The sequence below is a fragment of the Peromyscus leucopus genome, chromosome 12 (assembly GCF_004664715.2).
Source record: "Peromyscus leucopus breed LL Stock chromosome 12, UCI_PerLeu_2.1, whole genome shotgun sequence".
In the NCBI taxonomy this organism is placed as follows: domain Eukaryota; kingdom Metazoa; phylum Chordata; class Mammalia; order Rodentia; family Cricetidae; genus Peromyscus; species Peromyscus leucopus.
In genome coordinates this window covers 77,714,510-77,833,191 of record NC_051073.1, presented here as the reverse complement: position 1 = coordinate 77,833,191, position 118,682 = coordinate 77,714,510, and the positions used below count along the sequence as shown (strand labels likewise).

The 118,682-nt window shown below is 44.4% G+C and overlaps 2 protein-coding genes and 1 pseudogene across 6 annotated transcripts; 1 reads left to right on the top strand and 2 right to left on the bottom strand.

Annotated features, from left to right (window-relative positions):
* Positions 1 to 4,147: 4,147 nt before the first annotated feature.
* LOC114680995 lies at positions 4,148 to 6,268 on the bottom strand (annotated as a pseudogene).
* Positions 6,269 to 19,150: 12,882 nt separating this feature from the next.
* Mrpl40 (mitochondrial ribosomal protein L40) lies at positions 19,151 to 25,191 on the bottom strand. The gene is made up of 4 exons (XM_028854201.2): positions 25,036 to 25,191; positions 24,317 to 24,400; positions 22,613 to 22,771; positions 19,151 to 19,710 (listed from the first exon to the last, which is right to left on the bottom strand). The coding sequence occupies exons 1-4, from the start codon at positions 25,086 to 25,088 to the stop codon at positions 19,386 to 19,388; spliced, it is 621 nt and encodes a 206-aa protein (XP_028710034.1). The 5' UTR covers positions 25,089 to 25,191; the 3' UTR covers positions 19,151 to 19,385.
* Positions 25,192 to 25,356: 165 nt separating this feature from the next.
* LOC114681010 (protein HIRA) lies at positions 25,357 to 114,161 on the top strand. Of its 5 annotated transcripts, XM_028854198.2 has the most exons (26): positions 25,886 to 26,123; positions 45,376 to 45,438; positions 46,488 to 46,512; positions 47,047 to 47,157; positions 48,311 to 48,401; positions 50,104 to 50,198; positions 57,251 to 57,346; positions 58,615 to 58,775; positions 62,171 to 62,338; positions 64,949 to 65,062; positions 67,748 to 67,818; positions 68,325 to 68,430; positions 70,924 to 71,139; positions 72,411 to 72,496; positions 78,076 to 78,270; positions 80,057 to 80,218; positions 92,918 to 93,122; positions 94,001 to 94,105; positions 95,076 to 95,224; positions 97,119 to 97,280; positions 97,603 to 97,661; positions 98,015 to 98,120; positions 99,724 to 99,846; positions 100,356 to 100,519; positions 102,427 to 102,515; positions 113,300 to 114,033. In XM_028854198.2, the coding sequence occupies exons 4-26, from the start codon at positions 47,079 to 47,081 to the stop codon at positions 113,414 to 113,416; spliced, it is 2,919 nt and encodes a 972-aa protein (XP_028710031.1). In that variant the 5' UTR covers positions 25,886 to 26,123; positions 45,376 to 45,438; positions 46,488 to 46,512; positions 47,047 to 47,078; the 3' UTR covers positions 113,417 to 114,033. The 5 variants fall into 5 exon arrangements, with proteins under 5 accessions (XP_028710029.1, XP_028710031.1, XP_028710032.1 ...); XM_028854196.2 differs by lacking the exon at positions 46,488 to 46,512 and having other exon boundaries at positions 25,357 to 26,123; positions 113,300 to 114,161; XM_028854199.2 differs by lacking the exons at positions 25,886 to 26,123; positions 46,488 to 46,512 and adding an exon at positions 46,540 to 46,631 and having other exon boundaries at positions 45,398 to 45,438.
* The last annotated feature ends 4,521 nt before the right edge of the window (positions 114,162 to 118,682 follow it).

Below are 118,682 nucleotides of genomic sequence, written 5' to 3'. Positions count from 1 at the left end.
GAGAGACAGGCTGTCCCCACAGACGTTCCTTTCCAAGACAACTGAGGAAGGTTGAGAAGGATTATCTGTAGCCTTGTAGGAATCCTCTTTACAGGAGAGGTACTCTATCATTCCAAACCCTAAAGGGGTATACAAAATGAAGTGGGGGTGGCATAGGTCCTTTCTTAGCCATTTCATGCTGAAGAGGGTCATTGATGGAGGTGTATACTTCCAAGTCCTTCTGCTGCTGAAGAGGAAGAGGGGGGTCCTTTGGCTACTAAGCTGGAGGAGAGTTCTACCTTGATTGGATCATACTATTGACAACCTACATTCCTGGAGAGACTTTTGAAAAACAGAGGGCTGTAAGCAGATTGTCATACTTAGGTTACCAAGTAAGCTGTGATAAAACACTAGACCAAAAGCAAGTCGGGGAGGAAAGGATTTATTTGGCTTATTGTCCATATCACTGTTCATCACTGAAGGAAGTCAGGACAGGAACTCACACAGGGCAGGAACCTGGAGGCAGGAGCTGATGCAGAGGCCATGGAGGGGTGCTGTCTCCTGGCTTGCTCCCCATGTCTTGCTCAGCCTGCTTTCTTATAGAACCCAGGACCACCAGCCCAGGGATGGCATCACCCACAATGTGTCAGGCCCTCCCCCATCAATCACTAATAAGAAAATGCCCCAGAGGCTTGCCTACATCCCAATCTTATAGAGATATTTTCTTTCTTTCTTTTTTTTTTTATATATATATATATTTTATTTATTATGTGTACAGAAGAGGGAGCCAGATCTCATTACAGATAGTTGTGAGCCACCATGTGGTTGCTGGGAATTGAACTCAGAACCTCTGGAAGAGCAGTCAGTGCTCTTAACCTCTGAGCCATCTCTCCAGCCCTAGAGATATTTTCTTAATTGAGGGTTGTTCCTCTCAAATGATTTTAGTTGGTGTCAAGTTGACAAAAAAACTATGTAGCACACAGATGATTCGTTACAGAGTGAAACAGAGATTGCTGAGGAAGGTGGAGCTAAGGGAAAGAGTAGAGGCGAGAGAGAGAGAGAGAGAGAGAGAGAGAGAGAGAGAGAGAGAGAGAGAGAGAGAGGGAGAGAGAGAGAGAGGGAGCCTGTGAGAGGAAGTGAGTATAGAATTGATTCAGGGTGATGGTGCCTAGTTCCACTTGCAGGAGTGTTACACCATAGTGAGCCAGCAGAAGCAGCAGGGAGCTACAGAGAATCAAAGGGAGCAGAAGAGAATACAGGAATTGCATCTAGCCTGGGTGAAAGGGATGAAGGTCCCTCGCTGCCAGAGTTTCTCCCAGCATATAAATGTAGACGAATTTCTAAATGGTCTCATTAAATAAAAAAAACACGGAGCCAAATATAGGGGTGAAAGTCTTAGAGAGATCAGGGAAATAGGGAAAGGCACCAGCCAACCTTACCCCACCAATTCTGCAGCTTCCAAATGCCTCAACTTCCTGTGTACCCATGCCTATACGCCTTGCTGCTCTGCTATCTGATTTGCTCTCTCTGACCAGCTACATCACTTCCTCTTTCTGTACAGACCTCCAGACCTCCATGGTTAACTAGTTTTGGAATTTAAGGCCTGTGACACCACACCTGGCTGTTTCCAGGGTGGCCTTGAACTCACAGAGATCCTGCCTGCCAAGTGATAGGATTAAGGGTGTGTGCTACCACTGCCTGATTTCTTCGTTTACTTATAATGGCTTGTTTTTTTTTTTCTCTGATCTCCAGGCAAGCTTTATTTATTAAAGCACAAATAAAATATCACATTTCAGCACAAATAAAATATCACATTTTGGCACAAATAAAATATCACCCCATATAAAAGGCCCTTTTGCAGATATAAGGGGAACAAATGGAGTTTAGGGTGGGAGTTATTGGGAGAACTTGTGTGGAGCATTTTGTTTGGGTTTAGGGGGAAGTTCAGTAAGTAAACACAAGTATGGGGATAATAAGGAAGAAAGAAGTGATGAAGGGGAGGAGCCAGTGCAGGTGGGAACCAAAAGTCCGTTCATAGGAGGAGGCTTGTAGCTGAGTATTTTCTTGTCCCTGTGTTTTGGGGCCCTATCTCAAGCCAGTTAGTTTATTGGTGTGGAAGCAGCATTGTTCCTGGAAGAGGGCACAGGTCCCATTATTAGCAATAGTTGTATCTAGTCTTGGAGTGCTGCAGTAGTCAGTTGAGTTGGTCCTGAAGGATGGTAAGCTGATCCAAAATTTCTCTAAGGGTTTTTTGAGCACAGTGAGACAGAGAGATTAACTGATGCAAAGAAGGCTCCAGTCGAGCTGTTCAGAGTCCTGGAAACAATACCTAGAGCGGCAAGAGAAGGGATGAGTGCGAAGGCCCATGGCCCATTAGTTTCCCTTTCAGAGGTCAGTCAACTGCTGTGAGGGACTTGGGGCACCAGTCTCCCCTTTAACTGCTTTAAGCTGACAAAATGTAGAAGGGGCAACAGTTAGAGAGCCTCAGAGGAGGGTCCATCTCAGGGGATACAGTGAAACTTAACACATGGCAAAAATCCAGAAAGTAAGCCAGGAAGTAGTAACTGGACAGCCTTGTGGGGAACAGTGAGAGTCAAAATCAATGAGGAAAAATTTACATCAAGATTTACATGAGTTAATGTAAGTTTATTTATAAAGTAACAAAAGGTTGAATACAGTTGTACAACTGGCTGGACCATGTACCGGGGTTCTGGAGAAGGATGTGGTAACTGTAACTAGCTGTTTGTTACATCAGACTCCAGCATAAGGAACAAGTACCTAGAAGCTTTACAAAAGAAGTCAGTTAAAGTCAGCATGTAATTGACAATTTAAAAGAGAAATAGAATTCGACTGAGTCATTTTCGTAGGATTGTCTAGCAAAGTTTCAAAAGATACCCTTTGGATACTCTGAATAACTTTCCAAAGCTATGAGTTTGATGACAGAGTGGAAGCCTCCTTTAATCAGGGAACATGGGATCGGGACACAGGATATCATTATTACAAACTGTGAGAAGTGCTCTTGTAGAACAAAATATTGTTACCAGGAAGAGAATCTTTAGTAAGAAATAATTGTTCAAATAATGCCTTATATGGTTGAGTAATGTCTGGAGACTGTTAAAGAAGCATATATATTGATCATTTTAATCCTGGTTATACTTTCCTTCTGGGTGTTTAAGACCATGTAGGTGGCCAGATCCACCACATTCTTTGTACTGTCAGGGCCAGTTGAAGATGTGGTCCTGGGGGGGGGGGGGTCTCGTGGGCTTGGGAGGAGTCTCTGGGTCCTCCTGTCTCTCTTTTGCCAGTTAGTCCGTCTATGTGAGAATAAGTTGAGGCCTTTGCTGCTTGGCCATTGTTTCATTTGTAAGTGTGGAGGTATTTTCCTCTTTGTTAACTATCCTCTTTCAGACTAGACACTGGTTAGAGTCCACTCGGTGGTGTCTCCTGCCTCCCTGAGCAGGAGAAAAGGTGGCTTTCCACAGTTACAGGGCATTTTGAGAGCTGCCTCACACTTTGCTGGGACTTAGTGGACCTCGGGAGACAAGGGGGAAAATATTCTCCCTTCTAATTCCTCTGACCACATCAGTGTAGGCCTCTAAGTATGGTTATTGAACATCCAGTGGGGCCGTTGTACCAGTTTGGTAGGTTTTTTTTTTTTTTCTTTTTTCTTTTCTAAATTATTTTTAAATTTTTAAAATTTTAAGGGCATCACAGACCTGTTATTGCTCAATCTCGAGTGGCTGAACACCACTTGTGTTAGGATTCTGCTGTCACTCCTTGGGGTCTGGTGTCTTACGTCATCAGCTGGCACGGATAACTATGTACCCACCTTAAAAAAGCCAGACACGGACCCCACCCCCCTTCTCTCTGTGTTTTCTCTCTGCTCTCTGCTCCCTAACCCCCCCTCCACCAGGCCTGGCTCCCCTCTTTCTTTTCCCAGCCTTTACCTCCCAATAAAGCTCTAAAAACTAACATTGGGTTCTGTTGTGGCCTGTGACTTTTCCGCCGGTGACTAGCGCCACCAACCAGTGCTGTTTTACTATCAATTTGTCCCTCTAAAAAGTTGGGGGATGCCGACCATTTAAAAAATCTTTATTAAGCTCCTACAGGGTGCATGCATTAAGGATCTATAATTTACACAGGTAGAAAAGTGTTACGTTAGCCCCCTCCCTTTTAAGATGCAAATTACATCTTCTCTTTATATTTCAAGTGAATTATTTAAGGTGAGCAAGGCTCAGTTTGATGTTACCATATGTAAAAGGGATAGTACAAACATTTTCCCTTCTCCAAAAAAAGGACTTTGTGCCAGAATAAACCAGTCTGTTCATCTAACAATAGCTGATCAAAAAGGCTAGAAACTATGGAAGAAAAGACGTTCTTGGAAGCACTGTCCTCGGAGGAAGGGCTCATTCCCAGAGGACAGCAAGATGTAGAAGAAAACTAGTTGGCTCAAAAATTACACTGAGATCCAGAAAGTACCAGTCACAGCTTAGAGAAGGAAAAGAAAAACAAACAAACAAACAAAAAACAGATGACACTAATTGTAGCTGGATTATAATTCTGATGTCGAACTTGTGAAGGTACTCTATCTGAGCAGAGGGGATAAATCCATGCCCCATGAGCAGAGTGGTTTTAACTGATCAGTTCTCCAGTGCACCAACTGTCTTTTCAAGTCTAGACCTGGCATTTGTACCTAACAACACAGAAGAAAAGCAGCAAGGAGAAGCTGTCAAGTATAGAGGACATGAAATGATTTGGCAACCCTAGAATTCCCAGTCTGGGTCTTTGTTGTCAGGAAACTCGCACTCCAGCTCACTCCATGATAATGCTGGTGGCAGTGCCAGCGATGGCCTGTTATAAGCAGGTGGCAGCAGGGACAGGATGGAACCCTGGCTCTCTTCTTTCATCTGCCTGAAGAATACATGGGTCAATAAACTGCTTGCCGATGGCCTTTTCTCAGGATCTTGCTGCAAACGCAGCTGCACCAGGCTTAAGAAGGCAGGAGAGAACGTTTTTGGGGATGGCGTGTGGAGCCGGTCACTATTAACTGTGTGAGTTCCAGTTGAGACAAGCACACTCTCTCCAATCCCAGAGTCTACTCCTGACTGGGAATTTCTCATTCTAGAGTCTGACTGTGGAAAAATACTGATATCCACTGGGCTATATGGAGGACCTTTCGGTTTCTGTAATAGCATCTGAGTCCTGTGCATGTCCTGGAAAGGGACCTGCCCACTGGCTAATTCACATGCTGTAATCCCAACACTGTAAATATCTGACTTCACATTATATCCATGTAAATCCTGTCTCAGTAGTTCTGAACTCAGCCACGGCTGCACTGATGTGCTGAACTGTGGGAAATCAAACACAACCCTATGCCTCTGTCTGTGCTTAACCAAATTATGCAGATGGGACAGGCCAGAGAAGGTCACCAGGCCATTACCAGAAATGAGGATATGGCTGGCTTTAAAACTCTTATGGATACAGCCATTCTGGTGCAGGTAGTTCAACCCTCATACTGCTCCAAAGAGAATGTTCCTTATTAAAGTTTCACTCATCCCATCAGGAAAGTAGGTCCTCAAGAGCTGACTTGCAGATCCATAGGCCATAAATGGAGAAATAACACAAAATCAGCTGCCAATAGTGAAAACGGTCCAGTAAGTTGTTGATATTGGGGTGTTGGAAAAAGTGAGACAGGATTACTGCTCTCTGTAAAGCCTTCAGATGCTCTTCAGTGCAGTTTTCCAGGCTTGTAATTTTGATAGTTACCAGTGTTCCTGTAGGAGTGTGCTGTGCAAGGTGAACAGAGATCGGGTTGTCTCTTCCTATTTCTGCTTGCAGTTCATAGTGAGAAACGTTAGTGGAACATATCACTTCCTTGGCTCTAGCAGGTGGAGGTGTGACCAGGAAATGGCTGGCTCATCAACTAGGTATTGATGAGCACTGATTTCAGACTGTTTTTCGGGTCTGAGTGATTCAGAGTTTGTGAAGCACAGAAACAATCCAAAAGAGACATTGAATCACTTTTGTTCACAGAAAGTGACAAAATCCCATCTATTTCAAAGAAGATTTTTGCTTTATCTTCAAGGCTGCGACCAAGGCCAGCAATTCCAGGTGGTGGGCGCTGAGGGGAGGCGACATGTGCGAGCCCTGGGACCTGTCCCAAGGAGGGCCGAGGCAAGAACTCTAGGCCCGCTTCCAGGGCGGGCCTCAGGGCGCAGAAGTGCTTGAGACAAGGCCTGTTGGCCTGGACCTCTGCCTTAGCCCGGGGCAACGGGCCGGAATGGGATTCACCCCACCCCACCAGGGTCGGGCCACCAGGAAGTGTTTTTTTTTTTTTTTTTTTGTACAATGTTTAGGTAAAGCTTGAGTAGAAGCTAAACACTGTAAAATCAACTTTGCTTAGACATACCTAAGTCTACTACAGCTAGACTCTGTGGAAGCACTCATGGTGATTTTCTTTTCTATTAAAAAGAAAGTACTATCTAATGTATGAGATCCTTTTCACAGTTCATCATATGTAAATTGGGTTTAAGTCCCTGTAATCTAGAAGGTAGTAAATTTAGAAAACTAAGCAGAACAACAACAACAACAACAACAAAATTGAAAGCCTCTTATCTGTGGGGGTCCACAGAGGCTCCCTAATAAGGCCTTACTCAAGGTCAGAAAGTCTGAGCTTGCTTTGGCCAGCAAGGCTGCATAAAAGGATGATTTGGCCAAAGGTGTGGCTACCAGGTGTTTTGAAGGGTCTACACTTGTTCGTACTTCATACCTCAATCTTGAAAGGGGGAGGTCTTTTGCCCCTCCCCTTGCTGATGTATAAAAATCCCATCAGGAATAAACTAGGAGCAACTGGATATTGACCTAGGGCTCTCCCGAAGCTATCCTGTGTCTCTGTCTTTCTCTCTGTTTATGTGTATATTTCTTTCTATTATTTCTCAATTCTTCCCTCCTCCTTCCAAGAATCCTTCTACAGGTTGGGGCTGGACTCTGACACTCTTAGAAAGTGATTGTATAAACTAACGACATGACCGCTCCATGGTGTAGTTAAGGGGAAGGTTTTCATTGTAGATATGCGAGAGAGAACAGCCAGAGGCATCTGGGAGAATCCAGAGCAGAGAGAGAGGGAGAGAAAGTTGTGGAGAGCAAGAGATGAAGACAAAGAGTAGCCAAAAGAGGGAGCAGAGCTGAAATAGCAGGGTTATAAGGAGAATGAGGAGCTGGCAGGAGGGAAGCCCATGAGCTGGGGAAGTTTAGGGTAGGGAGGAGGTGAGAAGAGCTAAGATGCTAGGCCTGGGCTTTGAAATGTGTAATAGATACCTGGATACTGAGGGAGCCTGGAGCTAGCATGCACTTTGATATGCTAATAGGCACCGCAGGCAGTCATTTGTCCCTTCTGCCAGTGAAAAGGGAAATGGTTCCTTCTGGTAAAGGGGAACCAGCTTCACAAGTTGCTGAGGAATGCTGGCTTTTTTCTAACCCCAGAATGTGAGGAAATAGTTCCCTTTGAACTTGACAGTTAACCTCTGTTACTGTAACTGAGAGGTTCAAAATTAAGCAAAGAATAACATTAAGGGGAATAAAACCAAACAAGCCATCTTGGGGGCCTGGTGTTGCCTTCTTAGTCTCAGGAAAATAAAAGAAAACAAACAATCTTGGAGGCCTGGTGTCTTAGTTTGTTTGCTCCTGTTCATTCATTCACATTTGGGGTGTATCTTTCTCCTGTAGAGAAGCCTCCCTGGAAATGCCCTCATTGACACTTCCAAAGGTCTGTCTCCTAGGTGATTCTAAAACACATCAAAATCAACTGTGGTACGACCATCCTGACAGTTTCTGCTCCAGGATGACGGCCTCCCCATAACTCAAGCCTCAGCTAAAGCTGCTGCCTTCTCGGGCCAGTCTCTAGGCATCAGGAATCACCTCTGTGGGATCAAATGATCTTATGTTCTGCTACCTTACATTTTTTTTTGAGTAAAACTGAAATTTATTATAAGCCACAGTCGTCCTAGGGACCTCCATGCTATATATATAGCCTCCATGGTTCTAAGGGTTGTGGTCTGATTGTTCTTTATTTTATATCTAGAATCCACTTATGAGTGAGTACATACCATGACCGTCTTTCTGGGTTTGGGTTAACTCACTCAGGATGATTTTTTTCTAGTTCCATCCATTTGCCTGCAAATTTCATGCTTTCATTGTTTTTCTCTGCTGAGTACTACTCCATTGTGTATATGTACCACATTTTTTTTTCATCCATTCTTCCATTGACGGGCATCTAGGTTGTTTCCAGGTTCTGGCTATTACAAATAGTGCTGCTATGAACATAGCTGAGCATGTATCTTTATGGTATGAATCAGCATTCCTTGGGTATATGCCCAAGAGTGGGATGGCTGGGTCTTGAGGTAGTTTGATCCCTAATTTTCTGAGAAACCGCCATACTGATTTCCACAGTGGTTGTACAAGTTTACATTCCCACCAACAGTGGAGGAGTGTTCCCTTTGCTCCACATCCTCTCCAACATTGACTGTCATTGGTGTTTTTGATCGTAGCCATTCTGACAGGTGTAAGGTGGTATCTCAGAGTCGTTTTGATTTGCATTTCTCTGATGATTAAGGATGTTGAACATTTCTTTAAATGTCTTTCAGCCATTTGTGATTCTTGTTTTGTGAATTCTCTGTTTAGCTCTTTAGCCCATTTTTTAATTGGACTGTTCAGTATTTTGATGTCTAGTTTCTTGAGTTCCTTATATACTGTGGAGATCAATCCTCTGTCAGATGTAGGGTTGGTGAAGATCTTTTCCCATTCTGTTGGCTGTCTTTTTGTCTTATTGACTGTGTCTTTTGCCCTGCAAAAGCTTCTCAGTTTCGAGAGGTCCCATTTATTAATTGTTGTGCTCAGGGTCTGTGCTGTCGGTGTTTTATTTAGGAAAAGGTCTCCGGTGCCAATGCGTTCAAGAGTGCTTCCTACTTTCTTTTCTATTAAGTTTAGTGTAACTGGATTTATGTTCAGGTCTTTGATTCACTTGGACTTGAGTTTTGTGCATGGTGACAGATATGGATCTATTTGCAATCTTTTACATATTGAGATCCAGTTATGCCAGCACCATTTGTTGAAGATACTTTCTTTTTTCCATTGTATAGTTTTGGCTCCTTTGTCAAAAACCAGGTGTTCATATGTGCATGGATTAATGTCAGGGTCTTCAATTAGATTCCATTGGTCCTTATGTTGGTTTTTATACCAGTACCAAGCTGTTTTTATTACTATAGCTCTATAGTAGAGTTTGAGGTCAGGGATGTGATGCCTCCAGAGGTTACTTTATTGTACAGGATTCTTTTAGCTATCCTGGGTCTTTTGTTTTTCCATATGATGTTGAGTATTATTCTTTCTAAGTCTGTGAAGAATTGTGTTGGATTTTGATGGAGATTGCATTGAATCTGTAGATTGCTTTTGGTAAGATTGTCATTTTTACTATGTTAATCCTACCTATCCATGAGCATGGGAGATCCTTCCATTTTCTGATATCTTCTTCAATTTCTTTCTTTAGAGATTTAAAGTTCTTATCAAAAAGGTCCTCCACTTGTTTAGTTAGTCTTATCCCAAGGTATTTTATATTATTTGTGGCTATTGTAAAGGGTGATGTTTCTCTGACTTCTTTCTCAGCCCTTTTATCATTTGTGTATAGGAGGGCTACTAATTTTTTTGAGTTGATCTTGTATCCTGCTACTTTACTGAAGGAGTTTATCAGCTGTAGGAGTTCCCTGGTAGAGTTTTTGGGGTCACTTATGTATACTATCATATCATCTGCAAATAGTGAAAGTTTGACTTCTTCCTTGCCAATTTGTATCCCTTTGATTTCCTTTTGTTGTCTTTTTGCTCTAGCTAGAACTTCTAGTACTATATTGAATAAATATGGGGAGAGTGGACAGCCTTGTCTTGTTCCTGAATTTAGTGGTATCGCTTTGAGTTTCTCTCCATTTAATTTGATGTTTTCTGTTGGCTTGCTATAAATTGCCTTTATTATGTTTAGAAATGTTCTTTGTATTCCTGATCTTTCTAAGACCTTTATCATGAAGGGGTGTTGGATTTTGTCAAAGGCTTTTTCAGCATCTAATGAGATGATCATATGGTTTTTTTCTTTCAGTTTGTTTATATGGTGTATTACATTGACTGATTTTCATATGTTGAACCACCCTTGCATCCCTGGGATGAATCCTACTTGGTCGTGATGGATGATTGTTTTGATGTATTCTTGGATTCGGTTTGCCAATATTTTGTTGAGTATTTTTGCATCAATGTTCATGAGGGAGATTGGTCTGTAGTTCTTTTTCTTTGTTGCATCTTTGTATGGTTTGAGTATCAGGGTAATTGTAGCCTCGTAAAAAGAGTTTGGTAGTGGAAACAACCTAGATGCCCATCAACAGAAGAATGGATGGAAAAAATGTGGTACATATACAATGAAACAATGAAAGCATGAAATTTGCAGGCAAATGGATGGAACTAGAAAAAATCATCCTGAGTGAGGTAACCCAAACCCAGAAAGACAGTTATGGTATGTACTCACTCATTGGTGGAGTCTAGATATAAAATGAACAATCAGACCACAACCCATAGAACCATAGAGGCTATATATATAGCATGGAGGTCCCTAGGACGATTGTGGCATATAATAAATTTAAGTTTTACTCAATTATTGAAAAAAATAGCCAAATGAATGGAAACACATGAACTATGAACCAAAGGCTGAGTGAGGGGCTCCCAGCTGGATCAGGCCCTCTGAATAGGTGAGACAGTTGATTGGCTTGATCAGTTTGGGAGGCATCTAGGCAGTGGGACCAAGTCCTGTGCTCATTCCATGAGTTGGCTGTCTGAAAACTGGAACTTATGCAGGGACACTTGGCTTAGTCTGGGAGGAAGGGACTGGACCTCCCTGGACTGAGTCTACCAAGTTGATCACAGTCCTCGGGGGAGGACTTGTCCTGGAGGAGGTAGGAATGGAGGGTGGGCTGGGGGTAAGGGGAGGGCGTGGGAGGGGGGAGAATAGGGGAACCCATGGCTGATATGTAGAACTGAATGATATTGTAAAATAAAAAATATATATCAAAAAAAAAAAAAGAGTTTGGTAGTGTTCCTTCTGTTTCTATTGTGTGGAACACTTTGAAGAGTATTGGTATTAGTTCTTTGAAAGTCTGGTAGAATTCTGCACTGAAACCATCTGGTCCTGGGCTTTTTTTGGTTGGGAGACTTCTGATGACTGTTTCTATTTCTTTAGAGGTTATTGGTCTATTTAAATGCTTTATCTGGTCTTGATTTAATTTGGTATGTGGTATTTATCCAGAAAATTGTCCATTTCTTCCTGGTTTTCCATTTTTGTGGAGTACAGGTTTTTGAAGTATGATCTGATGGTTCTCTTGATTTCCTCATTGTTTGTTGTTATGTCTCCCTTTTCATTTCTGATTTGTGAATTTGGGTGCTCTCTCTTTGCCTTTTGGTTAATTTGGCTAGGGGTTTGTCTATCTTGTTGATTTTTTTCAAAGAACCAACTCTTGTTTCATTGATTTTTTTTTTTTTGTAATGTTCTCTTGTTTTCTATTTCTTTGATTTCAGCCCTCAATTTGATTATTTCCTGGTGTCTATTTCTCCTGGGTGAGTTTGTTTCTTTTTGTTCTAGAGCTTTCAGTTGTGCTGTTAATTCATTGGTATGGGATTGCTCCATCTTCTTTATGTGTGCATTTAGAGCTATGAATTTTCCTCTTAGCAGTGCTTTCATAGTGTCCCATAAGTTTGGGTATGTTGTACTTTCATTTTCATTGAATTCTAGGAAATCTTTAATTTCTTTCTTTATTTCTTCCTTGACCCATTGATGTTTCAGGTGGGCATTATTCAGTTTCCATGAGTTTGTGGGTTTTCTATAATTTTTGTTGTTGTTGAGGTCTAACTTTAAGGCATGGTGGACTGATAAGATACAGGAGGTTATTTCAATTTTTTGTATCTGTTGAGATTTGTTTTGTGGCCAAGCATGTGGTCAATTTTTGAGAAGGTTCCATGGGGTGCTGAGAAGAAGGTATATTCATTTGTGTTAGGATGGAATGTTCTGTAGATATCTATTAGGTCCATTTGAGTCATAACATCTGTTAGGTCCTTTATTTCTTTGTTAAGTTTCAGTCTGGTAGATCTGTCTTTTGGTGAGAGTGGTGTGTTAAAATCTCCCCCTACTAATGTGTGGGGTTTGATGTGCGTTTTAAACTTTAGTAGTGTTTCTTTTATGAATGTGGGTGCTTTTGTATTTGGAGCATAAATATTTAGAATGGAGACTTCATCTTGGTGGATTTTTCCCATGATAAATATGTAATATCCATCCTGATTTCTTTTGATTGATTTTAGTTTGAAGTCTGTTTTATTAGATATTAGGATAGCTACACCAGCTTGTTTCTTGGGTCCATTTGCTTGGGAAGCCTTTTCCCAGCCCTTTACTGGGAGGTAGTGACTGTCTTTGAAGTTAAGTTGTGTTTCTTGTATGCAGCAGATGGATTGTCCTGTTTTCTTATCCATTCTGTTAGCCTGTGTCTTTTTATAGGTGAGTTGAGACCATTGATATTGATGGATATTAATGACCAATGATTGTTAATTCCTGTTATTTTTTGTGGTTGTATTGTGTTGTCCTTCTTTGGTGTATGTTGGTGTGGGATTATCTATTGCTTGATTTTTCATGGATGTGTTTAGCTTCTTTGGGTTGGATTTTCCCTTCTAGTGCTTTCTGTAGGGCTAGGTTTGTGGACAGGTATTGATTAAATCTGGTTTTATCCTGGAATATTTTGTTTACTCCGCCTATGGTGATTGAGAGTTTTGCTAGGTGTAATAGTCTGGGTTGGCATCCATTGTCTCTTAGTGTCTGCATAAGATTTGTCCATGATCTTCTAGCTTTTGTAGTCTCTATTGAGAAGTCTGATGTTATTCTGATGGGTCTACCTTTATATGTTACTTGGTCTTTTTCCTTTGCGGCTCTTAATATTTTTTCTTTGTTCTGTGTGTTTAGTGTTTTGATTATTATGTGGCCAGGGGATTTTTTTTTTTTTTTTGGATCCAGCCTATTCGGTGTTCTATAAGCTTCTTGTATCTTCATAGGTATTTCTTTCTTTAGGTTAGGAAAGTTTTCTTCTATGATTTTGTTGAGTATATTTTCTGTGCCTTTGAGTTGGTATTCTTCTCCTTCTTCTATCCCTATTATTCTTAGGTTTGGTCTTTTCATGGTGTCCCAAATTTCCTGGACGTTTTGTGTTACTACTTTTTTGTCTTTAGTGTTTTCTTTGACTGACGAATCTATTTTCTCTATTGTGTCTTCAGTGTCAGAGATTCTCTGTTCCATCTCTTGCAATCGGTTGGTTATGCTTGTTTCTGTAGTTCCTGTTCGTTTAGTCAGGATTTCTATTTCCAGCATTCCCTCAGCATGCGTTTTCTTTATTATCTCAAATTCATTGTTCAGATCTTGGAATGTTTCTTTCATCTGTTTAATTGCTTTTTCTTGTCTTTCTTTGATTTCTTCCCATTTTTTGTTTTTTTTTCTTCCATTTCTTTAAGGGAGTTTTTTATTTCCTCTTTAATGGAGTTTTCCATTTCCTCTTTAAGGGAAGTTTTTAATTCCTCTTTAATGGAATTTTTCATTTCCTCTTTAAGGGAAGTTTTATTTCCTCTTCAATGGAGTTTTTCATTTCCTCTTTGAGGGAATTTTTTATTTCTTCTTTAAGGGAATGTTTTATTTCTTCTTTAAGGGCCTCTATCATCTTCTTAAAGTCGTTTTTTTTTTTTTTTTTTTTTTTTTTTTTTTTTGGTTTTTCGAGACAGGGTTTCTCTGTGTAGCTTTGCGCCTTTCCTGGAACTCACTTGGTAGCCAAGGCTGGCCTTGAACTCACAGAGATCCGCCTGGCTCTGCCTTCCGAGTGCTGGGATTAAAGGCGTGCGCCACTACCGCCCAGCCTCAAAGTCGTTTTTAGGGTTGATTTCTTCTGTTTCTTCTGTCTTGGTATGTTCAGGTCTTGCAGGTGTAGAATCACTACGTTCTGATGTTGCCATATAGGTCTTTATGTTGTTGCCTGTATTTTTGCACTGGTGTCTACTCATCTCTTCCTCTGCTCGGTGCAGGTGGTGTCTGTGTCTGAGAGTGCCTCTCTTGTTCTAATTTTTAGTCTTGGTTCAGTAGGAGTTCTTGGTTAAATTGGTGCTATTGGGCTGTTTCTTCATGGGCAGCTGATCTCAGTCGGTGAAGTATATACTTATGATTCTGGTGATCTGGTTTGGTGGCTGGGCAGTGCCTTCTTCTGTGTTCCCAGGTCACGTTTTGTTCATTCCTCAACTCCTCAGCTGATCTTGTTTCTTCAGACTTCAAACTGTAGGGATCTGAATCCTCTCTGGATGGATTTCAGCTGAGCGGGGTAGTCTCACCAACACCTCCAAGATGTTAGGTTTCGCAGGGTCAGCAGCTGGGCCCTGGGTTGGCCTCAGACGAAGTGTTCAGATTCGTTCTGGTTCCGTCCCATGGAGATAGCTTCTTCCCTGGGTGTTGGGTTAGAGGTGTCCCTGTTCCAAGCTTTTGATTAAGAGTTTGTTTTCACTAGCTCTTCAGAGGGTAATAGCTCTGTTTCTGGTATTTATTGTGACTTTGTTTCGGCCGCCGCCTGCTGTGCCTGCCTGCCTCCACTCCGGGCCTGCCTGCCTCTGCCGGGTCAGTCTACCTCTGCTGGCTGCCGCTGCAGGCCTACCTGCCTCTTGAGAGAGAGCTTTTTTAAAAAAAGTAAGTGGACCTTTGTGAACATTTCAAAGTTTTGTTACAGAGTTTGTGACCCCTGGAAAAGACCACACACTCCATACAATTATACTTAAAAGATTTATTGATTAGCTGTTAGCGGGATGTACAGTCTCTGAGCCAAATTTGAGATTGTTGTGAGGGAGAGGTATCGGAAAGGATTTTTTTTTTGGAGACAGGGTTTTTCTGTGTAGCCCTGGCTGTCCTGGAACTCAACTCTGCAGATCAGGCCGGCCTTGAACTCAGAGATCTATCTGCCTCTGCCTCCTGAGTGCTGGGATTAAAGGCGTGTACCATCAGGCCTGCCTGGCTAAATAATCTCCTTCTTCTTTTTTGAGACAGGGTTTCCCTGGGTAGCCCTGTCTGTCCTGGAACTCACTCTGTAGACCAGGCTGGCCTCAAACTCAGAGATCACCTGCCTCTGCCTCCCAAGTGCTGAAAAGGACTTTTAAAGGGGAAAACCTCATGAAGACCTTCAATATCTATGCAAGGAAGCAAAAAACTGGTCTGGTCTGCCAAGAGAAGTGGTTAACGCACCTCAAAACTATCTTTGGGTGTCTTCAAAAGCAAGTTACAGAAGCCAAAAAGCAGTTAGTCCTATCATAACAAGTAGATAGTCACAGCTGTACATTTCTGGGTAAGGTCACGGAGTCAGGGTTACTGGGAACTTATCTTGTAGGCACTGGAGTCAGAGACAAATGGTTGGTGAGTATGCCTTGTATAAAATGGGAGTTCCTTTAGCCATAACATACAATGTTACTTAAACTGAAGAAAGAAAAACATAAATTCAAAATGGATTAAAGAACTAAATGTAAAACCTGAAACTGTACACAGGGGCAATAATTACCATATATTTTATTATATATATTTTTTAATTTATAGTTTTTTGTTTATGTGTATGTACATGCATCCACACGTGTTCACATGTGTGTGAAGGTTCATGGTTGACAGCAGGCATCTTCCTTAATCTCTTTCCACCTTACACATGAGGCCAGGCCTCCTGTATAATTTGCCAATTGCCATTTTGGCTAGTGTGGCTGGCCAGCTTGCTCTGGGCATTCTGTGTCTCCACCTTCTGTTTGCTGGGACTACAGACATCTGTTTTTCCTCTGAGCTGTTGGGGATCCAAACTCCAGCCCTTAATCTTAGGGGGCGTGTGCTTTTTCTGCTGAGTCAATTTCCCAGCTTGGCCATGTTATATATGCTATGTAATAACAGTCAGATTAGCTGAGCACAGTGGCTCATACCTGTGATCCTACCTCCCCAGCGAGGCAGGATGATAGGTAGTTTGGGGCTGGCCTAGGTTATGTAACGAGATTCAGGCCAATTTGGGCTAGAGTAAGTCCCTGTCCCCAAAATAAATCAAACCAAACCAACCAACCTACCAACCAAACACCCAGACCCAAACCAAACCAAAATCAAAAAAGAAAACAATAAAACCCCAAACAAACCAAAACTTAACCATAGTCACTGATGTTGAAAGAAAAAGATAAACTGAGTTTCATGTAAATTTAAATTTTCTTACATCAAAAGATTATTAATCCTGGAAAGATAGATCAGTGGTTAAGAGCACTTGTCTTTGTAGGTATCTAGGTTCCATTCCCAGCATCCACTAATGGCTCACAGCCACCTGTAACTCCAGTTCCAGAGGAATTATGGATGTAGGCACTAGGCATAAATGTAGTGATGCACAAACATGCATGAAGGGAAAACACCATATTCATTAAAAAAAAAAAAGACTATTGTGCTGAAAGCTATTACCTGTAGTAGAATAATTTAAGGTGTGTTACTTTTGTTTATGTTGCATTTGTTTAACTCTGTGAAGTTGTGTTACTTTGCCTGTGTAAAACATCTGATGGTCTAATCAAGAACTGAACAGCCAATAGTGAGGCAGGAGAAAGGATAGGTGGGGCTGGCAGGCAGAGAGGATAGATAGAGGGAGAAATCTGGGAGGAGAAATGTAGAAGGAGCCAGAGAAGGAGGACTCCAGAGGCTAGCCACCCAGCCACCCAGCTATACAGCAAGCCATAGAGTAAGAAACAAAGAGAGGTATTTGGGAATAGAAAAGAAAAAGCCCAGAGGCAAAGGTAGATGGAATAATCTAAAATATAGAAAAGCTGGCTAGAAACTAAGCCAAACTAAGGCTGGGCATTCATAAGTTATAATATGACTCTGTGTGTGATTTATTTGGGAGCTGGGTGGCAGGCCCCCTAGAAGAGCAAAAACCTCCAATAGCTGGGTGATGGTGTTACACACCTTTAATCCCAGCACTTGGAAGGCAGAGCCAGGCGGATCTCTGTGAGTTTGAAGCCAGCCTGGGCTACCAAGTGAGTTCCAGGAAAGGCGCAAGCTATACAGAAAAACCCTGTCTCGAAAAACCAAAAAAAAAAAAGCAAAATGAATGGAATTATCATACAAACAGCAATTTCCTTTCTGGCAATAAACTCAAAAAAAATTAGAGCAGGAGGGCTGGAGGCATAGTTAGGCGGTAGAACACTTTCTTGGCATGTTCAAAGTCATCATTTCCCCTCCCCTCATTTTTGTTTTTGGAGATGGGATTTCTCTGTGTAGCCCTGGTTGTCCTGTCCTGGATCTTGCTGTAGACTGGTCTTGAACTCAGAGATCCACCCGCCTGCCTCTGCCTCCCCAGCGCTGGACTGAAGGCGTGTGCGCCACCACAGCTCCACCAAAGCCATTGCTTTCCTCTCCAGCACTTCTCCCTCCAAAGGGAATTTAAAGGAAGGTCTGGAAGAGCTCTGTCCACCTATGACTGGAGCAGCGGCGTTCCTGACAGCTAAACCTCAGAAGCAACAAGATGAATGGATAAACAAAATATGCTTTATTCATCCAACTCATCACCTTACAGAAAACGAAACAAGTGAGGAGGGATCAGGCCAGCTGAGTTACAACAGTGAGACCTGGTCTGAACCCCACACTACCCGAGAAGGGAAAGAAAAACCAGCAGTGTGTGTGTGGTGGCACACCCAAGGAAGCAGTTACTTGGGAGGCTGAGGCAGGAGGATCAGTTGAGCCCGCTTTGGGTAGTCTTTTAAAAAATTAAAAAACAGAGGGAATATGCTTAGAGAAATCAGGCTAGGCAGAGATCAACGCTGATTTCACTTATGTGAAGCATATGAGTCGTCTGATACGACAGAAAGAATGGGCGGGGGTTAGGCTGGGAGAATAGAGGAATGGGTAAGTTTCGTGATATAGCCCTGGTTAGCCCCAAATTTGAGATCCCTTTGCCTCCATCTCCCAAGTAGCTGGAACTACAGTCATGTGCCATAGTGGTGGGAGTTCTTTAATAGGTGTAGTTTTCTGTTTCATAATGCAAAGTCCTGGAAATACACAGATAGCATTATAAATATACTCAGTAGATTATACACTATAAACACACAAATATACCACTGAATCTGCAGGAACTGGTCAAGAGAGTAAATTTTGTCTTTTGCCACAATAAACAAAAAGAAACTTTTCTGGTATGTGATGCTGGAGTCAAAGCCAGACCCTCACATGTGCTAGACAAACCACCACAAAGTTGTATCGCCAGCCCTCAATAATCTAAATTCATATTCAAACACAAGTTCCTGTCTCATTAAAAGCCAAAGTCTTTCTGCAGTGGCACTGAGAGTCACTAGGAAAAATGGCACGCCACTGCTACTGGGCTTGTACTACTGGCCAAAACCTTCTCACTAAATTTCATGTTGAAGCCTTTGCCCCCAGCACCTCAGGATGTGGGAGCAGGGGGTTTAGGGAGGTAATCAGGCTAAAATGAGACGATTACATTTGCTGCACGGCAGCATGCATAGTGCCTTCATAATCTGATAAACAAGGACTGAAAAACATCTGTGAAGACAAGGAGGCCACCAGCAAACCAAAGGGGTGGCCGCAGGAGAGGTCAAGCATACTAAGACCTGAGTGTGGGGAGTTCTAGAAAATGTTTCCATTGTGTGAGCTGCCCATGCTATGGTATTTTGTTACGGCAGCTGGAACAAAGTACTACATTCACTAGTTCCAAGTTTTGGTTTTGTTTAGGAGACAGGGTCTCACACTGTTCCTTTAGGCTAGCCTTAAACTTCTTTTTGCTTCTGTCTTCCCAGTGCTGGGATTACAGGAATCATTTCAGAAGAATCATAGTAACTGCAATCGTCTCAGCCGGGTCTCGTCCTCTTCTGGAGGCCAGAGCAGCTGTCGCTAACACGTTCCTAGCTTGTTCCACTCTCTAAAGGCCACCTCCTGACCTTAAAACCCGGAAACTCTGCAGCTATCCCACAGCAAGGTCCAGCTTCTGGCACACCTGCCCAACGGGCAAAACCCGGCATAAGTTTCACCTCTGGTCCTCTGGATTATTTTGTGTCTTCTGTAAGTAGTTCAGAATGCAACTAAACTTTTTATTTTTAAGCCACGTTTTCCCCACTGGAGGGTCAGTGTTGTCTTTCCAGCGTCTGAAAACCCCACCCAACTTAGGTGAATTATTTAGACCGAAATAAAGGGCAGAGGTGCTTGTGATTACATTTTATTTGTTCCCAGGATGCATCATCTGTCGAAAACAGACTGCAGCTCACTGCTCCGACTCCGGGGCCAGCATCTTCTGAGGACAGCAGTTTCAGTTCTATCTTTTGAATTCTATTTGCGTGTACACCTTGGTGATGTCATTGTACCTGCCTTCAGGGGCCTGGTAGTCAGAGACTGGTGGCGTGTGATGTGGCCCTTCTTTCTCAAAGGGGAATAGGCTGGGGTCCCGCTTTATGGCCTCAGCGTAGAGCTCTGGAGACTCAAGCTTCAGTTCCTGAAGTGCTTCCTGCTGGGCTTCCAGCATGGCTCTGATGGCTTCCCTCTCTGCCTCGTGTTCCTGCTGCTTGTAGAGTGCCCACCTCTTCAGCAGAAGAGCTCTTTGCTCGCTCTCCTCGGAAGAAAGCTCTTCCTGGAGTCGTTGTCTGTGAACACACAAGTCCAAAGATGTGAGGCTGAGGAGTACTGACCCTGCTGCAGAGGACAATGTGACCACACATGACTGACTGACTGACCCTGCTGCAGAGGACAATGTGACCACACAGGACTGACTGACTGACCCTGCTGCAGAGGACAATGTGACACACAGGACTGACTGACTGACCCTGCTGCAGAGGACAATGTGACCACACAGGACTGACTAACTGACCCTGCTGCAGAGGACAATGTGACCACACAGGACTGACTGACCCTGCAGAGGACAATGTGACCACACAGGACTGACTGACCCTGCTGCAGAGGACAACGTGACCACACAGGACTGACTGACCCTGCTGCAGAGGACAATGTGACCACACAGGACTGACTGACCCTGCTGTAGAGGACAATGTGACCACACAGGACTGACTGACCCTGCTGCAGAGGACAATGTGACCACACAGGACTGACTGACTGACCCTGCTGCAGAGGACAATGTGACCACACAGGACTGACTGACCCTGCTGCAGAGGACAATGTGACCACACAGGACTGACTGACCCTGCTGCAGAGGACAACGTGACCACACAGGACTGACTGACTGACCCTGCTGCAGAGGACAATGTGACCACACAGGACTGACTGACTGACGCTGCTGCAGAGGACAACGTGACCACACAGGACTGACTGACTGACCCTGCTGCAGAGGACAACGTGACCACACAGGACTGACTGACCCTGCTGCAGAGGACAACGTGACCACACATGACTGACTGACTGACGCTGCTGCAGAGGACAATGTGACCACACATGACTGACTGACTGACCCTGCTGCAGAGGACAATGTGACCACACATGACTGACTGACTGACCCTGCTGCAGAGGACAATGTGACCACACAGGACTGACTGACTGACCCTGCTGCAGAGGACAATGTGACCACACAGGACTGACTGACTGACCCTGCTGCAGAGGACAATGTGACCACACAGGACTGACTAACTGACCCTGCTGCAGAGGACAATGTGACCACACAGGACTGACTGACCCTGCAGAGGACAATGTGACCACACAGGACTGACTGACCCTGCTGCAGAGGACAACGTGACCACACAGGACTGACTGACCCTGCTGCAGAGGACAATGTGACCACACAGGACTGACTGACCCTGCTGTAGAGGACAATGTGACCACACAGGACTGACTGACCCTGCTGCAGAGGACAATGTGACCACACAGGACTGACTGACTGACCCTGCTGCAGAGGACAATGTGACCACACAGGACTGACTGACCCTGCTGCAGAGGACAATGTGACCACACAGGACTGACTGACCCTGCTGCAGAGGACAACGTGACCACACAGGACTGACTGACTGACCCTGCTGCAGAGGACAATGTGACCACACAGGACTGACTGACCCTGCTGCAGAGGACAATGTGACCACACAGGACTGACTGACCCTGCTGCAGAGGACAATGTGACCACACAGGACTGACTGACTGACCCTGCTGCAGAGGACAATGTGACCACACAGGACTGACTGACTGACCCTGCTGCAGAGGACAATGTGACCACACAGGACTGACTGACTGACCCTGCTGCAGAGGACAATGTGACCACACAGGACTGACTGACTGACCCTGCTGCAGAGGACAATGTGACCACACAGGACTGACTGACTGACCCTGCTGCAGAGGACAATGTGACCACACAGGACTGACTGACTGACCCTGCTGCAGAGGACAATGTGACCACACAGGACTGACTGACTGACCCTGCTGCAGAGGACAATGTGACCACACAGGACTGACTGACTGACCCTGCTGCAGAGGACAATGTGACCACCCAGGACTGACTGACTGACCCTGCTGCAGAGGACAATGTGACCACACAGGACTGACTGACTGACCCTGCTGCAGAGGACAATGTGACCACACAGGACTGACTGACTGACCCTGCTGCAGAGGACAATGTGACCACACATGACTGACTGACCCTGCTGCAGAGGACAATGTGACCACACATGACTTCACTGCCCTACTAGCAGGCACAACCAGGGCTCAGAAAAATAGTATATCTGGGGGTAAATTAAGAATGCAAAGTTAGGGCTGGAGAGATGACTCAGAGGTTAAGAGCATTTACTGTTCTTAGGGACCAGACTTTCTTTCACAGCAGTACCAGAATTAAGTGGCTCACAGTTGCTTGTAACTCCATCTCTAGAGGGTCTGCTGCCCTCTCCTGGCCACTAGGGCACCTGCAGCCACATGAGCACACAGCACACCCCAAGTACACATAAATAAAAATAAATCTTAAGAAAAGAAAGAAAAAGAACACAGTGTAGAGCATGACAGCAGTTGTCTGCCAGAGAAAGAGCACACTCTGAGAGAACTACGGTGCCGCTGTTTCTGCCGCAGGCAAAGCCTCCTTTTGTTGAGAGGGGAATAGAAGAAAAGTGGAACAAACACCCAAATCTCAGAGACAAGAGCCTGTTTAGTACCAGAACACCACAAAGCACCAGTGCTTCCCACCTTGCAGGGCTTTGTAAACTGCTCACTTTTTCAGGAAAGCATGAGCTGGCTGCTAAACTTACACACAACACAACTGCAACACACACCAACTACGAACATGTGTAGAAGAGGCTGAGAGGTTTCTACAGCGGTGAAGGGGTGAGAGCTACGAGCCAAGGCCTATGTCATGAGTTACAGTCAACACTAATGGACATGAACAACATGACCCTCGGAGCAAAGCTGATCCAAACTCCCAAAAAGCACAATCAAGATGAAAAGGACTCCAACCAGGGCCAAGTCAACCCTACTCACCTGTCCCCATCAGACAGGAACTTTAACTAGAACTACTTGAGGGAATTCCTTTGCATTAAGGATGTCAACCTAGAGGAGAACCTTTACCGTGATTTATCCAGGAATCTCACTGGGGTGATAAAATCTTCAATAGGAATCAGTTCCTGGGTGGCCTTTTCCAGTTTTCGGATCCTCTTCTTCAAGCGATCCTTTGCTGCTTGATCCTTTTTAGGGTCTACCTTCTTCTTCTTTCGCAGAGGTTCCGCTCTAGTAGATAAGAAACAGACACCCAGTGCTACTTCAATCCCAGGACAAGACACGATGCTGAAGGAAGTGCCTTACACTTGTACCATACACTACAAGAAAGAGTTGCCCACAGTCCTGACTCCACGAGCTTAGTGAGAGTCAGTTTTTATCCCACTGTTTTCGTGAGGACTGCAGGGATCCTATCAACTGTGGGAAGCAGCACAAATCTACACGTATTTACTAAGTGGCAGTGTTAATTTTTTTTTAAAGACACATTCTCACATAGCCCCGGCTTGCCTTGAAGTAGCTGTGTAGTCACGGAGCTAGGTGGCTACGTCCTTGAACTCCGATCCTACTGTCTCTACCTGCTGACTGCCAGGATAGTCATTTTCTACCACTCCTGGTTCTATGGTGCTGGGGCTTCAACTGGAGGCTTTGTGCATGCTAGGCAAGGACTCAATGCACTGAGCTACATTCTTAGCTTGGAAGTGTCAGTCTGTGACTCAGGGATACCTTGAAACTGCCCTGAGAAGTGAACTTACTGAACTAAAATTTACTTACTGAAATGGATTAAAAGCTCATTCACATTTTAAATCAATTTGTGATTTAAAAAAAATGCTTTAAGAATAAAAGAGACAGGATAGTAAAAGTGACTGGCTATGTCTTTATTTACTTCTCAGAATTTGTTACGAATTTCTGGGGTGTTGGAGATGGCTTAGTGGTTAAGAACACTTCTTACTCTTGCAGAGTTCCTAGCACTCACATGGTGGCTCACGACCACCATTAATTTCGGTTCCAAGGGATCTGGCATCCTCTACTGGCCTTTGCGATAATCAGGAATGCAATGTACACCCATACACTCAAACATAACACATTTAAAAAAAATTCCATGCCCTAAATCTTTGGCAATTATCTGGTTTGCTTCTAGGAACACATCTCCCAGACATAATTTGCCATTAGGAACAAGCAAATCTGGGGCTGGAGAGATGGCTCAGCAGTTAAGAGTGCTTACTAGTTTAGAAGACTGGACTGTGGTTCCCAGCACCCACACCTGGGGCTCACAGCTGCCTGTAATTCTAGGGGATCTGTAAGCCCCATCTAGGGCACCTGAAAACATGACAGGCACATACACATAAATAAAAAAGAAATCTTAAAAACAATCAGCAAACCCTTTAGCATTAAAACCAACTAAATCAAGTCCCAAGAAAGTATCCAAAGTTTCTAGAGGAACTATTATTATTAGTCTTTGAACCTTCCTCCCGCTCAATGAATCAGGATGAGCTGAGCAGGTAAGAGCAAAGCCTGTGGAGAGAAAGAAGTTAAGATGTGTCCTTTAAAACACACAGAACTCCTCAAAGCTAACTGCTATTTATTTAAACTACTTTACCACACATACATGCTATCGTAGTACAGCTTGTTGCAAGGACAGAGGCATCTACCTACATTTAACTATTAGCTTGATAGACTGATCTGCTAACCAAAGGTTGGGCAATCTTGCTTTGTTTTGGTTATATGCATACATGTGTTCCTCACACTCCAAAAGCTAAGGGTCACATTGAATTTTACCTCATGGGGATGAGATCCCAGAAGGACAGCAAGGAAGCTCTCTGGTGGGTGTGTCTGGCCTGTGTGTGGCAGATTCCAGGGATCCTGAAGGAGAGAAGGGTATGTATAAAGATCTGACTGGGAAAGAGAAGGCACATACACATAACTACAGGGCTCCCAAAACCTGGAGGGCGTTTGTATTTACTTTGCTTTTTTTCAGACAAAAGTCTCTGTAATTCGGAATATCCCGGAACTCAAGGCAATTCTCTTGCCTAGGCTGATCCACCATGCCTAGCTCACTTGTATTAGGCCAGCAAGGTCAAAGTGAGGATTTTTCAAAACTCCGTTTCGCATTTTGGGGAGGGCCCCTACTCGCTCTAGCAGGATTTTTTTTTTTTTTTTTTTTTTAAATTAGGGTGTAACATAGCCTGGGGTTTACACGTGCTACGTAGCTATTGATGACCTTGAATTTCTGATCTAGCCTCTACTTCCACAGCCCTGGGATTGCAGGCGTGTGCCTCCACGCCCAATGTTTTTGAGGCGCTAGGAAGGAGCCTTACTTAGGCTTCAGACTCGTTAGGCAAGTAATCTGTCTACTGAACTACATTCCCAGCTCAGATTATCATTTGCAACAGACAGGATCAGTTTATCCCTGAAATAATCTGCAAGTGCCAGAGCCGCGCCAGGGCAGAGCCCGCGCACGCGCCCTGGGCACTTTCGCCACTCGCGTCGGCACTCACCAGCTCCGCGGCCGCAGGGCCCGCGCAGCACTCAGCATCACCGTGGTAGCCATAGCTTTTCACGCCACCCGCAGGCGGGCGGCTTCCGGGAGCGCGCCCCTGGGCGGTCCGACTTGCCGTACCGGGTAGGGTCAGGCAGGCCGCGGCCCGGAACTCTCCGGTCCGGGATTCGGAGAGGCGAGCTCGCCTCTGGCCCCGCCCCCGACGCAGCCCCGCCCCGGGCAAGCGCGGCAAGCTTCGCAGCGTCCCTGCCGCTGGCGTTCCGTTTCCTGTTGGTGCTGCGGTGCAGGCCTGCAGCCCTTGCCCAAGTGTCTCTTGTGCCGGTGTGGCTGCTCGCTGCTCCGCCGGGCCTATGTGTTCACGTCTATACAAACGCCGCAATCCATGCGTCCGTCTTGCCCCCCTGTACCCCTCCACCAGGCTAGCTCTTTTCTGCATCCGTTAGAGACCAGGGCCGCTGCCGCCTGCCGCTAGCTGCATGCTGGCGCCCGCCCGGATGGCGCTCGCGAGATGCCCAATAGCGCGTGTTGAGGGATGACGGATGTTAGTTACTAAGCTGGACTCGGAGCGGCGGAGGTAGGGCTAGAGACCTGGACACTACCGTGGCCCCGCATCGCCGGGTGGAACCTCGAGGCTCTGCCAGCCCGTCCCAACGGAGCCTCACCAGCGACCGCGCCCGTGCCAGACCCAGAGCGGAGTAGCCCCGCGCTCCCCCTGCCTGCCAAAGAGCTGAGGCGGCCCCGTCCGCGTAGGGAGCGGTTTCCCGCCGGGGCGATTTGGCAGGTGCGCGCCGTGACTTCCGGCGTTGCCCCGGAGCCGCCGGAGGAGGAGCGGCGCAGGGGATGCGGCTGTGGCGGCGGCGGCGGCGGCCGAGCGCAGGAGGCGGCTGTGGCGGCGGCTGGGGGCGCGGGCCGGCGATGGCGCGGTGGCGCTGAGGGCAAGGGTGGGCGGCGGCCGGAGGGCAGGCGGCGCGGGAGGAAGCGGCGGCGGCTCCATGGCCCAGGCGCGCTGAGGGACACGGCTCTGGCCTCAGCCCGGCGGCGGCCGAACAATGAAGCTCTTGAAGCCAACCTGGGTCAACCACAATGGTGAGTGCGCGCAGGAGTCGTGGGCGGCCGAGCCTGCATCCGGGTGGGGTCTGGAGTTGGCTTGCGGCGCGCGCAAGCCCTGCCCGCCTTGCCCAGACGCGGGTGCCGGGTGCTGGAGCTGCAGAGCGGGCGAGAGCAGACTTTGTCCTGGGCTCCGGGATACCGGCGAGCCCCGGCACGTGCTTCGGGCTGGTTGCAGTGAAGTCCGCCTTCGCCCCAAGCAATGGCGCTGGGTCCTGCGCCGCCCACCCCTAGTCTGGAGTGCCTGGCGCCTGGCTTCTGTGAGCCGGCCTGGGCACCGGCTTGGTGCTGCCACCCGGCTTCACCGACCAATGTGTGCTCAGATGGTTTTAGTGAGTATGAAACTGGGGCGACATCCCCCTTGTGGCCTTTCAGTGGCTCGGTGGAGATCTAGAATCTGCATGAGAGACTGACTGTACTACTGCTCTTGAGGCCTGGAGCTGGTGACAGTGCACCCACTCGGGCTATTGCGGTCCTGGGAAGGTCCTGGGAGCAGGGTCCTTTGGAGGACCACGAAGGAATCACATTTAGTGCAGGGCTGGAGAGTAACTAAGATCGGGGCCAGTAGTGTCCAGGTTGTAGGAGACGAGCGACTTTGGATGTGTGATAGTGACTTCAAAGAACGGACTCATACACCCTGGTCGAGATGGCTGGTGCAGAGCAGCATCAAGTTTTGTGGAGAACTACTTGCTGTGCGGAGCGAAGAAGAGCTAGAGCCCTCTCCCAGCTGTTAGTACTTGAGTCTCCGGGAGCAGCCACCCTCTGCCCAAAGGGAGAAGAGTCTCCCTGATACTGTCTTGTTCATCGTTTCTACTTTGTAATACATCTAGAGGGAGCTATAGTTTTTTTTCTTTTTCTTTTCTTTTCTGTAAAGCAAGACAAGAAGATGCATTTTTTTTTTTTTGAAAATCCACGTGGCTTTTTCATGTAGTCCGGGAAGATTTTACTGCTACAGCTAAACATCTGTTTTTTGGGTCACGAGCAAAAATGTGAATATGAATTTTTTTAATTAAAAATATTTAAGCGAGCTGGGCGGCGGCAGTGGCACACGCCTTTAATCCCAGCGCTCGAGAGGCAGAGCCAGGCGGATTTCTGTGAGTGTGAGTTCGAGGCCAGCCTGGTCTACAGAGTGAGATCCAGGACAGGCACCAAAACTACACAGAGAAACCCTGTCTCGAAAAAACAAAAGAAAATTTAAGTGATAATGTTTATTAATGATAAAAGATGTTGAAACTTAAGCAAATTTCTTTTCTTTTTAAATCTAAAGGCAGCCTCCCTCCCTCCCTCTCTAAATTGTCTCTGTCTTGGAGAGGATGCTGTTTTGAGTCACCACAGATGGCAGTGGGTAGTGGAAGTTGCTTGCTAGCCAGGCCTGAATGGTAGAGCTAATAGAAGCAAGTTTCCTTTGGGTGAATGGGCTGCCCCACTGCATTGGAGGGGATGCATGGTTGTACTTCCTGGCTTTCTCACTCAGCAGTTGTGTTTCCTGTCTCCTTATACATCATGCACATACGTTCTGGGGTCTGAAAGTTCAGAGAGGGGAGGAAAAGAGAGCTGAAGGTTTCCCCAAAGATGGCAGGGGATCCATTTAGATAAGGTAGCTAGAAGACTAGAAGAGGCAGAGAGAGAAGTGTTTGCTGGTCTTCATTCCTCTAGCCCAGTACTAGAGAAACCTCTCACATAGGATTTCTCAGCCCCGGCACAATTGACATTTTCAGTTACACAGCTGTTTTAGGGGCTGTCCTGTGTATTTTGTGATCTTTACTTAGGTGTCAGCAGCTCCCACCATCATAACTGCCCACTAACCTCAACCAAAAATATCTGTGACATTACTGAAGTCCACTTGTTAGCCTAAATCCCCTTCACTTGAGATGCTCTGGTCTATGGTTATCAGCATGTTAGTACGTCTTGACATCGTCATTTTGCACTGAACTTTGCCTTGGATGTGGATTTAGACTGAATTCAAGATAACATCATTTACTAGTTAAGGATTCTTCGCCTTACTAATTATAGGCCTTGGTGAAATCATGTAAAAAAAGACATATTTCAGCCGGCGGTGGTGGCGCACGCCTTTAATCCCAGCACTCTGGAGGCAGAGCCAGGCGGATCTCTGTGAGTTCGAGGCCAGCCTGGGCTACCAAGTGAGTTCCAGGAAAGGCGCAAAGCTACACAGAGAAACCCTGTCTCCAAAAACCAAAAATCAAAAACCAAAAAAAAATAAAAAGACATATTTCTTCACCTTGTACTCAATGTAAATGATTGTCCCTAAAGTATGATACAAAATAAAAATTAGTATCTGTTATTTATATTGATGTTATATGCAGTACACTTACACACATACAGTTTTGAGATGTAATCTTGTTGACTATATTTTACTTATTTGTTTATTTTTTGAGACAAGGTAGCCCTGGCTGTCCTAGAACTCAGAGATCCTCCTGCCTCTGCCTTTCAAGTGCTGAAATTAAGGGCATGCACTATCATACTTGGCCATATAGTTTACTTTAATCATGGCCCAAATAAGTTTCATTTCTGAGTAAGGTTAAGATTATGTATGGGTGCTAGTTGTGGCACACACCTATAATTATAGCTTATCAGGGAGGCTGAGGCAGAAAGAGTGAGTTAAAGAAGGGCTTATCTCCAAGTATGAGTGCACTGTGTAGATGAGTTGTTCAGGAGACAGAATGCTGAAGAAGGTAAGCTGAGGAAGGAAAGGAGGAGATAAGGAGATGTGGTTGGGGGATGGTTGGAGTCATGACTTTCTTTTTTGAGTTCGAGGAGCGGAGCGTTGAGGTTTCTAGGTTTGGACACCTAGCCTATGTCTTCGGAAGTCCTTGTAGGACTTAGAAGGTGGTCTCCAGATCTTGGTAAGATGTGCTGAGAGAGAGGAAAGGTCGGGGTGACGAGATGAGAAAGATGGGAGGCACTATGGAAACAGGAAGAGTTAATGGGGCTTAGCCGTTACATGCGTGTGGTATAGACGCATGCCATTTTTTGAGTTCATTTCTTAAGTGTTCTGGAGAAAGACTGCAGATAAGAGACAGGCAGTGGTGTTTTCTTTTGTGTGTTTGTGTGGGTGTGTGGTGTATGTACACATGTATGTGCACATGTATGTGCAAGTGCATGTGCTGTCACACGTTTGGAGGCTAGGAGAGGATGTCAAGTGCCCTGCTTTCTCACCACTCTGTTGCCGTGTCTCTAGACACCGAGTCTAGAGCTGCTCTGGCAACCGGGAAATTCCAGTGATTACCCTTCTTGCCCTCCTCCCCCAAGCTGGAGTTACAGATGGATGGACATTTCTGGATTTTGTGTGGGTGCTGGGGATTTGAACTCAGGTCCTCATGCTTGTGTGGCAAGCTCTTCTTACTCACTGAGCCATTTCCCGAGGCCCCCGTGGAATTCACTCAGACACTTATGTATTTGCTTGTTTGCTTATTATTTGTTGTTTGTGAGTATACCCATGCACATGTGTGCCAGAGGTCAGTGTTGAGTTTCTTCTGTTGCCCTCTCCCTTTGGAGACAGTGCTTCTTACTGCACTGGAGCTTGTCCTTTGGGCTTAGACTGACTAGCCAGTGGCTCCCAAGTGCTGGGATTACTGGTGTGGGGTGACACTGGCTTTTTATGTAGGTACCAGTGGCAGAATTCAGGCCTTCTGTGCTTGTATGGCCAGCATTTTACCAACTGAGCCATCCCTTTGCCCCCAGCCCCTTAACATTTATTGAGATCTATTAGGTGTACATGGTGGTTCTTGACTGTAAACCCAGCATTCAGGAAGCAGGAGGATTGCAGTGAGTTTGAGGCCAGCCTGGGCTCTAGATTGAGATCCTTTCTGTCATACACACACACACACACACACACACACACACACACACACACACACGGTGTGTATTTTTTGTTTTAGAAATTTTAATCTAGTAAGTGGTTGAAAATAAACTTTAAACTTTATAAGGAGATTAATAGTTAGACAGCTGGGAGGCACACCTGGCAGTCCCTGGCTCTGACCAGTGAAGCCAAATGGGGGCCCTGGTGTTATTGTCCCAATCTTGAGTCTTATGGGTGTCCATGGAAAGGATACGTACTGTGTCTGTCTTGACCCCACAATTTACCTAAATGTTGCTAGTGTAACTTAATTACTTTCAGAGGCCTAGCAAATGACACAGATCTGGACTAAGCCCTGGGGTCTAAAAATTGATGCAAACACATTTTATGTTCTTGCCAAGATCAACAACATCACCCAGAGGTCTGGGTGGGGTTGTTAAATAGTGGGAAGGGGTACTGCTCATCCTCCGGGTTGCCTGCCCTCTTCTTTGCTAGCAAGCAGAATCCCAGGGTTCCTTTTGTTTTCTGCCTGCCTTTTTCTGTAGGACAGTCTCTAGACAGGGGCACATGTGCTAATGCTCCTAAACTGGTATGCCTGTGAGTGCCAAGGACTTTTAAAATTACTGCCATGTGGCTGGGCAGTGGTGGTGCACACCTTTAATCCCAGCACTCGGGAGGAAGAGCCAGGCGGATCTCTGTGAGTTCAAGGCCAGCCTGGTCTACAGAGCGAGATCCAGGACAGGCACCAAAAACTACACTGAGAAACCCTGTCTTGAAAAACCAAAAAAACAAAAACAAAAACAACCCCCCCCAAAAAAACAAAACAAAAAGCAACAACAACAACAAAAAACCCCAAAACCCAAAAACCAAAAAAACCTGCCATGTAATACTATTTTGAGCTAGCAAGATATTTGCTGGGGGCTTCTGTGTCCAGCTTCTGCAAGACTTCACTGGGTCTGAATATGTCAGACGGTTTGTAACCAAAAGGACAGGCTCACAAACTGTGGCTGAGTTCTGCAGACTTCTCCAAGACGATACTAGATATGAAGGAAATGAGTTGGTAATTCTATCTAGACCAGCTCAGGATTCTTTTTAACTTGCCAAGTAATGGTCTCATGCTGATTCTGACCACCTCTGTCTTCCTGGAGAGCTTGGGGACTATTTTTCTTCAGAAGGACAGCTTTCAGAAACTGAGTGGCACTTGATACAAGGAATATTATGCTTGGAGGTCATTGTTCTGTGGCCATTTTTGTAGTCATTTGGTACCTTGGCGCTTCCGACTTAGTAGATTTCATTTGAGTTGCTTGAAGAAATGTCTCTGGCATTTGGTTTTTGAGAATTCTCTGGTCATGGGGGAAATCAAAGCTGTTTTCTGGGAGGAGCAGGAGGGAGGACCTGTGTTCTAGTCTTGGATCTTGAGTCTCCCTGTTAGCCTGATTAGACCTTCTAGGTTATATGTCTTCTCTTGTCCTGGTTACTATTGCCTACTGGCTTATATGGGTAGAGATAGATACTTGGGTAAAATAAAATTGGAACTCACTGGAGATTGCCTACAGAGAGTTAGCTCCCAGAAGGCAGACACTTTGTCTTGGCTTGTGCTTTATTGCCAAAGAACGGTGCCTGGCAGGTACTACAGTATTCACCTGATCGATTAGTAAATACTTATGTGTAGCTAGAGTTTTCCTGCCTTGCCCACAGTCAGGACAAATCTTTGTCACTCGCCAGTCCCACAGCCACTCAGACCCAACCAAGTAAACACAGAGACTTATATTGCTTACAAACTGTATGGCCGTGGCAGGCTTCTTGCTAACTGTTCTTATAGCGTAAATTAATCCATTTCCATTAATCTATACCTTGCCACGTGGCTCTTAGCTTACCAGTGTCTTCACATGCTTCTTGTTATGGCGGCGGCTGGCAATGTCTCCTTCCGCCTTCCTGTTCTCTCCGTTCTCCTCTCTGTTAGTTCCGCCTGTACTTCCTGCCTGGCCACTGGCCAATCAGTGTTTTATTTATTGACCAATCAGAGCATTTGACATACAGACCATCCCACAGCACTTATGTGTCTGGATCCTGGAAGAAGGGGATGAAAGGTACCTGGTGGGTGGGTGACCACTACCCTTGACTTCCTTCTTGTTTGTCCTAGCTGTGTCTTTTTATAGATCAGACTTTCTGGTGGAATCTGCTGGGGCCTCCAGGGATAAGGAAACATTTTGTCTAAGCTTCTACCTAAGGAATTCATTTATGTCAGGACTTCTTAAATTTTGCTTATTTATGTATCCGTTTTTGTGTGGGGGGTGAAGGGGAGAGAGAGAAAAAACAAGAGCTCACAGGCACTTTGTGGGTATGGAAATCAAGGAGAACTCTGAAGAGTCAATTCTCTCCTGCTACCTTGTGGGAACCAAGGATCAAACTCAGGCCTGTATCCTTTAACCCCTGAGCCAGGAGCCATCTTACCAGCTCTGTTAGGGTTTAAAATATTCTACTTTTTTGTTGTTATTGTTTTATTTTCTTGTTTTTTCAAGACAGGGTTTCACTGTGTAATCCTGGCTATCCTGGAACTTGATTTGTATACCATGCTGGCCCAGAACTCAAGAAATTAGCCTACCATTGCCTTCCAAGTGCTGGAATTAAAGGTGTGTGCCACCACACCAGGCAACTATTCCACTCTTGACCACTTTTCACCCAAAATTTTTTATGCGATTTTGGCTGTATAAGCACATAAAATTGGTATATAAGTCAAAAACATTTACTGACTAATAATAAATTTTATTTTAAAGCAGTTATTTGATACATAATTTTACCACTTATTGGAGACAAGCAAATTTACATACTACTGAGATGGATATGTTTTTTTTTACATGAAGAATTGAATCAGCTGAATAGTTGATACCGTGTGATGTAAAGAATCGTAGACATCTTTCAGAGTTGATATTTTGACTTTATAATTGTCAATGCTGAGAACTACTTCCTATAAATGCATATTGCAAAATGGCAGAAGTATCTTTATGGACATTTTAGAAATTGTTGGAAGTACTATTTTAATGCCAAGCCCAAACTCATTAAGTGGTTTTTTGTTTTTTTTTTTTTTTGTGAAACTGAAATCAGTAACTCAAATAGCAACTTTAAAGTCACACATTCTAATACAACACAGTCCAAACTGATATCTTTCTATAAGCCAAAAACACTGTCTGCACAGTAAAAGAATAATTTTGAATCTGAGCTGAGATGTATCAAGGGATGCTACTTTGCATGATTGTATGTGCGGTGAAAAGTGTGTGTGTTGTATGTTTAGAACTGAGACTGCAGGACAACATAGGCAAGAACTGCCAGAAACACTCAGAGCCACCACAGGTTTGATCTTGAGGTTTTGGTCATTGTGCAATTGGAAACCTTTTATTGTTGCTAGAATTTTTTTATGGCTCCCAAATACAGGGTTCTGACCTGAAGGTGGGTTCCAGTAGTTTTCTATTTTAAGAAAGGAAATGTGTAAATAGAATAGATAGCATATGACTGACAATCACCCCTCCCCTTGGCAAAAAGAAAACCCATTTAGGTCAAAACTTACTCCTTTTTTTTTTTTTTTTAAAGATTTATTTATTATGTATACACCATCCTGCCTGCATGTGACCCTACAGGCCAGAAGAGGGCACCATTACAGATGGTTGTGAGCCACTATGTGGTTGCTGGAAACTGAACTCATGACCTTTGGAAGAGCAGTCAGTGCTCTTAACCACTGAGCCATCTCTCCAGCCCCCAAAACTTACTCCTAAACTAACATCTGCCTGCTGTATTAACCAACACAAGACAGACTAAGCTTATAGGGCGATTGATTGTTCTGGAAAATAGCACTGTAGTGAGGAATAGACAAAAGGGGCAGCAAGTCTCCTTTGAGGACCAGGGATAGATGTTTGTTGTAGCAGATGTCAGGGCTGTGGCACTTTCCAAAGATCATCCTGCAGAGAATAGGATAAATCTACCCATTTGACAAATACCAAGGGCTAACTGCCAGGGAGTGGGCTAAGAGCTAGAAACAGTAGGAAATTAAATAGCCTCCCAGACTAAAGCTGTCCATCTAGAGAGCCTGGGGTCCACCCAGAGAACCTGGGATGGGTATTTTGTTCACAGGAAAGAGGTGGTATAGGGAGAGACCTTCCAGAGTAGTCGCTTAGCAAGTGACAACTACTGTGTACTAGAAGAAGGATGAAAACCATTAGTGTCTGCCTGGTAAATCTGATGATAACAAGTATGTTGTCCTGTGAAAAATGGCAAGGACAACAGCATTCATTGCAGGTAAGGCCAGAGAGCAAGGAGACATCCTGAGCAAGAGCCATCAACAGGGAGCAGGGAGGTCAGTGTGGACAGGAACAACAGAGACAAGCAACACGAGGGGCATAGGAGGATTTCAGCTTTAAACTCAAGAGATCCTCCTGCCTCCCACGTTTCTGGGACTACCTATATGTGCTACTGTAACCACCTCGGGTAGGAAAATTATAAATAAAAGGTGCTTTGGGCAAAGCCTGAATAAGAAGCTAATATTTGGGCAAACATTTTGCTGCAAAAGTTGCCTGCCTGAGAGTTTTGTACACAGGAGGATTATTGGGGAGCACTCTTGGGAGTCACACAAATGTGAATTTGAGAAGTATTATGAACAGAAGGCGAGTTAGAATGAGCAGAGCGAGAGCCATAGGTGGTCTTGTGGGGAGGAAGTAGCTCTACCACAGCAGGAGGAAGCAGGAGCTGAGAGACTCTTAGGAAGGCCTTCTGGCGATCCAGGCAAGAGATGATTATAGCTGGGCGGTGGTGGCGCACGCCCTTAATCCCAGCACTCGGGAGGCAGAGGCAGGTGGATCTCTGTGAGTTTGAGGCCAGCCTGGGCCACACAGCGAGATCCAGGAAAGGCACAAAGCCTGTCTTGAAAACAAAAAAGAGAGAGATGATTATATTTGATTGAGGTGGTAATGATTGGGATAGTCACAGATGGTTTTACGTGGGTATTTATGGGCTGAGTTGTCCTAAATCAGACTGAGGGGCCAAGCCTTTGTACTCTTACGTGCACAGTTGCTGAGGACAGCACCTATCCAAATAAGGACTTCCGGAAGCTGTCTTGGTGCATCCACTAGAGGCTTGAGAGAGATGTGGAAAGTGCCCTATGAGGGGAGCACAGCCTAGTTAGATCTACTAGTTAGATCTACTAGTTAGATCTCCTGGCTTTTTAAAGAAAAGTGCTGATGGTATTGTGGTGTGAGCAGTGGCAAGACCAAGAACTTAGAGAGGTGAGGCCAGAAAGGGAGAGTGGGACTGCTTCTGGGGTGATTTGACGAGGTCTTGAAGGGACGCTGAGGTTAGACTGGGAGTCTGTGTGTGTGTGGGAGGGGGGGGTTTAGGAAGACACTAAGACCTCCATTTGTTCACCTCAGATGGGGCACTGACAGACAGACCAGAGAGACAGTTCCACACACGTTCAGCTTGGTGAAACTGCGTTGTTTATTGCGTTGGTTATGGGAGCACGGGGCAGACGTGAAAACTGCAGTGCTGTTTCCCTGTCTTCAGTCAGTTGGCACTTCCTGTATACTCACGTGCCTCCCACACAGCTGGGAGACAGGAAGGAGCTCCAGGGGAGTCACGGTTAGGATCCTGTGACCCGACTTTGCTTTTGTGAGAAATTACAATAGCTCCATTGCTGCTCACCATAGGCCAAGTCATCGCTGACCTGGCCATCACTGCAGATTTCTGCTTATTTCTTTGCTTTGACTTTAAGGTCAAGGTACTCTGTAGGTCACCACTGAAATCTCTGCTTCCTGATGGTCACGGTCATGTTATGCCCACAGGGAATAGCTATACCACAATAAGAGGAAGAGGGAACTGGAGACCCTTAGGAAGCTGTGTGGAGATTCAGGCAAGAAATGATTATATCTGAGTGAGTTGATAATCTTATAGTACAGATTATTTCATGTGGGTATGTATGCATATCTAGAGGCTGAGTATCCCTAATCCCAAATCTAGGATGCTCCAAAATTCAAAACTTTTTCAGTGCCACTGTGATGCTACAATGTAGAATTCCATACCATGAGACATGGTTTTAGATACTGTGTATATGAAGTAGAAATGAATCTCCTATTTTGACTTGGATCCAATTCCCAAGAGATCTTATTATACATATAAAGTTAGACTCTAGTGGGATGTGGTGGTGCACACCTCTAATCAGCACTCAGGAGGCAGGCGGAGGCAGTCACATCTCTATGAGTTTGTAGCCAGTCTGGTCTGTATAGTGAGTTCTTAGAATCTGAAACAGTCATAAGCATTTCAGGTAAGGAATACTTTACCCGTATCGTACATCATCCATTTTATATAATGTGTTTGCATCTGACTAGCACATAGAGTATTATATAACTGAGAGTTAGTATAACATACCATGTGTTGTATGTATTTAAAGGCAAAAACACACCTGGAGTAAAAGAGAGTTTATTTTGGAGCCACATGAATGACCACAGCCTGGGAAGTGGATTGAGGTTACTCCAAATACCATGTTCCATTGGGGTAAAAGTTTGATAAAGTTTTCATAGTAACAGCAAAGAAAGTTATAAATCAAGACACTTTTCAAATACATTGGTGGAAACATTGAGGTGGTTACAGCAAAGCATGGGAAGTCTGTTACAGGCCTCAGATAATGAGTTGGTGGAAATTGGGGGTCTGTTCATATAGTTCAAAATCTTTTACCTAGTCACAAGGATATTAGGTCACACAGAGATGGGAAATATATGGCTATTAAGGGTTCTAAATATAGCCCAAGATAACTTTGGCTCCCAACTTGTAATATTTCAATTCTCTTAATATTCCGTTGGCCTTGTATAATGCTTAACACGGTGTGGCTTTTCTCCAAGAATTAAAATTCTCAACACACACACACACACACACACACACACACACACACACACACACAGACCCCTACACACCCCTTCCCTCCAGTCCTGGATGTTGAACCCAGGACTTTATGCATGTTAGGCAAGTACTCTACCATAGATACATTCCTTTTTGTTTGTATTTTGTGCATGGTTGTATTTTTTGTTTTAAATAAACTTTAAAAATTTATTTTATTTTATATGTATGAGTATTTTTGCCTGAATGTATGTCTACAACATGTGCGTGCCTGGTACCCTTGGAAGCTAGAAGAGGGCATTGGATCCCCTGGGATGGAATTATAGATGGCTGTGAGGCTCCGTGTGGGTGCTGGGAACTGAACCCAGGTCCTCTGGAAGAGCAGCCAGTCCTCCTAACTGCTGAGCCGTCTCTCCAGCCCTCGCTTTTGTTTGTATTTTGAGGCAGTCTTGCTTTATAACTCAGGCTGACCTTTTTCTCAAGACTCAGCTTTCAGCTTATTTTGATATGTACTTAGACGTAAATTGCTGGATTATCATAGTTACTCTATTTCTAATTAGCCCTCAAACTTTAATATCGTGGTGATACCATGTTTAACATTTTTGAAATCCCAACAAAGTTTCCATTTCCTCCGCATTCTTGCCAATATTTGTCATTTTATAGCTTGCGGGATAGTAACCTTCGTTATGACTGAAGTGACATGATAGATACCTTGTTATGGTTTGGATTTCAGGATTGATGAGAATGAGTATCTTTTCATTGCTTCCTGGCAATTCATATTTTCATGGGAAAAATGTGTATTTAAGTCCTGTGTTTATTATTTATTTTTTTTAAAGTTGCTTTTATTATATATCTGTGCATGAATGAAGTTATTTGTGGATGAAGAGCTCCTGGAGTGGATGATTATGAGTTGCCAAGGTTGTCATAGATGGTTGTGAGTTGCCTGGCGGGTGGTGGGAACTGAATTCAGGTCCTCTCAAAGAATAGCATGTGCCCTTAGCCACCGAACCATCTGTCCATTTTTTGCTTTAAATATTTTAATTTTTATGTGTATGGGTGTTTTGCCTGCATGTATGTCTGTATACCACATGTATGCCTGCTGCCCACAAAAACCAGAAAGTGTCAGATCACCTAAAACTTATAGACAGTTGTGAGCTGCCATGTGGATGCTGGGAATTGAACCTGGGGCCTCTGGAAGAGCGGTCAGTGCTCTTCACTGCTGAGCTACCTTTCTAGTCTTCCTGTGTCCATTTTTTTTTTTTTGTTATCAGTCTCTTATCAGATGTCATTTGCAAAAGCTTTCTCTCATGCATTTTCATTCTGTTGGTAGTATCCCTTGATGTAGTATATACACTAATTTTCAATGTAGGGGTGTGTACACATGTTTACCACAGGGGGCACTGCAGGTCAGAGGACAACTTAGAAGGTTCAGTTCTCTTCTACTATGTGTGCTGTGTGGCACTATGGAGAGATAGATGTGAGCAAATTTCTGCTCAACTCAGCTAAGGTATCAACAACAGACCAACGTGGAGATACCATCTAAGTCCAGCTTGGTGAAGTAGTGAGTTTATTGGTGCTATTTAAAGGGACATAGACGAAGGGTTACTTCCAGGAGAGGAATGACTGAAAGGCAGCTGAATTTCCAAAAGCCTGTGCTAGTGAGAGTGACAGCTCTTGGAAACGAGCCCAGGAGTTAACTCACTGCCGGACTTGTACATAGCTCAGTGGTCTGAGAGAATCTTGTGTTTCAGGTACTTGCTGAAACCTGTAAGTTTTTTACTTCCTGAGTTTCGAGGAGTCTACCTTTAGAACATATAGCCCTCTCCCCATTAAATGGTCTCCTTGTCAGGACTACAGGTTCATGTCATCATACCCCTCTCTGGGCTTTTATACTCTTAACAGCCCACTAGGAAGATTAGCTTGAAACATGCTGTGAATGTCCTGGGAACTGGAGATTGGGTAATTTAAGGCCTTCACTCATTGTATTCCCCAGGAAGTACCCAGTAGAGTGTGTCTCAATAAATACTGATAAATTTAGAACTAAGTGAAGGTAAGCCAGGAGTGGTGGTGCACACCTGTAATTCTAGCATTCAGGATGCAGAAGCATCATTCTGTGAGTTCAAGGTCAGACTGGTCTATATAGTTTCAGGCTAGCCAGAGCTACATAGTGAGACCTTGTCAAAAAACAAAAAAAACAACAACAACAAAAAAAAAAAACCCCAGAACCAACCAACTAAACAACAACAACAAAAACTCAAAACAAGTTTAGTATAATTTCTTATCAAAACTCTGATAGTGTTTTCTGCTAGGAGAAAAGCCATTTCTAAGAATTCTTAATTCTAAGGATTTCTTTTTTTTGGATTTCGAGATAGTATTTCTCTGTTAAGCAGTCCTGGCTGGCTGTCCTGGAACTCACTCTATAAACCAGGCTGGCCTTGAATTCATGGAGAGCCTCCTGCTTCTGTCTCCCAAGTGTTGGGATTAAAGGTGTGGGCCACCACCACTTGGCCTCGGCAACTCTTATAAAGGAAAAATATTTAATTGGGGTGGCTTTCATTTTCAGAGGTTTTGTCCATTATCATCATGGTGCCACATGGTGGCCTGCAGGCAGACATGGTGCTGGAGAAGGAGCTAAGAATTGTATGTCTTGATCTGTAGGCAACAGGAAGTGAACGGAGACACTGAGTGTGGCTTGAGCATATATTAGACCTCAAAGTCCATCGGCCACAGTGACATTCTCCAAAAAGGCCACACCTACTTCACAAAGCCACACCTCCTCATAGCGCCACTCCTTATGAGCTTATGGGGCCAATTACATTCAAGCGACCACACTGCCCAACATTGCTAGAGTTCAAGGTTTTTGCTGATTTATCCTTTGTCTCTGTCTCTATGCAAAGAAAGGCTTGAAGTTGGAGGTAGTTGGAAATTTGTCATTATCTTGCTGTGCCAAAGGAAAAGTTCTTGAGCCAGCCAAGCTGGTAAGATCCTTTCCCTTGGCTCAAGAGCTCTTCATTAAGGTTCTTCCCATTGACAAGATGTAGTGACTGCTTTTCTGGGACTGAGAGACCTAGGCTATGTGGAGTTGGGAGCCAGCCCTTCATTGGCAGTGCTATACAGGTCCACCTCTATACTTCATCTAACCTGCGATGCATCAAGTATCACTAAGGAAGAAAAAGTGATGTCAGGAAACCAGGCATACCTTTCACTAAATGTATCCTGGTCTGAGAAATGTTCAGTTATGATGTAGATGCATCTTAGAAGTATTAGAATACAGTATCCTGATTTATCCACAAAGAGCAGGTGTTTGTAAGCTGAGCATGTCCTCACCACTTCTACAGATTAGGAAACTTGGTATTTGGGAAAATTAAACAATTAATCAAATTTGTATAACAGGACTGAAGGAGTCAGGCCAGAGAGGGCCAACATTAAAATCTAAACCTGTTCCTTTATTTCCACCTTCCTCTGGAGCCTTGAGACCCCCCTGTTTTTCCACACAGCATTTGTTGAGTCAGAGTGTGAGTGTGACCTTGGCATTGCTCCATTAAAATGTACTATTTGAATAAGGCCTAAGCTCCTGGATGGGGCCTCATCTGACTATGCTTACCTCATGAACTTTGGGGCAGTCTATCAGGCTGCTGCTTTTTTTTTTTTTAACTTCGAGACAGGGTTTCTCTGTGTTGTTTTGGTGCCTGTCCTGGATCTCGTTCTGTAGACCAGGCTGGCCTCAAACTCAACAGAGACCCGCCTGACTCTGTCTCCCGAGTGCTGGCGTGCGTCACCACCGCCCGGCCAGGCTGCTTCTTGATTCAATGCTCTGTATCTTCTGGCTGATCCCACCCTTCTGGCTGACTTGCCCTCGACCATTAGGACTTAATTGTTACTTCTTAAAGGAAGCCCCAGACTAAATTAAGTAGTTTTTTTTTTTTTTTTAAACTATATAACTGTCTGTCACTGTACATCTTTCCACTTAGATTTGTATGATTATCTTTAATTCTGAGAGCTTCATATACATAAAGATTATCATACTATGTGTGTTTATATTAGGCACACTGTATATATTTATAAATGGATTGGGCGAGAAAGTGTCTATTTAGAACACATTTAATGTATGTGTTCTAAAGACATAGGCTATAACTGGTATCTGTGCAGTCGACTTCTTGGGTAACAAGAATGGTTTGTGGCATGCAAGTAAGTGTTCTGACAAGATTCCTAAGAAGGTCAGTTTGTAACATGACGTTTCACAGACTTAGAGGACAGAAAGCCATTCTTTCCTAATGCCTGTCACAAGACATAGAGCCTTTTTTCTTTTTTGAAGTTAAAATGACAAGTGCTTTTCTTAAGTTGTCTGAAGCTAAAAGGTAGATGAATTGGTGTTTTGGGTTATCCCTGTGTGATATACTACCCTCTAGCCTTATTGACTTAGAACAGCCATTTTTTTATGATTTGCTTAGGATTCCACAAGTTGACAAGGCTCATCAAGTTGACATTACCTCAGATTTACTGAGTCTGCTGGGGTGGCTTTAGCAGCTTGTGTCTAGATCGCCTTAACCGTCTGTACTCAGGGCCTTGATTCTCACTATTGTGTGTACTCATCAATCCGCTCTCTTTGGACAACTGAGGCCTCTTTAAAGCATGGTAGTTGAACTGGGAACCAGATTTTTCTGACAGCAAAAGCTAAGATACTAGAGATCTAAGGTTCATCTTAGCACGGGATTAGTCCCAACTCAAGGCGAAAGAAGCACAAAGGAGCAAGTGTCCCAGGGAGTTGTGTTTTCTTGGGGCCTGCTGAAGTAGTGCAAGGGCCTGAAGTGGTGTGTCCAGCACAGCAGGTCTAAGGCTCACATTGAGTCATGAAACACATTCATGCTCTGGCCTGCTCTCCCACCCTTCTTTGCTTCCTGTTCACAGCAGTGGGAGATTCTTTTGCTTAGCGAGGTACCATATAACAATATTCAAAACCTCAGGCTTTAGAGCTGGATGCTGTATGGCTCTGGGAAAATAGTTTCTTTGTAGTGTAAAATGAGAATGTTAGAATATTTATCCCAGGAAGTGGTATAAAATTTAGAAAATACCTGGTTTGAGGCCCCCCCCCCCCCCAGTTTTAGGGGCAGATCAGATGTGCAAAAGCATGTTCTGCTGGTGAGGGTTGATCCTAGCCTTGGAGAGGCATCATTCACCAGGTGTGTCCAGCATGGGCCTGGCTCTTCATCTTTAGAAATCTCCCGGTAGAGGTGGCTGTTGCTGTCCTTATGCTTGGAGAAGTCATCTGTCCTGAATGCCACAGGACCTTTTGGTGCTAATTTGCCACTGTACCTTGGTATCTGGCAGGACTTGCTTCCTTGTCTTAATGCTGAGTATCACAGCCATTGGAAAAAAGTACCTGCATGACTTGAGGCTAGGCCTACAGCTCCAGATGGCCTTTCTGGTTTCTCAAGCCTTGGGGGACTCTTTTTAGAATGGATAGGCAAGAAAGCCCCTGTCTTGGAGTCCCTTCTCTCCTATCCTTTAGCCTTTGGGTAAGTGTGATGTCAAAGAAGAGCATGGGCATGCCATTGTGGTCCCAGGTGGAGCCTTTCTGCTCTTCCTCGCCTTACTTTCAGGATGTACCTTCCTTTATGACACTGTGTAGTTTTTTTCATCCTTTTCTTTTTCTTAATTTTTTAAAAAATGAGTGTGTACATTTGTGTGTATATGTATGTATGATTGTGTGTATGAATGTATCTATGTTTGTATGCTCTTGTACCACAATGTGTGTCTGGAGGTCAGAGGACAACTTTCCGAGTTGGTTCTCCCATTGTGTGAGTTCTAGGGATTGAACTCAGGTTGTTAGGCTTGGTGGAAAACACTTTTACCTGAGCCATCTTGCCAGTCCATGGGTTCTTTGCTTGAAGAGTAAGACAAAACTAATTAAGAGCTGCTGTGTCTGGAATCTGGGGGAAGACTGACTTGCAAGTCTTCTCACCTCCCACCTCTAAGTGCACCCACTGCCAGGTCTGTTCCTTCAGAGCGATCTAGAGTGAGCTGTGTGGGCTTACAACATGAAGCCCGGGAATAAAAGGATAGCCTGTGTCTGAGACAATGAGGGCTGAATATGCTGTGTGTCCAGTGTACAGGCTAGTTTTTTAACATTGTGTGTGTGTATGTGTGTGTTTGCGCGTTTGCACGCGTGTGCGTGCGTGCGTGCGTGTGTGCGCACTTGTGCACCTGCACACCTGTACCTGCATGGCTCCAGAAAGGCACCAAGCAGTTGCTTTTTAGACTTGTCCAATTTTGGTAGAGTTCTGGCTCTCAATTAGCCTGGAGATCACTGAGGGAACTTGGGGGCCAGGCAGGGGCTGCCAGTATGATGATGGGGGTCTATTGTGTTAGCTTTTGTTAATTTGGAATTCAGCACTAGAGACCATGGAATGAACATGTAGTGTGATTTCCAAAGGTTTCCATTTGTGTTTGACACACCTGCTCTGTAGTGGCCTTGTATAGCTGTTTCTCCCACTACCACTTAGTGACCAGTAAGAATGAAAATGTATTTCTCTGTGTTGTGGGAGTTCATGCTTGATTTGATCATACAGATAAGACTCTGGAAGATGATGCCAAGAGGCATCACCAAGGACCTATATTGGTTTTTGCCTTTGGGTACCACATTGTATTTTCCACACTGGCATGAGGTCCCTGACAGGGCTAATGACTTCATCCCTTGTCTATAACAGTAGTTGCTGATGCTCAGTTGACTGTCACATTTCTTTTTTTTTTTTTAATTTTTTAAAAAATTTTAATTAGCCGGGCGTTGGTGACGCATGCCTTTAATCCCAGCACTCGGGAGGCAGAGCCAGGCGGATCTCTGTGAGTTCGAGGCCAGCCTGGGCTACCAAGTGAGCTCCAGGAAAGGCGCAAAGCCACACAGAGAAACCCTGTCTCGAAAAACCAAAAAAAAAAAAAAAAAAAAAAAAATTTTAATTAAAAATAATTTATTTAGTTTATGTGCATTGATGTTTTGCCTGCGTGAATATTTGTATGAGATGTCAGATCTTGAAGTTACAGACAGTTGTGAGCTGTCATGTGGGTGCTGGGAATTGAACCCGGGTCCCCTGGAAGAACACCAGTGCACTTAACCACTGAGCCATCTCTCCAGCCCCCGACTGTCACATTTCTAATCTGTCACTCATAGATGTAGTATCAACCCAGTAGCAACTACTCAGTCTCATGAAGCTTTTGTACTTTTGGCCTTGGAAGCAGACTAGGGGGATGGACAAATACCCTCTTGGTAAAAGCCCTTAGATTGCCTTTCACAGACTATGAGGTTTTGGTTTCTTTGCCTGACTTGGTCTACCCTGCAATCCATAAATTCCTCAGCCAGGCTTGAGTCCAGAGGGACCCTTTGTGGTTTCTGAGAACCTCCTTTAACCCTTTACCTTCAGGAACTGAACATCCACTTTAACAGAGGTCCAGAGAGAAGTGCTGTGTTGTTGTATGACACTACTCTTTGGAGGGATGTGAGCAAATGTCTACTTACCCCATATAGGGAACCAATGGCCATATAAAGTCAGGATATCATCAAAGTCCAAATTAGTGAACCAGTGAGGTGGTTTTTTTTTTTGGGGGGGGGTTTACTTACAGGAGTATGGATGAGGGGTTGCATACAAGATTACGGAAGACTCAAAGACAGCTGCATCTCCAAAAGCCCACCCAGCATGAGTGACAGCTTATGAAAGCTGGAAACCTGGAGTGCACTACACAGCCTGCAGGCAGCTTGACATGGGGAGAGTTTCTCTTCCAGGATCCTCAGTTGGTCTGAGCCTTTTCTAGGCAGCTTGGCTAGTCTGAAAGTCTCTCAGTAGGCCTTACTGGCTTATAGAAACTTGGGGAGGAAGGGAGCTATGTCTGTTAGTTTCAGGAGTTTCCTGAAGTTTTTATTATGTACTTTCCAAGTTTTAAGAAGCTTCACTCCAGTATAGAATGTTAATCTCCCTTCAGAACATTCTGAGTCGTAAGAGCTTCCTTCTGAGATTGAGTGCTTTGTCTTAGGGAATTGCTCCACACCGTGTGTGTAGTACAGACTTAGAGGACCACCTTGAGGAACCAGAAGGGAAGGGAGAGCCCGAGGCTTTGATGAGCCATTGGGCCCGCTCATGACAGCCAGCCATTCAGAAGGGTGGAGAGTGCCCTTCTTTCCAAGCTGTCAGTCAAGTAGAGACCCACATGATAGGGAGATGTCCTCAGGTCACAGGAACTTGTGACTTGAGCTCTAATTGCAGACAGTTCATAGCCTTTATATATTCAGGTCCCTCAGTGATGACGTCCTGATTCTCCATTGGGTTTTCAGCTGTCTAGTGTTGCTTATCGAGTCGCTAGCAGTTTTGACTAACTGAAGCTGTTAGATCTCTCCATTCTTAATCATAGTTTTATCTGTAGCCTGTTGTTTTGTCCTTAGGTGTAAAAATTAGAGATGTTATTTGAGTAATCAATACTTAAAAAATGAGAATTTGTTGTCGTTTTCCAGTGAATAAAAGCCAAGTTAGATATGTTTTTCTTTGTTTCCAGGCAAGCCAATATTTTCAGTTGATATTCACCCTGATGGGACCAAGTTTGCAACTGGAGGACAAGGTATGTTTCTAGAGTGAACATCACATCCATGTTATCATGCTCTGCTTCTCCTGGGGATCCATGGTTAGCTGTAAAGAGACAGCTTCCCTTGCAATTTGGCTGTGACTTTGTTTAAAATGCACGATTTGAACAGGTTAACTCATAATAAACTTTTTCTGAGCTGGATATGGTGGCACAGGCCTGTGATCTCAGCACTTGGAAGTCTGTAAGATATGAATTGTAGGCCAGTCTAGACTACAAAGTGAAGTACTACTTGAAGATGAACACTTTTTGGGGTCTGTAAGATGATCTTATAAATATTGTGAAGCTGGCTTATCATTCTAATTACTATTTTTTTAAATTAAGTTAAAGCTAGAATGAATTTTTGTCCCTACACCCAGAGTTGTTATAAATTGGCAAGAGGCCCCTAGACAAAGATCAGCTACAGAGGCAAGGGTTCTGTCAGTATTCTATTTAGTTGAAAAGAGGAGTGGATGGCTAAACTGTGCCTATTTTCTGGACAAAATAATTTGACTGTGTTACTGAGAAAGAAAGAATGCCCAGAGCATTTAAAAATATCATCCATAGTATTATCAGCTTGCTTATTCAGCATCTGTTGTAATATTGAGGTAGCATGGTTCTGTTTAGAAAGACAACAAATACCATTTATATGCCAGGAAACTAAGCTTTTATTTATTAAGAAGTGGCATTTGCTCAGGAACCCCCATCTTGCACCTCCAGGTGCTACAAGGTGGGTTCATAGTAGGCCATTTTGCCCAGAGACATGTGCAAGGAGGTTATGGTTGAGGAGGCTTTTTTCTCAGGTCTAGGAGAAATATTTAGGCAATATTTTTATATACTGGCCAAGAGGAGGTTTCAAACATTTTGTAATCACTTTGGAACATCCATTCCAGGCATTCATTGCTTTTTTTTCCTTTCATGACTTGTGTTATAGAGATGGAAAACAAAAAAAAATTAATTAGTAAAATGTATAGATAGTTTTTTCAGCATAGCTGGCATCAACTTATGACCCTCCTAAATTCCCTCTTTTGGTTGATCTCCATCTATAGGTGACTGCAAAGGGCAGATAAGAAGGTAATGAGCCCTTTTTCCTGTGTTCAGGGCACATTTCAAATTTGGGTCTCAAAGCGTCCAGTCAGTTCTGGAAACAGCCACCGGATCCAGGCAGCACCTTGAAGGGGAGGGAGACCCTGGTAGGGACTGCACTTTTCTCCTTTTCCTCAGTGCCCATGCACAGACCTGAAAGGGGCCTGGATAGTGATGTTTCTTCCTCTTTGTTTTGTAGATGAGGAGTCTGTGTGTTCTGGATAGGAATGAGAACCTCAGAGGCCAGACAGGGGCTTTGTCCCTCCTAATGTGTAGTTCAGTCAGAATTCTTTTCAGGCTGGCCTCAGCTACTATTAAATCCCCTGTCTTTTGGATCCCTGTAGGTCCTTGTTTTTTTTTCCTCACCTTTTGTGTCATTTACATTAATAATTCAAGATAAGTCTGCTTAGATCTAGTCAAGTATGATTTATAGAAACTAAATGAGCATTTTCTATAGTTTGTGTTATCAATATCAAATTTCCACTCCTTGCATATTGAGCTTTTTTTGCTCCTTCATTCCAGGGCAGGATTCTGGGAAGGTTGTGATCTGGAATATGTCTCCAGTCCTCCAGGAGGATGACGAGAAGGATGAAAGTATTCCCAAGATGCTTTGCCAGATGGACAATCACTTAGGTATTACAGAGTGGCCCTTTGCAGGCTTTGCGTGTTGGCAGAGTGCCCAAGGTTAGCACATGTGTTTGTAATTAGAAAGATAAGGCCCCGTGCGGCGTTAACTCCCCCGGCCTGCTGTCTGAAGGCACAGATGTTGGCTGCACACCTGGGTGAGTTATTCGGCAGAAGACTCGGCCCGCCCACAGAACCATCTTTGGACAGTCTGCAGGTACCTCTGGTGATTTCCTGCTCATGAGTCGTTACTGCCTGATTCCATGGGGCTTTGGGGCCAGCGACCTGGACACAGCAGTGTTCTGGGGAAGGGACAAGAGACAGCTCACCAGATGTCTCAGATTGGTGCTGTGTCAGTAAGAGTCTCTGCCAGGACCCTTTATACTGGAACAATGTCATGGTTTCCTTCCCTGTTGTATGCAGTGCCTTAGTCCACTGACAGTTACTAGTGTTTGGATATTAGTTCCTTCCTCTGCTTTGTGTGTTCTTACCCTCCCAACAAGCCTCAGTCACTGGGTCCAGAACATAAGTTGCTCACAGGCTATGCATTGGCTTCAACTTTATTAGGGTCCATCACATTTCATATCTCCTGAAGATTGAGCTGTGTGTACTCCTGGAGGCTCTAACCTAGCAGAAGCCTGGGGGCCTTCTGCTGGACTTAGTTTAACTATACACAGAGTCAGTCAGTCTCCTGTGCTGAGAAGTTTGGAAAATACAAATTTAAAAGGTCTGGCACTGGATAATTGAGGTTATTCAGAGCTATATGTTCTACCCAGCAGCTTCTTGGAAAGTTTTGGAAAAGGCATCTTGGCATTCCTATTACATGTTTCATTTCGAGAATAATCCCTATTGAAATTCATCTCATCAATAGACAACCCTTTGGAAATAATGAAGTTTATTGCTGTTCATAGAAATAAGCCTCCTGCTGTCTGTTTCATTGAGCACAATTCTCAGATTATACGTATTTCCCCTCCAGACTATTCTGGTCATTTGTTATAACACAAGATTAATGTTAACTGAATTGTTTCTCTGGGACTCTTACATAGTAGATGTCATAAATAGGTTAGGTAGTCTTATAAACCTTTTACTTCTTACAGACTCTGTATAATGCAAATGGGCATGCCTATTGGATTTTCATCACCTTATTTTTTTTTCTTCCCAGCATGTGTGAACTGTGTGCGGTGGTCAAACAGTGGGATGTATTTAGCTTCTGGGGGAGATGACAAACTGATTATGGTGTGGAAGCGGGCTACGTAAGCATCATTTTCCTTTTTCACATTTAATTTTTAGAAGCTTCTTTGCTGGTCTTTATCAGAGTCACCTTTCCCATCCTGGCATAGAAGTCCCAACATTCTAAGTAGCAAGGAGTTCCCATAGGTCAGAACGAAGCCTGACGGCGGATGAAGCCTGAGGAGTGAGTCGGAGGCTTCCATTCTTCCTGCTGGTCAGCTGTCCTCTGGTAGATTTAGCTGAGAAGGAAGGGCTAATCCTTACAAAGCTGTTGGCATAGTGGCTTCCTTTGTTTTGTTATTCAAATAAAATTTCACATGGAACCTTCACTTACAAACATGGCTAAAATTAGATGGAATCGAGGCTGGGAATCCAGAGCCCACTTTCTTTGCCTCATTTTGTGGTAGTCATCTCTTGCGGCACCTCCTGCTCTGCACCCAAAATGAACCAAGGGTCATCTGAGGAAATTTTTTCTTTATCCGTGAGCAGAGTGGGTCCTGGTACTGTGTTCCACAATAAGCTTTCCATGTGACTCTGGGCCACTCAGGCTGTGCCCTAGACCTGGCACCATTGTTCAGCCAGAGGTGCCATGGCTGTGGCTTTGAGAGCAGAGTCATGCTGTCTGTCTTCTCGTGCCCACTCGACTGCCTCATGAGCTGACTGGGTAAGTGCAGCTTTAGAGCAAAGGGTGTTTATAGAGGCTGTGGACATGGGCTCCCGCTTTCATACTTCAACAAGAGTTAGTACTGTGACTCTTGTGATCTTTCTTTCTTACTTTTAGGTCAGAGCATTAATACATTATAAAGTGACTTAAAAACATTGTTCTTTTTTTGAGTTAGGCATAGTGGCTTCTGCCTGTGGACCTAGCTACTCAGGAGGGACTGGCTTGAACCCAGGAATTTATTCTGGGTAACACAGTGAATGAGACACCTTGTCTTCAAATAAAAATATAGTTGATAATCCTTTTTTTTTTTTTTTTTTTTTTTCTTTTTTCTTTTGAGACAGGGTTTCTCTGTGTATCCCTGGCTGTCCTGGAACTTCCTCTGTAGACCAGGCTGGCCTTGAACTCAGAGATCTGCCTGCCTCTGCCTCCTGAGTGCTGGGATTATATTGTTATTACTAATTTTTTTTAAGGACGGGCTCATATAGCCTAGGCCCTTGGATGACCTTGAATTTCTGACCCCACTATCTCTACCTCCTGAATGCTGAGATTACTGGTATGCATCACCATGCCTGGGGAGTTATTTACTTATTTGTGATACCCTATCTTAAATAGCCAACATAAATAACATTTAGTATACAATTTTGAAATGTAAAAGATAGAAATCTCTCATAGTCCCACCACCTAAAGAAAGCCATGGTTAAGATTTTGTTCTTTTTCTAGTATATATTCCTTTGCTCTAGTCCATGTGTAGAATGTTTGTTACATATATTTTTTACTCTGTAATGGTGTCATATTGTAGATGATGTCCTCTGGTATGCTGCTTTCACTTAGTCTGTCTTGAAAAATTTCCTGTTCACGATTTGCAATGGCTGAGCATTTTACAAGTGCATGATTGACCTTGTTACCACCTGTGCCACACCTTTTGTTCAACAGCCTGGTGCTTTTAGCTATTATCTGGTTTTGCCTTTTCTGTTTGCTATGATAAACTGTGCTACAGGGAACATCCCTGAGCAGCACCTGGAATACTCTATGAGTGCATGTCTCATGCCTCTTTCACACAGGTACATTGGGCCCAGCACTGTGTTTGGCTCCAGTGGTAAGCTTGCCAATGTGGAGCAATGGCGGTGTGTCTCCATCCTTCGGAGTCATTCAGGGGGTAAGTGGGCTACTTGTTTGTGTGAGTGAGTCCCTGGTAGTTGCCTTAGCAATCTTTAGCACCTCCTTGTCCCTTTGCTACTGTTTGGTCCTTAATGTACTTTCTGGGATTTCCCTATCACCACTTGTCCCTTAATTGTCACAGCCAGTGTTTATGCAGTCACTGGCTCTACCACCTGCCTCCACCTGCATTTAATTACCAACACACTGTGATAGCATGTAACATACAGCTTCCAGCCTCTGTGGTTTATTCTGCAGGAGTACCTTCACTCTTGGGTCATTGAGTCCATAAACACATTTTATTTATTCCTAAGAAACAAGCCTGTAGGTACCCATTGGAAAGTGTCTTTCTTTTTTCCATCTATGCATCCATACATTAATTTGTGTGTGTGAGCTCAATACCACTGTAAACATGTAGAGGTGAGAGGATGATTTGCCTGAGTTGGTTCTTTGTTCTACCATGTGGGTTCTGGAGAGCAAAGTTAGGTTGTCAGGCTTGATAGCAGATAACTTTGCCTGCTGAGCCATCTCACTGGTCCTGTTCGAAACTTGACTTCGAATATGTTTATAAAATGGTTTAAATAGGCTTAGTTTGGAAAGAGTCAGATTTTACAGATTTAAGCTGAAGAGGAGGAAGATTGGTCTTCAGTCAGCAGATTGCTAACAGTATAAAGCCTGTGCACTTTAGGTACCAAATAACGTGATCCACATGTGTACAATTCAGACTTCTTTGAAGAAGGCTGTGGTTCAGCCTGGTAGGGACTGTGGGCAGCAGAAAGGACAAGGCTGGACTGGTGTGAGTATCGAGGTGGAGGCCTTGTGTTTTATTTTTAGTTTTTAAAACCATAGCTGGAAAGAAACCAAAACTAAAACCAAAACCACAGCTGGTCTTCACAGGTACAACAGGAGCAGCACAGTGAGTTGTTAAGAGCATTGAAAGAGGTTTGTCTGACAGCTCTGGGGAACTTGTCACAAAGCTACAAGGGCCTATGTCATGGGGAAGGAGAGCAAAGAAAAGCGAACGAGGGTGGTACAGATCCTGGATAGGTGCTTACACAGCGGTGTTCTCTATTGAGACACTGAGAACAGGCTTGTGAAAGTGGACATCAGTTCAGTGTGGATGGATGGGTTTGAGGGGTTGGGGAAGAAACACCAAAAACAAAACAGAACAAACCGTTAGGATTAGGCCTTCACTAATAATAGATGCTCAGCCAATTCTTGTAACTTTAAGTGTGAATAAACTCATTTCTTAAAAATACTTTTTGAGATTATATTTATTTTTATATTGTATGTATGGATATTTTGTGGCATGTTTTTCTGTGCACTACATGTGTGCAGTGCCTGTGGAAGCCAGAAGAGGAATGTTGGATCCTCTGGAACAAGAGTTAGAGGTGATTGTTAGACACATTGTGGGTGTTGGGAATTGAACCTGGGTCCTTGGAGTTGCAGCCAGTGCTCTTAACTGCTGACCCCTCTCTCTAGCCTGCCCTGCTCCCTCTCTAAAAGATATTACTTTATTTTAAATTATGTATTCAGGCCAGGCATGGTGGTACATGCCTTTAATCTTAGTACTCAGGAGGCAGAGGCAGGCAGATCTTTATGAGTTCAAGGCTAGCTTGATTTACACAATGAATGCCAGGCTAGCTAAGGCTACACAGTGAGACCCTGTCTTAGAAAAACCAAAGCAAAGCAAAGCAAAGCAATGCAAAGCAAAGCAAAGCAAAGCAAAGCAAACCAAACCAAACCAAACCAAAGCAAACCAAAAAACCAGACCAAAAAAAACAAAAACAAAAACAAAAAAACAAAAAACCACCCACCTATCCACCCACCCACCAACCAACCAAAAAACCAAAATAAAATAAAATAATATGTCCATGTGTGGGTATGCACATGTGATTGCAAGTGCCCTTGGAAGTCAGAAGAGGGCATCAGACCCCCTGGATCTGGACTTATAGGCAGTTGTGAGCTGCCCAGTGTGGTGCTGGGAACTGAACTTGGATCCTCTACAAGAGCTGTATATGCTCCTAACTGTTGAGTCATCTCATTAGCCTCCAGAAGGAGAAATGAATCTTTTGTTTTATTTTGTTTCATTTTCTTTTGAGACAGGGCTTCCTTATATAGCCCTGGCTGTCCTAGAACTTACTGTGCAGACTGGTGGGCCTCAGACTCAGAGAGATCTGTTGGCCCCTGCCTTCTGGGTACTGGTATTAAAGGTGTGTGCCACCACCATCCTGGCTAAATTCATCTCTTAACAACCAAAGGTTGAATCTTAGTGATTGCACATCTGTGAGAATGAAAGCAGTAACTGTGTATTACAGTTTGATAGCAACAAAAATGTGCCATCTGCCCTTACTACTTCATACAGTCCTATGGGGGTGTAGCTGGGCCTCACTGGAGCGTGGCCTAAATACCCAGAAGGTAGGATGTCAAGTTGGGATTGTCATGGGGCCTTAACCTGAGACTCAGGCTGAGCTGTGATGTGAGCATCTCTCCTGTGCCACCACTTCTGGGTATCCTTTGGTTGGCTGCCTTCAAGTGACAGACTTCATACTTCTGTTCACTGGTTCTTAGCAGTTCTGGGCGAAACTGCCCAAGAAGGGATGTTAGTGAAAAGCAGAGATAAATGAGTAAGAAGGCATTAGGTCTTTGAAAAGCAAAAGGTGAAAATATACACTTGACAGGTTTAACGAGGTGGAAAAAAAAGAAAAAGACAGAATTAGGCTGGGCAGTGGTGGCACACGCCTTTAATCCCAGCATTTGGGAGGCAGAGGCAGGCGGATCTCTGTGAGTTTGAGGCCAGCCTGGTCTACAGAGTGAGTTCCAGGACCGTGTCTCAGAAACAAGCAAACAGGCAAGCAAAACAATCCCCCAAAGAAACAAACAAACCCAAAACCAAAACCAAGCTCAATTTTTAAATTGATTCTCTGTGAGAAAGTTGGAAAACAGTGAACTGCAGGATGGGTTGTGGCTATGATCGCTGCTGCAGTGGTTGCTGACCTAGGCCTCATACATACTCCCTCCTGCTGAATTCCCTAGCCTTTTCACTTTGGATTTTTGAGATGTGTCTCACAGTGGTTCCCAGCCCGGGCTTGAACATACTGTCCACTTGCCTTAGTCTCTCAAGTTGCTGGGACTATTAGTGCCCAGTACTCCCAGCTCTAAATTACTTACTAATATATTATTTCAAGTTTTTGAGAAACATTGTACAGAATTGTAGAAGAATTCAGGGAAGGTCATGTTATACTGAACATGGAGAGGATATACATGTTCTGTATCCATCCTGAACAATGGAAAGGATGTCATCCCCAGAATTCTGAGATGTCTGTTTGCAAGGAGGAAGGTTTCAGAGGTTGGTTGTGGATGTGCTGGTGAGAATTTGCAAGTAGGAGTCCTGAACACAAGTAAGAGACAGAAGGAAGGTTTGAAATAGTGAAACCATGAGGAGAGGATGAGATGAGTCTAGAAAGTCTGTGAACTTTTCCTAGTAAAGGAGGGCAACACATTGAGATCCCGAAATACGCACTCACACACTAGCTAACCCTGTGCTGTCTCAGATACTGGTTGACCATCCTCCCTTTATTCTTCTCTACCCACTCCCCACCTCCTGACTGTCTTAAAATATTTCATTTTGAATCACTATAGGAGTCATTCCTTATGCATTTTCCTTTATAACTAAGGATGGCACCACTTCCAGAATAAAGCCTGAGCGTTGGCTTAAAAAAACAAACAAAAACCAACCAAATCAACACCTGTGTTACAGGGCTGGAGAGATGGACCAGTGATTAAAAGTGGTTACTGCTTGCTCTTCCAGGGGGCCCTGGTTCACTCCCCAGCACCCACTAAGTCCTGCTCCAGGGGATCTGATGCCCTCTTCCAACAGCTGTGGGCTTCTGTATGTATGTGGTGTACATAGATACACTTAGGCACAGGTACATACCACCATCAGTCAATACATATTTTTAAAACCCCCGAGTTACAAAGCATGCTACACTAAATCCAGGCTCCCCTGCAGCTCTGCTTTGTGGTGGCTGGAAGAGCTTGCCTGGCAGTTCCACACTCACTTCTAAGTTACAATGGCGATACCTAAGACTCAAATTTATGTAATTCTCTAAGTTAAATGAGGTAACATGAATAATAAAATACTTCCCAATTGCAATGTGAAAATCAGTTTGGAGATTTCAAATGATTCTTTAGGATAATGGGAGTCATGAATAATTTAAAAATGCAAGTCATCAGAATGCTTTGTTTGTAGAGAGCTAATCCAATTTAAATTCATTTTTAAAAAGCAGTGATTAATTTGGTCGTCTTAGGACTTTTATACTTTTATATGAATTTTGTATTCATTCTGTTTCTGTAAAGAAATGACATTGGCAGCTGGGCGTGGTGGCACATGCCTTGAGACAGGCAAATCCCTGAGTTTGAGGTCACCCTGGTCTGCAGAGTGAGTTCCAGGACAGCCAGGGCTACACAGCTAACCAACCAACCAACTAACAAGCAAAAAGAATGACATTGGAATTTTGATATAGGCAGCATTGAATCTGTAGGCTGCTCTTGGTAAGGTGGCTATTCTAACATTCTTCTAATCCACAACCATGAGAAGTCTGTCCATCCTTCTTGGACAACTTTCTTCAGTGCTTTATAGTTTTTATTGTAGAGGTCCTTACCATCCTTAGGTTTGTTCTCATGGTTTGTTGTTTCTGTGTTTGTAGCACTGTGAATGGGATTGTTTTTCAGATTTACTTCTTACCGTGTTTTTTATTGTTATATAGGAAGACTACTGATGTGGGGATGTTTATAGTTTTGTATACCCTACCATTTTGCTGAAAGTAATCAGATCCAAGAATTTACTGGTGAATAATTTAAAATCTCATATATAGAGTAATCTGCAAATAAAGATGCTTTGGTCTATTAAAAAAGTGTGTGTGTGTGTGTGTGTGTGTGTGTGTGTGTGTATGTGTAACAATTAAGCAGACTATTTACTGGCATAAAGTGAGGATTGACTTGGACTTAGCAACTGGGAAGCCGTTAGTTGTTTTGGCAGTTGTAAGTTTTCTTGGTGGCATTAGGTTAAAGCCTGTTGGAGATGCTCAAGAACGACAGAGACTAGAGCTGGATTGAACCAGGCTGACTTGTTGGTGAAAATGGGTAAAGGCAGCTAAATTGGTAGAAGGAATGCATTCTTGGGAGGCATCCTGGACTGCTGTTAGGGTTGAGAATGAGATGGTGTTGCTGATTGGAGTTGGAAGATAAAGATAAAGGGTATTTGAGTAATCTGCCTTGGAGGATTCTCAGCATGGCTGTGGATATGACTGTGGTAGAAACCAAGGGATCAGAGGAGTTTAAACAAGCTGCTAGTGCCTTGTGTGTTGGAAGAATTGTCCTCTTGAAATTGCTAGAACGATTATGGGAGTAGTGACCACAAATTCTATTATAAGGGTGGGGTTGGGCTGGAAACTTAGGCTTGTTTATTTTAGCCAGAGGGAGAGGAGTGGTATATACAGTTTAAAGACAAGCTCCCAATCTGGAGTCCGAGAAAATTATTACAGGTGTAGATTCTCTGAGAAGCTAGACACAGATGTCAGACTAGCCAGTGGATAAATACTTCTTACAGCTGAGAACATTTGCAGTGTGAGCAGTTGACACATTGTAAGCCTGGGATAAAACAGCACTGAAGAGGCTACGCTGTCTTGAAGAATTTTGTATAACACACGACTCATCTCTTTTCAAAAAGGGAATAGATTCTCTTCACATGTCCTATAGTAACCATTAAGCAGTTTATGAAGTTAATGTAGAGCCTCAATAAATACACCATACACCTAAGTAAATAAGAGATAAACACTAGATAATTAAGCCAGGAGAAGATAGAAGTGAGTATTCATCAGATCTCTAGCCAAGGGGACATTTTTCAAAGTTAGCAGAAATAGAAGAAAGTATAATGGATAGTGACAGACTACTTTATTAAGATCCTACAAGGGCTGGAGCGATGGCTCAGAGGTTAAGAGCCCTGGCTGCTCTTCCAAAGGTCCCAAGTTCAATTCCCAGCAACCACATGGTGGCTCCCAACCATCTCTAATGTGATCTGGTGTCCTCTTTTGGCCTGCAGACAGACAGAACACTGTATATAATAAATAAATCTTAAAAAAAAAAAAAAGATCTTGTAGTATGGGAACTGAATAGATGATGATGGTAGATAGTATATGTGGCATTAGTCTAGAAGTTGCTAAGAAAATTGTATCTATTTTCTGGGTTCCATTTGACCACATCACTGTGTAGACCAGGCTGTCTTTGAACTCAGAAATGTGCCTGCTTCTGCCTCCTGAATGCTGGGGTTAAGGGGGTATACTACCTTGCCTGGCTTCTAACAACATCTTTTCTGCTATAGAGAAATATTGGAACGTAGTGTCTACTCCTATAGAACTCTAAGCTCTTGTTTTCTTCATCAAGTAGACAACTGAATTCAGTTACGGTAACATCCACTGCTCAGAATGATTTCCAGTAGACAATCATAAAACATGAGCAAATTAAGACTACTTGACATAGTAGATTTCCCTTTACTAGCAATCTAATTAAGGATTATATTAAAAAAAGGTACCTAATAAATTAGGAGGAAAAATGGTCACAATCTTCATTGCTTTTGAAATAGATGTATGTAGGAGTGTAAAGGCACAGAAGTCTTTTTTCCTTTTCTTGAGACAGGCTCTTGATATCTAGCCCAGGCTTGTCATATCCACTATGCCTGGTTCATAGAGGGCTTTGAAAAGTAGCCTACAGAGCCATGGGCAGTGACAGACATTTGTCATCCTAGCAGCATACTGAGTTGAAGACTGCATGGGTTACAGAACAATATCCTGTCTCAACAAAACAACCTGACTTTGGGAGTTAATGTTCAGTATTAATTTAATTAATTTAGTTATAGTCTCAGGCTAAGAGTCTCCATTAATGAAAACTCCAGGGTTAGTTGGCCTGGCCCACGGAAAAGGTTGCTGCTAAGTGCCCACCATCAACAGTGCATACCAGGTAAGAGATCTTACCATAGCACCTGTTTTCTTCCAGATGTGATGGATGTAGCATGGTCTCCTCATGACGCCTGGCTAGCCTCGTGCAGCGTGGATAACACTGTCGTCATTTGGAATGCCGTGAAGTTCCCAGGTCTGTCTGGGGTTCCTCCTTACTGGTTAACAGCAGAAAGGGGCTATTGCCAACAGTGATGCCTATCTGTTTGTGGAGCAGGTTTGGGATGGGGAATGGATTGTCTGTGTTTTTAATCTGGATCACAGAAAGTTAAGTGGTCAAGGATTTGTGTGTCTTGTCAGCAACCAAGTTTTGTTATTCCTTATGAACTATATTTGTTCAATGTTTAAAAAGAGATTTATGCTGAAGAAAAACTAGCTGAGTACTAGCTTGAGTGTTTCAGAGTTCATGAAGGTGGCATGTGGACAATTGGCATTGAGAGATTGCTGGCACTCCATACACACTGTATGCACCTTCTGCCTCAGCTCAGTTACTGTCTCTGAGAAACTATCCAGCAGATGTGGGCTACTACAAACTCAGTTTTGCAAGAGAGTAGCTTTTCTTGTTCCTTGAATTTAAAATTATGAGATATTGTATAATTTGGTGTAGTTTTATAGTTTATAACTAGTAAAATATTTGTCACAGCTGGGCATGTGGTACTTGCCTTTAATTCCAACACTCAGGAGGTGGAGGACATGAATCTCTGAGTTTGATGCTAGCCTGGACTACAAAGAGAGTTCCAGGACAGCAGGACTACATATCCCACGTGGTTCTAGAGCCCATTTTTACCATGGGATAAAGCACATCATCTGTTGAGTGGATTCAAGTCATTTTAATTCTTTCTGAAAGCTACTGCCACTATGTGTAGGGACACTTGTTTCTACCTTAAGAGGGGCAGTTTTAGAGTGGTATGGCATTGACTACAGATCTGAAGGAGCATTGTGTTGTCAGCATTGACTTCCAGATAACTCACTTAAAAGACCTTTTTGAGCTGATAGGCCTGCTGCCTCTGGGGGCTGTCCAGGAGGCTCACATCAGAATTGCTTGAGAGACCTTCCAGGTTACAGGTATCTGTGCCTGCTGCAGATAAGGGGTCAGAATTGGCAGCTGTGACTCCGGCCTGTACTGTCATTGCTGTTCCTTTGGGGGTGTGTGATCCCCACATGTGTTAGTTCATGCTGGTCTGTATGATGCAGCCATTTCTTCAGTTTTTGTGTTGGTGGAGGTGAAATATAGGACTATTCTGCGTGCATTTAGGGGTGAGGATTGGTCAAGATAGACTACTCAGGTCCATTCCATGGGCCATTACAACTTATGTTTTGTATATAGTGTTGTTTTTCTTATAGATAACACCTGCTCGTATTTTATTTTATTTTATTTTTTTATTTTTTTTGGCTTCTTCACAGAAATTCTTGCAACTCTGAGAGGTCATTCTGGCTTGGTGAAAGGGTTGACTTGGGACCCTGTTGGTAAATACATTGCCTCTCAAGCTGATGATCGAAGCTTGAAGGTATGGAGAACGCTAGACTGGCAGCTGGAGACCAGCATCACCAAACCTTTTGATGAGGTAACTGGGGACAGTCTAGAGCTTGGCCTCAGCCCTGCTATACTTCTTGAGAAGAGAGGGAGCTAGCCATAGTCCAGGCCATGTGGGTGCATGCAGTCTAGGGGTGTGAGCTTCGGGTTAATTAATGAGTTAGGTGATAGAATCTTTCCTTTTTGAGAAACTGTTCAATGGCTAGCTTTGGCATAAAAATATTTTATTATATTTTTGATTAACGTACAGTCTCTTAGATTTCATTATAACATTTTCAAACATAATTTATTGTTGTTGATCTTCCTCTTGCCTGCTCCCTGATTTTCATGCCCTCTCTTGTAGCCTTCTACTTCTGGTAGCATCCTTTCTGCTCCCATGTTTTGTGTTTTGTTGAGTTCCACTTCCTTAACAGATCTTTTTCCCATCTTGTGATCCCCTTTCTGGTTTCATGACCCATGTTCTCACATTCTCTGTCTCTCTCTCCCTCCCCCAAAGCTGGGATCCTTGTCTAAGAGAGAACATCCAATATTTGTCCGAGTCTAGATTACCTTACTTAATATAATAATTCCCAGATCTATCAGTTTTTCTGCAAGTTTCAGAATTTGATTTTTCTGTACAGCTGAATAAAGTTCCTTTTTGTGTAAGTATACCATATTTTCATCATATGTTCATAATAATACCATATTATCCATTCATTTGTTTGTGGACATCTGGGTAGTAAGTAATGCATCAATAAACATGGATGTGCCAGCATCTCTGTGGTAGGGTAGAGTTGGGTACATGCCCAGGAGTGATAAAGCTGGATCATATAGTGTTGCATTTTTTAATTTTTTTTGAGACACCACTGTATTGATTTCTTTTTCTTTCCTTTTTTTTTAAATGACAATTTTTTTTTTTAAAATACCAAAATTTATTATGTATACAGCATGTATGACTACAAGCCAGAAGAGGGCACCAGATCTCATTACAGATGGTTGTGAGCTACCATGTGGGTGCTGGGAATTGAACTCAGGACCTCTGGAAGAACAGTACATACTCTTAACCTCTGAGCCATCTCTCCAGCCCCTGTATTGATTTCTATAATGGCTGCACTACTTGAACCCCATCGGCATTGACTAAGGGTTCCTTCCCCCTATGTCCCTATTAGCATTTGTTACTGTCTCTGTTCTTCATGACAGACGTTCTGACTGGGGTGAGATGGAATCTCAAAGTAGTTTTAATTTGCATTTTCCACAAGGCTAAGGGTAGCACACACTTTTTATTTTATTTTATTTTTTCGAGACAGGGTTTCTCTGTGTAGTTTTGGAGCCTGTCCTGGATCTCGTTCTGTAGCCCAGGCTGGCCTCCAATTCACAGAGATCCACCTGGCTCTGCCTCCCAAGTGTTGGGATTAAAGGCGTGCGCCACCACCGCCCGGCAGCACACACTTTTAAAAGTATCTAAAAGTATTCTTTTTTTGAGGTCTTTCATTTTATTAGCCCATTTGTTTTTTGGAAGTTTTCCTTTTTTTTGGGGGGGGGGTATTTAGTTTTTGCTGTTCTTTTAAAAAACTTTTTAGACATTTATCTTTGACAGCTGTATACACATGTATGTTTTGTGTATGCACTTGCCTCCCTCCCACTTCTTTGAGCCTTCTTTCTAACTTCCTCTTCCTTTATTTTCGGTCTTTTTTTTTTTTTTTTTTTTTTCCCAGTAGATCTTTGAGTTTAATTTGGGTTGTTTGTGTGAGCATGGCTGTTGGGTTATTTACTGGCTCCTGGGCCCCGTATCGGTGGCTATTCTTCTGGAGACAAATGGCTTCCCTCCCCCAGCAGCCGTTTGCAGCTCTTTATATATTCTGGCTAGTAATACACTGTTTAAATAATAGGCGGCAAAGATTTTCTCCCATTTTGCAGGCTGTCTTTTTGTTAGACTATTTATTGATAGATTTTAAAGCTAAAGAGAACCTGATAGCTACCCTGTCGTGTTGTGTGCCTGACTCGTGGGCGAAACCCTTTCTTATCTTGGGGAACTTCCATAAGGAAGGAATGGCCACGTGGAGGAGGCTCTCTTGGTAGGTTATTGGTTGTGCTTTTGCTTTGTCTGTTGACATTGCAATGTAGGCTAGCTGACCTCTGTTGGGCAGGATACAGTTTGTACCATGTGGAGGGAGATCAGACTGCAGTAACTTCTCAGGTACTCTACTATCTGTTTGCATTCTAATTTCATATGGAATCTGAGTTGAAGATGACTGTTACTCATTAGACAGTAAGTGTGTTTTGTATGTAAAGCAGTACTGGGTGTAGGCAAATAAAAATGGATTGTGATGTTGTGTCTCCCCTTGATGCTTGTTGTCCATGGGAAAGACGGACATTCATGTGAATTGTACATGTAGCGAAGGTAGTGTCCACACTACAGAGATAGTAAGAAAGGGGGTTATGTCAGAGAAGGTTTCCTAAAGCATGGGACAGAGTGAATATTTGCAGAAACAGTTTAGTGTTTGCTTACTGGCCATGGTCAACTCCAGTAAGAAACTTAAAATCCCATACTTAGCTCCCCCTAAATCAACACCAGCTGGGCTAGGTCTAGGACTAAGGCGGAATTTCACCTTCCTTGCCTACAGCTGCCTGGTATAGTGGATGTGGCTATCATATCTAGAATTTCTAGAAGTCTTGACTGCTGGGCATGGGCTTCTGTGAGCTGATTCTTAGACTGGCTGTAGGAGGGCCTGCTGCACAGAGGGGAAGGAGGTGCTCCCACTGCAGTGGGTCCTGCTCTGCCACCCTGGGACCATGAAGTAAGATCTTAACCCTGGTCGTGGAGGCTGACCTAGGCCACGCTTGAGTTTTCTGTAGTAGTAATCCTGTGAAGGGACACCTGCTCCAACCTTCAGGCTAACACAGGACTAGTGCCCTTCTGCTGTGCCTTTTATAGTACAAGGACAGTACAAACCTCTTCTCCTTCACAGGTGTCCTCACCATTCTTAAGGTGTGGAGATAACCTCAAGGGAGTGGGTAGCACATTACACAGGTTCCTGTTTAGTTTATGGGTGTCTGTGGGTGCTTTTTTTATTGTAGCATTTCTTGAGGATGCTTTGTAGATACTCTGTGCTGGGGCTAACAAGTGTTAGACAGAACCAGTAGGCCAGGGGCCAGATAGATTGGGCCCATGCAGAGCTGGTGAAATAAAGGAATGGTCTTTCTGCAGATTCTGTTTCTGGTGTTTTATGTTCAATCATGTGGGTAAGCAGAGACTGGATGATGTCACAGTTCCCATTGTCATTTGACAGAGAGCTCTTTCTGGTGTGCCACATAGAGAGACTAGATAGAGTTTAGGCAGAAGTTTGGTGTGTGTCCCATGAACATATATTTGTAAATTACAGTTCGCTTTATCCTTGAGGCCAGAGTTTTTCTTGAGCTCCTTTTAAGTTCAGATATTTTTTGCAGTGTGGAGGAACAACCCATGTACTCCGGCTTAGTTGGTCACCTGATGGCCATTACCTGGTATCTGCCCATGCCATGAATAACTCTGGCCCCACTGCTCAGATCATCGAACGAGAGGGCTGGAAGACCAACATGGACTTCGTGGGGCACCGGAAAGCTGTGACTGTTGTGGTGAGTGTCCCTCACTGCAGAAATCCCAAGCAGCCATCAGTATCATCCTGAGCTGTCTTTTGCAGTGACCTGCATGTGTCTTCCAAGCTTAGGGAGTGCCAGTTTCCCTAAGAAGTCTCTCTAAGACCGTGCCTCATGTAGTCTGAGTGATGGGCTCTGAGAGGCAGTACATTATGGTACATCTTTCATTTTAAGCATGCTTGAATATTTAAGGCTATTTTTGTCAAATGGGATATGCATGTAGGATTGTTTTATATTTGCCAAAGTCTAAAATGGTAAATGTCTTCTGGATCAGTCCTAGTTAGGAATATTGTAGCCCAGCAACTAGCCTTTTTTAGGTCTGTCCATAGGTGCTCCCTTACCCATTTCTTGTGAGCAAAGAACATTCTGGGCACCCTTGAAATGGTGTACTTCTTATGCCCAGCAGCAGCAGTGACTGCCTGTGTTGAGAGCACTGGAGTGTGCATCCAGTCTTTGTTGTTGTTTTATGGTGTTGGAGCCCAGGGCTTTCTGCATGCGAGGCAAGTGCTCTATCACTGAGTTAGGGCTAAGCCTATGTATGCAGAGTCATGGCTCATCTTTTAGGTTTGAGAGAATGTCTTCCACTCTGGGTGACTTTAATTAGAATGTCTTGAGAGTGCCCAGGACAGACTATTAAGGAGTCACAAATAACCTCTTAGAATCTGGATTTTTTTTAAAATGTAGAATAACCAAATAAAAGAGATGTTAGTTTTACAGCAGTGAAGGATCATCCAGAACCTGATCACAATGGGTTCTTGATTACATGGGTTTTATTGTTGTTTCTCGAGACAGAGTTTCTCTGTGTAGACCTGGCTGTTCTGGAATTTGCTTTGTAGACCAGTCTGGCCTTGAACTTGCAGAGATCCACCTGCCTCTGCCTCCCGAGTGCTGGGACTAAAGGTGTGCACCAAAACTGCCTGGCTTGATTACATGTTTTTTCAATCTATTATAAATAAGTGTAATATATTGTACCTTAAAATGTTTTAGGAATAAAATAAAATGGAACTCTTTAAATTTGTTTTGTGTTGGGAGTCCATGTTGGATTTTGTTTGAGAGTAGGGCCTTTTTGATAAATGTTTGAAATTACTGATTAATATTTAGCACAGTGGTTCTGTGTCACTCTCTTACCTGGTCCTCAACAGCTCTGTAAGAAAATGACACTTGCCTTATCAGGACCCACAAAACTCTGAAAGACCCTATAATCTAACCAGTGGTTGTAGAAAATCGAACCCTGGGCACACATCTTCCACATTCCATCTTGTCCCATATCTGTTCTTCTGGTCACTCCTGCCTGCCCTCAGGAGGGAAAAAGCTCTTTGCGCTATCTGATACCAGGCTCTCAGGAGCCACCCTTTACAATTCTAAGAGCTCTGTTCTCTTAATCCATGAAGATGGCACAGCACTCACTCTGTGCTCCCAGTCTTTATTGAGGCATCAGCTCTCTAGGCCAGCAGGCAGTTAAGGAGGTCGTTGTCCATTAGTCATCAGTCAGATAAATACAGTGAGGGGAGAAGGAATTAAGAGGACCTCCTGCTACTCCCTTTGGCCTCTCTAAGAGATACAGTGAGAGGCTGGAGACATGGCTCTGCGGTTAAGAGCACTGGCTGCTCTTCCAGAGGAACCGAGTTCAGTTCCTAGTACCTGTGTGGCAGCTCACAGTCATCTGTAACTCTGGTTTCCCTCTTCTGGCCCCCACGGGAACTGCAAGTTGTGGTGCACCAGCATCCGTGCAGACAAAACACTCACACCAAAAAGAAAAGGGCTGGGGGGTTGAGATGGGGATGCAGTGAGCAGGCCATTGTGTCTGACGTCCCCTGGCAAGCTCAGCTTCTCTTCAGGTCCCAAGGCTAACTGCCAGGCGAGGATTCTAGTAGTTCTTATTCCCTTGACCTGTCTGCTGACTTCATAAATAGAGTGTTTGGTAGTGCTGTCTTCAAATCTTCATTTTGCCATTCTATGCATTTATTTTCTGACCTTGAGCTTTCATTTGCATCATCAGCAAAATACCTCATTGTAGTTTTCAAGGTGGGATCATGAGTGCTCAGTGCCATGCTTGGGATCTGTGAGGAACTCCTGTCTGTGGGCTGGGAATTGGTGTTTCTGGTGCGTGGCATTCTAGTTTGCTTTCTGATAACCAAAAGCAGCTTGGGTAGGACAGGATTTATTTGGATTGCGCATCCTGATTATAGTCCATCATTGGGGGAAGTCAGGGCAGGAGCCATGGAGGAAGGCTGCTTCCTGACTTGGTTTCTCTGATTTTCTCAACTTGCTTTCAACCCAGGACCGCCTGCCCAGGGGTGGCACTGAACCACAGTGGGCTGCATCCTCCCATATCAATCATTAATCGAGAAAATGCCCGTCAGATACACCCAAAAGTCAGTCTGATGGCAGCTCCTCAATTGAGATTCCAGAAAATGCCCCACAGACACGCCCAAAGGTCAGTCTGATGGAGGCGGTTCTTCAGTTGAGATTCCTTCTTCCCAGAAGAATCTACTTTGTGTCAAGTTGATAAAAACTACTCTGTACACTTAAGCACAGGAGCATCTTGGTACTTGATTATTTATTTTAACCTTGGTTGTTTGGCTTTAGAAATTCAACCCAAAAATCTTCAAAAAGAAGCAGAAGAACGGGAGTTCTGCAAAGCCTAGCTGCCCATACTGCTGCTGTGCTGTCGGCAGCAAGGACCGCTCCCTCTCTGTTTGGGTAAGCGCCTGAGCTTTGACTGCAGGGGAGGTTGTGGACTGGGAAGACGGTGAGTCCGGACCCATTGTTTTTGATGGTGTTCAGTGTATTCCTTACCCTGTACCTGGGGTTGGCGCCTTTTCAGAAGCACACAGGCTCTCCTGCTCTCCTCAGAAGAGACTGGGTCTGGGCCTGGCCAAGAGAGGGTGCCCCGCCCCCGCCTGGAGCTCCTTCAGCTGCCAGTGCCATCGCTGGCCTGTTGTGTTTGCTCTCTGCTAAGAAGTCCTTGTGTCTGTGTAGAACATAGAGAAAGCGTGCTCACCTGGAAGGGCCAGTTAAGTGACTTGTCTGTCTGTCTGTTCTGCTGTCACCACCACCTTGAATACTTCCCATTCCTGCCTTTAGCAAGGCAGCTGCACTAATAGCCTCTCAAAATAGATGAGTTTGGCCTGTTCTTGAACTTAATGTAAATGCAGTTGCTCAGTGTATACTTTTTTTGTTTGTTTCATTTAGCATAGTGGGTTTTGAAATTCTTGAGTGTTATATTTAACAATATTTTTTTCTTACTGTGTAGGTTTTAATTGTATGAGCATACCATGTGTTTTCCTGTGGACAGATATTAAGGTTGTTGTAGCTGAGACACAGTCTTTTTGGGAGGCCCAGGTTGGCCTTGAGCTCCTCCTGCCATCCTGGACTTCTTTATGTAATTAGTTAGTACCTCCATTTAAGTGTCCATCTGGGTAAGACTGTCTTGTTCTCCTTGCTAGGAAGTAGCAAATAGCAGTGACACTATAGTGGAGGGAGGTGCTGTCTTAAGCCTATTTGGACCTAACTCTGTGTGGTCCATTGTGCAGATTCTCAGCATATATTCAATGATGGGTTGAGAATGAACTGTGTCTGTTTTCCAAGTTAGGGCTTAGAAAGGTTAAATTCCTTATTACCAGAGGCTGATGTTCTGTGACCTGAGACAACTCCATATTCACTGCAGACTGTGATCAAAACTACTCGGTGCATACTAGCATGCTGAAAGTCAGTCAGTCACACACACACACACACACACACACACACACACACACACACACACAAATTTAAAAAAATTAAATTAAAACTGTTTCTTCAAAAGCAGAATATATTTGAGGTTATATATTTCAAAGTCACCCTCTAGCTACATGCATTACAATTTGTACAGAGAAATATGTTGCTGGAAGGGACCCAGGTAGCATTCACTTCACACCTACTCTGGATGTTTGCTTACATTGAGCAGTTCATGGTATGCTCTTCTAGAGTCCCTCTATCTCAGGCCATAAAGGGTGTTGCTTAAGTTTGATAGAATTCTGTGATCAGGTAGGTATACATACTCCAGATTTTCATGGGAAATGGACAAAGTTGTTTTCTGGAAGTAGAATTATGATGAGCCAAGATACTTAGTATAGGATCCAGGTAGCTCAGATTCAGTGTTCCCCTCAAGTTTTAGGTGGTTGTATCTCCTCCTTGCCCACACACCAGGCTGCAGGTACAAGGCAGAGTAGATCAGCCTCCCACATCCTGCACAAGGGAGCCCATCATCATATGGACAAATGCATTCTTAACAGATCCATGGGACTTGGCTCTGGGCACTGGTCTGAGAGATGGTATTGGTTATAATGTTAGAATGACTAGCTGGTGAACATGCACCTGCTGAATATTATATAAGCACCTACAAAAGATTTTTGCAGCATATTCAATTGCGGGTTTATGGTATGTGCAATACAAAGATATCCACAGACATATGCTTTATTTTGAAGACTAAAATAAATATTTACAAGTTTATCAGTTTTTTTAAAAAAAACTTATTTATTTTTATTTTATGTGTATGAGTTTTTTGAATACATGTATGTATGTGTACCGCGTGTGTGCCTGGTTGCCTGTGAAGGCTAGAAGAGGGTGTCCATCTCCTGGAACTGAAATTATAGTTGATTGTTATCTTCCATGTGGGTGCTGGGGACTGAGCTTGTATGCTCTGTAAGACATTAATTTGCTTTAACCGCTGAGCCATTTCTCCAGACCCCTTCCCTCATTTTACCTGTGTGTCTGTACGTGCGTGTGCTTGTGTGTGCATATTTGAGCACATGTGCACACGTGTCCTGTGGCCAGAAGGTGTTGGGGTCTTGTGGAGCTGTCGTGGTCGTGAACTACCTGATGTGGTACTAGAACTGAATTCAGGTCCTCTGGAGAGCAGCAAGCTCTTGACTCTTGGCTAATCCAGCCTCCATCCACTTACTGAAGTTTAACAGTTTACTCTGTTTATACACTAAGCAGTTTGTATCGGTGTGTGTTTGTGAGATACCTGAGACACAGGGTGAGCCTGCATGATTTATATAACTATTTACAGGAGCCTTGGGGAATGTGGACCAGAGCTCAGTGCCCAGAGAAGGTGAGCTGGGTTCTTTCTGAGACCATCTCATCCTGCTCTGTAGATCCTCTGCTTTTGTTGTTACTGAATGAATGTACAAAGCTGTGCCCACACCAGACTGTAGCTTCTCTAGTATGTGAATTTCTGGCAGGTCTTAGTTTCCCCAGCTTGGGGTTTTAGCAGTTGTGTTTGAGTTGAATATACCATGTATGTTAGTGGAAGTGACTGAAGCTCCTGGCACATAAAGATGGTTTAGCTGAGTGCGTGAGCTGGTTCTCAGTGATTTCATTAATTTTGACTTTTTCTTCCCATAGCTCACGTGTTTGAAACGGCCTCTGGTTGTCATCCATGAGTTGTTTGACAAGTCCATCATGGATATTTCCTGGTAAGATGGGTTCTACTACATGCATTGGCTACTGCAACATGAGACCTTTTGGGTATATTAGGGCCAGGCAGCTTGTCCACCTTTCCCTGGCAATTGCAGATTCCAAGGTGCTGTTTGCAATCTCCTCAGGCAGCAGCAGCAGCTCTGTCCTGCTTCTGGGAGAATGTCACCACAGATAGGGTTTGTTATAGGAAATGTTGCTTGGACAAAGTGGGATTCTTGTAGGTTTATATCAAATAAGCTTCTCAAGATTTATAAAAGAATTGAAAACGTTTAGAAAACCTGGTAAGCAATTCTTTGCACTGGTGCCTAGCCCTAAAGGGTACCAGAGGCTGTGATTATTGCCCTTCTTTGCCTGCCCCTGTGCTCTGGCCACAGAAGGGAACCTTAGGCTTCTGGCATTCATCTCCGTATTCTCTGAGCATCCTGATGGTCCAGTCATGTGGCGTGGATGGCCATCTCAAGCGCATTGTCCCACCTAGACTGCTGACAGCTGTTTCTTTCAGGACTCTGAACGGGTTGGGTATCCTGGTATGTTCCATGGACGGCTCTGTGGCATTCCTTGATTTCTCCCAGGATGAACTTGGAGACCCCCTGAGTGAGGAGGAAAAGGTAGGTTTGTGGCCTACAAGCTGCCACAGTAGCTCTGAGGCCCCTTTACTTGGGTTCTCTTCTTATGGAAGACATAGATACATTAAGTGTTCTAACATGTTTGCTTTTTATATATTATGTAATCCTTTTTTAAAAAAATGGATTAATAAACACTCGCGTCAGAAATAAGTATTGGAACAAAGAATCAACTGGGCACTTCTGCCTAAGCCAAGATAGGCAGTATCCATAAGGAGGCTTTCACTCTGGGAGAGAGTCTACGTCACTTCCGTGGGGTTCTTGTTATGTCACTGTCTTTATCCTGTTGTTTATCCTGTTGCATAGCAGCAGTTATGTGACCAGTTAATACTGGTCATTCTTAGTGTCTGTGCCAGGCTCTGGGCCAAATATGGGCTTTGCTTATCATTTAAACTACGTACAATTGCTGGGTGCAGTTGCAAACATCTTTAATCCCAAAGAGGCTAAAGAGAGTTCAGGGCCAGCCTGGGCTATACAATGAGTCTAGCTTAAAATGAATAAATTAACAAAACAGAACAAAAATCTGCAAAGTGAGGCTCATAAATACTGGGGATCGAACTCAGGGCCTCACATATAGTGAACAAATGCTGTACCCACCGAGCTTCATCCTTAGAAATTTATCTTTTAAGGTATTTTAAGGAATGTCTGTATGGTATTGAGGCCTACCAATGGAGAAAGATAAAGTTGAAAGCTTGGTAGAAAACTTGCCAAGACATTCTTTGCCCCTAGTAACCAAATTTAGTTATTGAAAAGTAGGAGCTGGAATAAGCCAATGATTCCATGGAGATCTGTTTGTTATTGTTTCTTAACATTGTGTTTGACTTAGGCCCTCTTTTTTCTTAGTTTGTTTTTTTCCCCCCTTTCTTCAGTTTCTCTGCAACCCCTTTCTTCTTAGATGCCATAATAAAGGACTAGTTATTTTATAAAAGTAACATTTATAAAGCAGTTCTCATCTGTTTCATCAGTGAGGTAACCAAGCCTAAGAAAATAGCACAGTCCTTTGTCAGGACCGTTTTGTCCTTAGTTCAAGAGTGGATGTGTGAACTAGGCCTGCTGCCTTGGAGCCAGGCTCCTTCCCCAATGTCTCTTCTCAGAGCATGGGGCCTCCCTGTACCTCTGTATGGGCTTTGGGAAAGGCTCTGCTTTACCTGCTGTAGACACAGAAACTGTTCTTTCTACCGACAGACTTTTGCCAACCGTTAATGGGGTATTATATCCATTTGTCTGAATGGAGCTCTGTGGAAGCCCAGAGCAGGTCAGCAGCTATCCTCTTAGTGATGCTGTTGCTGGGGGTAAGCTACTCTTAATCTACTGTGCGGCGCAACCACCCTCAACTCAGATTTAAATTCCCTTGGGGTGGAGCTCTACCTTATGCACTGTGCCTGGAATGGGGGGCAGCCTGTCAGTTTTCTTTTAAGAAGGAATAAGTTTCTGAGTGATCTCGAATCTTCATTGTGCCTTGTCCCTGTCATCAAGGACCCTTGGACCCTTCAGTGCCTCTTGGAGAGTCACTGTGAGAGCACACAGAAGAATCCTGTGTATCTTACCTTTCCCGATCATTGGCAGTGACCTTGTGTTTAAGGAACTCTAGAAAAATCTTGGTCCAGGCAGATTTTGGCTTGAGATTACAGAGGTTGATTTGAGAGAGTGAACAGGAGACGGGATGGTAGAAGGGAAGGTTCCTGGGGCTGCACAGGTCCTACAGGAGTTAGTCTCAAAGTCCCTGTCGTAGAAAGCTGCTGCTAACTAGACATCATCTGGTGTGAGCCAGACCCTGTTACCTCTAGTCCCTCTGTCCTGGGACTAGACAGGCAGGGTACAGCGCTGTCATTCGCACATCTTTTTGTGGATCCACTTCTCAGCATGTTCTTATGAAAACTGTTTACTACGGTCTTCTGGGATGCTGCCCCTCCTCTCCTGAGGTTCCTGTCTAGCTCCTTATGGCATAGGATTAACAAGGGCCTAGGGCTGGGAGGAGATCCTGCTCAGAAGTACCATGATGGGGTAGCTGAGAAGCCTCCTGTGCTCTTGAGATACAATGCTAGTTGCATGGGGACCTCTTGCCATGGTGGCTGGCATCCACCAGAGCACAGAGAGCAGGTTTCTTCTGTGAGAGTGCTTAGGGTTCTTGGTGTGATGTAAGAACTGCAGTTACCAATTTAGGCATCTGCATTTCAGTTGAGACAGTACCCATTGACATTTGTTTTGCACCAGTCAGTGTAAAAGGTGATTTCTTGTCCCTGTCTCCCCACCTGTAGATGCATAGAAGGCTGTCAACATCTTGTGAAAGATGAGAGATTTTGACAGGTTTGTCTAGGCAGTGACAGGCAGTTGAGTGGGAACTGATGGTGAGCTGGCCTCTGGGGCCGTTCTGCTCTTAGAACCAGGAGAGTCAGCACTGTAGTGCACCTGCTGGTGGGCAGCTGTGACCATGGTGATACTCACACCCAGGGTCAAACCTCTCCCTGCTTCCTACAGAGCCGCATTCACCAGTCCACCTATGGCAAGAGCCTGGCAATCATGACCGAGGCCCAGCTTTCCACAGCTGTTATTGAGAACCCTGAAATGCTCAAGTACCAGCGGAGACAGCAACAGCAGCAGTTGGACCAGAAGAATGCCACGGCTAGGGAGACAAGCTCAGCATCCTCAGTCACGGGTGTGGTCAATGGAGAAAGTCTGGAAGATATCCGGAAGGTGAGGGCATGTCTCAGGGGCACTAAAGACATTAGCACATGCACAGAGACAGCAAAAGGAATGAACAGATGGAACATGGCACAGGAGGCCTGGACAGGTACAAAGATAGGACCGGGCCTGAGTGGTGGGGAAGAGGCTCCCAAGGGAGCCATAGAAGAGATTGTCCTTTGCAGGAACTGCAAAGCCTCCACCTACTCATCTCTCTAGGAGAGTAGGTGCTGAGAAATTAGATTACTTGCCCTCAGAGTTGTGTGGGCTCCCCTTCTTCTGGAAGCCTGTATGTCACTGATGGACAGGGATAATGGGACAGGGCAGCAGAAGAGACATGGAGCTTACTGAGAACTTAAATCATGTCCAGGAGCTTGTGGAGGTCAGCCAACCTCTCCCAGGTCATTCTGATGGAATATGTGATGAGGAATCACAGTTACAAGCCTTTCATGAAGGAAGGCAGCTGTGATAACAGTCAGCATGGAAGCCAGACATGGTGGCTCTAGCACTTGGCAGCCTGGGGCAGGAGGGTCACTACAAATTTGAACCCATCCTGGGCTGTATAATGTGTTCTAGTTCACAGAATGGTACAGAGTGACACGTTTGTTTTTTTATTTTTTATTTTAAATAAATAAAGTTGGTTTGCAAGTCCCACTTTATGGTAAGAGTGTAACTCACAGGTTCAGACCTTAATCCTAAGGCCTCTGTAGTACCTAATGGCTGTTGGATGTCGTGTGCTTACAACCCGAGTTTGGTCATGTCTGGTATTGATGGCAGAGAAGAAGGCTCTTAGAACCGGTTCATCTGGGAGCTTTCTGTTCTTCTTGAAAATCAAGCACATGCCCCGCTAAACATGTCTGCGCTTGAGAGCTGCTTGACTTTCTTGGTATCAACAAAGCTATAGAAAGGAGAATCAGAATACATTTCCTTAGAAGTGATATACACGGCATACCCATATTTAATGCATGCACCCTAACAGTGAAACAGAGACAGAAGCACAAAATACTGCCCTATGACAGTATAAGTAGTCAAATTCATAGGAGCAGAAAGAACAGTGGGTGCCAGGGGCTCGGAACACAGCATGAGCACCATGTCTCAGTCCTGGAGTTCTGTTGTGTAGTGTGAAGACTGCAGTTACCAATACTGTAGTTCATATTTACTTCCTAAAAGAGCTAAGTGTTTTCATCATGAAGGGAAAAGAATAAACAACTTTTTTTTTTTTTTGATTCTGGATGTGGTTAGCTGAAACTTTTGTGTTCATTTATTTGACTCTCCTTTGCCAGAATCTTCTGAAGAAACAAGTGGAAACACGGACAGCAGATGGTCGGAGGAGAATCACGCCTCTCTGCATAGCACAGCTGGACACTGGGTACTCATTCATTCACCAAGCTTTCTGTGACCTTGTCTGGGGAGGTCTTCTTCTCTTTTGCCAGTTAGCCAGTTAGGGTCTTGGAAGACTCTGGGTCCAACCACCACATGCTCAAAACCCTCTGGTCCCCAGAGAGCTCCCCATACACTCTTGACACACGTGGAAGGATAGGGACTGAGTGGCCTGAGGCCAGGATGTCTTCGTTTGCTGGCTGTCTGCTCTGCCATGCTGCTGGACGGCAGGACAGGAAAGAAGTTACCTTTCTTCCTTTTATAAGAGTTTGTTTTTTCCTAATTATGAAAGATCTATAGTTGGAAAATTAGAAAGATAGTAAAACGTTCAAAGAGGAGGATAAATATCATTCTCCAGCTTCTGTTATCATCTTGATATCTGTATTTCTAGTCTTTCCCCACTCGTTACTGTATATTGACCTGTCATCCACTAAATAAATAGTCCTCTGAAGCATTGCTTGCTGATTATCCAGATTTCTATCATCTGAATGCACCACGAGTTAATGAACCAGCTCCTTAATTGTGGACTTCTAGTTTGTGTCCAGTTTTTGTTGACTGTTAATCCTTGAACACACACTTGACTGTCCTCATGGGTAATTCCTCAACTGGAACTGATGAACAGAGGGTAGGGCTCTGAGATCCACCACTTGCTCTGTGGAGGGCGGGGAGGTATGGCCTCCTTACATTTGTTGTCTGCCCCTGTGCGGTCAGGCATGTGTTTGTACCGATTGGTCTCTAGGAATGACATGTGCTGAGTCCTTCTGTGAAAGCGGTAGTCCCCACGGTCACTGTCTCAGGGCATCAGGAAGTCTTTCGCAGAGACCGTACAGTAGTCTTTACATTTTGTGGTTGCCCATCCATGAGTCCAGGTCTTCCTTGTCTCCCTTGAAAGCTAGAGAGGCTTCCTTCATTGTGCTAACCCTAATTCAGGCTAGGTGTACAACTGCCTGTTCAGAACCTGCTCTCTTGACTCCTCTCAGAAGGGTGATTTAACCTTCACTACCCCCACACCTCTTTATAGGGTTGAGGCCGTCTGCCTAACTTAGGAGAATCAAGTGTGGAAATGTGATTAGAACACTGCAGGCCTGGGGTAGGGAAAGAGGTGGTGGTGGTGAACTTTCAGTGGATCTTCTCATGCCTTACATGGAAGGTTTATACAACAATCACGAGGCAGAGGAAAAGGGGTCTTTCTGGCTGGCCTTGAGTCACCTTTCTACTACTGGGCACTTAATTCTGGTATCAGAACTTGATTATTTTTGTTAAAAATTTTTATCCTCCTGGCCAGGCCATGATTTGCTCACACCTTTAGTCCTAGCACTCAGGAGACAGAAGCAGGTGGATCTGTGAATTTGAGGCCAGCCTGGTCTATAAAGTGAGTTCCAGAACAGCTAGGACTGTTACATGGAGGAACCTTGTCTGGAAAAACAAAGAAACAAAAGAATCAAAAGGATGAGAGACTTTGCTAAACTCTAAATCTATATATGTACATATAAATATAAATAAAATTACTAAAATTAAAATATTGCTAGAGAAGAAATTGTGTTCACCCTCCTTAAAGCCACCAGATTAAGGAAGCCTGCACAGGGGACTTCTAATAACATGTTGTATTTTCTAGTTTGAGATAAAAAGGAAACTTGCATCCAAATGTAACACAGATGATGATTCTCTATAGTGTATCACATAGTCCCAACTATTCAGGAGACTGACGCAAGATGAACATGTGAGCTCAGGCTTGGACCATAGACTTGGTCACCACAAAGAACTTAATAAATATCAAGCTCATGTAGTTTCTGGATGTCAGTGCAGAATCTTAAATAACACAGTAATATGGAGAACCTTATTGAGATGCTAATTTCAGGGCTGGATATGATGATGCATACCTTTGATCCTAGCACTTGAGAGGCAGAGGAAGACAGAAATCTGTGAGTTTTAGGCTTATCTTGTCTACATAGGGAGTTCCAGGCCAGCCAGGTCAGCATAGCTATCTCAAAAATAAAAATAAAGCAAATCTAATAAAGCTTTAGGTAACAATGTTCAAAATTGTGGGAAATAATTTAAGTCTATACATCAGCTGATCAAAACAAATGAAATAATCACCTCCATAGTTGTTCTAAGGGGCATTTTGATAAAATTCAGCATTGTTCTGACTTCAAATTCAATTTAATACAAGTAGATAGAAGCTTCATTAACTGGTAAATAGTCTTTCATATCACATTTAGAAGTGAAATGACTTTTTACTCTCTTGATTATAATTTAATGTTCCTCTTGAGGCTCTTTGTAGTTAGTCAACACTGAGTTCCAAAGGAGAACATGAAACGTGTTGTTAGTCAAGGATGATAGGATCTAGAGGAACATTGTTGGAAATGCTGTGGGTAACAAAACAAACAAAAACAAAAACAAAAACAATAAAGCTCACTGTGCTTCTGCATGCTGCTTATTCCAGCTTAGAAAGTAGAGGCAGGAGGCTACAAAGTAGAACTGTGTCCTGAAGAAACTCCACGAGGAAAAGCATGACATTTGAGGGTGTGGCACTTGCTGGATACAAATGACCAAGCAATACCTTTAGAAGCAGTTCCTTTACAAGATACGAAGGAAGAAATTGCATTCACAAATGATTTTTTTTTCCTTCTAAAAGACAACATCTTATTGTGTTGCCCAAACCAGTCTTGAACTTGGAGGTACAAGTAACCTTTTCACCTCACCCTCCTGAGTAGCAGGGCTTAGAGATGTACTCTACCAGGTCCAGCTAAGAAATGTCAATCTGTGAAGAAAGTTTAAGGATTCCACTTAGTGGATTGGGGAGATGCTCCGTGGGGAAAGTGCTTGCTGCCGAGCGTGAGGACCTGCGTTTCTATCCCCAGCGTCTTCGTACTGGTGTGTGTACACGCACGTGCCTGTGTTTGTGTTTCCGTGTGTGTTTGTGTGTGTGTGTGTGTGTGTGTGTGTGTGTGTGTGTACATAGCCAGATCTTTGGGGCTTACTGGCTGGCCATTTTAACTGAGTTGGTGAGCTTTAGGTTCAGTCAGAAAAATGATGTCTAAAAAAGAAAAAGATGGAGAGTGACAGACAAGATATCCGATGTGGACCTTTGACCTCCACAGGTGCATGTACAGATATATGTACCTCTCAGAATTTTGAGAGACCTAAAGAAAACCCAACAAAATAAAACTAGAAAGATAGGTTACTGATTAGCTAAGATGACTCAATATCAAGACTGCCAGTTATTCCTAAACAAATTCAATATGAACCAAGAGAAATAGCTATAGTTTTCAGAATTATAAAGGTTATTCTGAAGATATATGGAGAAATAATAATATTTAAGATATTTCAGAAGGAAAAAACAGGGATTGATTAGGGAAGACTAACTCTACCAGAAATTAAAATATAAAAGATAACATGTTTTAAACCTGGGAGATACTGACATGTGAGTAGGCAGACCAATGGAATGTTACACAATTTCTAGAAAGGCCTGAATATTGAAGGAAGTTTGTGTGTGGGTGTTGGTGTGCATCTCGAAGTGTTTGTGCATGCGTGTGGAGGCAGAAGCCGACACAGGTGTCTTCCTCCGTTGCTCTCTACTGTATTTTTTTAGACAGGCTCTCTCCCTGGACCTGGAACTAACTAAATCAGCCAGTTTAGCCAACAAGCACCAAAGGTTCTGTTTTTACCTTCCCAGCAGGGATTACACATGGCGTGGTGCTTGGCTTTTTATGTGGTTGTTGGAGATCTAAACTCTGGTCCTCATGGTTTTGTGGGAAGTAGTTTACCAACTGAGTTCTTGTATTACCTACTTCAAGGGCCTTAAAAAAAAAGGCAAGGTCTCACTATGTAGCCCTCCCTGGCTGGCCTGGAACTTATCTCGTAGACCAAGCTGACTTTGAACTCACAGAGATCCACCTGCTTCTGCCTCCTGAGTGCTGGGATTAAAGGTGTGAGCCACCACCGCCTACCCTACGGGAGTGTTAAAGCCAGTGTCTCAGTTAGTGATGAAACATTGGCCAGTTCAATAAATGAGAACCAGGATGATTTGTCACTGTAGAAACCACATTGGATCCCACCCTCTTTAGCCATTTATATCTGCAGCTTAGCAGTTTTTTTGCTTGTTTTATTGTTTCATTTTTTTCTTGTTGTTGTCACTTTAAACTTTTGTTTTGAAAAACAAGGTCTTACTTTGTAGCCTTAGTTGGCCTGGAACTCCATATGTAGACCAGGCTGGCCTCGAACTTATAGAAATCCACCTTCCTTTGCCTTATGATTGCTGGTATTAAAGGTGTGTGCTGCCATGCCTGGCCTTAAAACCTTTTGCTTACTCATTTGTTCCCTTCTCCCAAGTCAGATGTTTCTCTATGAAAAAATTCAGTGTTATATCAAGATAACTGCAGATCAAAACTGTAGTAAAATACTACTTATTATCCATCAAATTGACAGATAGTAAGAAATGATAAAACTGTAAGTGGGGGCCTTGCAGGGCAGGCTACTCAATAGGCCTGCCAAGGGCTACAGAGTGAGTTCACTGCCAGCTTGGGTAACCTACTAAGACTTTTTATCAAAATAAAAATATCATGCTCAGTGTTATTGCAGTTGCTTTGCATGTGTAAAGCAACCAACAAATAAACACAACCACCACCACTAGCATGACAACCAAAAAAACCTGTTAGGTTGTGGGGAAACAGGTACTCTCCTAAGTGGCTTGTGAGTTAACCACAAAGGAGAGAGCTTTAGAAATGCTTATCAAAACCATGTATAAACATTCCATTTGCTACATTACTCCGAATGTATCCCACATTACACAGCAATTTAATTCCATGTCTTTGAGCAGCTACTGTGTGCTCTCTCTATATACTACATTATATTCTTTAATCCTGATCATAACCCACTGGAGAGAGTCCAAGCACTTGGAAGTGACTGAAGTGCACTAATGTGTGGGCTTGCAATTGGCCAGAGTCACCCTGGCTCCAGGTCCCTCAGCCTCAGCGCTTACATCATACCTCCTGGTGAGGCAGTATGTCACAGAAGCAGGGAGTCACCCTGGCTCCAGGTCCCTCAGTCTCAGCACTTACATCAGACCTCCTGGTGAGGCAATGTGTCATGGAAGCAGGGAGGTAAACCTGCCTTTCAATAGAGACTGTTAAGTAAATTACATGCCCATCCGGTAGGAAAGCTTACAAAGGGGAGGCGCTGTAGGAGCTGCAGGGGCAGTGTAGGCTCAGTAGCATCTAACAGTTATAGATAGTAGCCTGGTTGCCTTTTCCAAGTCTTATATGTGTTACTAGTTTACTTAAGAGTCAATTAAGCAGTATATTAAGTGCTTTGTTTTTTAAACTCTTTTTTGGAGACAGGGTTTCTCTCTGTGTAGACCTGGCTGTCCTGGAACTCATACTGTGGATCAGGCTTGTTTGTAGACCAGGCTGGCCTTGAACTCAGAGATCCACCTGCCTCTGCCTTCATTTTTAAAACTTAACTTTCCAAATTACCCATGCCTCAAGACCCAGAAAAATGTTATTTAGAAGTTATAAAATACTAGATGTGACATTTTTGTGCTGATTTACTTTTCCTTGTTAATGACAGGGACTTCTCCACGGCCTTCTTTAACAGCATCCCACTCTCCAGCTCCCTGGCAGGCACCATGCTCTCCTCTCCTAGCGGTCAGCAGCTACTGCCACTGGACTCCAGTACCCCCTCCTTCGGCGCCTCAAAGCCTTGTCCAGAGCCAGCGGCAGCCGCTGGTGCCAGGCCTACAGGCGAGTCTGTCAGTAAGGACAGGTTAGTAGACACCGATGAGCAGTCATCTCCTTGGGAAAATTCAGGTTTGGGACATGGTTCCAGGGATAAGAATTTCATTCTATTCTTAGTTCATGACCACTTCACTAGAAAAGGGAAGAAATGCTTGGTTTCAAATGAGGGTCTTAAATAGGAGGATTTGTTTAAGTTAGTCCCTGAGGCTGTGTGGACTTGACAGAGAAGCTGGCTGAGGGTAAAGTTATAAAGGTTTGGGGACCTGCCAGTGAGATAGATACTGCCTACAAGAGGATCCCACTTTCTGGTACATCTAGACTGGACGTAGCCTGACATTTCTGACTTTGACCTCCATTGTGCTGTGAGTTTCACAGTTCATCACTGTCAGGGTAATCCTGTGAGCATGTAGATTCCCCATCACACTTAGAATCAAATTTACTCAGGGTCCCCTGTCTTCACTGCCCATCATATCTAGTCAGGACTGGAGGAACATGAGTAAGAACCTGGAGTGAATATTGGCCACATTCCTACCCTGGGATATACACTGTAAGGAACAAATATATACAGGGCACCCATTAGCAGGCACTTGTCCTCAATAGGGAAAAGGCAGCTTCAGGGTTGCAAGGTAGCTTTCAGGATCCTTTTGCAGAAAGAGCTGTTTGTCCACTGGGGGGTGGGGGTGGGGGGCTAGCAAGCAGATTTCAATGAGACTTCAGAAAAAGTGTTTCTCACAGAGCCCATACAGGACAACTGGAGAAGGCTGGGAGCCAGGACAGTGGCAGAGGCAGAGCTCCCAGTCCCTTAGATGGATTGGGAAAAGGGAGGAAAGGCTAGGTTCCTGTTCTGAACTGGGGAGCCTGGGCTTTTCTCAGAGGGGAGACAGAAGGCTTTGTGACTTGCATTTTAGGAAGATAGTTCCAATAGGTAGTAGGGCCCAATTTTAAAGAGCACCTACTACTCATATCCGATAAAGGAGAATGCTTCTCTGTCAGTGGAACAAATGTTGGGTTACTGCTGCCTCCTCCTGGGCTCTGGCATGATGGCACCAAGCAACAATTGTCACTGCTCATTGGAAACGATGAGTGCACATCCGGGAGGAGGCAGTGCAGCACGGTGCCCAGGAGGCAAAGCCAGGGGTGTCTGGGAAGGACTGGTGCCACCAGTGTTTGGGTGGAACCAGAGCTCATGGAGTAGGAAACAGTACCGTCGGGGATGGCTGCCAGGCATCACTGTGAGAGTAGGGTGTAGGCAGATGGAAGTAGAGTAACCTGCGTAAGGTAAGCCAAGGCCCAGTCGCTTTGCACAGGAATTGGGAGAGGGTTGAGCAGGAGGAAGGCTGGACAAGCTATTCCACAAAGTGTAAGACTTTGCCATTATTCCACTTAGGACCAAGGAGACGGGGCTGAAGATGAAGGGAGGATTAGGCCAGGACTCTAAGACACCAGTGAGGGCTTTCCTCCCTAGAGCCACTGTGGAAGTGGTAAAGCTAGTGGTCGAGTCACTTGGGATGGACATGCCGTCTTCAGGTTGTGGAGACCCAGTATATAGGCTAACTCTAAAAACTGTCAGAACAAGTTTTCACATAAGGAAAATGTGAATGTGTTTGCCTTTGAACTTCTCAGAGTTGCAGAATTTTAGTGCATGAACATTAAAAAAAAATTAGAAACAGTAGATTATATTTTGAGGTTTCTTGTATTTGTAGAAAGAAGTTTGGAGCTTATGCTTCTTTAGATAGACTCCAAATTATGTAAGTCCTAGACCTTCAGCTCCTCTGTCACTTGTGTTTGATGACTCTGCTGTCTTTATTCCGCAGTATGAATGCTACCTCTACTCCCGCTGCATTGTCACCCTCCGTGTTAACAACCCCATCCAAGATTGAACCTATGAAAGCATTTGACTCCCGATTCACAGAGCGGTCCAAAGCCACACCAGGTGCTCCTTCCTTGACCAGTGTGATCCCAACAGCTGTTGAAAGGTAGGTGGTAGATGTTATCCTTCCCCAGATGTTCCACCATGCATCCTGTCTCCTATAGGAGAGCAATACTCCAGAGGCCTCTGTGAGCGAAAGAAGTGAGTGGCTGCTGAAGTGGGGGGGTGGCTGGAAGAGTTGTCGGGAGGAGACTGTGGCCATGGAATGGCAGGGGAAGAGGCGCAAGAACCAGGCATTCTAGTTTGCTGAGTCCGCTCTCCTTGAAAGGATCGCAGAGTTTGCCGAGAAGGGTAGAGCATAACTCTGGTTGGAGAAATAGAAGGCTCAGAAGGTGAAGTAAGACACAAGAAATTGAAATGAGGTCTTTGTAGGACATATGGCCCTCTAAGTTCTGCAGACTTGGTACGACTTGTCCATCTCTTCTATCTTCCTAACATACATCAGCCAAAATATATAGGCTGTGATTTTTTTTTTTTTTGGCTTGTGTGTTTGTTTTTTAATTTCTTAGAGTTGTGGAAGAATATCTCCAGATTTACATCTTTGCCAAGTGCCCCCAGATGTTAACAGAGCAAAAATCCTCTTTTGCACTCACTTCCTGGGTTGGTGACTTCCTGGGTTGGTGACTCAGGTGACTTCCTGAGGTACATGGAACAAGCCTCTGCCATTGGCATTGAGTTTGACTGCCTCCTGGAAGGGCCCCCTCCAAACCTGCCCCAGTGAGGAACTCACTGCACGTTCTAGTGAGTTAGAATGTAAAAGAACTAGTGACAGGCTGGGCTGCCTTCCTTCAGTGAGTCCTCTGGTGGATACACCCTGCTGTGGGCAGTAAGGGCCTGCTTGTCCAAGATAGAATCTTTGTTACCTACAGTTAAGTGCAGGGACATTGGTCAGAGGCTGTTGCAGTGGCTACTTAGACAGTAGATGTCCAGTAAGATGGACATTTGTATGAGATTTGTTCTTGATGTTGGCATGTCTGAAACTACAGTGGACTCTTCCTGAGACGTTTCTTGTCTAATAACTGCTTGTATGCTTCTGGTGTGTTCTTGGAGAACAGTCCCCAGAGGTTAGCACAGATTTGCTGCTTTATGAAGTCGTTGTTGAATCTAGTATTCAATCTTGTAGCAGGAATCTTAAAAGTTCTTATTAATAAAATCAAACCTGAGCCAGGTATTGGGGTGAACTGGAAGATCAGAGAGACAGAACAAGCCACAGCTAACCTCACCTGGCCAACTTCTCAGCTGGTCTTGTTTCCTCAGACTGGAAGCCTCTGTGTCCTCATATCTGAATGGCTCTCAGCTGAACTGTGCTGCTAGAAACCTGAAAGCTTAACCAGCCAAATGCTTCTAGTTTCTGGTCCTCATGTCTTATATACCTTTCTGCTTTCTACCATCACTCCCAGGGATTAAAGGCTGCTTTCTGGTATTAAAGGCGTGAGTCACCATGCTTGGCTGTATCCTTGAACATATGGATTTCTGCCTCTGGAATGCTAGGATTAAAGGCGTGTGCTACCACTGCCTATTCTCATGTTTAATATTGTGGCTGTTCTGTCTCTGACTCCAGATAAGTTTATTAGGATACACAATATTTTGGGAAACACAATACCACCACACAATCTGATGTAATCATTTTTATATTCAAATGTAAACATTTTCATGTCATCATTTTATTTACTAATTTCTTTTTTCTTTTCTTTTTTGGTTTTTCGAGACAGGGTTTCTCTGTGTAGCTTTGGAGCCTGTCCTGGATTTATTTACTAATTTCTTTATCCAGCCATAAGGAGAATCTGAAAACCTTCTTGCTACTAAGCACTTTAAGATGCTAGATCAGCAGAGGCAGGAGAATTGCTGCAAGTTTGAGGCCAGCCTGGTCTACATAGCAAATACTAGGCCAGCCAGGGCCATATAGGACCCCTGTCTCAAAAAAAGCAAACAAACCCAAATCTCTAAAATATGTGATTATTCATAGTACCCAGGACCTAAAATCTGTGAGTGAACAAAAAATCCAGAGTAGGCGGCTGTGTTACACTATAAATACTAGGTGACAGGCTAGCAGAGGCCCTTAAGTTTGGATGACCACATCAGTTTAAGACAAAAAGTCTTTGTTCTGAGACATGTAGGTGTTGCAAGTGCTCCACTAATATAAAGTCAAGACCCTTAGGAAAGTAAGTGCTCCTCCACTGGGAGTGGAGTGCCAGGAAAACCCAGTTGGTATCGCAGGAACATGGCAGAGAAGTTGGATTCTCTGAACTCGTCCCAGGGTTAGGTATCCTTGGAGTCAGTGTGTCAGCTAGGAGTCACCAACCCAGGACGTGAGTGCAAAAGAGGATTTTGCTCTGTTAACATCTGGGGGCACTTGGCAAAGATGTAAATCTGGCGATATTCTTCTGTTCCCAAAGGGTTTTGCCACAGGTAAACCATCACCTGGATGGACTTAGATCCAAAGTAATAAAACATGCGAGGAAGCAGTCTAGCTTGGCATGGTAGTACACACCTGAAATCCCAGCACCCTGGAAGCAGAGACAGAAGGGTCATGGGGGTGGTATAGAAAGGAGGGACGGGAGGGAGAGAGAGAGAATCTATCATGTAAAATGTCAGGGAATGTAAAGAATATAAAGGTTAGAGTTTGACAAATCTCATCATAGAATTGTTAGAAGGGGGATTATAAAGTAGATATACTTAAAGTCTTTAAAAGATGTAATTAAGATTTTATGTTTAGAACTAGGTCAATATCGATCAATGAACTACATGTAAGAACTAAAAATTATAAAACTCTTAAAAAGAAAACAAATCTCTGTATAGTTAGACAACTATTTCTTAGATTTGCTACTTAAAGTACAGGTAACTAAAAATAGATTATTGAGAAGTCCTTGAATGTAAAACTTGTACTTCCTAGAGGACACATACCTACAGGAAACCCCCAAATGGTGGGGCTGTTGTTGAGGAGGCATTCGCATGCCTATTTAAAGGGACTGGAATCTGTTTGGGAAATGGACAGAATTCTGAACTGAATGAACTACATGCTGACTGGAGAGGACAGTAAAACACTGTAGCTGGCCTTGTGCTCCCTGTGAGATGTCATGATTGCCTTGTTGGCTCTAATGGACAATCACCATTTCCTTCAGCAGTACGCTTGCTGACTCAGAAACAGAGGATCAACTTGAATTGGCAGTTTTACTGACACCAGGGTTGGTCTCTCCTCAGCAGCTGTGTCCCCAAGGTCTTGAGACCTTCCAGCTGTACATACACAATGAGGATGTGACTTAGTTTCCCCATATGTGGATGAGCACTCAGCATTCACTTAGTCTCAGTACTTTGGCCAGTTGTCTCTTCCTGCTGCCCACTGCAAAAAGAAGCATCTTTGATCAAGGCTGGCAGCAGCACAAATCTGTGAACATAAACATAAGCACTTTGATAGGCACAGCATATCCATTTAGCAAAACAACCCTTGTAGCTTCTGGAGTAGGGTCTGCTTTATAGTACCAGACAGTACAGTTCCTTCTTGCGGAGTGGATCGCAGTTCTCTTTCTTTCTTTCTTTTTTTTTTTTTTTTTCAGAGACAGGGTTTCTCTGTGTAGTTTTGGTGCCTATCCTGAATCTCGCTCTGTAGCCCAGGCTGGCCTCGAATTCATGGAGATCCGCCTCTGTCTCCCGAGTGCTGGGATTAAAGGTGTGTGCCGCCACCACCCGCTGGGCCTCAGTTCCATGGTTACCACGTGCTGTTGTACCAGTGGGTCCGCTTTTCTTACAGTCAGTATGCATGTACTATGTAAGGGCCACAGCTGGGTAGATTGTTGATGACAGTTCTGTCCCATCAGCCATTGCAGCACCGTCTGGCACCATGAGGACTAGCTAGCAAGGAAGAAAAGCCCGTTCCGGTTCCAGCTCGATTTTTCCATGTCTTCAGAGTGTGTGGTGTCTTTGGCTTTACCATCTAGTACAATTGCTTGTATTGTTTTGGGATCCTTAAGGCTCCCTGACCAATGGCTATTTTTAATTTAATAATGGTGGCTTCTGGGAACAGTTTGATCCACCCTTGTCTGGTGCCTCCATTCACTCTTATTCTCTTTTTAAAACTTCATTGATTTACCAAGTGCCAGGTCTCCTTATGGTTTTTTCACATACTGTTAGTTTTGGTGGATTCTGTGCCATCTTCTCTCCATCTCTCTGCTCCTCCTCCTGCTTCCCCTTTTGACTCCTAATATCCCTCTTCTACATTCATATCACATGGATTGTACTTCCTCCTACATTCATACCTGTTTTATTCTCTTTCGTGGTCTTTTTTCTTGTTTCTTAGACTCAACACAACATTCTCACATGAATGCAGATATCTAAAAACTGAAAGCTAGGATCTGCATTTGAGAGAGAAGTGATTACTGTGGACCTGGGTTACCTCACTTAATGCATTATTTTCTAGTTCCATTAATTTTCCTCCAAATTTTATAATTTCATTTCTTTACAGCTGAACAGGATACCATTGCATATATGAAACAGAATTTGATTATCCATTCATCTATTGTTGAATATATATCTAGGTTGATCTCATCCTTTTGCTATTACAGAGTAGAAATAAACATGTATGTGTAAGCATTGCTGTGTTCCTTTCAGTATATGCCCAAGAGTGGTATATCTGGGTTATGTGGTAATTCACTGACTTTCTTTCTCCTCTCTCTTTCTTTTCTCTTTCTCTCCATCCCGTCCCCCTCTGTTTTTTCCAGACAGGGTTTCTCTGTGTAGTCCTAGCTGTTCTGGAACTCACTCTGTAGATCAGGCTGGCCTGGAACTCAGACATCTACCTGCCTCTGCCTCCCGAGTGCTGGGATTAAAGGCGTGCCCACCATGCCCAGCCTTTACTGATTTTCAGAGCACATGTGCTAGTTTATACTCATATTAGCAGTGATGAGTTTTTGCATGTGTATGCCACCTTATGCATGTAAAGTCCAGGGATAGCGTCTTTCCTTCTACCGTGTGAGTTCCCAGGATTTCACTCAGGACCTCGTCAGTTTTGAGGTGCTTTTTTTTACCTGTTGAGCCAAATTGTAGGCCCCTCGTCTGGTAGAATTCTGCAGTACATTTCTCTGCCTGGATTTCTATTATTTGGGAGATTTATTTTTATCACTGTTTCAATCTCATTGCTTATTACTCATCTCTTTAAATTATCTCATCGTGGCTTATGCATCTAGAAATTCATGTATTTCTTTTGATTTTCCAGTTTAACAGATGATAAGTTTTTAAGGTATGCCCTGGTGCCGTTCTGGATTTCATTGTGTCTGTTACCATGACTTCCTGTCCTCACTCTCACTAACTTGGATTTGTCAGTCTTGTTTGTCTTTTCAAAGAACCAACTCTTTTTTTTTTTTTTTCTTTTTCATTACTTGCTGCTCTGATGAGCTTAATTATTTCTTTCTGTCTGCTGATTTGGGGTTTTGTTTATTCTCTTTGTTGTTTTTCCTAAGGCTCTGAGGCACGCCCTTATTTATTTTATGAGGTTTCTTTTATTTTTTAACATGTAGGCACTTGTCACTATAAACTTCTCTCTAAGAAATACTTTTATTTGTATCATAAAGTTTTTGTTATGTTGTGCTTTCATTTTTTTAATGGACCCATTTGTCACTTAATAGTATTTTGTGAATTTCAAGGAGTTTGTGTATTTCTGTAGTTCCTCCTACAGTTGATTTCTAGCTGTATTTGCTAGAGGTTGTTTCTGTTTTCTTATATTTACCAAAGCTTGCTTTTGTCCCAGCACGTGATCTGTTGTGCTGCAGTTGTTCCAGTTTGGTTTCTGTTGCTGTGACAACTACTCTGAGGAACAACGTCGGGAGCACGCCGATTCGGCTTACAGTTCTAGGTTACAGTCGTTACAGAGGCAACACCGTCAAGCCGGTCAGGGCCAGAAAGAACGACTGCCTGCCTAGGGAATTCTCCCCCTCAGACCAGAGGCCAAGTCTTCCTACCTCTGCTAACCATCAAGACAGTCTCCTAGAAACATGCCCTCAGGCCAGTGTGGTCTAGACCAGTGGTTCTCAGCCTTCCTAATGCTGTGACCCTTTAATAGGGTCCTCATGTTGTGGTGACACCAACCATAAAATTATTTTCATTGCTACTTCATAACTGTAATCTCACTGCTGTTTTGAACCATAATGTAAATTTATCTGTGTTTTCTGATAGTCTCAGGTGAACCTTGTGAAAGGGTTGTTCAGTTCCCAAAGAAGTTGTGAACTACTGATCTAGACAGTTTACAGCACTGTAGGTTTGTGTGGAAGGTTCTGTAGATGTTTTTAAGGACATTTGATCTGTGTTACCATTTAGCTTTGATGTTTCTCTGTGAGTTCTTCCTGTGCTGTTATGTATGGATGACCTGTCTTGGTAACCTTCGTTAGATTGTGATTAATGGAAGCGGTGTGGAAAGCAAAGAAAGACGGGCACCTGCAGAAGCAGAACTGTTCCTGTAACCGGAACTACTGAAGGGCTGCCGTCTCGCTGTGGAAGTGGAGACTGCGCACAGGTGGTGTGGGAGTCTTGGGGTTTTACAGGACGGAAAAGGGGAACTTTGGGGGTGGAAGAGTCCATCCATATAGAGGTCAGTCCCCTGCAGTCTGGAAGTGGTAGACACCATCGGGTTTAGTGTGGGGGTCTCCTGACCAGAAGCGTCCACAGGTGTCATCAGTCCAGGCTGCTTCCCTGTGGGAGTCTCAGTTCATCAAGGCTCTTAGGTAATTGGGTACACCTGTATTTGGTGTGCGCACTTAAAATTGTAATGTCCTCTTGACAGCTTATATCCCTAATCAATATGAAGTAACTGCTTTGTCACTTCCGACTAGTTTTTATTTCAAGTCTATTTTGTCAGATGTTAGAGTAGTGATGCCTGTGTGTTGTCTAGTTCCATTTGCTTGGAATCACTTTTTTCATCCTTTCACCCCAAAGTAGTGATGGTGAAGTGTGTTTCTTGGAGGCAGCAAATAAGTGGATTCTGTTTTTAACCCAGTCTGCTTGTCTGTGTCTTTTGGGGAATTGAGATCATTGATTAATATTCAGAGTTATTATTGAAAGGTATGTGTTAGTTCCTGTTATTTTGCTGATTTTGTGTGTTTGGCAGTTTCCTAATCCTGCTTTTCTTGACAACTGCTTTAGCCTTGTTAGTGTTTTTCTACAACTTTTTGGGTGTGTTAGCGTCCGTTCTCTTTAGTTTGCAGAATTCCTTCTAGTGTCCTCTGTAGTAGGATACTGTAGGGCTTGGTGCTTATAAATTCCTTTAGTTTTTGTCGGGAAGAGTTTTTCTTTCTACTTCAGTTGTAACAGTTTAGCTGGATATAGTAGTCTTAGTTGGTAGCTCTTTTCTTTAGAACCAGAAAACAACTTTTCAAGTCCTTATATCATTTAAAATTTCTGTTAAGATACCTCTTTTTATTCTGATGGACCTGCCAAGTTTATATGTGACTTAGCATTCCTCTTTTGTAGCTTTCAATACATTTTCTTTGTTCTCTGTAGTTAGTGTTTTAATCATAATGCGTTGTAAGGTTTTTTGTTTTGTTTTGTTTTTCTTTTTTTTTTTTTTTCTGTTATCTGTTGGGTGTTCTCTATGTCTCGTGTCTCTTGAGTTTGGTGAATTTTCTGCTAGGAGTATATTGAAAGTATTTTTTATGCCTCTGGCATGGAATTGTTTATAATTTGGCCTTTTCACAGTGTGCAAACATCTTGTGTATCCCATTGGGCATTTTTACTAGTTTTTCTTTGATTTGAGTGAGTGCCCTTCCTTTTTAAGCCCTGATACTACATTCCTAATAATTCCTTCTGTTGGTGAGGCTTTCCACTGCTTTTTTGTTATTTAAAATAAACAAAGTCCTTTATTTATTGTACTACCCAGGGTTCTCTAAAGGAACAGAACTAATATAATGAATGAATATATGTGTGTGTGTGTGTGTGTGGTGTGTGGTGTGTGTGTGTGTGTGTGTGTGTGTGTGTGTGTGTGTGTGTGTGTAACATGTCTGTTTCGTGAGGCTGCGTGTCTCAGCTGTCCCAGTCCAGTGCTGCAGTCCTGGAGGACTCAGGGAGAGCTGCCTGTCTTCAGTCTGCATTGCAATCCTGAAGAAATATGTTCTAATACCAGTGAGGGGATGTCTCAGCAGCAGGGTAGATTGCGGAGACCCACAAAGGTTTTCTACTGAGATCTGAGCTTGCTTTACCCAGCAGAGCTCCATTAGAGGATTGCTTGACCATGTGCATGGTTTCTAGGTGATTGGCTGAGCTAGGGGGAGGTCTTTTGCTCCACCCCTTGGCATTCCTATAAATAGCCCTTTAGATAGGAGGGCCCGGTGGATAAGGATCCAGGCCCTTCCGATGCTATCCTGTGTTTCTATCTTTTTCTCCCCTCTATCTATCTATCTATCTATCTATCTATCTATCTATCTATCTATCTATCTGTCTATCTATCTATCTATCTATCTATCTATCTATCTATCTGTCTGTCTATCTATCTATCTATCTTTCTGTCTATCTATCTATCTATCTATCTATCTATCTATCTATCTAAACCTCTTATCCCTCCCTCCTCAAGAGTACCCTGGGGTAAAATGTGGGAGCCAGTCTCCCAGCTGGCTTCCCACAGTAGATGGATGAACTTGCCAGTGAAAGTGGAGGCAAGCAGGCAAAAGCAAGCTTTCCTTCTTCCATGTCCTTTTATCTAGCTGACACTAGAAAGTGCTGCTCAGATGTAGGATGCAACCAAGTGGTCAACATGATTGGTTGTCACACTTATTTGTCTTATTTGTTTGCATGTGTGTGGTACTTGTGTGAGTGTGCAAGTGCATATATATGTATGTGTGAGAGGTTAAAGTCAAATGTCATGTTTCTTCTTCTATCCCCTTCTGCCTTGAGGTACTAAACTGGAAGCACACTGTTTTGAATAGGCTGACTAGCCAGAGAGCTCTCAGGATCCACCTGTTTCTAGCCCCAGCCCAGTGCTTGAGATCTTATGTGGCTTCCTATGCTTGCAGAGAAAGTACTCTACCTTCTGATCTGTCTAACTGGAACCCAGGTTTCCTTTTACTTAATGAGCTCCCTCCAACCCTCTCCTTTTTATCTGAGAAAATACTTTATTTTTTTGTGTTGAGGGACAGTGTGTAGCTGTGTAGTTCCTGCTGGCCTGGATGTCCCTGATCTCTTGCCTCAGCCTCCTGAAAGCTGGGATTACAGATGTGCACCACCATGCCTCTGGGTTCCTAGGTTGAGTGTTATTTTAGATGGAGTCTTGCTGTATTTCCCAGGTCGGTTCCAAACTTCCAGACACGTGCAATACTTACTCTCTGCAATACAATACTCTGCTTACTCTCCCTAGTTGCTGAAACTACAGATATGTACCTCTATACTTGTTTTTTAATGCTTTAAGTATTTCCATTCACCCCAGAAGTTTGAATAGAAAGTGTGTAATGTCTCAACCATTTTCCTTATAAATAAGATGAAATAATTGGTGGGGGTTGTTTTTTAAGAAAAGGAAGATTTATTTGGACTCATTGCTGCAGAGATGTCACTACACTGTGGTGGCGTGGCCTGGAAGAAGCTGGGAAAATATATTCTTGGTGTCTGACAAGGAAACACAGGAATAAAGCAAAAGTAACCTGGCCTGGTAATTTCTTCTTGAAAAATGGGTGCACTATCCAATCTAAATGGGCCAGCAAGCTCACAGGTAGAGTGTCTATTTGACCCAGACAGGCCAGCAAGCTCATAGGTAGGGTGTGCTATCTGGCCCAAACAGGCCAGCAAGCTTACAAGTAGGAATCTCACTTAGGTTTTATTCTGAGATAGATGGAGACTGTATCTCACCCCATTGTTGGGAACTTGCCCTTACAATCTGATGCAGTTAGCTAATGGGCATGAAGAGTAAGGCTGTAGTAGTCTAGGATATACATAAACAGGCAAATCAATCACAAGTTGGGGAGGTTTATGGAATATTGACCCTTGAGCTAGCTACATTTGATAGAACAAAACAACGCTTTTTCACAAAGAGGAGAGGAGTTCAGTGTGGCAGGTATAAAGAAAGACATTTCAAAGATGGTTCCACACCCTGCCCACCTTTTTAGATTTTTTTTTTGTAGTTGGAATATATTATGTCTAGGTATGGATATTTGTTATTGAGTGCTCTCTAAAGAGCCTGCATCTATAGTTAGCTGTCTCTCCTTGGTTTTGGGAAGTTTTTGCTGTTTATTATTCTCAGCTGTTGTCATTATCAATCATTACAACATTATCTTTTGACACTGTCTGCCACAGCTTAGTGTGTTAATGACACTTGTTTAAAACTTTAATCTGCTAGTTCTAGAAGTCTGCAGTATCCAAATCTGACTTGACTTTTTTGAGACAAGGTTTCTCTATGTAGCTCTGGTTGACCAGGAACTCACTCTGTAGCCCAGGCTGGCCTTGAACTCACAGAGATCCACCTGCTTCTGCCTCCCAAGTGCTGGGATCAAAGGTGTGCTACCATGCCCAGATTTTTTTTTTTTTTAAAGATTTATTTATTATGTATGCAGTGTTCTGTCTGCAGGCCAGAAGAGGGCGCCAGATCTCATTACAGATGGTTGTGAGCCACCACGTGGTTGCTGGGAATTGAACTCAGGACCTTTGGAAGAACAGCCAGTGCTCTTAACCTCTGAGCCATCTCTCCAGCCCCATGCCCAGATTTTATTTATTTATTTATTTTTTCTGTTTGAAGTTGTGTTTTGTTTTGGGATTTATTTTTGTCTTTTTTGTTTGTTTGTTTGTTTGTTTGTTTGTTGTTTTTGCTGTTGTTAGGTTTCATTTATTTTTCATCATGATTTATAATTTTTTATTATATTGTATAGGCTAGAAGTTTGGCTTTGTTTTCTGTTTCCTATAACTGTAGGTGTTAGGAACATCATTTCATACAGCAACTTTGTTCTGTCTCCCCAGTTGTCTTTGACTGTCCCCTGAAACGTCCCTCAGTTGTACTCTGCTACAGCAGTCTGTGGTGGTGGGGGGAAGTATTGGTGTCATCATGGTGATGTTGTCTGGGCTTTCAGGAAGGAATTCTTTTCTGTTGTTTTAAAGAAGAAAAAGGCAGAAGCAGGAAAAGCAGGCTCTCTGCATTTAGCCAAGTTTTATTGAAAATGAAAGCACACACAGAGCAGAGCACACGAAGAGACAGCTTCCCCAGTGGGAGATCCGTTGCTGGATCCAAGTTTGTCTGAAAGACTTTTTATATGTATAATGGTAGGATGGGTTCCTTTTTTTCCCCAGAATAGGCTGGTTTAGGCTCTTTCGGGGGGATTGGATAGTCCAGACAGAGAAAGGAAAGCTGATTGCTTCCAGACATAGGAGCTGTCTCCCACCCCAAGATTCAAAAGTCTCTCCAAAGAGCTCCCTCTGTTGAAGAAAAAGCCCACCAAGATTTTATCTTGGAGAAGGAGCAGGAACTTCATCTTCTGAAGTGGTTAAGCAAAAAGTACATGAATCGACCTAGAACCTCTTGTCCCTGTCTGCTTAATGGGGAGCTGCCTGATTTCTGGTACCCCTAGTGTTGAGTAGGAGAACCATACTAGAATCTTAGGATTGATTTTGTCCCCTTTTGTGGTTGGACCAGAATCAATAGAATTTAGTACAATCTATGGGCTTATCTGCCCCCCCCCCACACACACACAGGGTTTCCCTGTGTAGCTTTGGCACCTTTCCCGAACTCACTCTGTAGCCCAGGCTGGCCTCGAACTCAGAGATCCACCTGCCTCTGCCCCCGAGTGCTGGGATCAAAGGCATGCACCACAACCGCCTAGCTTTATTTATTTTCTTTTAAAAGAATTCCTTAGCCTGGGGAGCAGGCACTAGAGGGGCCTTGGAGGTTTCTGTAGTAGGCTGCTTGCTTGTCCCATCCACAGTGAGCAAGGCCCTGGAAGAGTAGTTTTCTTGAGCAGGACATTGTTTTGGAGAATGGAGGTTCGTTCATGTTTCAAAACGGTTGCTTTCCCCCAAAGCCATGGGGAATTTTCTTTGTCTTTGACTGAAAACCTAGAAGGGTCCTTGGAAATAAAAATAATGATAGTGTAGCTTCTGTTACTAGCCTCCAACAGGTTTTTTTTTTTAAAGATTTATTTTATTTGTTTGTTTGTTTACTATGTATACAGTGTTCTGCCTGTACACATGCCTGCACTGCAGGCCAGAAGAGGGCACCAGATCTCATTATAGAAGGCTGTGAGCCACCATGTGGTTGCCGGGAATTGAACTCAGGACCTCTGGAAAAGCAGCCAGTGCTCTTAACCGTTGAGCCATCTCTCCAGCCCCTCCAACAGTTTTTAACCCGAGCTTGCGCACATTCAGTGTCTAGCATGTACCCGACACCTTCATCCTTTGATGGGTCAGGAAGAGTTGCTGCTTTTCTTTTTCTCAACTCTCTTATTGCTATTGAACATCAGCTCTCAAGCGCTTTGTTGGAGGAGAAACCAGAATTCTTCTAGAGTGGATTTTTTAAAAAGTGTGGGGATTAGAGAGATGGCTCAAAGTTAAGAGCTCTCTTGCTGTCACACAGGATCTGGGCTCAATTCCTAGCACTCACACAATAGCTTTCAACTGTCTGTAACTACAGTTCCATGGGGTCTGGTGCCCTCTTCTGACCTGGAGGGCACCAGGCACACACATGGTACACTGATATACATGTAGGCAAAGCACATACACATAAAATATAAAATCTAAAAGAGCATTACAGAATGAATGGCCTTGTAGACAGAATTACAGATGTCTTTGTTTTCAGGTTGAAAGAGCAGAACCTCGTGAAAGAGCTGAGGCCTCGGGACCTCCTGGAGAGTAGTAGTGACAGTGACGAGAAGGTCCACCTGGCCAAGCCCTCTTCACTATCCAAGCGGAAACTTGAGCTTGAGGTAGAGACAGTGGAAAAGAAGAAGAAAGGTCGCCCTCGGAAGGATTCTCGTCTCTTGCCCATGTCTCTGTCTGTCCAGGTGAGGCCTATGGACTGTCTTGCTTGCCCTACCCTGTCTCCTTGGGGGGCCCTTGCATGCGTAGGGTGTCTTACTAGTGTGGGTGCTTAGACATTGGTTGTGCCTTGTAGGCCATGCTCCTTCAGACCTGCCTGCCACTCCTCTAGACCTTGAGCAGGCCTCTTAGAACTTGTCCTGGGAGACAAAAAAAGAAGTACCTGTTTACTTTAGATAGGTACCAACAGATCAAAGAAACGATTCCACCCAGGTCCAGCTGGGGTTACTGAAGGAGCATGGACAAGGAGTGTAGATGATCCAGAAGCAGTGACACCATTGGAAAGTCCCACCCTAGCATAGGTGACACGTCATATAGGCTGTGTTACTGGAGTCCTATCTTCAGTCAAGCTTTTTGCCTCTTACTTGCTCTAACTCATTCCTTAAGACCATGTGCAGTCTGACGGTGGGAGGGTGTGGTGACTGGAATGATTATCAGGTGAGGGTCTAGTAGCGTCCTTCCCCAACTTCAGTGCAAGAATGTTAACAGCCCCAGTACTGGTACTGTAGACCCAGCTATCACTGTATTGTTTTGCTTATTTCATTGCCATGACGTGGGGCCAACATATTCTGTAGGTCACCACAGCAGTCTCTGCTCCATGATGGCGAGATGGTACTCAGAGGAAATAGCTACACCACAACGGGTCCCCCGATGTCAGCCCCCTCATCTGTCAGGTGGGGATCCTTGTAGCATTCCCTTGTGCTTTCTGTCTTCCAGAGTAGGTGGACATGTTTTGGGAGCAGGCCCAGCCTCACTTTAGGTCCTCACTTCTGGGTGACTTACTGTCCCTAATGCTACCCTGTAGTGTTGAGGTGGGGCTCAGGGGTATTTCTGGCTCTTTTAGTCTCCAGCTGCCCTGTCTGCAGAGAAGGAGGCCATGTGTCTGTCTGCACCAGCACTTGCACTGAAGCTGCCAATTCCAGGCCCGCAGAGAGCGTTCACCCTCCAGGTGAGGACCTGCCCTACCACCCCTTCACGAGCGCACACATTCTCTCTCCCCTAACTCATATAAGCCCTACCTTGTCACACCTTGGGGACTCCTTTCCAGCGGCTCTCCATTCCCTTCTGGAGGCTTACTAGCTGACTGGGGTGAACTGCTAGTTTCCTATCCCCATCCCCATGTCTCTTTCTCTCTCTAGTTTGGCTTTTAAGTCCCAACTGCCAGGGCTGCCCTTACATCAGATCTGACAACCACTCCTTCAAGTCCTGACTAGTGTCTCTTCCACCACCCTTGACAGCTTCAAGGCACATGTGTTTGTGGTTTGTCTAGTCTCACTGTCCTTAGCTGCTTCTTAGTACACATGGGCCTTGTTTCTGCTGTTGGTAAAGAGAATGTAGCTCTTTGCTTTTGAGCACCGTCCACCCCAGTTCCCCCACTTGTGTGGCCATTCATCTAAACTTGTCAGCTGTTCTGCCTAGGTTTCCATACAGAAACCCAGCTTAGATATATATCGGATGTGCAGATATGTATAAGGCTGAATCCATTTCATGCCAGGCATTAAACTAGACCATGATGTTATTATGTAATGCCATAGTATTGCATAGGGAAGTTAATATGAAAAGCACATTGGGGCTTTATTTTTATACTTTCCTCTCTTATCAAATATTTCAGTCTTTGGTAATCCTTCAAATAGGAGGCTTACTCCCAAGTTCATTCTGTGTGGCTGTAGTCCTTACAGTATATTCTTGGTCAAGTCACACCCCCCTGAGATGACATGGTAACTTTCTTTCCCTGTTCCTCTTCCTCTAGTCCTTGTTATCCTCCTCTGCTGGCTAGCCTAGTCGGACTCTTTGTTGTCTTTGCGCTGCCTCAGAGCCCAGGTTGCCATACAGTCCCCGAGTGTCCCACATGTACAGGGACCACGACCTGAACAGGCCCCTGTTAACTGAAAAGACATGTGTTGCTTTCCCTCATCCAGGTGAGCTCTGACCCTTCCATGTACATTGAGGTGGAAAATGAAGTGACCGCCGTTGGGGGAATAAGGCTGAGCCGCCTGAAGTGCAACCGAGAAGGGAAGGAGTGGGAGACGGTGCTCACCAGCCGTGTCCTCACCGCTGCTGGCAGCTGGTAAGGGCAGGAGGGAGGACAGCGTTGGCACAGTTATGGAGTGTGACCGTGCGAAGAAGGTGACTCCAGTCAGCTTCTGCTGGGCCTTGTGAACATGTTCATTCACCGTCTCCTCCCTGCAGCACCCAAGCTGTCAGTGTTAGTGCCCTCCCCTCACACTCTCACAAGGATGCTCTGAGACCTTCTGAGGTCTGCCTGCTTCTCCCTGGTCTGGGCAGGTGCTTTCCCTGGACCCCAGATTTTCATCCAGAGTCCTGAGGGTGGGCTAGACGGCTGCTGCTGCAAGTCCTAGAACCTAGAACCTGCTGCTGACTAGAACCCATCCTGCATTGGAGGTGGGATTGTCTCAGGTCAGTGCTGTCACCCAGGGCCTTCTTACAGCAGCACAAGAGTCCTGTCCTCGCCTTACTCTGAAATGACCAGCACTTTCTCAGGCACCTACCAGGCTATCTTGTTTACCAATGTCTGTTTTCAAAGTTTGGACTCAAGAAACTTTGAGCAGGACCCAGTAGCAGGGAAGGAGCGCTCTTTATGGTGACTGTGTTCTGTCTTGTGTCCTGTCCTCAGGACCAGTCAGGACAGTGTAACAGATACTAGGCTTTACAGCCGTGATCACTCAGAAAACCATTTCAGTTAGATCTGTAGTTGTCTGTCTTGAGGACATGTGTGAATGCCTCTCACCTAGCTATAGGTCTCAAGATTCCCTTGGACCCAAGTGAGTTTCTAGTAGTAAGTCCTGAAGGACCCCACAGTTGTTGGGGTTTTCCCTTGGCATGGGCTCCCTGGTTTCTAAGTCCTGGCTTCCTGTGCTTCATATTGCTGTGGGCACCAGTTGCATGTCTCTGGTCTCAAGGCCTGTGGCGTGACCCAGCAGGGGCCCAAGGATGTCAGCATAGACATATCTCCTGTGGCAATAGCTGCTGGAACTGGGCCTTCTGTACAGTCTAAACATCCAGGCCAGACCACAAAGATCCCAGTGCAGTGCTGGAGCCCATGTCGCACCTTCATTGCTGGGAGCTGGCTAAAGGAAAGCCCCGATCATGAGAGATGATCAGATGGGACCTAGTCACATCATCAAGAGAGCTCCCTCCCTGCTACTGGGTCCTGTTCAAAGTTTTCTTGTATTTGTACTTTGAAAACAGGCAGTTGTAAACAAACATGTCTTGCTTGCCCTCCCTTCTTAGAATCTAGTAACATCTCATTATGGAAGAGTTGGGAGTACTCTGATGCATGGTTAAATTGCCCATACTGATGTCTAACCCATGTGCCCTGCCTCATTGGGCTAGATAATAATGAAGGGTGTTCCATATATTTTGCTAGGATGTGAGCTGTAGTAACCCCTGAACCAATGGCCTGGCCTTAGAAGCCATACATGGAAGGCAGTGGCCTCCTTGAGGACCATATCTTGATCAGGGGTGCTGCTGTGAAGTACTCCTTGCTCATAGAATAACATACCTCTCATGTCTTAGCCCTGACAGTCCGGACTCTGTAGCAGCTAGTGCTAGTGTCCCCACCCTTCTCCCAGCCTGTCCCCAGGTCCTTGTCTAGACTCCCCTGGCTAGTTGTAGCCAGGAGACTGTCACATGGGCACTCTGGTCTCATCTGATGAATTAGACACATTTTCTGGGTGACCGTCAGGTACGGTAGCTCTGTGAAGCACCTCTCCCCTTGATCAGTATCAATGTGGGCAGCTTTTTGGGTGAAGAGGGGAGAGAGAAGTCCCTGTGTAAGAGCTCAAGCAGGCTGACTGTCCGTTCGCCCTGCCCTGGCCCTTGCGTAGCCCCGTCCTTGCTGTTCCAGTAGCAGCACCCGCTCAGCGGGGCCCGGTGGAGCGAAGGCTCTGCATCATCCCTCACCCGGCCCCTGTGACGCCTTCCCTCCTCTTCCCTTGCAGTGATGTGGTATGTGTTGCCTGTGAAAAGAGGATGCTGTCGGTGTTCTCTGCTTGTGGTCGCCGTCTTCTGCCTCCCATCCTCCTTCCATCTCCAATCTCTACTTTGCATTGCACGGGCCCCTACGTCATGGCACTCACCGCTGCAGCCACACTCTCTGTCTGGTGAGAGGCAGACACCGAGGCACAGGCTGGGGCCTCCAGGCTCTGCAGGGGTCTGGTGGGGAACCAACAGAGGTGCGGCCAGTGGGCCCAAGGGCAGTTAGTGTTCACTGGCGATGAGGTGTCTTTGAGCAGAGGTGGCCACACTCCTGTTTACCTCAGGGTGGGTCTGGGTCTTGGGAGTGGCTCTGCTACCTGAAGCTTCTCTTGTAGATTTGGGCAGAATGGGCTGGGAACATAATGTGGGGACCAGGGTGTTGAGCAGCGAAGACGTTTTGATGCCTCTGACTTGGGTGTAGAGTAAGCTGTTCCCCTGTCTCTTTAGGGATGTTCACAGGCAGGTGGTTGTGGTGAAAGAAGAGTCTCTACACTCCATCTTGTCAGGTAACCCTATGGTGGGCACTCCTCTTCCCCTGGTGGCAGAGTCCCAAGTCTGAGACAGATAGGGACTGTGGCCCCTTAGTGTGTGTAGAGAGCCAGTGAGACAGGGCTGAGCTTATGTAGCAGGGAGACCTGCTTTCTGGGCAGATGATTAAATGGGTCCTTGAAATAGGTGACAAAGATCCTGGTGGTTATCAGAATGGCTTGGCTAAAGCTCCAAGCAACAGTATATTGATTTTGTATCAGCAGTCCAGAGGTTTAGTGTTGGGATTGTGGGAGCCAGGGCTCGGATTTCTCCATTAGTGACTATGCATTCATGCTTACTGACTAGAACTTAATCCCATGGTATCTCCTAGGAAGTGATATGACGGTATCACAGATCTTGCTAACACAGCATGGAATCCCAGTGATGAACTTGTCTGATGGGAAAGCATACTGCTTTAATCCATCCCTCTCCACATGGTAAGAAGCTGCCCCATCTATGTCCTGTTCCCCGGGAGTGTGTCTACACTGGACACCAGAGCACAGGCCCTGGGCCCTGGTGGTCAGTCCTGCTTGACTTTTTTCTATTGAACTTTCACCGACACCCTGTATATGTACTACTGTCCTGTAGGATATTGTGAATCTGGGCTTCCCTCCCTTCAGAGTTTATGGGTAAGGGTACTGGCCTCCTATATTATTTCCTGGAGCCAGTTTTATCAGAACAGATAACTGCAAAATGTTTGTGGCTCTTGCTAGACTAGCCTTCTTCACCATCAACACATGGGGGTATCAGCTCCATGGTTGCCTTGTTAATAGTCAGTTTTGTGGACTTACTTGGACCAAATGGTCTTTGAGACTTAAGGAGATCAGGCTACTGTTGTGATTTCTATATCATCTTTGACTAGTTTGGAATTTGGAGCCACTTTCTGTATTTGTAAAATATACATTAGAGATTTTAAAAAATGTTGTATGTGTGCATGTGTATATGTGTATGTGTATAGGTGTGTGCAGATGTGAGCATGTGTATATGTGTATCTGCATGTGTAGGGGTGGATATGTGTATAGGTGTATGCAGATGTGAGCATGTGCATGAAGGCCAGAAGGCTGATGTCTGGTGTCTTCCTCTATTGCTCTCCACCTTATTTACTGAGGTAGGGACTCTCATTGAACCAAAGTATGCTGCCTTCTAGGTCTCTTTTTGTTTTCTTTTTTTCTTTTTTTCAGTATTTTGTTTGTTTGTTTTAGACAAGGTTTCTCTGTGTAGCTTTGGCTGTCTTGCAACTTGCTCTGCAGACCAGACTGGCCTCAAACTCAACAGAGATCCTCCTGCCTCTGCCTCCCGAGTGCTGGGATTAAAGGCATGCACCACTACCACCAGGCCTAGCTCCTTTTCTGTTAAGAGTAGCCAGGGCACAAGTTCATACTCAACACTGAGATTTCATTTTTCAGTTAAAAAAACAAATCTCTGCTATGTCCTTTCTCAATTTGCAAATACTTGTGTATTATGTGTGATTATTGTAGTGACAAAAATGTTGATCATTTAAGAAAAGATAAGCCAGCCATGGTGGCACATGCTTGTAGCAATGGTGCTTACTCAGGAAGCTGAGACAGGAGGATCCCAAGTTTGACTTTCCAGAAACTCAGAAGAAGGAAAAGATGTATCAACTTTTTGTTTTGGTCCTGGGAAAGTGGGAGTGCAGCCTTGTCAGGAGGATTGAAGGCACAGAGGAGCTGGAGGCCTGGGATTGCCTACAGACTCTGGAGCAGGGCAAGTTCATGCAGGGCCATGGGCAGCCACAGCATTGCGTGAGCCAGGCATTCAGAGTACATTTCATACAGGAGTCCATTAGACAGAACCAAGACTGTAGCTAAAATGTTGAGTGAGACTCCTCTCATCAGCCTTGCCTTAGAATAAACATTTATCAGACTCGACTAGAAAACCTGCCAGTAATGGGCACCTACCTTGGAGGACTCCTGCTGTCTCCACTGGTCTGCTGCCAGTGTGGTGGGTAGGGCTTGCTCCATCCCCCTGATCTTTTGTCTTCTTGTTTCCTGACTTTTGCTCCTTCCTTTGCTTTCTCAGGAACCTGGTTTCTGACAAGCAAGATTCACTGGCCCAGTGTGCAGACTTCAGGAACAGCCTACCATCCCAGGACGCCATGCTGTGTTCAGGACCGTTAGCCATAATTCAGGGCCGCACCTCCAAGTATGTGAGCTGGGAATCTTGGCCACTGCAACAGTCCTGTACTGGGAGGAAACTGGGTCTGGTCCCTAATTGTTTCCTGTGTCCTAACTGCTGTTCGGTGCAGAATGGGTTTTTAGTTTTTACTTATGTATGTCAAGTATGTCTTATGTATGTCAAGTATGCCCCTTCACTTCAAAGGCCCAGGTGACTGTCTCTGAGGGCCCTAAGGGTCATAGATACCCATCTGGCACAGGGTTTGGGAATGTATAGGCCTGTCATTTTGGGGACTCAGATACTGGGCAAGACATTTTTGAAAATGCTACCTAGCTTGTGGTGAAGGATAGGGAGGTTGGCAGGAATCTGGCACCTGCTAATAGATTAGTTAGCTGATGGATGGGAGCTTGGACAGCTTATTTGCCCTCTCTCCACCCTTCCGTCTCCTCTCTGGTACACCAGGGCACAGGGAGCAGCCTCCTGACACCCATGTAGTATACCCTGTCTTATTGTGCCTGCCTTGCTGGTCTCTGCAGCTCTGGAAGGCAAGCTGCCCGGCTCTTCTCTGTGCCTCATGTGGTGCAGCAGGAGACTACGTTGGCCTACCTAGAGAACCAGGTTGCCGCGGCACTTACCCTGCAGTCAAGCCATGAGTACCGCCACTGGCTGCTCCTCTATGCTCGGTACCTTGTGAATGAAGGTAAGGTCACTCCAAAGAAGGGTGTCTGTTGACTGTTTTTCTCCTCCTCTGAGCCCCTTATGCTAGAAGATCCTGCATGCCCCCAGTGCCTCCCTGGCCCTCCAGTCCACACCCACCGCAGCAGCAGGGCTCTCAGAGTGCCTGTGTCCTCAGCAGTACCTCCCACAGAGAGCTAGGTGTGTTGGAAAAGGACACTGCCGTGACCTCCAGCCACCTCTCGTTCCTTGGTGGGCAAATTCCCACCCTGTCTTCTCAGTCTTTCCTCTCCCTGGCCTCCAGTGTGTGGCACAGAGGCCCCTCTAGAGCTCTCCAGTGACCCACACAGCTGCCCACTCTGCTTCCAGAGCTTCTCCACAGCTCTGCCCCCTCTGCTCTGTGTTGTAGGGAACTAGCTGAGTCACTATAGCAAGGGTAGACATTAGAACAGAAGAGTTTTCACTGTGTTTAAGGTAAACCACAGGGTGAACAGTTGTTTTCTAGAAGTACTTTGACCCAGAAGACATCTTAGTAGAAATTAGTGATTGTTTTCTGTGATTTATAGAGTTGTTTTCTGAAGCAGCTCTACAGCCTTTGCATGACTTTAGTCACAAGGTGCTCCTGGCACATCTGGAGCCCTTGGATTATTGTGTACTGAAAACTGTACTCAATAAACACTGAAGTGCTTGGGGATGTGATGCTTTTCTTCATAAATCATATAGATTAGATCAGGGACTTTGGTATGAGGAACTTGTTTATCTCCCCCCCCCAATAAAAAACAACACCCCCCCCCAAAAAAAACAACCCAACTGTGTAGCCATCAATAAATACGCCTTTGAACAGCTGTTCAAGGTTCAGTCCATCAAAGGCTGGACCTTCCTGCTGCCACACAGGCCTAAAATTCATCTTGGAGTGACCTCGTTCTTTGATCATCTCACGCAACACAGAATACCCAACATTTGTCCTTTATCACCTTCCCCATTTTGATATGATTTAAAGAAAAGAAACCTAAGTACCTAAAAGATAGAAAAATGTGCCAGTTGTCTGCAAAGTGACTGGCAGAGCCAGTATCTCAATGCTTATGTGATTCAGGCTGACTGTGTGTGTGTTAGTAAACCCTCTGGTCACAGTAGACATTACTGCTGAGCCTTCAAAGGGGAGCCCTTTGATTCTTTCTGTGCTCAGTATGTGCTCACTGGCCTTCCTAAACATGTTGACCTCCCAGGTCCTTATTCCTAGGTCATGTCAGCCATGGCTTAGGTCATGTACCCACCCCTGAGAAAGGGTTTGCTTCTTCCTGGGTGTTGAGCAGAACTTACTCTTATATGCTATGGAGGCTCTGCCTCCTCTGGGATCTTCACTTCTTGGACAGAGCCCAGTCTTTCCCTTTGTTTTCTTGGCTGTGAGAGGAGGACCACCTGTAAACCATGTGAGAACTGTTCACTTCTCCAGTCCCAGTGGCTTCAGCTGTCTAAGCGCTGCCTGAAACTCTGCCTCTAGACTTTCTGGTGGCATCACCCACACTGCTGCCTGTGACCCTTGCTGTCAGTCTGAAGGCGGCTTCCCAGTCCACTCCCTCCCTTTGAAGTTGCCTCCCGACTTGTGATCTCTTCACACCAGCTGCCAAAGTCCTGTTAACCCACTCCCCTCCACCAGTTCCCATGGTTTCCCACAACTTTTCGTCACTAAGCTGCCTGGGTCTTACTTCCTTGGGCCCAGCAGACATCGAGGGTGCTGCCTATCTTGTTCAAAGGGTGATGAATGAGTGAGAAACTATTCATGTGTCTCTAGACCTCAGACAGCAAGAGATAGACATGTTTTGCCTATAATAAAATATTTGTTCATTCAGTTTGGATGTGTATAACAACTTAGCATATTCTTGATTTTAATAATGTGTCCCTGTTTTTGTTGTTTTATTTTTCTCTATTCAGGGTTTGAATACCGACTCCGAGAAATATGCAAGGACTTGCTGGGTCCCGTTCACTGTTCTACTGGAAGCCAGTGGGAGTCAACAGTAGTGGTAGGTGCATCTTTCATTCTTGCCACAAGAGCTATATTGCATTTCATGAAGGTAGAATTTTGGAAATAAGACAGAATGCTTTGAGAGTTCTTACCATGAGGCGTCCAGTGCCTGCCTGAGCCACACTGTCAGTGGGATACTGGCATGCTGGCACTGTACACCTGGGCAGGAGTTCAGTAGGCACTAGTCACACCTGTGCTGAGAAAAGTGACCTACTAGCACTCTTGGTGTGGTAATAATGAAGGATCGTGTTAGGCCTAGTGGCACATGCCCTTGATCCCAGTACTTGAGAGGCAGAGGCATGCAGATCTTTGTGAGTTTGAGGCCAGCCTCATCTACATAGAGAGTTCAGGCCAGAACAGCCATGGCTACATGGTGAGACCTACTTTAAAAAAAAAATCATGCCCTGTCTTTGTGAGGACTGGTGTCTCTAGTAAGGGAGCACACATAGGTGGGGAGGTAGTCAAGCTGCCCTGAGACTGAATTGCCCCCAAGAGTGAAGAGTGGCAAGAATGTAGAGAAGGACATTGCAAGTGAAACCCGTGGATGAGGAGAAGCAGCTTGCAGACCTGGACCAAACGTTCTGGTGGAGGTAATCAGGAAGGCAGTAAAGGCTTGCTACACACATGAGGTTACACTGACAGACACACAGGAAGCAGAGAAGGCGCTGTGGGATGCTGATGGGGAGACACATGCAGAGAGTAGATCTTTAAGCTCTCCTGAGGACCCAGGAGTCAGTGGTAAGTTGGATTAGTGTGGTGGCCATGGAGAAGGGCAAGGAGACAGATCCTGTATGTATTTAGTAGCAGAACCAACAAGGCTTGGTAGGTAGGTGAGTTGTGTGGGAGGAAAGGGGATAACGAACTTTTTACCTTCATAGTTTTTGGCCTAACAAAGGTGGATGGGAGTGCCATTGACTGAGTTGGAAAAGGAGCCAGTTGGCAAAGGATGGGAGAAGCTATGGATCCAAGTGTTAGCTCACAGCTAGCACCTGCTGTGACCAAGTACATTCTGGCGTGATACAGCCTTAGTGTACAAGGCTGACCTAGTGTAGCTTGAGTGTTAGAAACAAAGAAAGATATAGTGGATAGATGGCTATGGAGTATTGGTGGGATTCTGTTTTGTACAGAGTGATCTAAAAGGCCAAACTTCCTGAGCAGAAGAAACGAGGAAGTCATGCACGTTTGACAAAACAATGTCCAGGCAGAGGAAGAGCGAGGGCAAAGGTCCTGAGGTGGAGTTAAGGAACAGCTGTGCAGAGCAGCAGTCAGAAGGAAAAGGAAGGAGGTGGCAGACTTGGCATCTCAGTCCTCACAGGCTTTGAAGGCATGCTGTGGACAGTGGCTGATACTGTTTTCTGTTTGTTACGTTCATCGCAGTACTTTCAGTTGACTAATGAAATTCTGGGTTCAGAATTTTCCTCCTAAGGGCCCTGTTGATAATATTCTTATTCAGACTTTAGCATTGTGTGCTGTTGCTAGAAGATCTGGTATAATCTGATTTCCATGGTTTTGCTTTTGGGATCCTGTCTTGAGGTCTTTTTTTGTACAAAAGTGTCATGGTTGTATAGAGATATATTACTGGTTGGTTTTATCACCACAGTAGAAAAGTATCTAATATAGTGGCTGTTTGGGATTGTTTCTCTGTATGTTATTGGTATGATATCTGTGTGTTAATTTTCTCTCCTACCACTTTGTTGAAAGACTATATTAGGTCTAAGAAACTTTTGGTGGAGTCTTTAGACTCTGTTGTAGTTGGAATTTTCTTTGGGCCAACAACTAGCTCCCAAATATAGACATGCAGATTTATATTAATTATGAATTCTCTGCCTTAGCTTAGGCTTGTCCCACTAGCTCTTTTAACTTAATTTAACCTGTTTCTATTCATCTATGTTTTGTCTCAGGGCATTTTACCTTTCTTTCATTCTGTATGTCCTACTTTCCTGCTTCCTCTGCGACTGTCTGGCCCCCGGCATCTCTTTTTTTTCTTCCTCTCTTGAGCTTAAATTCCTCCTCCTCCTTACTTTCCCCCTCCAGCAGTCCCACCTATACTTCCTCCCTCACTATTGGCCTGTCAGCTTTTTCTTTTATACCAATCAGGTGCCTTTGGCAGGCAAGGTAAAACAGCACCACGTCTTTGAGTGGTTAAACAAATGTTCTGCAGCATAAACAAATGCAACATATCTTTGTATAGTTAAACAAATATTCTGCAACAGTCTGTTGTAGTCGGATTTTCTTTTCTGCCACCAGCCCCAAATAATGACACAGAGACTTACTATTAATTATGAAAGCTTGGCCTTTAGCTTAGGCTTGTTCCCAGTTAGCTCTTATAACTTAAATTAACCTCTCCTATTAATCCACAATCTGCCATGTGGCTCTTTACCTTTCCTCCATTTTGTATGTCCGACTTGCTTCATGTCTTGCCAGCATCTCCCATGTACCTAGATTCATCTCTGGTTCCTGTCTCTCCTGAAAGTCCCGCCTATCTCTCCTCCTAGCTGTTGGCATTCAGCCATTTATTACACCAACCACAGCAACACATCTTCACACAGTGTACAGATATTTTTCAGTAGTCTGTTATTTTGCATGTTATATGAATCATGTCATATGCAGCTAAGGATACTTTGACAGCTTGTCCTACTTATATTCCGTTTTTTCCTTCTCTTGACTTGTTCTAGCTAAGACTTCAACTACTATATTGAGTAGCAGTGAAGAGAGTAGACAATCTTGTCTTGTTGTTGTCAGGGTTTCTCTGTGTAGTTTTGGTGCCTGTCCTGGATCTTGCTCTGTAGACCAGGCTGGCCTCGAACTCACAGAGATCCGCCTGGCTCTGCCTCCCGAGTGCTGGGATTAAAGGCGTGTGCCGCCGCTGCCCAGCCACACTGGGGATTTTTTGAGCCCTTTTTCCATTTAGTTTGATGTTGGCTGAAAGTGTATTGTACATAGCCTTTATTATGTTGGAATACGCCCCCTCTTACCCCAGGCTCTCCATGACTTGTCAGTCTTTTTCTATGTCTGTTGAAATGATTTCTGTCTGTAGACTTATTTGTGTGATGGGTAATATTTGTTGATTTATGCTTGTGAACCATCTCTGCATATCTGGAATGACACCATCTTGGTCATGATGGATGTACTTCTTGGCATGAGCTTGTATTTATTTTGCAAGTATTTTGTTGAGAATTTTTCCATTGATGTTCAGTGCGAAGATCATCTATAACTTCCTTGTTTTGTCTTTATCTGGCTTTGGTGTCAGGATAAAATTGGCTCCATTAAAAACAGTTTGGAAGCTTTCCACCCTTTTCTGTTTCATGTAGTAATTTCTGTAGTATTGGTGTCAGCTCTTCAAGGTTCAGGTACTGGGAGACTTTTTATTACTGCTTCAATCTTGTTGCTGATTATGGATCTTTTTAAGTTACTTACTTTGTCTTGGTTTAATTTTGTTATGCTGTGTGCATCTAAGGAATTAGTTGGTTTCTTTTAGACTTTCCAACTTAATGGAATAGTTTTTTTTTAAATATGTCTTTATTATTTTCTGAATTTAATTGTTTTCTGTTGTTTGCCTCCCTTTTGATTTTCAAATTAGTTAATTAAGTCTCTGAGGTTTTTGTTGTTTTTGTTGTCTCATTGTCTTGTGGGGTAGAGATCCAAAGACCACTCAGCATGACTAAAGTCCTTACTGAGAGTCTGTGTTAAGCTGGCAGCTGGTGACTGCCTAGCGGGGCTTTACACAGAGCAGCCTGGAATGCATTTTACAGGGAGCTTTAAAGGCAAAGAACACAGAAACTACATCCTGGTTGGCAGTTGCAGGTGGAAGTAAAACAAACCTAGTATCGAGAGGCAGCAGTACCCACCGCACCAAGAACTCTTAAACATGTTTCTTAGCCGTTGGGGTTGGGCTCTGAAGGATGGCAGCAATCCTACTCTGAGACAGGCTCCTTTTGCCTCCCCTCAGCTGGTAGCTGAGATATGCAGCTTCTGATGTACAGAGTTGGGCTTTCTTAGCCCATCACTCTGTAGCCCAAGGTCCCCCAGTGACCCTTCAATAATTTCTTTCAGTTTCAGAGGCTAGGAGGAGGTCATCTACATCTTGTAAGAGTATGGCCCTGGGAAACTTTACAGAAGGGCACTTAGTGTCTCATCAAACAGGGTTGAAGAGTTTTTAAATCCTTGGGGCAACCTGGTCCAGTTAAGTTGCCTGCTGTAACTCCCCCTGGGTCTGTCTATTCAAAAGCAAAGATGGTTGACTTACCTCTGCCAGTGGGAGGCCAGAGAATGATTTTTTTCAGGTCTAAGACAGTATACACCCGTTTCTCTGGAGGAATCAGATTCATGAGTCATCATCACCATGGGGCGATGGTCTCAACTCTCTTCACTTCCCTCAGATCATGGAGGGATCTATAATCAGAGATCCCAGGTTTCTTCACAGGCAAGAGAAGTGTATTCCAGGTTGACTGGCCGGGTAGCAGGATACCTGTCTCTCTAAGCCAGTCAATATGGACTGCAATTCCCTTTTGCTTCCTTGGTCATTGGGTATTATTTAATCTGGATGGGGGTAACTGGACTGGTTAGTTGAACAATTACAGGAATTTGGTGTTGGGCCAGTGGGGTTGGGGGCTGGATCTCTGCCTGTGCCCTGAGGAGTCTTTGTTGTCAACCTGAGAGGTAGTCCACCTGAATCTTCTGACTGGGGCAGGACTTTCAGCTAGGAGATATTCTTCTGACAGAGGGCGAGACACCAGAATTTTGCTGGGTGTCTGTAAGTCTGTGTCTCATCATCAGAGAAGGTAGTAGTAGCTTTTGGTTTATGCAAAATGTGTCATCCCAGTAGGGGATAGGGACAGTTAGGCATGACCAAGAACGAGTGTTTACTGTTCTCTTTCCTAGGTTGATGGAACAGGTGGTGGTCCAGGGTAGTAGGCCGTTTTTCCTGTTGCCCCTTAATTGGCCTAGGGGCTTCTCAAGGAGCGAATATGTCACCCTAGTACTTAGAAGTCAGTTCTTTCACCCCTAGTGTTAAGTGTTCCCTAGGCTCCTGGGGCTTACAGCATAGGAGCCTGGGCCCAGCCACGTTTTCTCTTCCTGTAGGGCACTCATTTTTCTAGGGTCCTTTGTCCTTGCTGCAGCTCATTGGTGGCCTGCCTGTCTCCTGGCCTCCCTATTGCCTGTTGTGTTGAACTGGTTTATTATCTGGGTTTTCTCATAGGGCCACCACTGTGGCCCAGCTAAATCTCTTGTTCTGCTAGCTCTCAATAGGTTTGTTGTTGTTGTTAAACAACTTTTGAGTTACCTCCAGGAACTGGGACCTAGTCACATCCTCACATGCCTCTAACTTTTATAACTTCTTTCTAATATCTGGGGCTGACTAGGTGACAGGCAGTGTTGAGTGCCCACCCATTCTCCAGTGCATGTGGGTCTATGGGAGTATAGGTATGGTAAGGTATAGGAGGTGCTTTAGGAGTGCAGCAGGATGCTTTAAAGTACTCTGTATGACCTCACTTCCCTTTGACAGGTCTGTGGGCTTCTTTGGTGCTGTTTGGAGCCTAGCTAGGAAAGTCTGGCTGTAGTTGTCTAGTGCTCCCTTACCTTGGTTAGTGTTGGGATCTCAATGGGGTTGGTTGGATGGAAACATACTCTCAATATGATAAGTGTTATCAGCCAGGGATTCTGTCTGGAACTAAGACTGCTTTCTTTGCTTCTAACCGTATGTGGTCCCTTTCTTGTGATGTGAACATGGTAGCAGTACCTCTTGACAGTCATCCTAGGTGGGCTGGTGGAGAGAGAGGAATGCCTGTGGTTTCTCAGAGAAAGGGGGGTTCTGGGACTTCCAGCTCCATAGGTCATTGGTTGAGAAGGGAACATATATCATAAATGGCGTGGGGGGACTTCTCACTTGGCTCCTTCTTCTCAAAAGGAGTCTAGAGATTTGCCGGAGGGGAGGGATGACAAGAACTGCTAGGGTCTGGGTCAAGTCAGGGGAGTTTAGGGAATCAAGGATGGTAATTGTGACATCTGCTGGATTCTGGTAGGGGGCGAGACTTAGCCAAAAATCTATGTGGGGAAACTGATCAGGGTGGCCAGGATTTCCGGTGATCATCAGCCATGCTGCTTGGGCCTTTTGGTTATCAGATGTTCCTGCAGATGGCCATCAAAAGAGGGTTATTAACTCACAAAGGGTCTGGAAGACTTTGTGTGCCTCCTGAAAATAGTGAAGGAAACAGTCCAAAGGAGTGAGCTGGTTAGAAGCAGAACTGCCCATAGGTTCACTTTCTGGATCTCAGTTTACAATGACAAGTAACAGACCAACCAGAAGAGACAAAGACAGACATGACAGGCACAAACAATAATATGGAGACAGATTAGTGGTGGCCACAATGTGCTCATACACCTGAAGAGGCCTGGGGAATCTGGTGACAGCTCACACAGATCCTGGACGCTGTGTCCAAACAGAAGACACCTTCACCAGACTTGTCTCTGGAAGTGAGAAACCAGGTGACTCGATGGAGGAAATTTAGACAGGGATGTTGGAGGAGTCTGGACTGTTGCTGCAAGCAACAAGGTTCTCTCAGGTTGTGCACCCTCTATCAGCCGTGAACTGTGCCGAGGCGTTAGGGTTGGTCAAACTGCTGAGGGTCTTGAAAAGATTTTGGTGGGACCTCCAACTGTTGTGGGATAGAGACCCAAAGACCACTTACTATGACCAAAGTTCTGATTGAGAATTTGTATTAAGCTGGCAACTGCCTGGAGAGAACACTTTTCACAGAGCAGCCTCGAATACATTTTTTTTTTTTAAGATGTATTTATTTATTATATATACAGTGTTCTGTCTGCATGTATGGCTGCAGGCCAGAAGAGGGCACCAGATCTCATTATAGATGGTTGTGAGCCATCATGTAGTTTCTGGGAATTGAACTCAGGTTCTCTGGAAGAGCAGCCAGTGCTCTTAACCACTAAGCCATCTCTCCAGCCCCCAAATGCATTTTACAGGGAGCTTTTAAAGGCAAATAACTCAGGAAAAACTCCATCCTGGTTGGTAGTTTTAGGGGAAAGTAACTAAGCAAGCAAGCAAGCAAGCAAGCAGTGTAACAGAAGCCAAAAGCATGCAGCTAGCTAGGGCATTTCAACTCTGAGTTTCTAGAATAGTGTTGGGTGCTTTCCCATGGGATAGAAAGGGGTGATGGTGGTGGTGTCAGTTTCAAATTAAACCACAGATGGCTCCAGCTGAGGGCAGATGGAGGAGCCTTTGCCCAGTCACTGTTGTTGCTAATTTGTTAATGGTTTGTCAGTTTTGATAATCCTTTGAAAGAACAAGCTCTTCTTTTTGTTGATTCTTTGGATTATATCTTTCATTTTTATTTCCTTAATTTCAGCTCTGGTTGTGATCATCTCTTTCTGTTTACTGTTTTTGTCTTTAGTTTGTCCAAGGTGTAAAGGAAAATCATTAAGGTATCAATTTGAAGTTTCTGAAAAAAAAATTTGTGAGCCAAATGCATATAACACATGGAATAAACACATGAATGGATCCTGTTTTCTAATCCAGTACGTTAGTCTCTTTATGTTGGGAAATTGAGAGTTAGTATGGGAAGGTATGTGTTAATTCCTTTAATTTTGTTGTTTCCTAGACCTCTTTGGATTAGCCATCCTGCTGTTATTTATTGATTCCCTGTGACTTCTTGGTGTGTTTACCCTTCTCTTCAGAGTGAAGTGTCCTTCTGTTATCTGTAGAGCTGGCTTAGTCAGCATGAATTCCTTTCATCTGATTTTATCATAGAAGATTTTATTTCTCCTTCACTATTGTAGATGTTTTTGCTGGGTCAAATAGTCTGTATTGGCATTTGTGGTATTTCAGAATTTGGAATACATCTTTCCCGTCTCTTCTGCCTTTACATTTTGTCTGTTGAAGGTATTCTGATAGGTCATCAGTGTCTTGACTTTTCTCTCTTGTGACTTTTATTACTTGTTCTTTATGTTTTTATTGTTTAATCTATAATATGCTGTGGAGGTTTCCTTTTCTGGTCCTGTCTCTCCGGATTTCTGTCGGCTTTTTGTACCTGCTGGTATCTTCTGGACCTGGAGTTACAGATGCCACCCAATGTGGGTGCTGGGAACTGAACTTGGAGACTCTGAAAGAACAGCCACCTCAGCCGTCTCTCCAGCTCTCCTTTAACCTGTTTTCATCATGGAGAGTTTTTCTTCTTCGATTGTAACAGGTAGTTTTGCTGGTGTATTAGGCTGGGTTTGCTGTTGTGTTCTGTCAGAACTTGAGAAGTACATCTCTCTAAGCTTGCCTGACTTTTAAGGTTTCCATTGAGAAGTGAGTAATTACGGTGTCTTGGCTTTATGTGTGACTTGGCCCTTCTGTCTTGGAGCTTGAGGTACTCTTTCTTTGTGCCCTGTGCATTTAGTGATTGTTTACTTGCTGTGCTGTGAGTTTAGTCTGAATGGCACTCTTTCCTTAAGTTTGGGAAATTCTCTTCTCCGGTTTCATTGCAAACATTTCCTGTTCCTTTGGCATGAAAATCTTCTCTTTCTTGTATACCATGATTCACAAATGCGTTTGCTTTCTCTTAGTGTCACAAAGATCTTGTCATTATCATTTATATGCTTTAAAATTTTTTTTTGAGATAGGATCTCACTATGTAACTCAGGCTGTCCTTGAACTCACAGAGATCCTTCTCCTGCCTCTGCTTCTTCCTCTTCCTCCTTCTCTCTTCTTTTCTCCTCCTCCTCCTATTATTATTATTATTATTATTATTATTATTATTATTATTATTATTATTATTATTATTATAAGAAATGGTCTCTGTGTAGCTCTGGGCCCAGAGCATATGCGGTTCTCCTGCCCCCACCTTCCAGATGATGTGATTACAGACATACCACCATGCCCAACGATAGCTTTTGTTTTTATTAAGCTTGTCTGCCAGTACTTTGTGTTTTCTACATGGAATAAGAAATCAAATCGTCTTAAATAAGCATTTTCTGTTTTCCAGTTCCATGCCTTCCTTGCCTGTCGTACTGTTTTTGCTAAGCACTCCAGTACAAGTTTGAAATCTTTTAACATAATAAGTTATACATTTTTTTTCATTATTTATCTCCCTGTTTCTGGATAAAGCCAACTTGGTTATAGTTTCATTAGAAAAGATTGCTAAAGCTGGGCAGTGCTGGCACACTCTTTTAATCCCAGCACTTGGGAGGCAGAGCCAGGCAGATCTCTGTAAGTTTGTGGCCAGCCTGGGCTACAGAGCTAGATCCAGGACAGGCACCAAAACTACACAGAGAAACCCTGTCTCCAAAAAAAAAAAAAAACAAAACCAACCACTCCCCCTCCCCAAAATGAAAGAAAAGATTGCTAATTATTTATAAGGGATTTGTACATTAAGTTTTATGGTGACACCCTTCAGTCCAGAATCTTTCATTTCTATACTTCTCTTGTTTGGTTTAAGGCTTGGCTGGGTTATTTGCAAAATAGATAAAGTTAGGGTTCTTCATTTTTTTTTTCCTCTTAAGTTTGTATAAAATTGGAAAATCCTGATCTTTGCACATTTTTCTGAGGGTATTTTACCAACCTGGTATTTCTGGTACGTTCTTTGGTAAGAGTTTCTTTGAGAGTGAAGCATGTTATGAACAAGCTCTTGCCCCAACACCTTGTTAACTAACATCTTTTTCCATCTTTAACTTCCAATGTCCATGGTTACATGTTGTTTTCCTCTGCAGATTGCTGTGGATAGAATCTAGAGTTTTGTACATTCAAGGCAAATGGTCTTCCATTGAGTTAGATTCCTGATCCTAAGAATGCTATAGACCACACTCATATTTTAAGTAGAATTTTGGGTGTATGTAAAGAAATCTAGAATAAGAGTTGAGGATGGAGCTCTGGTATGGTGGTGAATCAGTGCATGGGTAGCAGAGGCAAGAGGAAGAGGTGGTTAAGGTCGTTCTTGGCAGCATCAGAGTTGAAGACTAGCCTGGTTGCATGAGATCCTGTTTCAAAACTAAAATTTAAAATACGATATGGGATTTTTTTTTTAGTGTGTGTGTGTTGATTGAGCCGGGGCCGCACATGCTTGGTGGTGTGGCTTCACCTAACCTCAGCCATTACTCTTGCAGTTTATCGTCCCTCTGCCCCATCAGCTTGAGTTCTGATGGGGACACTTCCTGCGTCTGAGTTACCTCCCTGATCTGACCTGGCCTCTGGCAGCTCCTATTCCCTGCCTAAGTTCTGGGCCTCCTCTGCTGCTGGCCAATACCTTCTGCTCGCCCCATTTCCACTTGGTACTGTTGCTTAGATTTGCTCTTCGGCCTGTGCAGCAGAGAGCCTGCCTAGTAATGACTGCTGCAAATGGCGGCGAGCAGGAGCCGGGGGAAGAATACAGAAGAATACAGGAAGAATAACAGAAGCTACCACTGCCCCTAAGCGCCTTGTTAACCAGGGTCCCCTGCAGTCCCTGCACTAGGAGAACATCCTTCTGAGGGGCAGCCTAGCAGCCCTCAGTCCTGGCATGCCGCCTGCTTCTCCTACAAGGTTAAATCTAAGACCCCTGCCCAGGAAGTGCAGGGTTACTGGGGACTGTCAGCAAATGCAGGGCGTGTGGGGACAGAGCCTGGCCTTCACTGTGGCCTTCCTGGGCCACAGTGTCTCTTCCAGCCACCCCTCCCTCACGCTCACTCATCTGGTCCCACCGTTAGCTCTCTGGGTTCATCAGGTGCAGAGCGTCTGCCAAGCCAGGAAAGGAGCCCTGGTCTGACCCTCCTCTGACCCTTCCCTTGGTGTCACTCTTGTGTCCACAGGGTCTGCGGAAGAGGGAGCTGCTGAAGGAGCTGCTGCCGGTCATCGGGCAGAACCTGCGATTCCAGCGCCTCTTCACTGAGTGCCAGGAACAGCTGGACATCCTGAGAGACAAGTAGCCTGCCCTGGCTTGCCCCAGCTTTGGCAGGGGCATGGCCACACTCTTGCCACTGGCAGGTGCCAGGGGCTAGCCCCCGCCTGTCAGGGTGGTAGTGGAGAGAGAACTTGGCAGAAGATGTATTGTGCTGTACCAGCACAGGCCAGCTCCCTGGGTGGACATACCCAGGCCCGGGGTGACTCCAAAGGGGCAGCTTGTCCTTCCACAGGCCCAACTGTGGCCCTGGGGCTGGGACTGGGGCTCTGCCTCGCTGCCCTGGGGCCAGCAGCGGTCTCCTGAGCCCGTCTCCGCCTCGGCCCCAAGGTAGACACTCACTGGCTCCTGTCCTGGCGGGTGCCATGCTGCTTCAGCTCTGACGAAGGAGCCATCTGTGAGAGCGAGAGCCTGGGAGCGGTAGGGGTTCTGCAGCCCGCAGACGGACCCGAAGCCTGTGTGAAAGCAAAGCTGTTCTGACACATGGACTATTTTTGTACTAGAATTTGCTAACTTGGAATATGGAGTTTCTTTTGGTCGATCAGGATATCCCTATAAGTTACTTGGACATTGGTTACTTGTAGGAAATTTAAACTCTAATTATGACAGCTACACTGAAAATAATTGTACTGAAATTAACTTGTCTATCTTCATTTGGTTTAATTTTTAAATGTTTGTAAAAAGAGACACTTTGTGTGTTGGGGGGATGGGACAAAGGGGAGGGCAATTTTTTTTCTAAGTGTAAAATAAATGAACATGCATTGGATACCAAACCATCTGCCTGCCTTGCTTTTCCTTCCAATGTCCTGTCTGCTCTCACTTCGAGTCTTTCTCCTGCTGTGGCAGCGACAACATTGGAGCCGGAAGGATCTTCCTGTGTCATCTGCCCCCTGCCCCATGTAGAAGTTCATCTTTGTGTGGGAACCACTTATCTGGTCATCCAGCATCCCAGGCTAGCCCGGGGCCATCACACAGGCCGCCTGGCACTTGTCATCCCCCAAGTGAGGCATTATGACCCTTGGTGCCTCAGCTCTTGTGGTCACTCTGGGCTTCAGCTGTTATGAAAGCTACAGACTTGAGAATATGAATTATCAGAAGCCTGCTGTGGTGGCAATTGACTGGAACTGTAGCATCTGGGAGGCTGTGTAAGAGGATTGAACACAAGTTCAGGGTCAGCCGAGTGAGGCTGTGCAGAAACATGTTCGTTCTCATTCTCTCTCTCTCTCTCTCTCTCTCTCTCTCTCTCTCTCTCTCTCTCTCACATGCACACACACACAGATGGAAAAGGAAAGGAAAGACTGGTCAGGAAGCTGGAATTTTCTCAGTAAGCAAGAGGCTGCTTAGTAAGCACAGGTGAAGACTGAGCACAGCCCCCTCCATTACACTCGGAGCTGTCACTGATACCCTGCCAGAGGCAGGAGCCCTGCACTTGGAATCAAAAGGCCTGAGAAGCTGACCTGACTGCCCCTTACCTTGAGTCCTTCCCACTTGTTTTCTTACCTAGGTTGTGGTCCTAGAGAAGACCCTGGAATGCTGGACAAAGATAGCATGAAGAGCCAGCCTGTAAGTGGGGACTTCAGTTCACAAAGCAAATAGCCAAGGAGTCAGGCAGGCAGGCAGCTCCCTTCAGCTGCCGCAAGATAGTCACAAAGTTGTCCTTGGAATGAGAGGATGTGTCTGAACCTCAGCCTTTTTCTAAATCTGCTATCAGACAGGTGAGGGTATCCTGTATGGTTATGAGGACCTGAGTCATGAGGGCAAAGTCCTGGCAACTAGAAACCACTCTTCTGAAGGAAACTAGCAATTATTTCTCTCTCTCTTTTTTTTTTACATTTACTCATATGCCTGTGGATGTGAACACAATGGTCAGGGAACAACTTTGGGTGGTTTCCTTTCCACTGTGTAAATAAGCTTTGGGCATTGAACACAGTGCATCGGACTTGCTGGCAGGTACCTTGCCACAGTCAAGCAAATCTAATACCCCCACTGTTTGCAGTTGCTGGAGGCCAGGGATTGCTGTTTCCAGTCAAGATGAAATAACACAGACCACATTTACTCTTCTGCCTGAGACAAGTCATGAGTTAGTCAAAATTCATGATGCAATAGTTTCTAGACACTGGGTCTGAGAAAAGGATGGGGGTGGAGTATTCATCTGGTAGTGCAAGACCCTGAGCTTGACCTTAAGCATCACATACACAAAAGGTGGGAAGTGCTGAGCCCCAAAGTGCTGAGCCTACATGGGCAGAGTAAGGAGGGTGGAACAGGGGACTGCCTGAATTGAGGAAATAAGTGGAGATTAGAGTTAATGGAACAGTACCAGAGATGAAAGAGCTCCATGGAGAGCGGGAGAGTTCAGAGGCCCCTTGAGCTTTCGTTCAGCTGAATAATGCCCAGTACCCGCATGTGAGGAAGCTCCCATGTGGGGAGACCACTGAGCCAAACTAGAGATTTCAGGTTTATTGTTTTATTCTCAAGGTAGTATAACTATCACGAACATGTCTCATGGTACCGATTAAGACGTGCATATGAGACTAGAGAGATGGCTTGGTGGCTAAGAATACTTGTTTTTGCAGAGGACCTGAGTTCAGTTCCCAACATCCATATTGGGCAGCTCACAACCACTGGTAACTTCAGCTCCAGGGAAACTGATGCCCTCTTCTGGCTTACACAGGACCCTCCCCACGCCCCACATGTGTACAAGCCCACACTCACATACATGTATACACATAATTTAAAAATGAAAATAAATCTTTTTTTTTCTTTTGTTTTTCAAGACAGGGTTTCTCTGTGTAACAGTTCTGGCTGTCCTGGAACTTGCTCTGTAGATCAAGTTGGCCTCAGACTCACAGAGATTTGCCTGCCTCTGCCTTCTGAGTGCTGGGATTAAAGGCATGTGCCACCACTGCCTGGCTACTTTTTTTTCTTTTGAAAAATGAAAATACATCATAAGAATGCATACATAGTTTGCAGCGGGTGATTTGGTGGTCTTTGGTGTCGTCATGCATATACATACCTCACCAGTCATTGTTGGGGCATTTTCATTGCCTCAGAGAGAAAATAGGAAGTTGGACATAGTCACTCACACCTATCATCTTAGCACTTGAGAGGCTGAGTCTGGAAGATTGCCATAAGTTTCAGAAGTCACTATAATAGTGAGTTCCAGGCCATCCTGGGCTACAGCGTGAGATCTTGTCTAAAAACTGAAGACTGGGATATAGCTCAGTTGGTAGTGTTTGGTTAGCATGCACAAAGCCTTGAGTTCAACCCCTAGTACCATTTAAACCAAGTGTGGTGGCCCAGTCTGTCCTCCCAGTACTCGGGAGGTGGAGGCAGAATCAGAGGTTCAAGAACATCTTTAGCTACATAGGAAGTTTCAGGCCATGCTACAGTATGAGACACTTAAAAAAATTAAATGGAGACAGGATTGTAAAGGAGGTTAAAGGAGGGACTATTGGGAGGAATAGTGTTGTTGGTTGTTGTTAGCTTGGCTTGTTTCTGCCCAGCTTTTCTTAAATTGTCCCCTCTACCTTTTGCCTCTAGGCCTTTCTTTACCTTTCTCTTTTTGTATTCCTTTCTTTCTTATTCCATTGCTGGTTGTGTAGCTGGGTGGCTGGTCCCTGATGTCCTGCTCCTCTCTCCTAGCTCGCTCCTCTCCCAGGTTTCTCCTATTAATTCTTTCTGCCTGCCAGCCCCACCCATCCTTTCTCCTGCCGTGGCATTGGCCATTCAGTTCTTTATTAGACCATTGGGTGTTTTACACAGGCACAGTAACACAACTTCACAGAGTTAAATAAATGCAACATAAACAAAAGTAACACATTTTACAATAATATTCTACAACAGGATAGCTAACACTAAAGACCATTGAGGGGTCATATAGGAACCTACTGTAATAGAAGCTTCTTAAAATATGTACATACATGAAAGAAATTTAAATGGAATTACCAAATAATGGGGATGACAAAGCCCCAACTAGACATCATTTGCCACCAAGTGAAACCCCCAGTGCCAGGAATGGATTGCACATAATTAAGTTGTTGACCAATGGGGCCCTATCAAAACCTCCACACAACTCATGTTACTGCCAAGGCTATTGGTTACTCTCCACAAACTGATGGTACGGGCCTATTGCCGAAGAAAACACCTATATACCTCATTGAACATGGGAAGTCGAGCTGGTGAATAACTAGAGCCTTCACCCCTACTGACTAGTGTTCATGGTACTGGAAGATACTCTGCATGCTCTCAGGGGGAAGAGGTAAACACCAACCCAGCTATAAAACCTTTGATCTACAATGATGACCTGCCTGCATGACACACTGAACGTTTTGGGAGTAACCAACCACTATCTGATTGGATTTAAGACCCCCTCCATGAGATGAAATCCACCCCTGACACTGCTAGGATGCCAAAAACCTGAGACTAGATAGGCCATAGACATAGGGGAAACCAAATGCTATTTTCATCTAAGGAACAATAAAATGGTTCCTAATGACATTCTGCTGTGCCCATAGAACCATGTCTCACTCGGCCATCATCAGAGAAACTTCCTCCTGTAGGAGATGAGAACAAATACAGAGACCCACACTGGACAATACACAGAGATTGAGAGACCTTGGAATAATCTGTCCTAAACAGATTATTGCATTTGGTGGGGATGTCCCCAGCAAATCCTCCTCTCAGGGCTCATGGAACAATGCAGAAAGCAAGGCAGAAAGATTGTAAGAGCCAGTGGGGATGGAGGATGCCAAGGAAACAGTGTTTTCAATCCACAACAGGACTGACACACGTATGAACTCACAGAGACTGTGGCAAGCATGCTTAGGGCCTTTACAGGTCCAAACCAGATAGGGTCCCGGTACTGAAATGGGGATGTGGACATGATCTCACATTCCTAACCAAGAAGCTATCTCTAATTGATAACCACTTGCAAATAAAAACCTTAGATTTTTCCTAGGGAGTCTCACTGGGTATGTTGTGGCCACATCTCCAGACCCCCAAGCAAGACTACAACAGAGCTGATATCCAATGCAAAACCCACGGGGGTTTATAGATAACAAGCAAACCCGGGCTTGGTCTGTGTCCAACATTCAACACAGCGGGTGGAGGAGGATGGCCCTCTTAGGGTGAGGGTTTTTAAAGGGAAAAACTGAAAGCACGGTGGTACAAGCCTTGGCATCATATGATTGGGTGAGGTGTGTAACCTTTGAATTTACTGGTTGGGGGTTACAGTTATAATTTTTGGGTAGGCCTGGACAAGTCCCAGGCTCTGTTCTTGAGCTGCCATGGGGCCT

Excerpts from the sequence above, each read along its gene's own strand:
- Mrpl40 (XM_028854201.2), bottom strand. The coding sequence starts at position 25,088 with ATGGCTACCACGGTGATGCTGAGTGCTGCGCGGGCCCTGCGGCCGCGG. Across the intron at positions 24,401-25,035 it reads GCCCTGCGGCCGCGGAGCTG|GATCCCTGGAATCTGCCACA; the intron begins GTGAGTGCCGAC and ends TCTCTCCTTCAG. Across the intron at positions 22,772-24,316 it reads TGGGATCTCATCCCCATGAG|AGCGGAACCTCTGCGAAAGA; the intron begins GTAAAATTCAAT and ends CTTATCTACTAG.
- LOC114681010 (XM_028854196.2), top strand. The coding sequence starts at position 26,087 with ATGAAGCTCTTGAAGCCAACCTGGGTCAACCACAATG. Across the intron at positions 58,776-62,170 it reads TCACCAAACCTTTTGATGAG|TGTGGAGGAACAACCCATGT; the intron begins GTAACTGGGGAC and ends TATTTTTTGCAG. Across the intron at positions 78,271-80,056 it reads GAGTCTGTCAGTAAGGACAG|TATGAATGCTACCTCTACTC; the intron begins GTTAGTAGACAC and ends TTTATTCCGCAG.